The sequence below is a fragment of the Apteryx mantelli genome, chromosome Z, assembly GCF_036417845.1.
Source record: "Apteryx mantelli isolate bAptMan1 chromosome Z, bAptMan1.hap1, whole genome shotgun sequence".
NCBI lineage: Eukaryota > Metazoa > Chordata > Aves > Apterygiformes > Apterygidae > Apteryx > Apteryx mantelli.
In genome coordinates, this window is record NC_090020.1 from 50,544,470 (window position 1) to 50,656,205 (window position 111,736).

At 40.3% G+C, this 111,736-nt stretch overlaps 2 protein-coding genes across 3 annotated transcripts; both read left to right on the top strand.

Moving 5' to 3' along the window:
* The first annotated feature begins 27,678 nt into the window (after positions 1 to 27,678).
* Positions 27,679 to 42,433, top strand: RIOK2 (RIO kinase 2). Of its 2 annotated transcripts, none has more exons than XM_067315812.1 (10): positions 27,679 to 27,816; positions 28,086 to 28,224; positions 29,070 to 29,186; positions 30,205 to 30,380; positions 33,226 to 33,314; positions 34,938 to 35,129; positions 35,551 to 35,643; positions 36,579 to 37,112; positions 38,105 to 38,201; positions 42,135 to 42,433. In XM_067315812.1, exons 1-10 carry the CDS (start codon positions 27,751 to 27,753, stop codon positions 42,294 to 42,296), a joined length of 1,665 nt encoding a protein of 554 aa, XP_067171913.1. In that variant the 5' UTR covers positions 27,679 to 27,750; the 3' UTR covers positions 42,297 to 42,433. The 2 variants fall into 2 exon arrangements, with proteins under 2 accessions (XP_067171913.1, XP_067171914.1); XM_067315813.1 differs by having other exon boundaries at positions 36,579 to 36,718; positions 42,135 to 42,222.
* Positions 42,434 to 44,841: 2,408 nt separating this feature from the next.
* Positions 44,842 to 81,869, top strand: LIX1 (limb and CNS expressed 1). The gene is made up of 6 exons (XM_067315801.1): positions 44,842 to 45,519; positions 58,739 to 58,902; positions 71,980 to 72,120; positions 76,352 to 76,447; positions 80,789 to 80,866; positions 81,585 to 81,869. Exons 1-6 carry the CDS (start codon positions 45,438 to 45,440, stop codon positions 81,867 to 81,869), a joined length of 846 nt encoding a protein of 281 aa, XP_067171902.1. The 5' UTR covers positions 44,842 to 45,437.
* Positions 81,870 to 111,736: the final 29,867 nt, after the last annotated feature.

Genomic DNA, 111,736 nt, shown 5'->3' on the forward strand with positions numbered 1-111,736 from the left:
GGGGGGAGGAGGGAACCATGCTTGAGAACTCCACAGAGCCAGATGTTTCTTTCCAGGCTAGGAAGGCATTCAGGCAAAGGAGAAATACCCAATACAGCAATGCTTCATTGCAGTAATGCTCTCAAAGAATTAACACAGGTCTTGAACTAAGATTAACAATCATCTGTCTAAACAAAGGACTGTCAGAAATGGAAGAAAGCAACATATTATTTCCTAAAAAGCAATATTAAAAAAAAAAAAGACTAAGGGTAGCCCTTTTTTTGTTTTTTAAAGAGAAATCATCACTTACTCTAGATAGTTTCCACGATTACATTCGGTGACTGCAATTGCTGCTGTAACTGATCTATTGCTCCTGTCTGCTTAGGTGCCTACTTGTCTCCAGCAGTGCTCTTCTGCACAGAATATGGGACATACTTTTTCCCCTTTTATCTTTTTCAGCCTATGGGCCTCAAGTCCCTGTGCTACTAAGACACAAGATTATAAATGTTCTTGTAACACACTACAAGATCGTATAAGGAAAAGAAAGCATTCTTCAGGCTCTATATTACATACTCATTAGTAAAAACTGCCTTGACCTCCTATACAGGTACAGAAAGAACAAAAATACCTATGTGACTGTATGCACATGACCATGCCAGGGAGAAGATGGGTGAGAAAATGGCCACATCAACAAGGCTAGTTAAGCTACTCTAATATAAACATATTAAAAAACTCTCCCATGTAAAGGAAGGAAAACAAATCTGTTCCAAAACCAGTTGTGTTTCAACTTCAGAACTATATAAAAGAGTAAAAGTCAGAACAATCAAGTAACACTAAAGTCTACAACTTTTCTCAGTTTGGTGGCAGGTATCACTACAGACCAGTCCCAGCACTGCCTCCCACAAGCCTATTCCCCTTGCCAGTAAGCCCTCTGACAGACAGGTGCAACAGACATTATATCGGGGGGGGGGGGGGGGCGGGGAGGAAAAAAAAACAAACAAAACCCCCACCATGATCCTATGCTTAAAGATTAAAAAAAAAAAAAGAAAGAAAGAAAGAATGCACAGGTCAATTCACAGAGATGCAGCTACGATATCCAACAACCACTTTGGTTAATCAAGTTTATATGCATATTATCAGGATTAATAGCATACTTGTTTGCAGAATCAATGCTGCTGAGAATTAATTCTCATATCATTACCCTGGAAAAGTCTCCACCAAAGAGCGGATAGATATCTTGGGGATGCAGCTGTATTTTCTACTCAAGCTTATCTGTTCAATAGGTAAATAGCAATTCATTTGCAAGAACTAATTTGTTTGGATATAATTTTTGTTTATCTTTCAAGAAAGTGAGGAAAAAAATTTTTTGGCACAGACTGTAACATCCTCTGTTCATCCAAGGAAGAAAAAATACAACATGCCTGAATTCAGAGAGAGAGACAGCTACTAATTCATAGCACAAACCTGAGTCAGGAATCTGTTTTATAGAGATTCATATCACTTTCCATTATGGCCGAATGACTATAAATTATATAATGGAAAATTTGATCATTCTTAGGAGTGTTTCCATCAAAGAACTGCCGCAATTTAAAGCTTGTTAGGTAAGGCCCCCTCCCTTACGTTCAAAAAAAAAAGAATGACAAAAAATTGGCAAGTGTTTAAGATGAAGTTCAGGAATATCTTGAGCATCCCAGAGCACAGCTAACAGAGGCAGTGAACAGACACAGCAGTTTGCGCAGCAGTGTTTGGGCTCTGTCTAGAACTTGAGGATCTTGTTGGAAGTTGTGGGCTTTCTGAGGACCCCTGAGGAACTAGCAGGTGATTGCTGTGAACAGGAAAGGGGAAGCTAGGCAAGGACAACTGCAGGAGGCCTTGACTTCTCCTGGGAAAAGCTCCTGGGAAAAGCTCTAGCTAGGAGTGGCTGCTGCTAACGAGCTCTCTGGGTTGCCCCTGACCAGAGGGAGTTGGGGCCTTTGATCCTGGTGGCCCTTGATTAGGGTGGGTCAAGCACCCCCTTAGCCAGTGCTAGGGAGAGGCCTATATAAGAGCCAGGCCTAGAGCGCAGCAAACAGAGGCAGCAGTTTGCACAGAAGGGTGCGTGAAGGAACCTTCGTTTCTGATCCCTGTGGTGTACGCTTCCTCAAGTATGGTTGTGACACGCCGCACAGCGCGTTCCCCAGTGGCTGTTGGAGTTGCTGTGTCAGAGGCTTGGACCCAGACCGACCCTCTGACAGCAGATGCGGCTCTACAGGTCTCAGGCTGCAGGGAGTGCTTGGGGCCTCTCCGGGAGGCCTGGGCTGGCAGCCACCTCTCCTGCAGGAGGTGTGCTGCTGCTGATGAGCTGTGTCGTCAGGTAAGGGAGTTACAGGAGGAAGTTAGTAGGCTGCGCAGCATCTGAGAAGCGGAGCAAGAGATAGACAGGGTATTCTCGGAGACTGTGCAGCTCCAGGAGTCCCAGCCCCCCGCAGCAGTGGAGTTGCCAGAGGGCTCTGTGCCGTGTGACACGGTACATCATAACATCGTAGAAGAAGGCTGGAAACTGGTCACTGCTCGTGGGAGGAGAAAGGCTCCTACTCCTCCCGAAGACTTGCAGCTGAAGAACAGGTTTAGTGCCCTCCAGGATGAGGAGGAGATGGGCATGGCTGCCAGGGAAGTACCTGGGACAACAGACCCTGTGCCCTGCCGGAACGCCTGGAAGAAGCGGCGGGTGACTGCTGTGGGGGACTCCCTGCTGCAGGGGACGGAGGCATCTATCTGCTGACCTGACCTCATGTCTAGAGAGGTTTGTGGCCTGCCGGGGGCTCGTGTGGGAGATGTCATGCAAAGACTGCCAAGGCTCGTCCACGCTTCGGACTATTACCCACTGCTGCTCTTCCACGTGGGCGCCAATGACACCAAGGGCAAACTGGAGACCATCAAGCAGGATTTCAGAGCTCTGGGGATGGTGGTCAAAGGTCTGGGAGCCCAGGGCATCTTCTCCTCAATCCTGCCAGTGAGGGGGATGGATGAGAGGAGGAGGAGACGGACTTTCCAAGTTAACGACTGGCTGCGCCGCTGGTGTTGGCAACAGGGTTTTGGTTTCTACGACCATGGGACCCTGTCTGAAGATCGACAACTGATGGCGAGAGATGGGATCCACCTCACGAGGCAGGGCATGCAGGTCTTTGCCAACAGGTTGGCCAACCTGGTAAGGAGGGCTTTAAACTAGAAAAGATGGGGGAAGGGGAGAGTTATAGTGCCAGGGTAGCTGACAAAAGACTGCTCAAGTCAGGACGCCTCCAGCAGGTGAATGCAGCCAGGGAAGTGCACATGGGATGTGGCTATGGAGGACCCTCTTTTACCCCTCCTGGGAAACCTGCATGCTCGATCACCTCCCTGAAATGCCTGTACACCAATGCACACAGCATGGGGAACAAACAGGAAGAACTAGAGATGTGTGTGCGGTCTCAGGGCCATGATCTCATTGCCATTACAGAGACATGGTGGGATAGCTCGCATGACTGGAGTGCTGTCATGGATGGCTACGTGCTTTTTAGGAAAGACAGGCCAGGAAAGCGAGGTGGTGGAGTTGCTCTTTATGTGAGAGAGCAACTGGAATGTATTGAGCTGTGCCTAGGGGTGGATGAAGAGCGAGTCGAGAGCTTATGGGTAAGGATTAAAGGGCAGGCTAGCATGGGTGACACTATTGTGGGTGTTTACTACAGGCCACCTGATCAGGAAGAGGAAGTTGATGAGGCCTTCTACAGACAGCTGGAAGTAGCCTCACGATCCCAGGCCCTGGTTCTCATGGGAGACTTCAACCACCCCGATATCTGCTGGAAAGACAACACAGCTAGGCACAAACAGTCCTGGAGGTTCCTGCAGAGCATTGGTGACAACTTCTTGACACAGGTGGTGGAGGAGCCAACAAGGAGAGGTGTGCTGCTGGACCTCGTACTAACAAACAAAGAAGGACTGGTGGAAGATGTGAAGGTCGGAGGCAGCCTTGGCTGCAGTGACCATGAGATGGTGGAGTTCAGGATCCTGCAAGGGGGCAGCAGGGCACCAAGTAGGATTGCAACCCTCGACTTCAGGAGAGCAAACTTTGGCCTCTTCAGGGACCTACGTGGAGGAATCCCATGGGTTAGGGCCCTAAAAGGAAGGGGTGTTCAAGAGAGCTGGTTAATATTCAAACATCACCTCCTCCAGGCTCAAGAGCGGTGCATCCCTATGAGTAAGAAGTCAAGCAAAGGAGGTAGGAGACCTGCATGGATGAGCAAGGAGCTCCTGGCAAAACTCAACCAGAAGAAGGAAGTATACAGAAAGTGGAAAGGGGGACAGGCCACTTGGGATGAATATAGGAATATTGTCAGAGTATGCAGGGATGTGATGAGGAAGGCTAAGGCCTGTTTGGAATTAAATCTGGCTAGGGATGTCAAGGACAGCAAGAAGGGCTTCTTCAAATACATCAGCAGCAAGAGGAAGACTAGGGAAAATGTGGGCCCTTTGCTGAATGGGGTGGGTGCCCTGGTGACGAAGGATGCAGAGAAGGCAGAGTTACTGAATGCCTTCTTTGCTTCAGTCTTTACTGCTCAGGCCAGCCCTCAGGAACCCCAGACCCTGGAGGCAAGAGAGATAGTCTGGAGAGAGGAAGACTTTCCCTTGGTGGAGGAGGAGTGGGTTAGAGATCATTTAAGCAAACTTGACACCCACAAATCCATGGGCCCTGATGGGATGCACCCATGAGCGCCGAGGGAGCTGGCGGATGTCATTGCTAAGCCACTCTCCATCATCTTTGAAAGGTCATGGAGAACAGAAGAGGTGCCTGAAGACTGGAAGAAAGCCAATGTCACCCCAGTCTTCAAAAAGGGCAAGAAGGAGGACCCAGGGAACTACAGGCCGGTCAGCCTCACCTCCATCCCTGGAAAGGTGATGGAGCAGCTCATCCTGGAGGCCATCTCCAAGCATGTGGAGGACAAGAAAGTGATCAGGAGTAGTCAGCATGGCTTCACCAAGGGGAAATCATGCTTAACCAATCTGATAGCCTTCTATGATGGAATGACTGCCTGGGTAGGTGAGGGGAGAGCAGTGGATGTTGTCTACTTTGACTTCAGCAAGGCTTTTGACACTGTCTCCCATAACATCCTCATAGGGAAGCTGAAGAAGTGCAGGCTAGATGAGTGGACAGTGAGGTGGACTGAGAACTGGCTGAATGGCAGAGCTCAGAGTTGTGATCAGCAGTGCAGAGTCTAGTTGGAGGCCTGTAGCTAGCGGTGTCCCCCAGGGGTCAGTACTGGGTCCAGTCTTGTTCAACTTCTTCATCAATGACCTGGATGAAGGGACAGAGGGCACCCTCAGCAAGTTTGCCGATGATACCAAACTGGGAGGAGTGGCGGATACACCAGAGGGCTGTGCTGCCATTCAGAAAGACCTGGGCAGGCTGGAGAGGTGGGCAGAGAGGAACCTCATGAAGTTCAACAAAGGCAAGTGCAGGGTCCTGCACCTAGGGAGGAATAACCCCATGCACCAGTATAGGTTGGGGGTTGACCTGCTGGAAAGCAGCTCTGCGGAGAAGGACCTGGGAGTGCTGGTGGACACCAAGTTAAGCATGAGGCAGCAATGTGCCCTTGTGGCCAAGAAGGCCAATGGTCTCCTGGGGTGCATCAGGAAGAGTGTTGCCAGCAGGTCGAGGGAGGTGATTCTCCCCCTCTACTCAGCCCTGGGGAGGCCACATCTGGAGCACTGCGTCCAGTTCTGGGCTCCCCAGTACAAGAGGGATGTGGCACTACTGGAGCAAGTCCAGCGAAGGGCTACTAAGATGATTAGGGGATTGGAGCATCTCTCTTATGAGGAAAGACAGAGAGCTGGGCCTGTTTAGCCTAGAGAAGAGAAGGCTGAGAGGAGATCTTATCAATGTGTACAGGTATCTGAAGGGAGGGTGTCGAGAGGATGGGACCAGACTCTTTTCAGTGGTGCCCAGCAACAGGACGTGAGGCAACGGGCACAAACTGAAACACAGACGCTTCCATCTGAACATGAGGAAAAACTTTTTCACTGTGAGGGTGACAGAGCACTGGAACAGGTTGCCCAGAGAGGTTGTGGAGTCTCCTTCTCTGGAGATATTCAAAACCCGCCTGGACGCGATCCTGTGCAACGTGCTCTAGGTGACCCTGCTTGAGCAGGGGGGTTGGACTAGATGATCTCCAGAGGTCCCTTCCAACCTCAGCGATTCTGTGATTCAGGTTCCACTATTTTACACTGCACAGATTTTGAAAGCCTTTTTTCTTTCCCCTTAAATTACCTCAGCAGCAAGGTGACTATTTATTGGCTGAATTGTCAAGGTTGAAATGCTTTTATGGACATTTCTCCAAACAAAAGCTCATTACCTTTGCAGGTATACATATCTGCAGGTAGCTGTACACTTCTGATTTTACTTAGCACAGCTAACAGTTAACTCAATTGTGGCATTTATTTACCTGTAGCTCCCATTTGATTAATATGAGCCCTATGTGCATGCAACCAAATCCAAATATTTTATCAGAGAATGTGAAAATGCTGACATACTAGTCTGCTCCAATACAGAACAACAAATGAATAAATGCATTGAACTATTACAGATTAGTTTCATTTTTATGTATACCACTTAATAACAAAACTAAAAATCACTTTTGGTGTAAAAAGCAAATTTAACACTCCACATCCACCTAAACACAATTTTTCTCAAGTTCTTTACCAGTATAACTCAGCTTGAAAACAGAACAGTTCACTGAACATTAATATATTGAGATAACTAAATGCAAAAACCTATTTTTAAGATTCTTTAACTTATGATCAATACAAGAAGAAAAACCTTCCACATTTCCTCAAAGAGGAATGCTCCTGAACTTTCATAACCATGCTTTATTCCTTAAAATACTAAATTGAGGTTCAGAATTATGTCATTCATAAAAATTTGCATAAAAATACTTTCCATTTAAGCTCTTGCATGTATCTTTTCCCACAAAGGGTAGATACTACAGATCATTATTTATAATATTTTGTTAGGTTTTTTTATACATTGAAATATGTATTTTAATTGCAGACAAACATGAATATCACCCCTGCACCATATTTCGCTTTTGATACAAAATGAAGTTTCCTATTTTTGCCTAATGACACACCAAGGAAAAGAGTATGCAGAGCAGGTGTACAAATATAAGAGCATGCTGGTATAATACAGACATACATCACCTTGCCTTTCCTTCACAAAAATTAATACTGGTGCTGCACCAAGGTATCCAGCTGATATCCAGTGACTTACTGTAACTACAAGAGAAAACCAATGTTAACAGTATAAAAAAAAACCTCAAAAACTGGCTAGTTAGCCTTAAATACACATGTAACAAGCCTGTCCTGTAAAACGTAACCTTCAAATACTGAGCAATGAATAGCTTTACATAAAACAAGTTTGCTGTTCTAAAGAAGAGCCCTCAATGGTTGCAATATAAATGAATCTAAAAACCACTTATCTAACTGTCCAACTATAACCTTTAATGACAACAAAGTTACAATAGAACCTGTCATTCTGTAAAACATACTACTCTCTACTCATTAATATCAATTAATAAGAATAAATAAACCACTAGCAACCACAGAAAAATTGTACCCTTCCCTGTTGAAATAGTTATGTAACCCCTTTCTCTGTTTGAATATATTTTTTCTGGAGGCATTACAAAACTGCCATTGATCTTAAACTCTTCAGATTAGATGGAATAACTGAAAACAAATGAGAAGCTGCTTGAAGCAAACACTTACAGGCAAATCACTTCCTGAGTTTTTACCTCCACATTACTCCAGTTTCTTGGCCTCTACCTAATACTATACATAATATGGTCAGACAGTGTCAGCAGCTCATCAAAAGTCATCATGCATAGCACAGACTCTTAATTCTCTTTTTGTCTTAGGATACAGTAAACATGGCAGTTTTGACTAGTAACAGAAACCACGCTCCAGGGAGAAGAGTTCCTTGGACCAATGTGTAAAGAAAGCCAAAACGTATAAAGAATTTTGAATCTTTCATGAGCGTTGTGGTTAAACAAAATTCCTAGATTGCAATAATGACTGTTAAACTAAACTTGCACACCAATAGTAAAAGTCATTCCATCCTTCTATGTACAACTCCCACAGACAGTAGGTAAAAATCAAAAAACAACTTGAATGCATAGTGATTCTAACTATGTCAAGTGCGGTTAAAAATGTAACAGTGTTTCAAAATGGGACTGACATAGGGAACACACCCTTCCGTGGAGGAAAAAGGATGAGCAGGGAGGCACTGCGGGGCGGAACATGGGAAGGTCGTAACGGGCGGAGCACTGCTGCCGGAGAAGAAGGCGGGGCTTTACAGCATTATAATAGAGTAGGACACGCTTCATTAAACGCCATTTTGCCACTCCTCATATTGGTGTCTGTGTGGTGATGGTCCGGGGTCTGGGGGGAGGCCCCGTGCCTCCTCGGTAAGAACGAGAACGGTAACAAGTGGTGACCCCGACGTGATACCGAGGAGGCGGCTCAGCCGGCGCAGGCGCCGGGAGCGTGAGGAAGGGATCCGGATCCGGAACCATGGAGGCCATATGTAAGGTAGTGATGGCCTGCGCCAAGGAATGGCGGGCGCCGCTGAAGGCGGGCGCAATACGAGCATGTGTAGAGAGGCTCGTAAAGCAGGGAACGATTACTTCTCCTATGGAGATTCTGCGGGAGGAACTGTGGCTGCAATGCACAGCAGCGCTGGCGGAGTCCCCGATGAACGGGGGATCCGCGAGGGAGTTAAAGGTGTGGGGGCTGATAAGAATGCTCCTGCGGAGAGCGAGGGAGGAACGGGAGACGTGGAAGGCGGCTAGAGAGGCACTTAGAGGCAGTGGGGTACTCGCGGGGTCGACGGAGACGGAGGGAGCGGTGGAGGAGGCGGAGGAAACGGCACCAGAGGGGGGAGAGGAGCGGGTCGAAGAGCAAGGGGAGGAACAACGGGACGGAGGCCTAGTGATGCCAGCCGGGCTGGGAGAAGAGGATTCGTGTGCCCCTCCACCACACTACCCCTGGGACGAGTTGCGACAGGCAGACAGAGCAGGACAACCTTGCCCCGTAGCGCCCAGTGAGCCCGAGGGGGAAGGAGAAAGGGGGGAGAATGAGCGAGAGAATGAGCGAGAGAATGAGCGAGAGAATGAGCGAGAGAATGAGCGAGGGAGAATACGAACACCGAATGAGTGGCTCCCCGGGGCACTCATGGTACCTGATAAGAGCTGGAATCAGGGCGAGTCAGCGGCCAAAGATGGCGCCGGGGACAGAGAAAGAGGGCGGAGGAGAGTCACCTTCGATAGTACGAGACGAGCCAGTGGGAGGGAACGGGTGAGCGAGGATGAGATGGACAGCCTTACAAGGCGGTTTCAAGAAGTCTATCGGGGGGGGAGCGTGAGGGAGGCGTGAGAGCGGAGGAGGTGGAGGAGGATGTGGAGATAGGACTAGAGCAGGCGCTGCGGCTCATGCGGAGGCTGGAGAGAGAAGTACAAAAACAACAGCGGATGCTGCAGCGACTGGCCGACACACGATCCCAGGACGGTTCCAGTGGCGAAAAGCCCCGAGCCGAGTTATACCTGCCAGATTGGCAACTATCAGCGGGGGCGGTGACATTACGGGGTCTTAAACTCACGGCACCCCCTGAAACGCCGTCGGCGCTGCCGGTACGCCTGGCGCCCGGAGGGCTCATAGAATGGACGCCCATCGACCCAAAGGCCATGAACCATCTATCGAAGTGCGTTGCGGAGCAGGGCCTGAAACACCGGGACACACAAGCGGCACTAGACACGGTGTTCTCAGCATCCCTGACCCCCTCCGACTGCCGAATGCTAGCACACGCAGTACTGGCTCCCTCCCAGGTTCTCCTATACAAGGACATGTGGGTTGGCCGATTGCATCAGGAGTTGACTCTGGGAACTCGCGATCCGAATCATCCACTTTACGGGTCGACCCTGAACCACCTGAAGGGGAGTGATAATGCCATGACCACTTCGCAACAGCAGGCCGCCTTACTGACGGCCGGTGAAATACGAGCCATCACAACGGCAGCGCGCGCGGCGTATGAAGACTTAGCGCACGTGGTAACAAAGATGGACCCATGGGTGGCAGTAAAGCAGAGGCTGACAGAGCCGTTCTCTGCCTTCTGCGATCGACTCTATGCCGCCATTGAGAGCACTGAAGTCCCCGAAGCGGTGAAGGCGTCACTGATGCTCAAGTGCCTGAAGAATCAGGCCAACGACGACATAAAAGAGATCATGCGCCGAGCCCTGAGGGACCTGGGGCCTACCCAGTTAATGAAGTACGTGCTGGAAGAACAGAACCGGTTGCCTGTGAGAGAGATCCGAACCGTTGTCGCCACAGCCATGGCGGCACAGGCCGCGGTCATACGATCAAAGACATGCTTCGGATGCGGCCAGTTTGGCCACATCAGGGCGGCCTGTCCGAAGGCGCGTCAGGGTCCGAGCACCACCCATGCCCCACAGATGACATGCTGGGCCTGCGGCAGGCCGGGGCACCGGGCACGGGAGTGTCACCGCGCGGCGCCGGGAAACGGGAGGAGGGGAGGCCAGTCGGGGACCCCTCCCCACCCTCAAAGGAAAGCCCCGGCTGCAATGTATACCCAAGAGGAGAGGGGAAGCTCGACAGGCGAGAGCCCAGAGCAGTGGCCCTGGTACTAGACTGCAACCACAGGCCCGGGGCCATGGTCACCCTGGAGAACCCCTGGGCCTATCCCCAGAAAACACGGCTCAAAATGTTGATGGATACTGGGGCTGACGTCACTTGCATCCCGGGACGCATGTGGCCGAAAAACTGGCCGACGGACCAGGGAGGAAGTCTCACCGGGGTGGGAGGCAACGCGAAGGCGTACCACTCGCGGTTCGCATTGAAACTCACCCTGCACGATCCTGACGCGGAACGGCACGGCGCGCCAACACAGGCGACAATCACACCTTACGTCACCGAAATTGCTGACCCGGTACTGGGCCGGGACGCGCTCAGCCAACTCAACGTCAAGATCAGAAATTTTTGATGGGGGCCACTGGGACCGCCGCTAGTGAGATCAGGGCTATACCCTTAAAATGGAAAAGTGATGACCCAATATGGACTGACCAGTGGCCCCTGACTTCAGAAAAATTGGAAGCGGCGCAGAAGATAGTGGCTCGCGAACTGGAGCAAGGGCACCTAGAGCCCAGCAATAGCCCTTGGAACTCTCCAATTTTCGTGATCCTAAAAAAGACTAAGGACAGCTACCGGCTATTACATGACCTGAGAAGGATCAATCAACAGATGTTTGACTTTGGACAGTTACAACCGGGACTGCCGGTACTGACGGCAATTCCTGAAAATTGGCCAACTATGGCCGTAGACATCAAAGATTGCTTCTTTTCTATCCCGCTGCACTTACAAGATAGGGAGAGATTCGCATTCACAGTCCCATCGGTGAATAAGCAGGAGCCGGCGCGGCGATACCAATGGACGGTGCTCCCACAGGGCATGAAGAACTCACCTGTGATTTGCCAACGCGTTGTAGCCAACGCAATAGCCCCGGTACGAAAACAACATGCGAAGGGGGTCATGATCCACTACATGGATGATATCTTGATGGCAGCACCCAGCACAGAAGTGCTGCAGGAAATGGCTGCTGACCTGAGGCGGTGCTTGGCTGCGGCCTCGCTGGCGATAAACAAAGCAAAGGTCCAGAAGGGACCAGGCATTAAGTTCCTAGGGGCGGAGATCGGACACTCGCAGATAAAGCCGCTGCCTATAACTTTGAACCCAGACGTCCGCACCCTACATGACGTTCAGGCACTAGTGGGGAGCCTCCAGTGGCTCCAGAATATGGTGCCCATAACACCGAGCCAGATGCAACCGCTGTGCGAAATGCTGAAGGGCAGGAACCCATGGGAGGAGAAGCGACTGACCGCAGAGGCCAAGGAGACTCTGAAGAACATCTCTGAGATGCTGAGCCACCCATCGGTGCAGCGCTGGGACCCTGCTGATAAGATCACGCTCTACCCAGTGCTGAACCGGCAAGGTGGCATGGCTGTGCTCGGACAAGGACAACCAGAGCGGATGCGAGTGATCTGGTGGGTCACGTCCACGCAGCCGGCTGGAGCGTTTGTGCCGCATTCCAGCCTCTTAGCACGAATGATCACTAAGGGGCAGAAGACATGTATCTCTGCATTCGCACGTGAACCGGACGCGATTGCCCTGCCTTTCAAGAAGGGCACCGATGCACAGACAGAGACCTTCGCCGCGGCGATGGCAATGGCCATGGAAGGATTTCCAGGAGAAATCCAGCATCTCCCGCGCCTCCAGCCGTTGAGGCACCTGGACATTATAGAGGTTGGCGGGCCTGCTCGAGTGCTTCCTACTCCGAAACCGGGGAACACCGTTTTCACGGATGCCTCCTCAAAGACCCAGACAGCGGCCGTCGCCTGGCAGCAGAATGGAGAATGGAAGGAGGCCACCTTTCGAGCGGCAGACGTCAGCGTTCAGTACCTTGAAGCCAAGGCTGTAGAGATGGCCTTGAGGATGTTCCCTGATGACCACCTGAATATCGCCACAGATTCCATTTTCACGTACAACCTGGTGAGACAAATGGCCACGCGGGGTTGGGCAGGCACGCCGATCGCCACAATGCTAGAAGACGCCTTGCAGGCGCGGACTGGCACGGTTTGTATTACGCACGTCCGGAGCCACAGCAAAATACCGGGCTACTATCAAGAAGGCAACGCGGAAGCCGATAAGGCGGCTGGCAGAGTGATGACCCTGCGGGAGGCCAGGGACCTCCATGAGTGGCTGCACGTCGGAGCCAAGGCCCTGGCCAAGACTTGCCACATCCCCATCTCTGAAGCCAGAGGCGTGGTCGCCACGTGCCCGTACTGCTGCAGGCGGCCTTTGCAGGAGGGAGGGACGAACGTCCGAGGCCTGATGGCGAATCAAGTCTGGCAGACCGACTTTACTTTATGTCAGAGGCTCCGACCAGATCCCTGGCTGGCAGTCACGGTGGACACATACAGCGGCATGATCGTAGCCACGCAGCACAGGAAAACCACGAGCCGAGCGGCCCAAAAGCACTGGGCGTACGCTATAGCTGTGCTGGGGCTACCTCAGACCATCAAAACCGATAATGGATCCGCATTCACATCGGCGAGCACCGAAGGGTGGGCGCAGCGATGGGGAATCAAAATAGTCCACGGCATACCATACAATAGCACGGGGCAAGCCATAGTCGAGAGAGCCAACAGAACTCTTAAACAGAAAATTGATGTGTTGGGAGAGGGGGAGGGCATCCCCGAGCACTCAGCCATCCCCAGAGAGAAACAAACTGAAATTTTACAAAAAGCACTGTACTCCCTAAACCATCACCTCCGAGGGGAGAATAGTCATGAACCGGTAGCAAAGCATTGGGGAGGGAGGAGCCCAATGGAGGGTCCCGAGGTACGGGTCAAGAATCCCACGACGGGGGAATGGGAGACCGGGTGGAGACTACTAACGCAGGGCAGAGGTTATGCTGCAGTCGCGAGTGCGGAAGGGGGCCCGGAGACCGCGAGGTGGGTCCCCACACGATGGGTAAGGCCGCTTTTACGCAAGTTAGAAGCTCATCGAAACAACTCTGACACCTGAACTACAGGCCGTGCTACCGTGCCCTCCATCGAGTGCCGGAGGACTGCCCCCGTCTTCGGAATGTGCACTGGGCCCACCCCTGTTGCCTTTAACGGTCGAGGTTATATATGTGTCTCCGCAGATCGTGGTCCAGTGAAGGTACCCAGCAAGAACGCGAAACCTGTCTTGACTCACCATGACTCGTCCAACGGGCAAGAGGATGGGAAACCTGATGCTGGGGGTACTGCTCCCAGTGGTAATGACACTTCACAGGATTGACCCCAGGCCCAACATGTGGGTAACCTGGGTGAACGAGACGGGCCAGCAAGCATTCTGCTTGTCACTGGCCTCAGCTACCCGACCCTTTAGAACGTGTTTAGTAGGGGTCCCAAGCTTTAGCGCGGCGGCTTTCTCGGGCTTTGCTACCGGCGATTGTAAAAAGAGTATCTCAACCGCTACCTGCAGTGCTACGCTCATTAATAGCTTAAACGTAACTCTGCCCTGGAACCCGCAAGAATTAGATCTGCTCGGGGCAATGCGTATCGGAAACTCGTCCAAAAACTGGACACAAACGTGTCTGGTCTTTGGGGGGGGCCCGGGCTTTGGAGGAAGTAGAGAGAGGATTACACCACGCAATTGGACTAATATCAGCCCTGTGGACGAGCATTATCAAAACTTAAGCGCCTTTTGCGGCATCGATGGACCCACCAAAAAACCCCTAGGAGCTTATGGGTCCGAGAACAGACCCTTCCAGGGCCCATACAATATAGGGCCCCCCAGGGCATTACCGCCTGGAGTATTTCTTATATGTGGGGACCGAGCTTGGCAGGGCATTCCTGGGAATGCGTATGGGGGACCGTGCTATCTGGGAAAATTGACACTATTGGCCCCGGATACCAATTGGTGGAAGAGTGTCACAAGTGTGAAGATTGCTACCCGCCGCAAGAGAGCTGTTACTGGCTTATCCCCCGACTGTGATGACAGGGTGTCCCTGTTAAGCCCCACAGAGCGAGTGTTTCTATCCCTTTTTGTACCCGGGGCAGCCGCCGGCGACGCCCTGAAACAGATCGGGCGTTTAGCCTGCTGGGCGGAAAAACAAGCCAATGTCACCACGCAGGTGATAGAAAGCCTGCTAGAAGACCAAAAGGGCCTAAGGCATGCCATCCTGCAAGACCGGGCTGCAATTGACTTTCTATTGCTAGCCCAAGGCCATGGTTGTGAGGAGTTTGACGGTATGTGCTGTATGAATTTGTCTGATCATAGTGAATCCATTCACAAACAATTGCGGTGGTTGAAGGAGCACACGGGCAGAATCCGCCAGAACCATGGGTTTTTAGACGAATGGCTAACTAACCTGTTTGGCAATCTACCACAGTGGCTAACAGGACTGATCGCTGAAGGCTTGCGCATTTTGCTAATCCTCATAATTATAGGCTTATGCTTGTGTGTAGTACTGAGCTGCGTTAAGAAAGCCTTGCTGAAAGTAGCGGGCCAAGTCTGGATTGCTCGAAAACAAGAAGGAGAAATTCTGGAGGAATGGCTGGGCTTTGGGGGGGGGGGGCTATAGTCTGTTGGAAATGAGCAATCCCGCCTATGCCTTTAAGGTTTTCCCTGAACGACGAAGACAAGGACACCGCCTGCGTTAAGAATCGGGAAAAGGGGAGGCAGCACACAGCTCCGCTCACGAAGCTACTAATGCAAGGAACCACCCGATGGCGGTCCCGTCGAGACACACCGCACTTCCGCGTGTTTCGTTGCGTCCCGCTCGATATAACGAAACAACGTTGATGGGAGAGGGGGAGATGTGGAGGAAAAAGGATGAGCAGGGAGGCACTGCGGGGCGGAACATGGGAAGGTCGTAACGGGCGGAGCACTGCTGCCGGAGAAGAAGGCGGGGCTTTACAGCATTATAATAGAGTAGGACACGCTTCATTAAACGCCATTTTGCCACTCCTCATATTGGTGTCTGTGTGGTGATGGTCCGGGGTCTGGGGGGAGGCCCCGTGCCTCCTCGGTAAGAACGAGAACGGTAACACTTCCGATAAATGGACAGCATGCCAAATATGTTAAAAAGGGCAGACAAAGCAAATTGTTTCCAAATTGTTCTCACCATAAGAAAGAATACTGTTAGTTAAGAATATTGTATGAGAAGGTGATTAATCACTTGACCACATGCTGCCACTAAAAGATTAGTTGGCAGCAGTCACCATCTCAGGTTAAGCAAAGAATATGGCATGGAACATCTTTAATGCTACTGATAAAAAAAAAAAAAAATCAATTCCAAATGTTGTCACAAATTACATTCAGGGATCTCAAATAGTAAATATATTAGATGCATCTGAAATCAGCCTTGCCAAGGGCTCCAGCTGAACTAGCAGTCAGCATCAGTCTCAAGTCCTCACAGAAATAACTTGTCCTCAGCGTCACCCAAGAACCACAAGATATACTCTCCAAACTTACAGAAATAAGAACTGAAGCTCCAAGCAGCTACCATCTTTACAGTCAGGGCAGAACTGACCTGGAAAGGGAGAGAGCAGGGAAGGAGAAAGATCATCTGGAAGAGGCCAAGTAGATGGATATGAGAAAAACCAACTGGATATTGTGAATGGGAATCACATTCATAGCATCAATTCATTCAGTCAAGCAGCCTGCCTCTGCAAGTAGGAAAACATAATAAACTCTGTGATAACAGCTACTGAGTAACAAGAAAAATTTGGTTTTAAACTCATCCTTGAGCTTGAGTAAAGCAGAGTTCTCTGTAGCTCTGTTCAGTCAGTTGAAAAGTGCCATCTCGCTGGAAATACAGTCTATTATGGTCCATTCAGAAGAAGCAATAGGTTTGGGTTGCAGTCACAGTAGAATCAACACTCTTGAACACATCTCGAGCCACAGAAGTATAGCCAAAGCTAAAGACAGCTTTGCAACAATGCAAGAAGCTCCAGCTCTAGCACTAATTTTGTATCTAGTTGGGAAAAAGGCTTCTTTACTTTGCTGCCTTCCCCATTGCCCCACCACCCACGGAAGTGCAGCAGTCTGAAACAGCAGCGGGGAACAAGCCATATTATTTTCAGTCCCAAACTGATACCATCCTAAAAGGAAGGGAAGAAGGAATAGCAAGAACTCCGAAACAAGGGTGGTTTGTTTCAGTGACTCCCTGCTACAAGCCAAAAGCTCCTTCTCCTTCTGCAGCCTCCCTGCCTCCACAGAACAAGCTCGGGGACAGAGAACAAGCAGCAAAGAAACTCTGGAGTCGCTTCCACAATTCTGGAAATTTGTGAAAAGAAAAAGACATGCCATGGGTAAAGAGGCTCCAAAACTACCCAAAGAAAAGAAGTAATGCAAAGGCAAGACACAGTGGGGACCAAACTCATCACAGCATGGAGGGTACCACTTCAGCAAGACAAAGACATTTAAAGACAGATTTGATCTTTACTTTTTCCAATTTTGTGGAGAGAACTGTCCTCTGACTTTTGAATCTTTGGGGATAGCAAAATTGCAGTTGTCTCTCATGAGTACACTGTTCCTTACATTGTTTCAAACCACTGAGATTTTCCTTATTTAAGGGCAGAAAAAAGGAGGGGGGGAAAAAAAAGCATCCATCAGGCACCTGAGCCAAAACAGCATCCAGAAGTGGTATCAAGGTCACTTACAGGAGAATGGAAGAGCTAAGAGACAGGTCATATATATTAAATTAGGAAATGTGCATCTTTCACCATAGCACTTCTAGAAAGCATGTCCGATTTGATATCGTAAAGAAACACACGATACAAATGCACTATAGTTGAATAAATCCTGAAATACATTTTAGCTTTTTTCTACACTGAGTTATGAGTACATGATTTATGCTACTGTCTCAGACACCTGCTTGTTATAAATATACTTAACACTAAACTATTTTGAGTATTTTATTAAATCAGAAGGCTGTACTCAGTACACTTCCTTTCAGTGCTAGGATTAATACAAGAGTAGCTGGCCAGTCACAGAGCACAGCAGAGCCAGGAAAAACATTCCCATATTTACATACTGCAGCACCAGAAAGTGTCTCATTTACACTGTGCCCAGAACCACAAAATTTATCAAACACATTTCCAGACTCTCCCAATCAAGTAAAGGCTGTATTTCCAAAGATATTTCATTCAGTTCTGTGCTTCATTCAATCATCAGGAGCATACAGCTTTTACATTTTGAGAGCCAAACTCCTGGATTTTCCTGAGTTAGGAGGCACTAACTCCTGATCCACACAGATCTAAAAACTGGGCCACAAATGATCCACTCCTCATTTAAAGAGCAGTCAATTTAAAAGGGGCAGTAAAACATAAAGCAGCAAGCTTGCCAGAGCAAAAAGCTTGCATCTTGCCCAAAAATCAAACACCATCCTAGGAGAAATGCTTCCTACCCCACTAACAAGCAAGCCCTTACATCCTTATTTTGGATTTCCAATAGGATGAAAAACTGAAGTACAGTAATAAAACAAGATTTTTAGGCATGGACTCATACACATTTCATACACCTTCTGAAATTCATTTTTTTAAAAAAATACATGGTTTTATCCTTAGAATTTTGATTGAAAGTTATTATAAAATTTCTTTCTCTAATTTACCATTTCTGTAGTGAGACCAGTCTTTTTCATCTGATTTCATCATTTAAAAAAAAAACTGCATATTTGAGATAATGTTAAATTTTCTATAAATTTTATTTCTTCAGTCTCAGGAACTTAATCTGGACTTTCATTCTGAATGTGAAGCAAACTACTTTTGAGAGGTGTAAATTCCAGTATTATACTTTCCTTGCATATTCATACTCCTATAGCGTTGCAGAATTAAAACTCACTTGGTCATATTTCAGACCAACCCAGAAGCTCTCAGCTATATAATGTATGACCATCTTAATAGTTGTTTGGATTTTTTTAAATCAATTTAACTTAAAAAAATTAAAATAGGCGAGGTGCCCTACAGTATGGAAAATACCCAGGAACAGCAATATCCATGACAGGAGATAATTGTGTTCTTACAGTTGCAGTTGAAGAAGAGACTCCTGTACAGTACCCAGACAGTTCTGAAAAGTTTTAAGATAGAAGATGGATTTGCTTACATACAGAGTTATATTTGCTTAATTAAAATGTTATTATCAATTCACCTGAGAGTTCATGCTTCTTCAGAGAAGTTGCTTAAGGACTGACTTAAGAAGCTAACTGTAATAAAACTGTTCACAATAGATTTCATAGTAAAATAACAACTAAAAGCAAATGAGTATGACAATCATGTACAAAGGGTTTAACAAGTTGCTGGTTCTCAGATCTTAATTATAACTCCTTACCTGACTTGTGTACAATAAAATTTGTTTCAATGCAGAAGAGGATCAGTTAAACCAAATAAAAGAAAGCAGAGTTTAAACTCATAATTGCAAGAATTTTCAGAGATGCTAAAATTTACTTTGATCCCTAATAAAAAATAAAAATGCTTTAAAAGCCTAATAAAAACAAGTGGAATAGCAAACTGTTCAAGAACAAATTAGTCATGATTATTTCATAAGATCAGGTTAAATATCATTTGGACAATAAGAGCTTGTCTATGGACAATCTGAAAGAAAAGGGAAGCAATACTAATTTTGCTAATCAAAACTAGTTATATAGTCATCTTCATTTTCCAGTTTAATTGTCTATTTCGGTCTGTTTGAGGATCTGATATGATGGATACTTCTACCTGTTTGACTGAGAGGAAAAGAATAAGACACCTAGTTTTTAATACAGGGTTTCAGATGAACATACTTTATATGTACGCACACATTGTGTAATTATCCACTCACTAAAAAAGTAAGTAGTGTCCTATACAGCGCACATGTATTCATGCCATCAGCTGAAGACATTTAAGCCTGCTGATGCCCGAATTGGAAGCCTGAGCTCTCAACAGAGGCTCCAGAGTGCTGAAATCCTCCATGCCAGGGGTCTGCCCAAAGCTAGTTGTCATTTGTTTTGTTTTTTAGCTAAAGCAACCCAGCTGTTTTCATGAACGTGGTTAGCAGAAAATATTGTCTTGCTAGTGTTTAAAAAGGTAATACAAGAAGGTATACAAAGGTGTTCCAGAAGGTAATCCTAAAATGAAAAGTAACTCAAGGCCCATATGCTTCCCTTTGTACAAGTGAAAGGCAGATGAGCATTCAGCAAAAGTAAAAAGGAATCAGAACAAGTAGTTACAAGTAAAAAAAGTAGCCAAATTACCTGATACAAATCAGAAACTCCTAAAATCCACTTAAGAGAAAGGAAGAAGAACTGCTCAAGTGCCATCACTCACGTGACTTCAGGGCCACAAGTGAATAAGGCCCTAACTCTGTACTAACACTTTCCTCAGTGCACAGGTTTCTGAGCGTCATCAGAATGGGACTGAACTTCAACCATGAAGTCTAAATTCTTAATATTTTTTTCAAGTTGCTAGTCTCTGATTAACTGCATTTCTATGTTCTTTATATTACAGCACATTTTCCCAAACTTAAGTTTACTTTGGTACCACAATTAGGAATAACAGCTACTGCTTGGGTCTTCCAGCTCAATGCCAGGCAATGGTCAGCTCTATAAGCTTTGTTCACATATTACTTTAAAATAACTTGTGTAATGCTTGTGGTAGGTACGCACTCTTTGGGAACATCTTATTAAAGAATCATTAATGATTTTCAGGCAACAAAAGCTTCCACAGGTAATATTCTGAGGCAAAACAGTTAAAAATGACTTCAGCTGATGAAAACAATTACTAGGAAAATAAAATATATATGAGCTGTTAAATCAACCTTGTAATATTTACATTTCACTTCACATTTTAATTCATGGGCTTGTAGCATTTTAAATTCCGTACACCACAGAAAGAAGTAGTGAAAATGATGAGAGAACAGTAGGCATTTTTTTTTTAACTGTTAGCAAAAACTAATCTAAATCCTAAAATAAATAAATGAAAGGATATAGAATCCAAGGGAAGTTGAAGTTGGCATTACAGTTTAACAAAATACATTCAAAAGCATGCTGAAGGATTACGATTCTGTAAGCATGCTCAGGAATATTTTTCCTCAAGGCTGGAAGGAAGGTAACGATGATGACGAAGCTTCGTAATGTGAATATAACCCAGCGTTATTGCTGGGTTATAGGCTGTCAGCTGTTTTTTAAGGCTGTCTCTGTATGCAGCACCAAAGAGAAGAAAAAAGGTTCTCTGTTCATTTAATAGTTGAAGGTGTAAGAAATTAACAGTATGTAACATACCACTCTAAACAAAGTATCTTGAATTTCAAGGACAAAATGATTGTAAACAAAAGCGTCTGCATGGAAATAAAGGATATTCAAGAAGAAAAATGTTACAATTTTTAAGAAAGTCAGGCTGCATATTGCAGCTTTAAAATATCCCAGATATGCTACCGTGTTTATTTAAAGCCTAATCTGCACACAGGCCAGAATAAGAAGAATACCTATGAAATTAAGCAAAAGAGCACTGAAATGAATTTTCAGCATACTATTTATTTACCACAAAGCACAAATAATTCCTAATTTAATAGCTGTAAAATTAGCAGAGAAGATAGAGGCATAAAGAAAAGACAGTTTAATGTGTACATCAGTAGGCAGAACTGCAGTTTAAACTGCAAGTTTCCTGTGTAACCTAGACAGCTCCTTTATTCTCCCCATGCCTAACCTCCTATCTATAAACTCAGGACTCTGATATTTTGAGGATAACTAGATGAAAATTTATGATACATTTATATTGTTGGAAAGGAACAAGACAAAAGTGTAATTTTTAAAATAAAACTGTACTATACAGCTTTCTTCAGTGTTCTGATCAAATTACATAATTATACACAACAACCCCATTACCTGCCTGCAAGTTTGTTATTTTTTATTATTGCCTGTCTATCCAGTAGCCTTAGTAAATAATTAGTTTTTCAGAAAGAAATTTGATAGTCTTTTAAGAAATAAGCACTAAGATTTTGGCCACAGAAATTATTATCTTTTTTAATAAATGAGTCATTAAGCCTCCAAAGGATTCTTGCTGTAGCTGGAAGAAGTTTGTAAACTGATTTTTCTTCTGGTTGTTTTTCTACCTTCTGATGGTTTAGCATTATCATAGGCCTCTGAAGAAGCATCGTCTTCTTCAAAGTATGATAAGATTGAACTGAAGCAGAGGAAGCAAGGAGGGTACACCTGGCTCTCAAAGGATCTGTAATAAAAAAGTACTGGAAAGGGATAATAGTTTTTGCAGTCTAGCACTTTTGATAATATTAAAGTGTTTTGATGTATTTACAGTCTGCTTATTATTCTACATTAAGATAATAAAATGCATTTTTCCAGCACTCATTCCTTCTACAGCATTCAGGCTGGGGTTTGTAGGTGCAGTCCAAGTACTGAAGACAACATACTGGGGCATTATCTTCTACGTATGAATTATCTTCTACATATTAACAAAATGGCACCAAAAAAAAGATCAGGGAATAAACTAGAAAACTAAAACACAACCTGCAGTCAGCATGGAGGAAGATGAAGATCGACCTGAGATGATGCAGGACAAGTATGACAGCACAAATTGACTGCTACTCCCTGATGAAAATAAGTATTCAAGAGGGGAAGATCTGTCCAGGCTCAGAGTCCAGGTAAGTGATGGGAAGTCAGCAGAAAATAGCTCAAATAATAGATGAAACCAGTTTCTGTCAACTAAATCCTTACTGCTTCAGAGATATGCTGCTAGGTTCATTCAGCATTACGCGCTGCCTCTCTGGCAGCGTGCTTCGGGGCAGATGGGCACTCATTTTGAGCCGTACAGATCTCTAACAACCCAGTAGGTGGGCTGGCAGGGAACCTGCAAACCAGAGAACCACAACTCCTAATTTGAGGTTTCACAATCAGGTTTGCAGAGTTTTCACTCGGCTACAGCCTGCCAACTGCCTATGCCCAGGACAGAGCTCTGCTCTCTTTTCCTTGGCTTTATTCCAAACCATGGAAACTGAACAAAAACATACTAGCTTGAAATTCTCCATGCAGTTTATTAATTCCCCTCACCTTGATCAAGAAGTAAAGCAGTATTGAGGCTTATTCCAGTCTCTGCCCTTGAATTTATATATCAGAGGTCTCAGCAAGGGAGTCTGTCACACTAACTTCTGCTGCAGGACAGCAACTCAGTCCAGGACAGAGCTCACAGTCCTTCCCTCCTTTTTGGATAACTAAGCAGTGATTTCAGTGACAGAGCTATCAAGAAAACTGACTATCCTGCTAAAGAAGTACACAAACCACCAGCTGATTATACCATTTTCTATTTACAGAAACATTGGAAAAAGCAAACTACTTAGACTAGCAATGACATACACACGATTTTACTGGGTGGCATCAAATTATACCAAGTTCTGACTGCCACAAATCTGAATTTAGCACCATTCAACATGCAGTAAGCTCCACAAAAGCCTGTATCTGTAAAAGCTAGAGTGCATTTTAACACTTCAAAACATACTATTATTTTTAAGACTTCTGTTGGAAGTCTCTCAACAAACACCAGAAATTTAACTAGCTCAGAAAATGAGCCAACCTTTCAGCCTCTAAGCTTATTCAGAGCAATGTCACCCTGACGAGGCAGAGCAGGAAAGCTTGCACTCATGTGGAAAGAAATCCTTGCTAATACACTTCATGAGCACTAAGCTTCACACACTACTTGCCATGAGCATTAAAATAATGGTGTGCTTTGTGAGACCTACAGATTTTAACAATAAAGAGTATGAATAGTTGGCTAAATACGTATTTTGGGAAAGATTTAACAGTGTTAAAACTTTCATATCATTTAATTAGAATTGAAAAGTTCCCATATTATCTACCCTGAAAACATACACTACCCTGCTTTAAAAGCCTTTCAGGAGGGTATTTTCAGCCATAATAAGGGAATGCATCCCAGCTAGACCTCACACATACTGGATGAGCTACAACTCTGATGCAAAGCGAGCTGTGTGACCACCAACTAAGGTTCATGAAGTTACCAAACACTGCCTTGACAAATGCCAACTGCTGATCTGAAATTCCAGGTATAAACATGCAGGTGACATACAGGCATCACTGTGGGCTCATTATACATATAGTAATCACTTTTTTTTTTGTTAGTAATTCAGATGCGTTAGCAGTTAACTAACCTAGAAACTGTAACACTACCAAAGTCTATTCCCTGAAGAGTTATTACTAATTTTCATTTGAAAAGGGACACCTGCAGCAATAAAATCATAAGCATTCATATGTATCTTGAGAACAGCAGTTTCCTAACACTGCTATGAACGAGCCTAGTATATGAACTGCACTGTTCAAACCTTACTTTCAACAAGAGCTTTGGGGGATTTATAAATCTACCTTCAGAAAGGAATGTGCAGGATTTGTATACCCGGCGGAGATTCTGCTATTCATTAGAAAAGTTTTACAAACACCAGGCCCTTTCTGTCCCCACACTTATCACCTATATCTATTTATATACACACAGTGGGTCAAAGCTACAATATTCAGAAATATAAAAAATACAGTGTTGCAATGCATGCTTTTCATAATAAAGTCAGCATCCCCTTAGAAGTAAACTAACCAGTCAAAAGTAACCATACTTCTACAGTTCTCATTAATTCTGTTACATCAACACAGACTTCTGGAGAACATTCTTTTTTCGTGGTTAAACTTGTGACTTTAAGCTCATGTAGAATTTTTAAGAAAGATTCTCTCTTTTTAACTGTTTGTACTGTAAGTTTAACATCTCAGTTTATGAGTTCAACTTTCAAGGTGCCTCCTTGCAAGTCCAGAATGTTTTTGTGCTGTAAAGAAGTGTTGTCATATGAAGAATATTTAACAAGATCTGCTGCAGCTAGAATCCTAAGCACAGCAGCAGTAGCTAATACCAGAAAGTGTTTTAACATGTAGGCTCTTAAATATTCTCCAGACTGGAGAAAAATTTTAAAGTTAACATTCCTTGTCAAAAGCCAAGGACATGAAGTTTTGGGTAGTCTTATTATAGGAGTATTATTCAAACTGCAGGTCTTCTAATTGACTAATGATACAATGAATTAATATCCTCTTTTACACACTGAGATAGGTCATTTGGAAACCTACCTCACAGTCATGTGTTCCCAGTGTTTCTAGCAGAAGGACTTTAGAGATATATCGCATTTTCCAAGGCTACTAACAAATCTTGCTCAAGAGATGCCAGAGAGCAAACCAAGAGATGCAGTTTCTCTTCATGCCATGTGAGAGCATGAACAACAAAATATTAAAAAAGATAAACCTATGGATTTAAGCTTTAAATTTAACTCTGCACGCAGAATCAGTTAAGATATTAGACAAACACAGAATATTTCTGCCCTGCCATGTTGCAGAAACAAACAAAAAAACTTGAGTTTTGCCTGCTCCTTTCTACAGCAGCCCCCACCCCCCCCAAGCAGCAGTCTGTGGTCTGCAGCCACCAAGCCACACAGCATATGATGTTACCACCAAGTCCCAACTGCCTGAGCACTGTGAGGCACTAATCACCTTGTAGCTGACAGCTCTGCCCATCTGCATGCTGGCCAACACCTGCAAGCATGGGTGGAATGATGACAGGGAGTAAGAAACAATGCAGACGTAGCGTGGGGTGGGGGGAAGGCTTTGAGAAAAAGATGTAGAATTAATTAAATAGAACTATCCTGGACAAATTTGTCTGTTTCAATACACATACAGAACAAAAGCTAATAAACCATAATTATTTACAGTCACTCTCAATCAAGCACTGCAGAGTAACTGGTTAGACATTAGACATTGATCCTCTCCTTCAGAGGTACCTGAAACCTACAGCTGACCAGCATGACTGCTTGTTCCATAGTAAAATACCATGATTTGAAAAGGATAAATAGCACTGGTGAAGCAAAGGGATGGATACAGAACTGGGGCTTGCAAAGGTTAGACAGATGAAGATACTATAGCAGAAAGTTAGGGTCAGGAGGCTCTGGTTTCAACAAAGAGAATAAGGACAAGGAGTTTGGAAGAAGGTGCAAACCCATGGACTGAGGCAAACCCAGCTATCAATTTGACTTGTATAATGCCATTCCTTGGAGCTCATCAATATGCCATCCCTTGGAACTAAGAGGATTGTATCACAAGCTAGTGTGCAGCATGCATACATTACCTTGCATCTTGAAAAAGTGAAACATTTAAGAGCATTGAAAAGTGAAATTGTTTAAGAAAGTTCTTAAGGGGGGGGGGGGGAGTCAAGGTTTTATTGGTTTAAGTTAACAGAAAGAGTCCCCTTTCACCATTTAAGACCTAAAGAATCTGAAAAATACAGAAGAAAAAGGTAGAAGTTCACAATGTCATTTTACAAAGTAATTGAGGTAAGGATGTCCAGTATATCATTATTGTTACAGGATAACAGGATTTGTTAAGTTCTCACCACTGCAAGTTAACACACAATACAGAACTGTTACTAACAAAGCAGTAAAAAATGTCTCCATTTGTAAATATGAGTTTAAACCACCACCCTCCCAGGGTTTGGGGAAAAAAAAGAAAGAAAAAAAAGGAAAGAAAACTCACAACCTTATCCATTTTTTGATCAAAACAAAAAAAAAAAATTATGATTGTTACCTGAAGGCTGATGCACTTTAAGGAAACATTTCCTACACAGTTACAGATTTTATCAGCTGACACTCATTACTAGAGTTTGTAATAGATTACATTACATATATTGTATTTACAGTGATATCGAAGGTGGATTTAGACATTCTAAGTGATAGTAAATGTGGTATCCCTTGGGATACTTCCCCACGGCTCTTTAGCATTATTTGAAAACACATGCTATGTTTTCTACCGGAAGTTGCCCGGCACTATCAGGAGTCACAGGGATCCCCACAAAGCATGATAACCACGAGCAAGGCCTGCAGAGGATGTGGGTGGCACTCAGCCTTCCCCGAGACAGGCGAGCAAAGGCGTATGCGGCTCACCACCACCAGGCAGCCCTCAGAGCCCAGCAGAGGGAAAGCGGCACAGCACTGTGACCTCTTCACAGAGGGGGCAGACACAGGTACCGCCAGGCCTCGGGAGCTAGAAGCAGGTCCCAGTTCGTATTGCTCAGGTCAAAACCAAGGACTCCAGCCTAGAGTGTCAGGCTGGAAGCAATCCAGGTCCTGTTTTTCCAGGAAGCATAAGCATTTTTACAGATGGATTTACCAAGTGATTCAGACTTTTCTGAAGTATTTTATTACCTCAGGAATCTTTGTACAATACATAAGCTGGTACACACACACATAAAAATACACGTTATGTACCAAGTCAGGTACTTTAAAGATTTCTTTCTAGGTCATTCACTGAAACTGTAATACAAGATTACCATACGAAGCAGATCTTGAGCACACTTAAAAACACTAAAGCAATCAAGACACTTCACATAAAACACTGCTCGTCACCACTCGTGTATCCCGTACCACAAGCGCCGCAGCTCCCCGCGGACCTCCCCGGGGCCACCCCGCGTCCCGGCCTAGAACCCGGGACCCCACGCGCGGCTCCGCTCCTGCCCCGCCCGCGCGGGCGCGGCCGCTAGCGGGCATGGGCGCCCTAGGAGCCTCCTGCCCTCCCTGGCGCGCCGGGCGCAGGTATAGCGGCAGCGGGGAGGGGAGGGGAGGGATCTTTGCGGGGGCAGTGCGGAACGGCGGCACGGTGGAGCTGGTGCTCGCGCCGTGCCCGCCACCCACACCCAGCGGCTGCGGGACCAACCGTTACTCTGCCTCGTGCCTTACGAGGGCGTTTCTGGTAGGTAGCCGGTCCTGGCAGATGTACAGGCGACCCAGTTAACTCCTTCGCGGCAGGGAGCGGACTCCAGCCAAGCCTCGTAGCAGGGGCTTGTTCTGTGCCATCTCTGATCCAGTAATGACTCCGTGACCGCTCAAGCACACGCAGGTCCGGCCGAGGACCCGAGTTTATATGCAGCTGCCAGGACCTGTCCCGTGCACGGACCCCGCCCGGTTACCGGCTGGGAGTAGTGGCCGCGGCGCGTGCTGACAGCTCTGCGCATGCGCCGCAGCGGCGCTGCGGGCCTGTGGCGCGTGCGCAAGCGCGGAGCGGCCTAGCCGGCTTGCTGCGTGGGTCGCGGGGGTTGCTGGTGCCGCTGGCGCCCGCCGGCCGCGGCGGCCATGGGGAAGCTGAACGTGGTGATGCTCCGGTACCTCTCCCGGGAGCACTTCAGGGTCCTGACCGCGGTGAGCCCGGCGCGGGGAGGGGCTGCTTAGCTAAGCAGGGCCGGGCCCGTTCCGCGCGCGGATGGGAGACCGGGCACAGGGCGGCGGGGCGGTGGCCGCCGGGGCGGCGGGTCTGTGCTCGGGGAGCCGCGCGGCTCCTGCTGGGCGCCCTGCCCCCTTCCTCGGCCTGTGACCGCTGGCGCCGGAGTTTGAATGAGTTCTATAAATCAGCAGTGTTAAGTTCATAAAAATGCCATTTATAATGCTTTTGTTTTTATTTGCTATTTTAGGTGGAAATGGGCATGAAGAACCATGAAATAGTCCCTGCTAGCTTAATCGCTTCCATTGCCAGCCTTAAACATGGGGGCTGCAACAAAATTTTGAGAGAGTTGGCGAAGCACAAACTCTTGGCTTACGAACGAACTAAAAGTGAGTTTGAATTTTGTGTTGGGCTTCCCCTCCTCCGACAAATGCCTCGCAGTGGTTCACGCAGACGTAGCGGACCTTGACACGGATGGGCATCCAGAGCACCAGTGGCCTGACCCTCTCTTGGGCCAGCCTGGGAACCAGCTGTCTGCTGAGCTGCTCGTGCCAGTAAAGATGAGAGCCAGAATAGTGAGGAACATAGTTAACTTTCTCTTGCTTAGTCACAAAATTCAACAAAAATAAAATAATCACCAATTAGGGCCATATTCAAATGCATATGGGTATCAACCCAAATAGATTATTGTCTTATCATAATACACAAGCTGGGGCAGACTACAAGAGTCTGGTACCCTTCACCCCATCATGAAACAGTTACTAATGTATTTTTTGTTCCCTGCCATGTGACGAGTAGCGGTTGTGCAGGTCCTTTCCTTCAGCCTTGTCGCCGCGTGGGGCTTTGCAAACATACTGTGGGAGTCTGCATGAAGTTCCTTTCCTATCTGTCTCAGCTCTTCAGAGGTTTAAGGGTGAGGATCCCTCTAGATCTTCAAAAAAATCCCAAATCCTGTCTATGTCTCCTACCCTCCAAAGCACTCTGGGTTTTCCCATGCTATCTAAACTACTACCGTTGCCTCCATTATTGAAAGGCTAACAGCATGTCTGTCTTTTACCCAGCTGTTAGTTTTCATAAAACTTGTAGGTAATTGGGCTGATACTAGCCAACAGGGAGAAAATAGGTTTTTGCCTACCATAAACTGAAATAAGAAATGAAACTAAAATTAGACTTATTGTAAAGGTAATGTATACATAATAAGGAGTAAAATATTTCACAATTTATTCTTATTTAGCTGTCCAGGGCTACCGGTTAACTAACGCAGGATACGATTACCTTACTTTGAAAACTCTGTCTTCCCGGCAAGTCATCAATTCTGTTGGAAACCAGATGGGTGTTGGTAAAGAATCAGGTAATCTGAAAAATGTTTTTGATAATTTTTAAGCAAAGAAAGCTGTAATGCTGCAAGTGTTTTGCTAGAAATTGAGTAAAGTTTCCTCTGGATAAACACGTTAGTTGATCTGTCAAACATTTAAGATTTATGGGTCACTCTTTGAAATGCTGTGTAAGGCTGCTGGCTGCATTTGATTTTTTTTTTCAGAAGACTGGCCTTTCACTTTGACCATTCTGTCTAATTTTTGGATTGTCGCTTGAAAAGAAACTTTGCAGGCGTATGGCTTTTGTCTAATGCTTAGTGAAGAATTTTGAACCATTTTACAAAAAGATAACATTAGCTTGTCTTGCCCCACCTAAAATGAGATAGGAAGTTAAAATAGCATTAAAACTATTGGAGTACTATCTTAATTGTTCTTAAGTTCACGTAGCTTTTAGTCTGGCACAGCATGAAACTCTTTGAAGAATGAGGAAGACCATTATTGAGGACAAATGGTAGAAATGAAACACAGGCTATTATTAACATTCTCTAGATTAAGAGGCTGGATTCTTGGGTTCTCTGTCCAGTCAACAGAAAGAAAGAGAGTCCCCCAGGGTGTGATCAAGAACACCAGAGCTGGGCTCCTGCCTTAAATTTCCCTCTAGAGGAGCTTTTATTTCTTCTAGACTGGAGAGATTAGCCTGAATATAGGTACCTTAAGTCAGGCAGTCTGAATTGTCTCTGTTCCTCCTTTCAGTTATTTTTTTTCTCTCTCACTCTGAATTATGTTTTGGATCACATCAAAGTTTAGTTTAATGGGGTGCCATGATCTCTTTGACAATAATTTCTTTTCGTATTCAGATCTCTAATGTACAATATGTAAAATATAGTTGTCTTTAGTAACTCTCAGAATAAATGTAGGTGATCTCGCCCTGCTGGAAGTAGCAATTGTAAGAAGTGAAGCAAAAAATTTCTTGAAGCACTTTTTAATCAGATACTAGCCTGTTAGATACCGTTTATTTCTTAGATGTGTGACAGTATTTCTTTTGTCTTTTAGATATTTATATTGTTGCAAATGAAGAGGAGCAGGAGTTTGCATTGAAATTGCACAGGCTTGGAAGAACTTCCTTTCGCAGCCTTAAAAATAAACGCGACTACCACAAGCACAGGCATAAAATGTCATGGCTGTATTTATCCCGGCTAGCAGCAATGAAGGAGTTTGCCTACATGAAGGTGGGTGATTGTTCACGCTAAATCAACAATGGTGTAATAGACTGGAAGATACTCTTTAGATTTTGTTTCAGTCCATTCATACTTGTAAAACTAATAAGATTTACAAGTTTTCTCTACCTGAAATGTGTATTTCAAGTCCAGTAATTTCAGTGGTATATTTCTGGTACACTTTACAGTGGCAAAACAAAGCTATGCCATGAAAGTCATATGGCATGGAAACGGACTTTATATGAGAAGTTCAGATAAATAGTGTTATTTGTGGACAAATGACATACAAAGCTGTCCAATCACCTCTATCTTAACAAGACAGCGATTAAACATACTGTCATTGCACTTAACTTCTTTGGAAAAGCCAAGAAAAACATTCCGATATCATTTTGTTGGTCCATGAATACATGTGCTGGGGAAAACTTGGTGAAATGCAGACAGAGTTATGCCTTACCATCTTGACTGCATTTTAGTCTTGCCATTTAACTTGGATTCTTTCTGCAGATATAATTGTGGAGGATTCTTAGCATTTTAGTCAGGTGAGTTTCAAACAAATTCCAAACTAAGCATATATCTAATTTGGAACACAGATAGTGTGTACCAGTGATACCTGCTTGTCTTGTATAAAAGATACTCTGTAATTTAAGTTGGAAGGGACTTTTGGAGGTCATCTAGTCCAGTTTCCTGCCCAAAGCAAAGTTAGCTTAAAGGTTAGATCAGGTCCCTCAGGGCCTCATCCTGTAGAGTTTTGAAAATTTTTTAGGATGGAGTTTCCACAAACTTTCTTGGCAGCCCGTTTTTGGGATCCCACTCATGTAATTCTCTGCCTCTGTTTTCTATACTCAAGCATTTAAATTGTTTAGAATTTTAATGATAGTTGAAATTCAGTTAAATGGTTCTCTTGATGACTTACTTGCTTATTGAGATTCATGTTCATATCTATTAGAAGTAAGAGTACATAGTCACTTGAGAGTTAAAATTTTTAGAGCAGTAAATCAACAATTTTAGATTGATTTGAGTTGGGTTTTTCATTTTTGCACTGGTAAAACCATTCCAGTACAAAAGTAGGCAATATAGATCTTAATGTGGAGAAATTTATTAGTGGGGTGACCAAATTCTGTGTTTTAAAACATGCCCATATGTGCAGGCTGCCAGTAATTTGCTGTCAAAGTAAATTAGATTTCTCTTTTAATCGGGATAGGAATCATTCATATTTTAAATCAAATCTGTTTCTGTTGTCACATCAGGTGCTAAAAGAAGTAATAATTCTTTTACCTCTTAGTGACTCAGATATTAAATATATTTCATTTGTATTGATGGCTGAAACATCTGTACGAATTGAATACTGAGGCTGCAGGAGACAGTATTAACTTTAGGATGTTCAGCTTTGGGCATCAGTCTTTTTAAAAGATTGGGCATCCAGCCCCCCGCCCCAATACTACTTGCAGAATTCTTACTTAGCAACACCTAAGATTCCTAACATGTGGGAAATTCACAGATTCTGCTTTATGTATAACCAGTTCTACTGCTTCTCCTATAAATTTCCTTGCATGAGCTTGCAAATGAAAAAAGAAAAGACTATTTACTGTCACTCTGTCATTTGTCAGACACTTGGTTTTGTCCTGCTGTTTTACTGCAGTTTTCTTATTTACCATGGTTTTCAGTTGTTGCTGTGCCATTGAGTGTACTCTTTCAGTGCAAACTGGCATTCTGAGCTGAAAAGGTGCACTGTTCCGTACTGTGGGAAAGAAAATTTTACTTCCAAGCATATATTTCTACTCTCTCTCAGTTCCAGATCTTTATGACCTGCTTTAAAAATGCAGATGTCTTAAAAAGGTTACAAGCTGATAGTGGAAAACTATTTATCAAGAACTACCTTACCCCTCTCCTCTTGTGATATGCAACATCACTATATACATTAAACATGATTTTCTTGTTTCTGTTAAAAATCTTGATTGTCCTTAGGTTCTACCAGTGGCCATCGCAGAGAGAAAAAGGACTGCTAACATCATTTAGAAACTCTGTATTGGTATATTGGTCCACATGTAAATCATTATGTGGCCAGGACTTGTAGAAATATAGACCTTGGAATCAATCTCCCTGGAAAGGAGAACGAGGAGGATTAAATATATGCTAAAAAGTGAAAACAGTGTAAGATTTAAGTAACAAAAGCTAAATTTACGTTGCTATAACTTAGAATCTTCTCTTAGTGAAATTCACTGCTAATGAGAAAATGAGCAAGAAGAGAACAAAACCAATAAAGAAGCTGAGTGTTGGATCAAGTGAATGACAAAATTTGCATCCGAAAAGGCTAACAGGAGTGCTTCAAAATACTATGACCCTGTTAATCTTCAGTGTGGTGCAATTCTGGCTCTTAATATTTAAGAAATGAACTTCTGCCTTACAGAAACTCAGTATGTTTGCTGAGTTAATGAGCCAGACAGAACTGAATTGGCAACAATTTAAAATGTGGAATCTTTTTCTAGTGCCTGCCACACTATTCCTAATTATCTACTGTTACTTACTTGGACTAACAGTCTAGATATGATTCTGTCTTTTCTCCATTCTAGGTTTTCTTTTTCCTCTAGATGCAAGATAATTAAACTGTGGACAAGATAGAAGCATGTTTATTGTCTAAACTTATGAATGTGATTTGTCTTTACAGTGAAAATTCAGAGGGATGTCAGCAGCCTTCCTACTTGAGCATGTACTTTGATGCTTCTAGTTAGCATTGGATAAATCTGTATTGTGCTGCTCCCACAGTAGTGTTTATTGCTTAGCGTAGATGGGAGTTTGTTAATATATGTAATGTTTTCTTAACCATTTAATTTTTCAGCATAGTGTTGTCTCTTTCCAGGCTTTGCATGACAGAAAGTTTCCTGTTCCAAAACCTGTAGACTACAACAGGCATGCAGTAGTCATGGAACTTATTAATGGTTATCCCTTGTAAGTACTAAAGCTTGAATTCTCTGTGTAATAGAAACCGTGACAACATTGGGCTCAGTAAGGTAACAGGGTTGGCATTTTTTCTTGGCATATGGGTAAATTGTGACTTCCCCTTGCTCTCTAGCCCACACGGGTTTGGGTTCTGCCTAGTTATAGTCGTCTTTCTGTTATCTCTTTATTCAAAGAAGGTGGTATTTCTTTTGTCCAAAGAAATTGCTGAAATAGACTGGTATTTTAAGTATGGAATACATCAAAAGAGCAGGGAGGCATAGGTTAATACTACAATTGTGTTCTACATAAAAACTGCGTATCCTGTATGTCTTTCATGTTGTGTTCTTTCTTTGGCTTCAGTTCATGATCCTTGCCGTGGTAATTCAGCTAAGATTACAACTCACCATTTTACAACTTCTTTTTAAAAAATGGGTTTCTTCCCTTTGTGTACCTAGAATATCATGTATAATTACCTTTATTTTTGTTACTTCAGGGAATGTTATATTGATCCAGTTGTTTAACATCTAGAAACATCAAATATCTTTGAAGTTTGTACGTGAAGAGATAGCTTGGTTTGTTTGCACAGCTGAATGCAGAAAGTCTGTTAATACTCAGTCTAATCCAAAATAACCTAGGTGCTTACCCAGCGATTTAAAGTGCTCAGTTCTAGAACAAATCAGGTCATGTTCTGATATGGCAGTCTGTATCTGTAATGGGCATTTTAATCAAAAGAGAACTAATCCCAAAACTTAGGTGAATTAAAGAGTAATGTGGAAGAAGAAATGCCTTTAAAAATGCACGATATTGTCTCTCCCCAACTTCATTTGTTAAATAATTCCATATCTGTGCCGTAGATGAAGCACTTCAATTCCATGTGAACATGAGCAGTGAAAGTTTGCTATGCTATCGCTGTTTTGCAGTTCTGACCTGAAGGAAAGGCTGTAGTGGATGAGAATTATTTCAAATATGCCTAGGTCTTGCAAGAGGCCAATTAACATGACTTCCACATTCAAAGAATGAATGGGATATTTTATAATACGGACTTGTGGCTATGGGAAGTATTGCCAATTAATTTTAGTACCGACATGAAAATTTTTGACAGCAGCCTGTTACAAAGCTGCTAGGCTTCCACTGTACTTTGTTTATATTATATGAAAATGATTCATTCTCATAACACTGAAGTGCTGCATTCAGACCAAAATATCTCATGAAGTAACTGTAAATGCTAACCTCTTCTTGACAGTGCTTAGTGTAACAAAGCAACTGCCTTTTTTCTTAGTCTGCTTGTAAAGAAAAGATGATCTGTATTTTGCCTTGTTAAGATACTTTGCTTTCACTGGTAGAGGTTCAGGTTTTAGGGGGGGGGGTTGTTTGTTTTTTGTTTTGTTTTCCTCTAAGTTAGTCTAGAAAATACAATTTTATGAAAGAAAATGTAATGGGGCCTATTGATTTGACTACAGAAAGACCTAGTTATTGCTGCTACTGAGAGCAGGAGGTTGGACTAGAGATCTCAAGAGGTCCCTTCCAGCCTGAATTACCCTGTGATCCTGTAAGATATATTTCATCTACCTTGTATGTATTTCATATAATTTAAGTCCTTGAAAGTTCAGGATATTTTATTTAACTTTCCAGATGCCAGGTGCGCCAAATGGAAGATCCTGCCTCTGTCTACAGTGAATTAATGGATCTAATTGTAAAACTTGCCAATCACGGTTTGATTCATGGTGATTTCAATGAGTTTAATCTCATATTAGATAATGATGACCATGTCACCATGATTGATTTCCCTCAGATGATATCAACATCACATCCAAATGCTGAATGGTAGGTGGAAACTTAAAGGTGTTTTCAAAATAAATCTAGCAAATGATGATAACAGCAAATGGCCAACCATGACACCTCATTTTCATAAGTCTGTTTCTAATTTTTTCTACTATTGTTGTCACGTGACACAAATAACATGACAAATCTAGTTTGATTTTTTTGAATGGGGAGAAATGTCTCTTTAGGATAAATATGCAGTTAACTGGTTCTCAAACAGAATGATGTCTTTCAGTAAAGAAAAGCTTAGAAATAAACTGCATGTCAACAGTTTGTCTCCCTAGCTTTATCTTGTGAGATCACTACTAGACCATTAATTTTTAAATAAAATCAAAAAATACAAGGCTTTCAGGGTAAAAGTTGATCACTGCAATAAATTTCATTACCTTGATGTTATGTTTCTACAATTCTGTATTTTTTACAGGTATTTTGATAGAGATGTTAAATGTATTAAAGAGTTCTTTAAGAAACGTTTCAGCTATGAGAGTGAACTCTTTCCAACATTCCAGGATATCAGGTATAAAATGCCACATGAATCTGAGTTCTTCTATTTATGGTATTTTTGTTGGTTCTAAGAGAATAATGGATGTTTGAGAGAAATGAAAAAATAGGTGTAACTCTGCAATTTAAAATGATACTTTTGTCATTCCTGCTGTAAGAAGGATCTGTTTTCTTTAGCCGAAGCTACTGTAAGTGGTTTCCAGAAGCTGAAGTGCACTTTTAAATCTGCTGTTGCCTATTTTGCATTTCTTCTTGCTGCTGAGAAGGGGAAGTTATTAATCCAAAGCCTTGATACAAATGACAGATATCTAGGAAATGTTACAGTGATGCAGAATCAGGTTCTCGCATTCCTTAAAGCCTATTTGACACTTCTGGTATATGGAGGATTAATTTATGCTCCAATTTTAAATTTATTTTTTAAATGCCAGTAAATGTGGTGACTGTTTTCAGACTTTTTTTTTGATATTTTTGTCCCTTTTTGCACACTTTAAGAATGAAGTTGTTGCAATGAAAAGGATTTTATTTCATATTGAGCTTCTTTTCAAACGGGAGCCACATGTGCATCAGTCCGTGTGAATGTCAGTGTACCCTTTATTGTTCTGTGTGCATAAACATAATTTGATCTTTAAGTCAAATTGTAGTCCTACTAAAATCAAATCATTTATTTTAAATAAATAAATAAATAAATAAATAAATAAATGCTGGTTGCGGAGATGGAGTCATCTGCTGTAGGAAAAGTTTGCTACTATCAGTCTACAGTCTGTTAACTAATTTACCCAAAGCTCAGCACTATCATACTGTGCGCCATGTGTTTCAACAGAGTACACTCTTCGTTAATAGTATCTGAATAGTTACAGTGCAACTTGATAGTATTTTTAATCCAAAATAAGGCATATTACTAGCACGATGATTTCATGTATTAAAAGAAATCTACTTGTACCTCTTTCTCAGGAGAGAGTGTTCTCTTGACATAGAGATTGCTGCCAGTGGCTATACAAAGGAAATGCAGGAAGATGATGAACTGCTTTACCCAGCAGGTCCTGATGAGAATGATCATAAAATAGAGACATCAGAATTTTTAGATCTTGAAGGTAAACTCAACTTCCTCAGCACAGATAAAGAAAACAATGGAGACTTCACGCATGAAGTGGATGATTTCTCTGAAAGCAGATCCTCTAAAGGCTTGATGAATTGCAGTGAAGAGGCTGATATGACTGAAAGTAGTGAAAATACACAGAGGCTGAGTGTGTCAGAGTTGAGTTCTGTCTTAGAAAAAGTTGAAGGGCAAACTACCCTTTGGAACACAAGTAATGATGCAGAGAGTTCTGTAATTGCTTTTTCTGAGGACAAAAGAATAACTGAAAATGCTGCTGAAGTTGAAAATCAGACAGGTCAAGGAGAAGGCCCCAATGACAAGGACAGTGAAGATGAGTGCCCTGATCTGGTTGACTTGTCAACATTAAACAAGCAATTCAGGCCTTACAGGTAAAGATTCCCATTGGCTGTCTAGGAGTTGTTTCTCCCCCCCTCCTGCAATAAATGGGCATCTTCAAAGTAGTTCAGCACTGCTCTTCAGCCACCCTTGTTTTCAATTGAAGACTAAAAATTCAATTTATCTTTTTTAATGTTAGAGTGAATATCTTTCCTGTTGATCTCATGCTAGGTAACTTATTGATTGGTACTATATATGTAATGCTTCTTAGTGTGACCAATCAGTTGTCTCACAGTGTAGTATTCAATGAAAGAACCAGTCTTGGAATTAATTCCTAGATCCACCTATTTTCTGTGGTGGACTTTTTTTCCTCTGTCTTTCTTTTTTCTTTATTTTAATTAATAATGATAGTGAAAGAGTTCTGGATGTTAAAATATTCTTCTGAATAACTCTTATGGTTAGATTTATAATTAGAATGCTCTTTCTTAAAGCCAATTTATCCTTCCCCTTGCTCAGCTGAAGTTAGCAAGAACATGCTCCTTGGAATATATTATTCAAATATATCTTACTGTCTGTTGTTCTGGCTTTTAATTCCTTTCCTGACTTGTTTAGAAATTCCTGCTTACCTTCAGGCTAGCCACCTTGTACACGAAACGGTAATTCTGAGTTTGCCTGCTCCCTATGTATCTGAATATGCATAGAAGCTCTGACACTCCCTCTTCTTCTCACCCCTTTTGTGTTTTAGGGAAATGACTTGTCTAGGCAATATGCAGAATCTGAAATACAATTTATCATTTTCTGAAGTCTCTTTTAATGTGTTTAGTATGTATGTAGCTATCATGTAAAAAATCTTACATGTCATAAAATGCATGTTTTGAAGAACTAGAGTTAAGATTTCAAATGTAAATTTTCTGTAGTACTCAGATGTTGTGTTGGGAATTTTCAGATTATAGCTCAAAAACTTATGATTAGAACATGATAGCCATAAAAGGCAAAGGATGTTTATTTTGTTGCATGGAATAAAACATCAATTTATGTATTTTAGAAATGAAGAGAGTATGGCTCATATCAATGAGCACAGAACCAGGACTAAAAGTATCACATCAGTCAGCAGTGTTGGGAGCTGTTCAACCATTCCACCGGTAATTATTATTTTCTAGTCTACTCTCAGACCCTCTTAAATTGCACATAGCTGATAGTAAGTATTTATAAAAATGTTCTCTAGCATTATTTTTTGAACGGTTATTATGATTTACCTCTATGGTTTGCAGTTCCATTACCACAGAAGAATAAGACTAATATTTCTGTAATTGTTTAGAAGTAAACAATTTCCAGCACTTCCCAACATGTGTTGCTCTTTGCTCTGCTTTTCATCAAAGCTCTACACCAGCATTAGCAGCTCTCTCATTTAGGCAATAACAGGTGTATGGGTGGTAGTACACTAATTTAAATATAATCAGTTCATGTACTTCTGTTGTTAGCTACAATTAGTATTTTTGAATTTTAAAAATGAATGCTTGAGTCAAGATTTAGCTTGGCCGTTTCCACTTCCTGTCTTACAACTTTCTTTACCCTCTTCTCTGAAACGTTCATACAAACTCATTTCAATAGGTGGGGTTTTGGCAATATGAATTTGACTTGCCCATCATATAAATGAGAACACTTTGCAGCTGAATTTAATGTCTTTTTTTTCAACCCCAGTCTGTATAGTCAGGATGGCTACCTTTATCACATTTCAAAAGTGCAATTGATTTTAAAAGGAAGAAGATTCTTTCTAGTTATAATATATCCTCCATATAAAACAGGAAGAAACTGCTGTCTTATCAGCTGTGTCAGCTGATCCATGAGGTAATTTTTCTTGTGGGTCAGACTAGATACTTGCCACTGTAAATGTGGGCACGTGTATTCAGGCTTAGTATCATTAACAGTTAAGAATAGCAGGTCTGAAGAATCTGTTTTGAGGGACATGTTAGTGTAGTTTCAGCTCTTTCATGGCATGGACCAAAAGTCAAAATGTGCAGATTATCTTTTCAAAGCATTTCTATTGCCCAGTAAGAGTACACGTCCTGTGAATATTGTGTCCGAAAACCCCGCTACTGGCAAGAGTGATTATTTAGTTAGACTTGATGATTCTCATATACAAGCAGTCTCTTAAATCCAGGGCCTCCTACTTACTACTTCATTAGTCTTCTAAAAAAGGCTTTACTACATCCTATTAAGTGATGTGGTTTATTCTGTGAAGAAGCCTTGTTTTAGACAAGGTGTCTCTAAGTGGCTATATTATTCGTAGAATGCTTGGCTGCTTTACTTTATTTTTCTTTTAAGATGAGTACGTTAAAGATGTGGCAATAAACTTAGAAAGTTACATAAATAATCATGTTAAGAAACAGCATATTTGTGTGTTGGCTAACACATTTTTCTAGGACTTCATGTGAGAAGAAAACAGATGTCAATGTTAGTCATCACAGTTCTTATTCTAGGGGATGGCCCTGTGTCTCCCTAAGGAGACGGGCTCAGGTTAGAACTGTGCAATGAAGGAAACAAGAGCCAGGGTGACCTGCCCAGACTTCTCCAGCTTCTGGTGCTTGCGATTTTTTTTTTTTCTTCAGTTCATTAATTTAAGTCTGCAGGATTTCTAAAAAAAAAGGTTGGTGCTACTAAGTAACAGAGAAAATGACTTGAAATTATGCTCCTCTACCACTTGGTGGCAGCAATGGTCATTATGTAGCTATGAAAAGTTTGTGAGTACTTCGGGGATCTTTGTTTACTCTGTAGGCAGACACATAAAACACGTTAGAAATATTCGAATGGCATGTACATAGCTAATATTCTGTTCTAAAAGAAAGAAACACAACAGCAGGAGAGGCTTTCCAGAGACTGAGCCACATAAACAACTTTTAATCCTGTACTGTCTTGCATAACACTTCCTCAGTTATTGACCACGTACATGCCCTTTTGCCAAGTAAAAATAAGGTTTCTGCCCATTGTGGAATCTTATTTGAACTTCTGAGTGTTAGAACTAAAGAAAAGGTATGTATAATGAGCTAACTCTCACATAAGAAAATGATTATAAAAGTAAAAATGCAAAAGAATGGCACTGGACAGCCCACTGGGCTGCTTAGAGCCAATGCCTGTTATTGCTGCTAGCATTTCTGTTGTTTATACAGCTTTCTGTTCAGTGGACAAAACATATTAAAAAATAAACAGCATAAAAATATTTTTCAAATTAAACATGTAAAAGGAATTCTTGCAGGCATATATCAAACAAGAGCAGTAGGTACATTCATAACTTGGAGACTATCCCCAAAAGAGCACATGTCATGAATTATGGAAAATCAGCTATTCTAGATGAAAACAGGTATCTTGTTGTGCTTGTACAAATCTTTGTAAGGACAATTCTAATTTAATTAGAAGACATTATGTGAACTGTCCAAAAAGTTAAATAATAAAAATGTAAATCTGTTTACTCTGAAGCACTTAAATAGTTGCTTAGGCTTAGGATGACCGTGATGGAAAGACTAGTGAGACTTGCATGCTGTGGTTGAGCAGTAAAGTTTTGTGAACTTAAATTTTGCCTACATACCTTCTTCTGATATTTCTGATTTCTATGTTGCAAAGTTTCTCTCACAAATTTTTGTAAAAACTACCAAGAAAGTATTCTGTTGTCCTTGACCACAGGGAAGAGAAGTAAAGAAACCTTCCTTTAGCTTTCTGCCTATAAAAATTACAGAATGACAGTTGCCTAACTGACAAAAGAAGACATCAATGAAATGGTTTTAATTCTGATCAGTGTTTCTCCTGGAATATTTTTAAAGAGAAACTACAATTTTTATTTCCAAAGAGCTCATGGATAAATGTACCTAAGAAGGACACATCAGATGCAACTGTTGTTTTATCCATGTTTTGATAGTCAGTCTGCATGCAAGATAACTTAGCAAACTGCTGTTCTGGTGACACTCTTGATTACTACAGAATTCCTGCTGGAATCAGAATTTGGTTCTTGAATTCCTAGACTATCTTGTATTTTCTTACTGTAGTTGTACTAGTCACAGCTACTTTTAAAGAATATAACCTGTCAAAATTATGCTATCTAGTTCTTGATTTATTCCCTACCAGCTTGCTACTTAATATGCTACAATGAAGTTTAGTAGATAGTACAATAAATAAAGCATCACAAGGCAATTGAAATTAGGGTAAATGTAAAGAAATATTATTGGATGGAAACTCTTCCTCTTATCCAGTTATTTGGACATCAGCAGATCTTTTATTAATGGCAGGTTTATTCCTTGATGTGCTTTTTTAATGCTGTAATAATTATAATAAAAATAAGACACTTTTGGAATTACCAATAGATATGAGTCCTGCATGATGACATAGAAAGATGAAAAAAAATTTTTTTTCTTTCTTCCAAGACAAGAAACACAAGCACACACTCAATACGAGTGCAGCAACTTGAGTTGGGATCATTATCCACATGAAGAATTTGCAGCCAAAACCTGCTAAATCATGGCTTGATTTTTATTAGGCCTAGCTATTGTTATCTTAATGGGGAGCAGAACTGAGAATGAAAACATAAGTACAAATAACAAATGAAAGCTCTAGGGAAAGGGCAGTCGCTGCTGCTGTTTCAGTGCTGTTGCTGTAGAGGCAAAGGACAGTCCTGAGCTTGTGGAGCAGCCCTCTCAGCTGAAAAGGCATCTTGCCTCACAGCAGGGGAAAAGGGGAAGGAAGAATTCCAAGTGATTCCTGACTGCCCCTCTTTGTTACCCACACTGGTGCTGAAGAGCTGGTGTTTTCCATTAGAATTGTACTCAGATCATTGTAAGCCAGGCTTTAAAAAAAAAATCAAGATGCTAGAAAAACAGGCACAAGCCAAATAATTACTACAGGGGCATGATTTTTTTTTTTTTAACTTAAAAGAAAGACATTTGTCAAATCTTCAAGCATAGAACATCATTACCAGTTTTTACATTTTTGTGGAAGGCATGTTGGTATTGAAGTGCAAGATTGTTACGGGATGTCTTAGTACTAAATGATCTTCAAAAAGTACCAATACTGAATTTATTTATTTGTAGGAACTGGTGAAACAGAAGATAAAACGTCAGCTGACCAAGCAACAGAAGGCTGCTCTGAGGCGGCGGCTGCAGAAAGGAGAGGCAAATATTTATACCAAACAGCGTCGAGAAAATATGCAAAACATTAAGTCAAATTTGGATGCAGCTAGTTTCTGGGGATAATTTATTAAAGCTTCCTCTAGAACATCAGAAAACTCATAATATATACATTCAAAATAATTATATTCTGGAGCAATAGTCCTTTTATACAACAGAATGTTATTTTCCAAAGCTAATAAACATCATTCTGGTTCCTGTGATTTGGTTGGGGGATTTTGTTTTGTGTTTCTAGTTAAAACCATTGGCTGTGATTTAAATTGCATCAGTGGTATCAGGTACGATAACTAAACTAGAGTAATTCCCAATCTTGTTATAAATAGATTGTAGTGTGTTAGTGTACATTAAGAATCTTTTGATTCCTCTTAAAATTTTCCCTTCCACCTTAAAAACCAACTTTTGCAAGGACATGAAACTGAAATCTAAAATGCTGCCATCTTACATTATAGAGAGATACTTCTTCAGTTTAATTAAAAATCAGAGAAGTATGAACCTGATTGATAGCAGTTAGTACTGAAATAGTTAACACTCTAAGATCTCTTTTGTACCTGTACAGACACCACCAAACAATATGTTAATACCCATACTTTGAACCCAGCAATTCTCATTTATCTTCCCTTCACTCCAAGCTTTCACATATAAATCTTGGCCCAGAAAGACAAGTAATAAAAACAGTTTTGTACAGACCTGGCAAGCATTCAGATTTTTGAATGCGCCTATGCAGTTCCAGGTTAGCTTAATTCCTTTGTATCTAATAACTTACCAACAAGGATGATGGTTCTGGAATTTCTGTTTTCAGAAATATTACTCTGACTTCCAGCTTGTAATCTCCTTGTGCTCTTTGAAGACCTTAAAGAAATACAAACACCCTCATCTTTAAGCAAGGTATTTCAAGTAATAAAATAAGACGGTGTCTCTACTTAAAAAAAAACATCATTTATTTAAAAGACGAGAAACATTTGTGAGCACGGAAAAGGCTGTAGCAAGAGACAGCAGTTCAGACTTTTTCTTTGGTCTGTTTTAACCTTCCATCCAGTGCATCTGTGCTCAGACTGTCAGATGGAGCACTTCTTAGGAAGGCCAAATGGACAAGAGTTTAAATTCTCTTATTTTTTGAACGTCTTAAAAATATTTTATTTGCCTGGGAAAATAAGGAACTTGGAATTTGATCTTTGGTTTTATGCTCGCATGTCTGATTGATAATATCTGTTCTGCTCCACCCTGTGTTCCTGGTATGCCTGATACCTCATTGGGTTGTACCCTATTGAAGAGTTATAGCCTCTATTCTGTCTTGCAGCATGCTCTTGCTTTTGAAGTTTTAAATTTTTGTTTCATTGCTGCAACAGTATAAAATGTAGTCTCAGCCAGCAGCTACATATGGTCTTAAATATAACAGCAGGTCATTGAAGCGATGCAACAGATGATAGGTAAGTGTGCTTCATTGTACCATCAGAGTTGCATGGAAGTATGTTGACACAAGTAAGGAAGTTCAATGAAGTCTTACCTGTAGGTGATGATTGAAATCAAGGTATGTAGGCTTGTTTCATGATACAGTTAGAGGAGTCAATGATTTTAGCAGGGGTAGAAAAGCAACCTAAGTGAATTTAACTGTGTTTCCATTTTAAACATGAAGGGAAAAAATTATCATCTTTTACACGTCTAGGTTTTATCTGCTAAGAAGCTCTTTCAACGACACTTTAACAAGACTTCAAAAACATCATTCTTTGCCCAAGATGTGCATGCGTTTCTTGGCTTCTAATTTAGACCTTTTCTGAGTGAGGGGGGGTTTTGGTGTGCGATCTGAAGTCTGTCTTGGTAATTGGTTCCAAAAATATACAAAGGTTGTTCAGAGTGATTCAGCTCCATCACAAAAGAAGGGATGGTGGAAATCTATGCTGTTTGTTTATTTTCAAAATGTTCCTTTAAAGCACCCATTAATTCTTTTAAAGGTAGTCTAATGGATGGCTGTAAGTTATCATTTTCACTTACCCTGCCAGGCTAGACTCTTCTGAGACTGGAGTTAGCGAGGGAGGAACTAAACCTCAAAGTTATAGCTTAATATATCTTTATTAAGCCTTTTCTTTTTTTGCAAGCAGCAGAATTCCTGAAATATCTAAAGTCATCAAAGGTCACAATGAAGTTTACACATAGAATGAATTTCATAGTACTCACTCTGTTTGAATGTCCACATATGAAACAAAGTTTACTTTATTTAGAGTGAACTTAGGGAAATGTAGAGGTTAAGACAATAATGTTCTTGACAAGTCTTAACAAATTCACATATTTAACAGCAAGGAATGTGTGGGTTATAACAAAATTGGTTTAAAATGTGTCATTTTAATAGGCGTACAAGGTAGTAGTTGGAGTGCATGGGTTTGTAGCCAAACAAGATTTGAAAATGAATGCAGAGCAGATAAACATTGTTTGTACCACATACATATACTCAACATATGCAACAGCACATGTTAAAACTTCGGGGAATTTACTGGCATTTTAATACACGTAAAGTACGTGGAACTGGAAACTAGATTTCAGCAAAAGAGATTCAAGCTGAGTTAATACATCACAAGTAGTCGAATTCAGTTTACTTGCCATTAATATCAAAGTTCTGTCCCTGATACGTGATTAAGAGAGGAACAAAAGCACGCTATTTAAATTGCTTGTTTTATTTTTGAATGAGAGGCTACATGCTAGCAAGGAGTTTGAAACAACTTCTCATCTTAACGAAGTATTTCTTTAAATGTTCAGTCTTCTTCCAGAATTTCAGAGCACGGGGGAGCAAAGGGGACGTGTCATTATTAATTTGGCAGAAACCAGAGCTGTCTTTGCTTCAGCACACTGCCGCCCTGCGGAGGAAGCAAAGTGCCTTTGCCATGCTTAGCTCCTCTGCCTCGCCTGTGGGAGGGTGTGTTTGACCGGAGGAGGTGGGAGGCAGGAGCCTGCCAGGCTGCCTTTACAGCTACTGAGCGCGGCGTACACCGGAGATATAGATAGATAGATAGACAGATAGACAGACAGACAGACAGACAGGCGATCGGGGAGCCGGACCCCCTGCAGGCCATCGGGGCTGGGCAGCGCCGGGCTGGCAGCTGCGGGAGATCCTTTGGGAAGCCGGTGCATCAATGAACTGCAAACCCTGAGCGCAGGCCGGGGCTCCTTCAGGCATGAGGACAGCTGGTGAGCGCTCTCTGGCAGCGCACACCCGAGATGGACAGAACCCTGGAGTCTTTGCAACACATCATGGCCCAAGTTCTTCCTCACAGAGACCCTGCCCTGCTATTTAAAGACTGTAAGTACCAAAGACAAATATCTGACTTCTCTAACAATTCAATTATTGTATTTAATTCAAGTTTCTGTTACAGTCAAGGCATGATAAAATAGAAGTAATTAATCTGCTTGCATTTGCAAGTGTATGATAAACTATAATACTATTTTAATTAGACGTATCTAAGACAGTGTCGTTGGTTAGCTTTTAACTGTGTTTCAGAAGATCGATTCAGAACTTTTTTACAGCATACTTAATTGAATTTAGTAACATACTGATCTTGTGGTAATATCTTCACTGTTTAACATTCATGGAAAATTTTATGTCACTTCCCTTTCTTTCTCTGGTTTGTCCTATTGCACATTTTAACCAGTGTTTCTCTAAAACTCTAAGTATCAAATATTAAAATCTTTATGCTTCTGTTTAGACAGATGCAATGCAATATGCTGCTTAAGCACAAGAGGTTTTCTTGCAAGTACTTCGAATATGATTTTTTCTCCTATATCAGACTTGTGAATAAAATGCACTTTTTTTTTACATTTTACCAAAACTGTTCATATAGATGTTCTATATATTTTTTCTCATTTTATAAACCACATGTAACTATCAACTCTTGTGAAACATCATTAGTTCTGAAATGCTTTTGAGCAAGTGCTGCATAATAATAAACTAGTCTGATGCATCCTATGAAACACATGGCATCAAACCAGATCATGGAAACAAGAGTATTTGGATATGGCTTTATGATTTCAGCAGATCTATGCATCAAATGAAATGCTATTTAATTAGTAAAGTTTTACAAGACTCACCCACAGTCCCGTAGATTTCACACACCAGTAGCTGGAAGACAAATTCAAAACAGATAAAATCAATAAATTTAACAATTAAATTTACTTCCATTTACTTATTTTTACAGTTTCCTCCAATGGTGAATGGGATCACTTAATTTTGCATCCCCAAATCTAGTTCTACCTAAGCTTTTTGACTGTTAAATTTGGGAGTTTGCTAGGTGTCATTTCAGTCTAAATTGATCAGTTGTGTGATATACAGACAAAGCTGGGATAACATTTGATTTTAGGACCTTTTTTCTTTGCATTCAAATCTAATTGTAATCTATTGTGCCCCTAAGGCACAGTGCAGAGGCATTTATTTAATATCCACTTCATTCATTTGTCAACAGCTATGTTAGAGTTAATAAAATCAGTCTTGTACAATCAACTGTTTCCTTCTAAATTGCTATGAGAGAAATGGCTTTAAGTACATGGCTAGTCAAGGACCTGGGGGAAATGCCTGCATACTTCTGTGTTAAAAACTTCTCTATTCACCAGATTCCCATACTCTTACTCACACTGAAAACTGGGAGACTGAACAAGCAGTTCCTTGGAAATGAGTAGGAATATTCACGTAGAAAGATGCTTCTCTCACATGACTATGGTATTAGGATTCTTGCCAAAACTAAGCTGGATATCTGTTTCTCAGGTCACCCAGCAGGAGATTTTTATGCTGCTGGATAGAGCTGCATTAGCATCGCAGTCTTGGGACCTTGCAGTGAAGCCTGCGAATGCACACACATCACAGGAGTGCAGAATTTGAGCTGCAGGGGGAAGGGGGAGGAAGAAGGGCATTCCCTTTTATAAGTTACCCTTGGTAACTGGTTCCTGCAGATCTACTGACAAGGTTTTTATTGGAAGTGTATGCACAAGCTGCTCGGACAGCGCGGTTGTGACCACCCACAGATCTCAGGGTGGGAGAGATGATTAAAATGAAAGAAAAGTGTAAGTGAGTTGAAGTAACATTTTTCTTTAGGTTTTCAAAGGCATTCTAATGTAGAAGTAACCTACGTGGGCTTGATACTGCTGTGAGTGTATGCTACCAAGCCTGACTGGTGACAGAAGTTCACAGTGCCTTGGTCTATAAAGTCAGATGAAAGTTTATATCCATTCTCTTTATCTTCAGCACAAAGTTAAGTCCAAAAGATTAAGGTAGTGTTGTCCCATCTCATCTGATTTTTTATAGAGTTTAAACAATGTGAGCAGGGATTAAACTGTGGAAAGAAAATAATGTCATATGTTTCTCTGTAAGAGCATGTCCACAGCTTTAACAAACACATTAGTTTCAGTCTTTATCAGAAACAACCAGATAAGAGTGAAAACACATCCAGTGACCACACTGCTGCCCCGCTAGCTACCTTCTGTCACACTCTGACTCAACTCAGTGCATAGGCAGAACTGAATTTTGCCAGGAGGAGAAAAGACGACCATCTCCAGGCGAACATTTGCCATGCTCAACACTGCACGCAGTCCTTGTTCCTGCTTCAACCAAGCGACTCGGACCCAGGGGTGCGCTCTCCAGTAAGGGCCGCAGCAGGCAGGGCTGGCCGCTTCAGTGGTCCCTGCCTCCGCAGGTGCAGCCTGCAGGAGCAAACACAGCGGGTGCTGAACGCTGCTGCACTGCTCCTCCTGGGGCAACATCTCCCCACCAGAAGGGAGGAGAGATGACAGGACTGCAGAGAGATGCAGGGCTGGGCACACGGGTAACGGGACCACAGGTCTCTTTTGTTTCTCCCAGCCCCTCCCCATCATACAAAACTTGGCCTGGATCTATAGTTAGTCCTTGAAAAAACACATGGAGTGGGAAAGAGGGTTTGTCTTTACTAGGTTATCCTGTTAGTAGCTAAAATAGATAGCTGAGGCAGTAGCCCTGTCTATTAGGATTTCCTTAGTCTCTGTGCTGAGCCTGTATATTTGAACTGGTTTTGTTCCACACTGGAACTTTTGGCCAACACTAGGTAGAAAACAATTTTTGCCTGAATTAACAAAATATGTGTCTGTCTTCCTCTGAAAAGCTGTAATCCATTTTTGATAAGGACTTGAAGTCTACCAGCAGGACTGCCCTTCTGTGTAAAAGATGAGATTTTTGAAGTTACTAGAAAACCCTACCCGCATTTCCGCTTTTGAAAAATCTCTGTTTGTGCATGCTCTGTGGAAGCAACCTCTAGACGTAAAATTCCTTCCTCTGCCTAATTGTCGCACACATGCGGCGAGGAGCTGGGCCTTCAGCAGCATCTCAGGGCGGCAGCGAGGCCCGCTGGCAACTGCACTGGCCCTCGCATCTGGGCACGGCCAAAGCTGCTGGGCCCAGCGACGCGGAGGGGCAGAAGCGCGAGATTATTGCGGAGGAAATAGGAGCCCGCCCAGCAGTCTGTGGCAGGAGGCATGGCAGCCCAGGTGCAAACTAGGGAGACAGAAAACAGCAGACTGGGATGGCCAAGCTGCAGAAAGGCTGCAGCTGGCAACCCCAGGGACAGAAGGATGGGCAAAAACGCCGGCTCTGGGACTGCACTAGAGCCGAAGCTGGATGGAGAGTTTAGATGAGAAGGACTGGGCATGAGAACTAGGAATGAGGATACAAGGCTCGAATAATGACCCAGTTAAACAAAGGAGACATAGAAGTGAAGTGACAGGACAAGGAGCGGGATGCAGGAGGATACTAAGGCCAAAACAAGGAGCCCAGCGTTCAACTCTTAACTGCAAGAGTTAGGTTTACTTTTTTGCATTTCCCTGCTGTGTTCATGATGTAGCTTCCATCTCAGATAATGCAGGGGTCATATCGACAACATCCTCTGCCACACAACCTGAATTCAACGCAGAGCAGGTCTGACCTGTGCCCTGACAGGAGGAAACAAGGGCCCTGACAGGAGGGGAGGAACGAGAGAGTAAATTACTATGTAATTAAATTCTTTTTCCTGTGCAAATTAAATTCATTCCCCTTCTCCATATGTACTATTATAAACTGGTGTAGTCTAACTACTGTTTTGTTTTGTTTTTTAAATGTTCTTTGAGGAAAATGAGGATACTCAAGCAAGGAAGGAAACTGAGCTTATGAATTCCATAAGCAGTCCAAGTAAAGGCTGAAGTGGAGAAAGGTAGTTTTTATATTTCTGATAGCTGTCAGGGAATGTAATGCATCAGTTGACATGCTACCTTGTTTTTGTATCTCTTAATATTGTCCTTCTTTAGCTAAAATGTAGATTGAGGTTGCATTTCCTGCATGTGAATTATTTTTGTAAGCTGAAGAAATGGAAAAAGCCCTTTATCTAATGTAGAATTGCCTGAGTAGAGCCACTCTAAAATGTACTACAGAAGAGGTTTCAAGTATTATGACTGATTTGGTATTGAAGTAATTCTGTAGGAGACCCAAATATAAGTCAGAACACAATTCTGTTAAATAGTGTACAATCACAGAGCAGATTCTCTGCCTGAAAATGCTTACAGTATAAGTAATGTACTTCTACAATGCTATCATTACCCTGAGTTTTGCTGAAACATATCATAAAGTATCCAGAAACTCTCATCCCAGATCTAATATTAGATGACATTCTGTACAGAAAGATTTTTTCAAATATATGTTAATTTTACTAGTTAATTCTTTTCTCAGATATTTCTGGTTCTTAAGCCAAATACTAGCTAGTAATATAAAATGTAAGAAAATTAAATAGCACAAAATATTGTAAGTTGGAGATGCAGTAAAAGTAACTAGCTACAGTCCTGATCCAACATCAAAGAAGTCAAAGACTATTAACCCCAAAACTTCGAATCAGGCATTGTATGACCCTAGGAAATAAAACAAAACTGCCAAAGAAATGTGGTTTCTTTGAGGTTCTCTCTCTCTCTTTTTTTTTTTTTTTTTTTTTTTTTTTTTTAAGAAATTGCCTATTTCAAGATGCTAGAAGATGTGAAAGTTTTAGCAAAAGTATATTCATAATGAGAATGGAGAGTAAAATATTCTGGTCCTCAGCTGTGTCTCACGCAGAAGGCAGAAGAGAGCAAGACCCAGGCAAGTAGGCAGAATAGAGCATTATGCAGGAAGTGTCTAGAGCCAAGAGTCTTGGATCTAACAAGGCAAATATGCTGCAGCATCCCTAAGCATCCCTGCTGGCTGCACAGCATGGGGGAGGCAGGAGGATTTCCCTTCTGCCTCTGAGCTGAAGTGACTCTGAGCAGGCTACATACGTATCAACCCAGTACTGTAACTGACCACTGGTCCAGCACATCTCCCGTCCTGTTTTCTGCTGCAGCTAGTCTCCACTTCAGATACAAGAGTGGATAAACAATTGAAAGCATTAAGTAATCACTTATACTGCTGGAGAAATGTTCTTTCTGAGTCTTCTAGGAAAACAGCTGAAGCTCAGAAGCTTGTTATTTGGCTGTGGTTATCACCTCTGTGCAATCTCAAAAGTGTAGCAAGGCTCTGAGATTGATGCAGTCTACGGTCAGTAGGTAAAAGACAAGAGTAGAAGAATCAAAGGGAGGACTCCTTTTCCTTCTCCATACACAGCCTGATGATTGTACCACAAATCTAAATTTAAAATGTAAGGTAATGTCAGTGTAAAAACTCAAGCAACCATGAATCAATTCCTACTTCTGGTAAACTGTTCCCAAGTTTAATATCTCAGTTGGAGTACACCACCTTGTTTCAAGACTGAATTTGTTGAATCTCAGTTTTTAACCACTGTATCTTATTATGCCTTTGCTTCAAGGCTAAAACATGCCCTAGTATCTCATATATATTATTATATATCTCAAAGAAACCAAAGTACTTCCACAAAGGTTTTTTATCTCCTGACTTGAATTCATGGTTCCTAGCTGAATTGCTTTATAGTTAGTTGATTTGTGAACATTTAGCCAAGTGATTTCAGAACAGCATAACTGCAGTGCATCTTCATTTTTCACTGGCACTGACAAACTGTGTTTCATCTGCACATTTTACCAGCAAAAATTTTATGTCAGCAATAGGCTGCTGATTAAAAAAAAAAAGATAAGACTACGAGCAGATCCCTATAGGATCGCAGTAGAATCAGCCCGGCTCATTTATATCTCTCCATTAACCATTGAACTAGATTTGTCAGTGAGCCAGTTCTTACCCTTTTTAATGTACACCCTGCTAGCTCTGTATAATGCAAGCTTTTAAATTCAATGCAGTGTAGCAATAGGAAGTCAAATGTCGTGGAGAAATATTACATGATTAAGTTTTAAGAAACAAACCACTGTCTTTTCCTTACTATATTACTGTATTCTAGCAGAGAGTACTCCTCCTTATTTTGTTACAGGTGATATAAACTTCTTATTCAATTCATAACATTGTAGGGGAGGGCTTCTTGCCTCATTCCAAGCTCAAGAGATGAAGGTGTTAGAAAACCATACTTGATTATTACCCTTCCTTCCCTTTGGTTGCACCTGAGCCCCTGACTCTTCTAGCTAACCTCCGTGCCTATTAAGCAGCTAGTTTACAGAAGTATACCAATGTTTCAGAAGACTTCCTGCACCTACACCATTTTCACATCTGCTTACCTCCAACATCTTCTGTCTTCCTTCTTCCTTTATTTCATGACATACTTGGGACAAATGACTCTTGAGGAGGCTGTCCAGCTGATTTCTTTCTTTCGTCGTCGTCATTGTTGTTCTATTCCAAAATCTTTGAAGCCTTTTAGGAACTGCTAATCAGTGCTGGGTGTAATGTATCTAGTGTCAAATTGATGATGTTGCTTTTCACCAGCAGAGTCTCACCTGTCAATCAGATGATCTTTTCTTCCTGAAGCGATGTCTTGGTATTTGTCTGCTCCTTTAAAGAGTTTTAGACAGGATCATCTAGCATGGGATTTCTGATCAATAGTTTGCCTTGGGCTACTTGGGCTTACTGAGAGGTTTATTCAGAGACCTGTTTGGTCTACGCTCAGTTACCTACTGTTGACTTTTACAAATTGTTCCTTTCACATGTTTTACTGAGTACTGGACCATGCCTATGATGATATTCTTTTCTCTGAGACTGCAAGTGAAAAGGAGAAGCAAATAAGAATTCTAGAACTTTGTCAGAAACTGCACCATTTGTCAATAAATTGTCTATACTGCACACAGTTATTTAAGCCTTGGAGGCTTGTACCTTTTTGTGCAAATGCACTGGGTGCATTCCAAATATTCACTAAGTAGTTCACTAAGAAAAGTTTTATGGTTGCTTGGTGCAGACCCATAGCTCTGATTGACAAGTGCTCAATGAAAAAAGAGCCCATAGCACCTTCACTTCTACACACTACCTATAGGCATTTCTGTACCAGAGGATACATTAGCCTGTGTATTTCCACAGAAATTCCAAGTGTAAAGAAAGCCAGATCAGTCCAAGTGGGCAACTAGCTATTGTGGAGAAGGGAAAAGGCCCCTGAAATCCTCAGCATACAGTTGGTGCCCCAGTACATGCTGCATGATAAAACTGTGTTTACTGTATGCCTGGTTTTGTTCCATCTTAGTGGAGATTTTGGGTTTGTTCTTATTTGTACTATACTACATAGCTTAAAGTACACATGGAGAACAGAAATTACAGCATGGGGACTGATATATCCTAATGAAATCACTACTAATGTGCTAATATATAACAGCTTATAAACATATGATAAGGTCATGGAAAAATTAATTAGTATTACCTACTCACATTTGCAACAAATACATATTTGCATTTACTTATTCATTTCAAAATATGCAAAACTAATCTAAAGAGAAGATATGAACTTTCCATTAAAAACCTGCTGGTTCCCACCTAAATTGTTGACCATTTTTTGTACAGGTTTAAACAATATCTATTTGTTAGCCTGAACCCAGTTTTAACAACTTCCCTATGATAAGTGTGTTAAGTTTCAAGACATAATAGGATACAGCTGCAGGAGGGTGCACTTGTAACTTATGAACTTTTTTTAAATGATACGGTTTTACTGATTATGTGCCACAGCTTGATTTAAGAGATGTAAGACAACTTTACTAGCCTTTCACTAAAGAATTTTCTTTAATATATTTCATATTAGATATTTCTTTAACTCAAAAAGCTTGTATTTTTCTCTGCATTCAGGTATTAAATTAACTCCATCAAGGCAGTTAAAAGGATTTTTAGAAAAGGTTGTTTTAAGTTTAAAAATGACAAAGTAGGTGGTTATCTTGTGTGTGCTCTTTATATTCTAGTCTCTTGACAGCAAAATGCTGTCAAGGATATGACTCCATTCCACTTCACTGATAGACTCACTTGGCTCCCGCTCCCATTAGCCCTGTTAGTCTTAGCCAAAGCATCCCCCTTTGCTTGGGCATTCTCCTGTTTTATCTTGTTTGTTTGCCTTGGTTCAGGTAAATGTCTAGCCAGTATTTTTAACAGTAACTCTGTAAGTTTGGAAGATTTTTTTTTTCCTGGCGTCAATGGAACACAAACCTATGGACATAATTCATTTCTGGGAGTTTTGTTTCACATTTGCAATGACAAGGAATTTGACCCACTTCCATAAGCAGAGGTAAGGCACTTCCTGCTCAGAGGTGAGAAATCGACTGGAAAATAATGCCATGTTTTAAGATATGTTTCATCATTTCACCCACTTCCAAATCCAGTTGACATAAAACAATGTTTCTGAACACTGAAAAGAACTCAGGGTTTGTTTAGGGTAAGCGTAGCAGAACAACCTGTGCGCTTCTGCTCTGCAGAGCTCAAAGTTTCCAAGCAGTCTGCTCCAGAAATACAATCCTTGCAGACGAGGGGTGCTTCAAAGAGCCTACCGGAATTTGCAGCTTATGACAGCTTTGCCAGGTATGAAGCTCAACTCCTGGGCATCTGTGATGCTTTTCCAGCTGATTGATTAAAAAAAGAAAGTAGAGAAATCTACATTAAAAGATAATCTTTCCACCTCATAACTTGACATTACAACCAACATCAAACAGACTGTGGTGAAACCCTTAACACTCACAGATGGAAAAAAATTAAAGAAAAAGGATATATGAAATTCTTGCCCTTGAACTTGATCATACTTGCACTACTGTAAACCTCCAACTTAAAAAGTCTGGATAGGTAGGGAGGGAGCACATATGCAGTATTTGGATAAAGTATTGCCTGGTTGAAGTTCATGGGGAACTTCAATAAAACCAATATAGTTAACTGATTCTGCAATTCACAATATATAGAACAAGAACTTTTAAAGCGCAGAAAATTAAATTCTCAAGAAAAGTAGTTATCAATACATATAAATAGTACAGTCATTATTTTAAAAGCTTTGACCATTTTATAGGCATCTTCCAAAATACAAAAAGCAATTAGAAGAGAGTGGCCTTTCGAAATGAGATGTAAATTGCAATGCTCTATTTACTCACTGTTAAACCTCTCAAGTAAAAGCAAACCTTGCTGTTTCATTTACGTATGACTACTGACTTCTCAAAATCCTCATGACCAGTGCATTGCATTATTAGACTCCAAACCAGCTGGATGCAAAATACTAATACATAGCATCTGACCAAACAACATTCCACCTGGAGTGTTTAAAAATGAAACCAAAGAATGCAATTCTTATAGGATAAATGAATATTGGGAGATTTTAATAAAACATAAGTAATCATGGTAGTGTCTCAGTATAAGTAATTAACTAGTTACACACCTGAATACATCTTTCACGTCTTCTTAAATTAGTACAACTATACGTAATATATAATGAAAACAAATTAATGGTTGTCAGGCGTACATTTTTATAAAATTAAACTTTTTTTTAAGTAGACAATACTCACGACTCATAGCATGTTTAACATATGAATACTTGAGGATGAAGTATTTAAGGCATATTTATATGCAGAGCTTCTACTAGTTTAGTTTAAATTAATTTAGTTAATCTATTTAAAATTGCTATGCTATTTTAACCTCATGACAGTAAGCTTACTGATACAAGCTAAACTGCTGTAAGTGAAATTAAAATCAACATAAAAGCATTCTCACATAACACTGTTTGGCTTAACTAAAAACTAACACTATGGCCACAGTTTCAGTCCAGCCATTAGTTAACCCGATACAATTTTGCGTACATCAGCCTTTTGAGGTGCTAACTTTGGCTGGGGTTGAAAAATCACATCGAAAACTGCTGCAGTATCTTAAAACGTTACAATCATACACACACCACCAAATACTTCCCAGATGGATGTTACCATCCCCAATGAGCCAGGTTTTATGGAAGTTCCTCATCCACTTCTGTACAAAATCAGGCTCCTTTAAATAAGGTAGATTTCTGCAGCTTTTACAGAGATAGCCAGCTGGAGCATCATGCTTCCTGTGCATATGAACCCCACTTTGCAGCCAGCAATTCTAATCCAAACACAAGTATCAGCTCAGCTACTTTTTAACTGTTTGTCATATTAGTTTAACTTGTAATGGCTACTCACTGCCTAGTTGTCCCCTGGTAAAATATTTCTTTGGCTGTATAGGTTGTGACAGCCAAAAGCATATTTCAGGATTTCACCAAAAGGAGAGATGTTGTCTCTTTTTTTGGTGTATTGTCAAAAAGGGTACTTCTTTGGAGCACTTAAATATTCTTGCAAATATCAGTTTGTAGAACAACAGGAGCTCCAGCGGAAACTCTCAGCCAAGTAGAGAAAGGCAGGCTGTCCAAATGCTGAATTACCTTCAAGAGTACTCTTGAACAAGAATGGAAATAATAACAGACATTTTACATTCTGAACTCTTTCAATTGCTCTACAACTAAAGAAAAATGAGAAACAAGGATCTCACACACGCAAACTATTTTAGAAGGCTAGCTGTTACTATTGTTGGAATTAAACAGTTTTAATACTGGGTGTTTGTTGTATGGACTACTATCATTTTCTCTTAATAAGCAAAATCACTGCATTTGTGGGTAGTTCTCCTTCTCCCCTGTCCCCACAAAATCCAAGTCCCAGGATTTCTTTCTGCTGCTTTGCAAATTGCAGCCTGGATGTTGCTGAAACACTCAGTGGTTTCAATAGAGCAGGCAACTGCGGCACTGATTCATCAGCTGCAGAATATTCAACCTGATGATGTGGCTCAGATCAATTCACATGTTTTTTAAACAAAAGCTGTAACATACAGGTTAAATTATAAGGCCACCAAAAGCACTGTAGGTTACTTAAACCACTGTATTCGGTATTGTATTTGTATTATTGCTTTTAATGACTGCACTGTTTGACAACAATTATTTAAAAGGCCAAAGCGCTTTATGGCACCATCTTAAACCTGGGGTGCTCTTGATGCTGCTCATTTTTATTTTGATCTATTTCAAGCCAACTTCTTTTTGCCCTAGCTGTGACCTTTTCAATACAGGACTGAATTTCATCAATACCATTTCTTTATTGAAGTGGCAGCTTCTATTGAATTGTCAAGTTTAAAGCCTGGTCATTTGACATTCATAAAATTTATGCTTAATTTCAGCTTTTGCTTAATGGATTTTAGACTAGATTGTTACCCAATACATATGTGCATGCTCTGTGGAGCAGAAGGTCTAATAAAAGACACTGAGGCATTTACATCAGAGAGAAACTCTCAAACAGAGAGAACTGGTTTCTGAAATACTCCTTCATCAAGGTGGATTATCTTATGGGGTCTGTTTTGTTAGGAGTTACCCCAGCTAAAAGTCCAGTTTTTCTCCCTTCATGTTCATTATTACTCATAGTTTATAATAGGAAAGTAACTGCACTTCCTGAGTGTAAAAACTGGGTCACCAATTCCAGATAATTGCTTAATTTTTCTGGATTGCCAAGCACTGAATTTCAGAGATGAGCAGTGGGCAGAACAGATCCTTTGGCTAACAAGCTTTGACAGTCTCAAGAGGGGAAAAAACTGTAGCTTAGAAAAGCAGCAGTCAGTCTCTGTGGTAAGAGTTTCATTGTATGTCAGTTTTCTCAAAGCTCAGCTGCACCCCAACAGATGTTTATCCCAATGTTTCCTGTTAGAAATACTTTTATCCAGGTAGCTCTCCTCTTTAGGTCGGCACAACATTTGAATGCCATGACAGTTGTGCAGCTTCAAACACTCAAATGCCAGAATTGGTAGGTGCCAGCACCATCACAGCATCCGCACAGCAGAGAGCAGCATACTGCAAACTCTGCCGCCCTCCTCCTGGCTTCCCCAGAGCTCGGCCATGCTGCTTGCTCGTTCTTGTGGTTTGAGCGTGCACAGGAGGTGGTGGCTAGTGCTGGCCATGCTCCCTGTCCCTACCGTCTCCCTGGCTGAATGCCCAAGAAAAGGACGATCTGAAGACCACGTGGCCCATGCTGCAGGGAACAGGGTGATGCCCCATGCACATGAGCTACCACTGGCATGGAGCTGTCAGAAGACGGATCCCTTTTCCCATCTCTCCCCATTAACAAGCTCAGCGTGACTGTGGAAAGGGAAGGGCTAATGAGGGAAATGATCTCTGACTCTCATGTATCCTCTGAATCCCACTGATCCCTGCTCAAATAGTTAATACCTGATACCAGAGGATAACTGGTATCAATACCCTGAAAGATCCGTGCTGTTGTCTAGGACTAATTCATACTGCACTGCAAGGTCCAGAGTAAAGTCTTTATTTCCCATCTTCTAAAATTTAATTTTAAGTAAGAGAGTAATACTGCCAACAGCATGTATTTCTATGGTGAATGTCCAACACAGTTATTCTTTGGGGTAGACTGGTGTTTCTGGCAAGGTCTAAAGCAAATAATGGCAACAGCTTTGACAAAGGTAAAATGAGCATCCATATCGTGCTATTCCTTCGGTACTCATTGCCTAGAAAAATATTACATCTAAGATACAACACAAATGGCTTTGCAAAAGGTGTCTAGACAAACAAAGTAAACAATCCCTTCCGAGTCCAAACGAAACACCTATTTAGAAAACTCCACCCTGAAGTTCAGAAATTCAGAACACCAAGGCAATAGTCATGACGTCAGCTGAATTTGTGATTTCCATATTTCCATTTTCACATTAGCTTGCAACTATTGCTACCACACTATACAGCACCTTCTGCCCAAACACTGCATGAAGTTTCATATTGAAATTCAGCTGCTTGTTCTGGGTAGATATGATTCTTTTCAGAACGGGTAAAGAGAAATTAGAATATAACATTTTCTTTTATTTGAAAGTGAGTTGCTCCACTTCCAGCTATTGAATGAGGGCTCCAACACATCGACTTAAAAGGATGGCATTACTAACCTGCAACGGACGATCAACAGCAGCCTGTAATCCCAGAAGGCCTTCAATCTGTTACTGTGCAATTTGAACACATTTTAACACTAACAGGGACAATTATAGAAGTTTTAATGCTGGTGATGTCTTAATGTCTCAAGCTCCTAACTCATATGTCTGCATTTCTTGTTCAATACAAAAACCAGCAAGTCAAGATCAAAGGCCTGTACTGTTTCCTCGTTCATCTTTTTCCTATTTTTGACAGTGAATGTCGTAGCAATATTGCAGGAGTTCTGGGAGAGCAAGCAGAAGCAGAAAGCCATATTTCCGAGCGAAGGCACCGTGGTGTACGAGTTGCTGAGCTCCCTGGGCCCCCCATTTGTGAGTTACGTTACCCTGCCAGGGGGAAGCTGTTTTGGTAACTTTCAGGTAAGCGGCACCTTCCAATCTTTGCCAGGGGGATTTTTTTTCTGAAATGGGTTTTGCAATGAAAAATACATGGCAACTTCTGTTTTTGGAACATCACTGTTCCACACTTGAATTCTTCAGCCTCTGACACTCCACAACACTCAGCAGTTTTAGAGACAAACAACTTAAAAGAAAATAACAAGCAGTTCTAGCTATTAATTGAACATGGCATGATTTTACCAGTCTAGTCTCTGGTCTCCAATATCTGCAACAAAGGAGAATGTTTTGATCAACTTGAGCGCTTTTGTCAGTGGAATCTAAGACCAAAGTGTGTATATTTTTTCCTTCAGAAAACAAAAAAATCTGTTCTGAAGGAGAAAGTTTTGTAATTTCTTTTTTCATTCAATGTGAAGATATTTTTCATTGCAACAGTATGCCCCATAATATATACCATCCAAACCATACTAATGCTATGCTGACATATAAAGAACAGGGAGCAAAACTAACCAGAGGCAGATCAGATTTCACTTTCAGTGAAAGAACAACTGGAATTGAATTTGATGCCTCCAGCATCCGGGAGGAAGAAGGTTGTCTGGTCAAGTGCTCTACCCTCTGCCTTCCTTTAAATTGGTAACAGTAGCTCCGGCTTGAATCCAACAGGCATGGACAATGTGCAGCACCTACTGATGAGGAGTTAAGCCTGCACAGGGTCTTACAAGACCTTTTGAAGACAAATTTTGAGATCCTCAGCAACCACTTTTTTGAGAATAAAGCATTTGCAGTTATGTTCCAAGCTTGTCATAGCCAAGATATTACAGGCATACATCTACTCTTAAGCTTTTATTTATTTATTTATTTTTATCCATCTGTTTGTGCATAGTGCCATTTTTGGTATTTCCAGCATTTTAAGCAGGATAATACTGTCACATAGCTAATTTTTATCAGAGTCTAATCAGTGCTTGCCCACAATTTACACCACTAGGACACATCTATACCATTGCAATAGTGAGAGGAAAAAGTCTAAATAACCTCTAATGGTTTGCACGACAAAGAAGCAGTAAGCATTGCAGCAGGTTAGAAAATTGAGAGTATACATAGCAGATGTTAAATAATATAACAGAGCTAACTATTTGCCTTTGTTTTATGATGAAGAGGGGAATTTCCAGGTGAACTCATTCAAAATATATCTCTAAACCTAGCCATCTTTCCTCCTTCAAAAAAGAGGGGGAAGCTCCCCTTCACTAAAAGTTGTTTCATCTGCAACGACAATAGCATTACTCTATTGCCAGTCTGTGCACAGATGCCTAATCTTCTTCAGCTGAAAACAAGCATTAATCCATCTTCTCCATGGGGGCCAATGCAATAGTTTTACCTCATACATGCACCTAAATTTCAACAACTGTATCTTAGTTATAATCTAACATGCATACGTAATCCATTAAGATCTTAAAACCTAAGGTAACTCCTGTTATTCAAAGCATCTTAACCAATTTGAAGAGCATCTCCAGGTCTTTCAGATTACTATAGTTTTCGCCCTTCTGTCAAACAGGGGAGATCCAAATGACAGCTTGGAGACTGTAAGTGTTGCATTACGTGCTTCCTGGAATGTTTTCTCAGAGCATGAGGGGAAGGAGCCATGTGCCATTAATACTCTTTCAACTCACAATAGGGAAGTTAAAACCTCAACTAGGGTAGGGACCGAGCAAGCTATAATGATTTATATCAGCTTTGACTGGAGCTGGGGAATTGTATTCAACTATAGCTGCACACAGCGGCAAAAGTGTTCTACTGTATAGGTGCTTTCTTTTCTTAGCTTTACACTTTCAAGGCAAGATTCTTGTTCAGCATAAATCAGCACTGCTTTGTCCCCCTTCCCTCCCAAGAAAATATGACCCTGAAATCTCTGGATTTGCAGTAGGTTCATATTAGGCTTCTTTCCTTCATGAAGACAGCAGAGGTTCAGATTTTTCATTTTCCTATATTTCTGTAGGAACTTTCTCCTCATCAGGGGTTTGGGAGTATTAGCAAGCAGTAATTTGTCTAGGTAGCCTTCTGAAGCTTCTGACAGATTACTGAAACGGACTAAAAGTATTTAAGAAAACACGTATTGCTCTCCAGTGACTTCCTATTTCTCATGCTGTGCAACTAAAGACTGAAAATAACACTTTAGAAACACATAAGAACATCATATATAGCCTAATTTCAAACAGCAACGGCAGTAAACTACTTTGAAAGAAACTAAATTAATAATGTTTGTTACTTAAAGAAATGTAAAGAAAAGACTATTTTTCAGAGCTTTTCCTTGCAGTTCTTCACAGAGTCTTCTGAACATTATGGGTCTACTTTTCCTATCATTTTGGGGAGCACTGTTAACAGAGTTGCTTAAAACAACCTAGAATTTCCTGAATCTAAAATGTGCTGCAAACTTGTGATGACATCTGTCTGCCAAAGCAGGACAGTTTTGCCCATGTGGTCTGTGAAAATACGATGTGAGAAAGGAAAACAGCAAATTTTTTTACACTTTTTTCCCTTGTTAAATTCTTTTGCTGCCTTGTAGGCTATCAGTTTTATATGATATTTCATCTTATTTTGCCAACACTTGCCTCACACATGATCCCTTTCTTTTCTTTCTTTCTTTATTTTTTAACAACGCTTTCCAAATAATTGAATAACTTCCCTGTGCATTACAAAGTGCTGGATCAGGTATTTCTCTTGTATAGCTGGATTACTGCAGCCAGTCATGAATATAATTCAGAGCCACTCGCCATTCCAGAAGCAGGAAGGTAGTGGAAAGCGAGCCGGCTTGGCAGCCCCCTCTCCGCGCTGAGCCGAGCCACTGCAGATGGATGCTAACAGATTGGTTCCGTTCATGCTTTAGGGAAGAAGTATTAGGAATGCACAAATGGGTCTAATTGAAAATGGCTCCTCAAAGACGTGCACTGAATACCATTAGAACAATTTAGCAATGAACCACCAATATCTTAATTTACAGATATCAAGGCTCTCAGTATCCAGACTGCTTAAAACCTACTGTAGGTATTACAATATCCCTAAATAATGGTAAGCAACAGAGTACAGATAAACTACAAACACTCCTGCTCAAGTCTTGTTTTAAATAATATATTCTGAAACCTTTTTCTGCCTTAAGACATGCAGGTACATATTAGATGATATACTTCATGGTACTTCACAGTCAAAAAACCTATTCATTTGCTTACATGTTTTAAACATTTTCTCTTCCATTTTTTTTCTGGGTACTTAATACCAAGAATCACATACCATGACTTACCATGAAAACTGTGCAATAATTTTCATTTATGACAAAGGGACCAACATAAGGCCCATCTGATCAACTTCTGGCTCCCCTCTTGCTGAACTCAGGCATCAAGCTGCTCATGGTTTTAGCAGATGTTTTTGCTTTTAATACCAAAGGGAAATTTGATGAATACTTTAACTTTATAAATGCAGTGAAAAGTGTTACAAGTCAAGCCTAGCTTTCATCTTTGCAAGCGAGATCATCTACAGCAATGAATTCATTTGAACAATAGGTTTGTAGCTCACTAAGGATAGAAGTGCTAAAAATTCCCTGAGCTGATCATTCAAATATCAAATTATTATTTGCTTATGTACTCACTCGCATTTCTCTGCTACTATTAATCAAAGTATGCTTTATAAGGAAAGGCAATATCTTTTATTAGACTAAGTAATATAGCTGGGAGCAAAAAGCTGGACCAGATTTTGAGCACTTCAGCACTTCTTTGAGTCTGCAGGACTTCAGTACACACAGGCCTGTGCAACTAAAAGCTGATCTGTTTTTCCAAGTCTAATGAAAGTCTAATTGATCAAATAAAAGGTCACTATCTTATCCAGTGAATATTCCCTCAATTATGTCCATAGATAATTATGGACACAACAATATTAATACCATCACTACAAATATACAAGCATCCGAGTTGCATGTAACTGGAACGTGCATTAGTGAAGTATAAAGTGGTATACTTTCAGAACAAGAGCTGGATCAAATCTGTTCTAAAATATACTATTAAAATTTCTTGTTGCATTTTATAAAAATAAAACGCATTAAAAAATCCTTATTTTTTCCAGGGTACCTCTTACAAGTTTGTATCATAGCAGCTCCCTTAACTTTGCAAAAATCAAAATTTCAGTTATCTTTATCTTCTCTCACTTGCTGTGTAAGATTTTTATTATTGATTTAAATTATGTCTACAGTCACTACTCTTCTTCACGGAAAAAATGGAAAATCTGAAAATATATATACCCATCTTTTCCAGCTAGAAATACAGCTATATTTTAAATTATTGCTGAAACTTACAGCAATGAGGAGAAGGAGTGTTTAAGGTTAGACAAATCTCTTACTCGCACTCCCTGTTAAAAGAGCTATCCTTTAGCCTCCCTGAGAGTGAATATTCCACCCTTACCCCATTCCTTGTGGTGTGAAGAAACCCTTCATACCTAAACACAAAGTTTATAGCTGGAAGAAATAAACATCCCCATCAGACACCTGGGATGGCACACTCTTCTTTAACCTAAAGATTGTTTTGGGCTTCCCACAGAGTTAAATTAAATCTGTGTTAGGGTCACATTAGGGTCACATTTTTCAGCTTCACAACCAGGAGGATAGGAAATGCACCTTCTAATTTTATTTGTTTTAAATAAAATCTGAAGTTGTATCATCTTTCCAAATATCAGCTTTCAGACACAAATCTCCTATACCCATCTCTGCCTTATTTTAAACTTACCTGTCCACCTATCTCTGCCACAAATATAAAGAGTTTATATAGAAAGTAAAATAAGGTTTTGGAACTTGGTTTTCTATTGCTTCCAACAATACAAAAGCATTACCTTCTCTAAGATCCCCATACCTGTAAAAGAAGACCTATTCTTTCAGTAAGACCCCACAACACAGGCGGGGTGTCTTCGTCTTTCCTGGCTCCCCCACACCTTTTCAAAGGCAAAAGCAGAGATCTGACCACCCCAACACCAAAGTGGACTTATTGCACAAATGATCACACACAAGAAATGATCCTCTCTCTACGTCATCAACCCCTTTCAGGTAAAGGCTACAGGCCGAGTGCTCTGTTACCTTTGCTGTTGATGTAGGAACACCCTCAAGTAGCATCAGCAAGGTGAACTGGGGTGTTCAGAAGATTACTGTGATGGAAAGTAATTAGCACAATGGAAAGTACTAGTTTTATGGATCTGTTATTTTCTTTGCTTTGAAAATACCACACATATTTCAAAGTAGGGGAAAAATCATTCTGCAGACTCATTGAAATGTTGGCAGTACATCACTGAAATGCTTCACAGTGAGTGAAAATGGTTGGTAATTGGATTTTTGAATTGAGATGTGTTGAGATGAAGACAGACATGAGCTCAAAGATGGTTCAAGGTCTGAAAGAAATGGTGGAGTTCAAGTTCTATTCATGGACTTTTTATATTAACGGATTTAATTTAAATCTCAGTTAAACTACATAATTTGAGGATTAAAACAAAGAGAGGCAGAAATATTTCAGAGAAAGCAGAGGCTTCTGGGGAAACTGCGTGCCTTCCAACAGTTAAGGATGTGGTTTTGGGAAGTTACCTAGGGCTACAATGAAGATGTAGATGAAAACCATATGCCCATACACTTTAGGTGGTGATTCTCAATGGCCAATGAATTAAGGAACTCATTAAGTCACAGTAAACTGGATTTATAAAATTAAATTTTTCCCAAGGGAAATATAAGTAAAGGAAGACTTTACTGTACAAATAGTACATGGTTCATGAGCTGGCCTGAATATAATTATATGTTTGTTTTAAATAAATTATGAATTAATACTTATTTTAAAAATTCCTAACACCTTCCTTGCAAAGTTTGTGGAGGTTTTAGCTTTCATGAGGGGTCTACTTAAAGTATTGTCTACTTCTAGTAAAGTTATTTTAAAGTTGGTTATTTTTATCTGAAGACATAAACAAAGAAAGAACAGTGATTTTTTTTCTCTCTCTCTTTTTTTTTAAATCACATTGTACTATACAATGAAACATTAATTTCTCTGGAGACTTTAGGTGATGGAACTCCTCACATAGAAGCAAACTGCTTCCTTAATGTGATCTTAAGTCTGAAGGATGTCAATTATATACTATTAGCATTCCCAATCCATATATAACCTAATTAATAATTTTAAAAGACCATGGTAATAAGACAGAAGAATCATATCCTTCAGCAAAGGACAGGCTATTTACTTTGATATCCAGCCTTCACTCTCAGACACCGGTTTGCTCTTTTCTATGAAGCAGGGTGAAGAAAGTGAATATTACCTCAAAACAGAGTAGGAGGGTGGAATGGCAATAGAGCATTTTGAAAAAAGCTGGGCATTGAATAAGAGGCAAGGTAATTCCATCAGACTCCAACACTCTGTGCCTCCCCCCACATCTAGGTTACAGGCTTTTCTCAGATTTACATTCATATGGAACAGAAAAAGTAATTAAAAAAACATTCCTTTCCTTTTTGCAGCCTTTGTGATGTTGCTGACTTAAGGACTCTGTTCAATTCTTGTTGAGTGTTTTCATATCAAAGGGCTAGAAATCAGCTGTTTAAAATCAACAAGCACCTTCTCTCTCTTTTTCTTTCCCCTCAAGCTTCCCCTGGCCTTGCAGGTTTGAATAATTCCATAGATGTTTCCAGATGTTATCATGTGTGTGTGTAAAAGAGCAAACACAGGTATGGGGGAGGGGGCAACAAATAGATTGCATAAATAGTATAGTGCATGTTATCAGTAAGCAAGGACCAGTTAAGCTCCTCTGAAAATCCTGGAAATCAAATAAATGTTGCCCATAGTATTTAAAGATCTATTTGAATGCCTCAGAATTGCAGCTTAATGGATGGACTTCTCTCCATATAAGCAATTTCACTGCTAATAAAAGTGCCAGGTTTCTTCCTCAGAAGTTAAGGTAGCTAGATTCTGGGGGAAAAGTTCAACGGTGTCATCACTCCCTGCCTCTGAGGCTGGTTCTATGCCGATGTGTCCGGCATACTGCACAGCAGCCTGAATACACAATACATGCCCATGGTTCTGAAGACCTAGACTGTAAACTTGGCCAAAGTCTTTGCAGCTCCCTCCTAACCTCCACAGGCAGCCTCCTCTCCCAGAGAAGCCACAGCAGAGGAATGAGGGGCATTAATGCCTGCCTGTGTTCTCCTGACCATGGATTCAGGATGTAGCTCAGGCACGTGCTGTCTGAATCCCAGGGTTTAAGTAGTCAGAGTTACTCTAAGCAGTACTGATGGAGAATATAGTTCCAGTGACTGTACTGCCCACACACACTCCCACTAGGAATGAATGCTACAGATGGAGAGCAGAGCAGAAGCTCACTCAAGAGCTATAACAGAGGAAGTCTGCACAGATAATGCCAAACATTATTCCACCCATACCAAAACAGTAGGTCCCTTTCTGGTCATTCAAGGTTTGACCTCCTTCCTTTGACCAAGTTTGTCTCACCATACAAAAGAAATGTCTGATCTTCTTTGTCCCCTTTGCTTGTTTGTGATTACAGTAACCATGATACACAGTACAGAATAAAGATAGAGAGCAACTTCTGAAGACTTCTCTTTTAGGGGGACAGTAGTCCTAGATAAAGTTTTACCTTGTTCTCTGCATTCCTCTTCATACATATGCAGGGTGTTAAAATGCTGGATTTAGTGCTGGTCTGGTTCATTGCCAGAAACACTGTAATAAAGTGAACAGCTACCAGAATTATTAATTTGTCTACTATTCACTATTTAGTTTTGCAGGTAGAGGCAAGAAGAATCTCACTAGAGCTTCTGTTGCCTCAAAATATGTACACAGCAGAACCAGAACCATTTTCTTCTTTTTAGCTTAAAATTTCTGCAAAATGCACCTTGCCAAGCTTCCCTCTGTTATCTCAGGTTGATTTGATTACATTGTATTCTACTTGGTCAATACTGGAAAAAGTCTCAGAAATGTAACAGAAGCAGAAGGCAAATGGTTGCTTACTCAGCAATATGTTGTTGCAGGCAACTTTTTCTTGTGTTATCCAAGGAATGCGCTTAGTTAAACATTCATTATGGTTGTGATGAAAGGCACTGATTTTTGATCTACAGATGTCCCTAAACTTTAGTCCTTTTAGTCTTACAAATATTCTCTTTCATGTTTTACCCTGGTACTTCAAGTCAACCAAGGCTGCTAAAGCATCTGTTTGCAGGGATCCAGCAACCCCAAAATTCATTGACTGACTTTGTAGACCATGTCGCAAATTTAGTCTGTTTTCCAAGCTTTTTTATAAGGCTGAAGAATGAAAAAAGGGTAGACTTGAAATGACTATTATCACTTTGGGAAGGGAAAGGTCTTTAATGTGTCATGAAGGTCGGCTTAAGTCTCTATTTTTAAACAAAATGTATTTAACTGCAAAATGTACTTAACACCAATTTTGAGCAGAACCAGTACATTTGGGAAGAATGGAAATAGACTCATTAAATGTTAACGTCTGACTTTCGAAAATCCTTTCACTTCACACCACACTATCCAGAAATGACTTATGAAATGTATTAACTCTCCACAGAAAGCAGCCGCTTCTTTCCTCCCTAGCATGCTGGCATTCATCAAGGCTTTCAGTACATTCACTGTGCAACAATATACATTTGATTTTTGTTATAATTTGTTGTCCAAATAACTTAACCAAAGCACAAATCAAGCCAAGGGTAGAATCCAAACTAAAATCCCTGTGCTGCAAATGGACAGGGGGAAATGTTAGTTTTCTTAAAGTGGCTGACTCACAGCAGCGGTCAGGTAAAGAGACCTCTGAACCCTTCTCTCATTGCTGCTATAAACAGTGACAGGAAATACTTGTGTGGTCTTACAGTTGCCTCAACTACTGGTCCTAGCATGCAAAAGTAAAAGTGGGGAACTGCAGCAATTACTGCCTTGGATTTCAGATTTACTTATGAGAGCAGCAGGGTCAAGGGAGTCTTCCTTCATTTCACTGCCACTGTATGAAGAACAAGGAGACTCCTTCTGCTGATTTCTCATCTAAGAGGACACAGTTGGCCAGCTGTCTCCTAAAAACTTATGGAGTCATCAGAAAGACTACCAAAGCAGAGGTAGAAAGGACAACTTTGAGCAGTGGAAATCTTCTGAGGTTTCACCTAATGTTTTAGTTCAAGTTCTCTGCTCCATGCACTTTATTCTCCAATGCCAGTGTGCCCTAGCCCTAGAATAACTTAAACTGACTTTTAAATTCACTTTACAGGTCCCCTCTGACCTTCCTCTTCCCACTGATTATCTAAAAGGACCCTTCTTTAACTTTGATCCTTCTAAGTGATTTCAGTTCTTGCTATGACTTAATGCAACAAGTGGGTTTTATCATGTCTTTGTGATAACACAGGGGCAATCAGTCTTCACAGAGCTGCCACAGGATCAAATGAGTCCAAATCTGAACTGTAAGCCACCTGCTTACATTACATATTATACCTTGCTCAGCACAAGTGCATTTTACTGTGCTGAGGATCTGTCCCAACACCAGGAGTATGAGAAGTAGACTTGCAGTTTCAGATACCTAGCAACAACCCAAGCAGAAATATGCTATAATGAAACGTTCATGATTTTTGGAGTTTTTTACCTACTGAGAACAAAGAAAGATGGTATCTTTAAGCTAAGGCCTACCTTTGTTGTTTTCTACATGTCAGAAAGGCTGGGATGAACCTCCTTCTCCAAGTCTTGCTCACTGCCAGCTGTTCATCTTGGACCAGTCAATGCCACTTCTTCCCCTGGACACTGAGGCTAAGGCTTCTTTCTCCCTCTCTCATCTATAAACATCTGAATTCCTAAACAACAGCATATTAAAAGTGGATATGACTACTGGTATTTACCTTTTGATATGTGTTACAGCACATCATCACAACAGATCCCCCACTTCTCCTGGGGGCCTGTCAGCTAGCCTAGCTAATTGGCACGCCCAGTTATTACGAGAGCTCTTCTGTAGCCTCCAACATAGCTGCAGCTTTGGATAATTCAAGACTTCTTTGCAATACCTGAGCCAAAGAGCCTATGCTGAAACCTTTGCCCTCTGAGAAACTACATTAAGATTTTTACCCTTTTACTCCTCAGCTCAAATGAGCTCTAATCAGTTTCCTCCTTTCAGGACTGAGAAAAAATTTAAATTAAAGGGAAAAAAATGCAGAGGAAAGTCACATGTCATCATTTTAAATTATAATCTCTATTTTTGGTTAAGTATTTATATCTCCTGTTACATTTAGTAAATGTTAAGAATTTTTCTCTTCTTCCAGATTTGTAAATCTCTTGATCTCAAAAAGGTTGCCATTTGCTTATAAATATATGCAGACTCTTTGATCTGCTGCTTTGCTGGTCTTACTTAAAAATGAAAAGTTTTCTTTTATCTGTCATTTTTACTAGATTTTATCTTCACAAAGATGGTTTAAATCCAAATTATTTGGATTGGTTTTTATCATAACGTTTATTTTTGAAAGCACATAAGTCTCAGAATTTTAAAAACAGAATTATATGCTGCCTGCAAGAGAATGTTTAAACCTAATAAAAGAAAAATACACAATGACAAAACATTTGACCTGGGCAGCTTGAAATGGATATAAAAGGGTTAGATATTTTATACATTTATTGAGATGCCAGCTTGTGAGAGAAGCATTATATTTATTTAGCAAAAGTGAAACAAACAAAAAAAACTAAACTCACTTTCCTTTTAGGAAGCACATTTCTTCAATTAAACTTGGTAAAAATGGCATTTTAAAAGGGAGAGCAAAGTGGTCATCTTTAAAATGACGAAGAAAATCTAACCAATTAAGAGATAAGTATTTAAAACATTCCTGTCACTGGTTTCTCAGAACTACATATCCATTTTCACTGCATTTAAAACAAGTAACTCTTTTGCTTCACAGAAACCAGTTATACATCATAATCAGAAGTCTCCCAGTAGTAACACAATGGTGTGTACTCACACTTCTTATTAAAGTGGGTAGAAACAATCCAGTTGAGTTAAAGTGATTGTGTCAGATACTAGATTCCTTAAGGTCTGGAGGAGGAGAAAAAGGACAATTGATAAAAGAAACTATGCAAACTGCTGTACTTGAACAAAAAAGCATATCCAATGTATAATAACAATAATAATAAATGAAAATGGATAGTTAACAGATCTATCCATATAACATCTAAGTTGAAGTAAGACAAAGTCCTCCAGTAAGGCACAATTTCCTAGTTATGAAGAAAATTACACATAAGTGTAATTGTGTACAAGTCTGTAAAAGTGTATAAGCGTTATTCACTGTTGCTTGGCATTTAAACTGTGTTTGGAAATTTTTAAATGACTGCTTCCATCCACTTCTTACAAAAATTTATTCAGCATGTCTCTGCAAAAATAGCTTTGGTTTTGATAACCGTGGCAGTTTTTGGTGGTCCTGAGTGCCCCTACTCTTTCACTCTCTTCACACCATATGAGAGGAATACAGTGATGCATCGACTTAATACATTCATATGCTTCAAGCTCTGTATTAAAACAACTGAAATCAAATGTCAATTGGTTGTTTAGAAAGGCTAGGAATTCATTGCTATTATTATTACATTAAAATATATTTTGCTCACCCCATTCCCAATAAATTACTGTCTATACATGCAGTTGGTGGGGTAGAGAGGCAGCAGCTGGAAGAGCAGAAAAAGGAGCATATGAGAGTGACTTCTTTTCACTGTAGCATCAGAGAATGGTCATCACTGGGACTGATTCACCAGCTGGGATACAGCAGCAACCTAAAGTAGCACAGAGAACCTGCACTCTGTTGCCTGGGAGGTATGTCTTACTGGCATGCCCAGGTCCATACTGTTTGTCAGGTTTGAGAGTGGAAAAGTATTTCACCCTGTGGTCAGATTGGCATAAATCTTTCAAGGCATTTTAAAGTCTGCCTGAAAGCCTCGGGTGCGATTCATCTGCTAGGTTCATATGGATTTAATTCACATAATCTATTCCTTGTAGTTGCTTGCTGAGGCCTCAGGCATTGTCGGTGCTTTGGTCTCTACTTTTCACTGCCTGTGGTGTACAATTTATATCAAAGCATTTACAGGACTAATTAAGATCCTTGGGCTTAATGTGGGGTACATGGGTGAGTCCTGTGACATATGTAGTGCAGCAGGACAGGCGAGATGAGGTGGGGATGCTTTCTGGCCTTAAGACACCATAAGATTAGCAGCATGGCTTTTTGCCCAGGTCACCCCACAGAGATCAATTTTAAGAATACCCAGTGCCTCTTAAATTACCAAATCCCCATGTTATTAAAATTAGAAATGCACTGTTTGCTGGTTGAGAGAGGTAAGAAATTTTCATGCCCTATTACAAACCCAAAAAAACTAACACAAAGTGGAATTTTAAAAGATAAGATTAAACCAGCAAGTAGCACCCTGTAAACCATGGCAGATCTGCTGACAAGCAGCTTGATCAGCTATGCAGCAAAGGCGGGGTGGACAACAACGGATGCCAATTTTGTTTAAAGTTAAGTTGTCCTTTTCCACTAGTCAGAGCCCTTCACGTACTCCTCAAAATCCCTTATGTAGTATACTTGGTTTAAAAGAAACAAGGGACATCACCACCAAGAAATTCAAAGGTGTCATTCTGTTTTGCAGAGCTCAAAACAGATCTGTTTTCTGAAGAAAAATAAACAAAAACATCTAAGACACATTTTCACCAAAAAACTTTTGGAAACAGAATTCATTCCAAGCTTGGCTTCTGTCTGAACATGTGCTAAGCAGTGAATTAACACTTGCAGTAACTGTTTAAAAACTCAATTAAAATGTCACCAAAGTCACAGACTTTTGACAAAGTAGATGAATTTTTAATTAAACCAATAATTTTTGTGACACTTTGAGGTAAAACTATTTCTCACTAAAAATGTTTGGCTCTGAGAAGTCAGAATTTGTGAGGAAAGTAATTAATATAATCTTTTCTGAAAAAAAAAAAGTATTTTGTCTTTCGTGTACTGAGAAGCAAAAAACACATCTGAGAAATGCAGTGGGAAATACAGACCTTATCTGAGATATGTAGAATTTTTCTGTGCTTTTTCAGAGCTGCTTCAGCAGAGCAGAAGCAAGGCGAGATGCTGCAAAAGTGGCTTTGATCAATTCTCTCTTCAATGAATTGCCTTGTCGCAGGATCACAAAGGAGTTCATCATGGAAAGTGTTCGGGAGGCTGTTTCCTCAACCAGTGTAAGTGCAAAAAATCACTTAAAGAGTTTGGTATCAGTACAAGATTGTAGATTATGAATAAACTCCTTTGATGGGATTATTAGAACCTATGCAACTGTATCTTTGCTGATAATCCAATTAACTCAGAGTTTGCTTGCTTCTCTACTATATAGGCTGATCTCAGATTAAAAGAACAGGGGGGAGGGCAGGGAAGTTGTGTGAACATAAGTATGTACACCTTGCAGGCAAAAACAGAGCTCCAAATTCTCCAAAACACCTTCTCAAGCCCCACTAATCTGTGTCTAAATGACTCTGAGCCAGAGATAGTTATCTTCATTTACTTCAGCTGAGTTGTTTACTTGTATACTTGCAGAGTAATTCATAGACAGCGTTGAAATGCTCTGGATTTACACCCGTCCAAAGAGCTAAATCTCTGTAGAACTGACAGAGTTAATTTCAGAGTATTACTAAAAAACAGTGAAAGCCTCTGGGGTAACAGTACAGTGCACTGTTCCAGATCTTTAAGTTATCCCTATGTTTCTCTTTAAGGCTTTAATTTGTAACAAGATACTGACTTTGGAAACGAAATGAATAGGAAAGAACCTTTGTCATTAAATAACAACAGTGAGTGGGACACAGCTCACAGAACTGACTCCTGCAGTTTGCACTTTCTGTCCATTGGTGCAAATGTGCAATGAAGATCAGTTCAGCTCAATTACTCCAAAGATCTGAACCAACACTTTATATGAGAAAATCAAAAATCTGAAGCATCTCCCAAACTGGCGATAACTAGTTAACACGTACATTGTTGTACCATCAGAATCAGGGGAGTAAAGGAAATGGGAGGAACTTGACCCTGAAGAATATGGAGACAAATTTTCTGCTATGTCAGCTGAGGAGTTAGCAAAACTTCTCTATTTCCCTGGATTTGAGGTTTGGGGGAGAGGGGAAGATAATGGGGTGTACATGTTTTTATTTTTAATTTTCTTACATAAAATTTGGGGAAATTTTGAGAAACTTTTTAAGCTGATGTGCAATATTCTCAGATACAATTTGCCACTTCAGAAATGGCCACACTCAAAATGCCAGTGACTCTTACAGTGTGAACTACATATACCTTATGGGAATACAAATGTAAAATATTAAATTCTGATATAATTACAGCCTGCCTGTATTTCCCAAGTAGATTAGTCTTATATAAACTGAAAATCATTATTCCCTGTCTAGGTAACAAGTTAATCTTCAACAGTCTTCAAACTTAGTTGAGTGAATGGGATTGGAGTTCCTTCCCAGCCTTTAAAACTGGGTCTAAGTCTTCAGTTTTCCTAAATTCTAGTTTTAAAATATATTGAACTGCCTTTTCAGAGCAAGATGTATATCTGAATGCCTTATATCTCCTTGGCAGTCAAATTTTTTTCTCTTTATCTTATCATATATAAGCAAAAACTACTTGGGAAACATAATTACATACTTATTACGGAATAACTTTACGGTTATGATTGTATCTATACTAATACCCATTAATATAGCCTTGTAAAATTCTGCTTGTCCAGAGCTAGTAGATTTTCCTCCAGATGACAAACAAAACTCAAGGTTTTAGTGTTTTTTCACCATTGTTCCAGTAAAGATTGTCCAAACCAATTTTATGCTTAAAACTGTGATAATTCCAACAGTTCCACAAGGCTGGGTTAGTCCATAAAAGTTGCTTAGCTTTGTTTTCTCTGAAATTAATAACCAGATAAATTATTTGTAGTTCAGAACGGTACTATGTGACAAATATCATCTTATAGCATAACTAATCCTTATAAATGAAAGTGCTAATTCACTAAAAGGCATATGTCATGGACTGAGGAAGGCTTAAATGAGTTCCTCTTATATTTGCAGAACTACTTGCAGGAGTTCTGATAAGTGTGGATGCATTTTAAGTAGTTTAGAAATATTACTACTTCCTTGTGTGAGATGATCTGTAGTGTTCACCTTTCAAGTAAAAAGCTTTGTACTTCTTCATAAGATATCTTGAGAAGGAGGATGTAAAAAGAGGGGAGCGTAAGGAGGTCTGGTCTATATCTGTTCTGTGGATGAAATAAGGGTTTTCTTTTCCAGCACTGTAAATTTTATACATTTTAGAGGAGGGAAAAAAATCCATAAAAGTTAAGAAAAATAGAGCATGATTTATTTGTGCGTGAAAATTAAAGGGAGTTTTGATTCAAGTAATTTATCATTTTTTATGGAAATTTTTGAGGTAAAAGGGTATATACATTGCAGAGTTCTGGCTGGATTTCCTCAGGGATATTTAAAAGCTAACATAAATATTTCAGCAGCAGTGTGTTAATGCTACAGCATTCAAAAGCTATAAATTTACCAGCAGTTCAGCAGAACCATATTGGGTAGAAATTTGTTCAACTTTGTGAAGCTGCCATTGAACACCTAGGGTTATGCAGAGGAATGTGTTCAAAATTGTCTTGTGTTTCTTTTCTAGGTTCCCCCCAAAAAAGGGAAGGGAGGCAATGAATTTAATTGAAATTCAGCCCTTTGTTATACTGGTTACTTCATGCAGTTTGTGGATTCTACCAAAAAAGCAAATGCAAAATTCTGGAGCACGTCATCACACTTCATCAAGGCGGCCACAGATGCACTTTATGAAACATACTCATTACCATAGATGTACTTTAAGAGACTCAAAACCTGCACAGTCAGCATTTAGGCACTGTGGTGATAAGCCTGCAACTAGACAGAACTGATTTAACTGAAGGGGGGTTTTGGAGATACATCTCAAATAATTATACCTAAAAGTTTAGATGGAGAGGCAACAGTACTGCAGAGATCAGTAAAGCCTGAAGGTGGGAGACGGGCTCTTCTATCATTAGAGCACTGGGACACTGAAGATCAACTAAAGGGCAGCAGGGCATTAACATAAAAATATTTTATACTTCTGAGCCATCAATCACCCTCAGTTGAATTCAGAAGTGCTTGGGAGGGATGCTGTTTTGATTCATAAGAAAAGCTAATTACAGCTTCAAAATTCCAGCCAATCATTGTAGTCCCATTAGAGTCAATTTAAGTTAGAGCTGGAAAAATAAGGGGAGATTTTTTTCTTTTTTCCCTTTTTTTTTTTTTGGATCAAGGAAGGGATAAACCGGTCTGGACAGATTAAAACCAGTCTTCCCCCTTCTTTCCTCCTCTGCACTCCTTCCACAATCTTATACTTTCTTCCCATCTTTACAACTGGCAGAAACTTTTGTTAGAACTCCAGAATGATCAGTTACATTGCCTCCATAATTTTTCTTTTTGGAGAGAAATTGGAAATCCCAAATTGCCCTTTTTCTCCCATAAGTGTATATCTTCTCTACAATAAAGGCATTCTTTTGGCAGGAGGAGAAAATACCTCAAATCATTCTACAAGCTCTGCACTACCAAATACTTCCCAGGGGCTGACCAGAGACCTCCCCCTGCCCTCTCTGTCATCTTTGATAAATCACTGCTGGGATCACACTTTCTTTCTACTTCACTTCCTCTTTTGCTGGGACAGGTGAAAGAGGGTCTTTTATTTCCAGTGTGTGCCAGTGCTGAGATACTTCAGAGCATATCTGAGTCATAGCAAACACCACGTTAGAAATGCCTTTCTTAATTCACTGACTCATCTAGTGAAGTTGAGAAAGCTGAAAAATATGGCTAGATAGAAAAGAGGGCACTCAGAGCATAAGACGAAGGTTATCTCAGACAAACCAGCTACAAATATGTCAGTAGGATCTTCATGGGGGCCAGCTAAGAGACTCAAGCAAGGCTCTAGACTGCTTAGTGCTTACTGAAATGCAAAAATTAAGAGATTAAAGAATTTTTAGTTTATCCTGTAACTCCTTCCCTCCTTCCCAGTAATCAGCAACTCATTAACAACTTAGCATTCTCATTTTCCATCACTCTAGGAAGACTGGCAAACATCCTAAGGCACCACTGAGTTTAAGACTAGATGGATCAGTATTTAAAGATAAAGAAACCAAAGTTTACCAGTTGTCTCAGCCAATTCACAGTAATCAGAGGGTACACAGAAGGTTGGTAAAATGAGTAACTGCCAAGGTAACTGTGACTGCCAAAATGGACTCCCAAACTCTTTGCTGGGGAAAGAAAGAGAGAGGGGGGCATTAAAAATGACTCCAGCTTGCAGTACCAGAACATGTTCATAACTGTAAGAAATACTATACATCAGAAACCAACCACTCCCATTCTAATCACATTGTCTTGTTTCTTCCCTAAGGGTAACTTGAAGGATGCTGATGACCCAAGCACTAGTATTGGAGCCTATCACTACATGCTGGAGTCAAACATTGGAAAGACAATGCTGGAATTTCAGGTATAAGAAATAAAGCTTCTGCTTTATTCACTTTTGAATGAAGTAACTTATTTTCATGATTAATGTCTAACAGAAATTGTGGCATTTGAGGCAAGCAGTGAGGATGCTGTGATGATACAGAATGAGAGAAAATTGGATTAAGATCATAACTGAGTGATTAAAGGCTAACTTCTCAACTCCATTATAATAATAAGTAAAATGGTAACACTGTGTAATCACAATGTTAAAAAACTGATACAGCTGCTTTCCCTCCTGACTACTTATACCTGCTCAAACATGCTCTCCACAGTGCTGCACTTAAATGACCATTTGGTAAAATAGATTTGCCTCTTTGATTCCAATTCCTAATGAAAAGTATCAAGCTAAACCTACATTATTGGAGAAAATACTGTGGATAATAATCTTACACTGGACTGGTGCATCCTAAAAAGAGTATGACTTCCTGTGCTGGTATTTCAAAGAAATTCTAAAACACAGTACCAAACACGGGTGTATGAATTGCCACACAGTGTCAAATGGAACACATCTAAGGACAAATATTCTTATAATGCAGGTCATCTCGGCAGGATGGTGACCACCTCTGACACTCTGTCAGGGCCTTTTCAAAATTTCACTCCAGTTGAAAGAAGTTTGAGTCCTTCCTTCAGGCAACTGATATATTGAGGCACTAACGAAATCTCCAGACAGCTGTTTGTTTATAGCTTTCTGAATAACCAAGTCATATTTAAAACTTTCATCCATAAACAGTTTTTTCATATAGGTACCAAAACAGATCAACATATTTCTGAGTCAGTTTGCTTTTCTTCCATTTGATGAAGTGTGAATTGGAGTGATGTCATGTAAATCTCAAATTGCCTGCAGTATAAGCACAGGGTTTTGGTTTCTGTTAATGAATAACAGAAGTTAACTGGAAGTAGGTGTTATGTTATTGGGAGCATTCTGCTTCACCTCACTGGCACAAGCAGCACATAGCCATACATAAATATCAAATGAGTGGAAAGGGGAAGCAACTTCAGGAATGTAATCTGTGTATTCCTAGAGCGTGCCCATTTTGAACTGCATGTTTCCAGAGCTAGGCATTTTGGCTGTGTTGTGAGTGGTACCTGATACAGCGGCATATGTCTAAGAGACTAAAAGAAGAGATAGGGATGATGGCATCGGTGAAGAAGTTGCTGTATTTATTTCAGTACCATAAATAATTATACTGTACTGGCAATGACAAACTTTTAGGATTGCTGCCATGGCCTAAGTTTTGTCCTTTTGGTGTCTGATCTCACCTTGTTTTCCGAACCCAAGATGCACTTCATCCATGGAAGGAAACCTGAACTCTTAAAATCAGGCATTGAGAAAGAACACTCTCAAAATGCAGAAACATTTAACAGAGTAAGACTCTTTCACCTACGAGCAGAAAGATCTGTGAAAGAAAACATGTCTGCAAATCCATCCATTAACTAAAATATCCTAATTAAAACTTAAAGACCTTTCCTCCTCACTTTGACAAGTAAACAAAGAGGACTTAGCAGTTGGCCCAGAATCCCTGAAGTACTACCATTACAAATGAGTGAGAAGCCTTCCTAAGGGGAAGGAGTGATATCTACTGAAGACCTGTTAAAAGCCAATAGTAAATGAGAACTAACATAATAGGTTTTCACACATGGGAAAATTAGAACAGGGACTGAAGGAGTTTACACTACTTTCCCCAAATTACTGAGTTTCCAAGATGATTTTCATCTGTTTCAGGGTCCAGCCCATGTGCTGTTGCAGGAGCAAAAGGAAACATTAAAAATTACAAAGGGAGCAATTGCCAGGCTAAACGTTAACTAAAAAGCATAGCATTGTGATTTCCCACTCCATAATCCAAGAGGCATTGGAAGGGGAGTGTGGGAAGTATTTATACATAGCATTTTGCAAATTTCCCTGTGATAAGCTATATATTATTATCTGTCTTTTGAAATGCAAATATTAGAGCATTTAATTTAAAAATAAACGTAATGGTTACTGATTTCTTTTACAAATAGTGAATGATCAAGAATCAAATGCAAAGGAATGCAGCATGAGACAACATTGCTTTTGAAGGCCAAGCAAAACCTCCTACGCTCTTTAGCTTGAAGCCTCCAATCATGTAGCACATCCTTTGGGTTTCCCTCTCTTTTTAGAGATGAGTCACTCCATGGTTTGGGGAGCTTTTGCTTTGGGTTGGTGTGTTGTTTTGGACTTTTTTGAGGTGGAGGAAAGGGAAAAGCTAAAAGGTATATAACAAGGGGTGGATAGTTAGGTCAGATCTTGGGTTAGTATATACTTCAGTCATAACATTTCTGGTACAGAATCTTTACCTGTGGTAAAAGGAAGTTCTTATGGTGACAACTCATCCTCGTTTCATCCATCAATCTAATTACGATACTTACTGTGAATGGAGTACTGCTGTATACATACCGCATAAAAGGGCTGTACTATCTGTTAGGGCTAGTAAGCACATTGCAGAATCTCACATTTCAGGCAGCAGACAGAATTACTTAGTGAAAGTTCTTACTCCCTTTAGCAGGCCACTTGATCCATCTCCTAAATTTTGCCATCTAAAATGGAGATAGAATTCATTATATTGCACGTATAGTCTCCTTCACAAGTTGAAAAGAGTCAGGCAGCCAAGGTGATTACAAAGTTTACTAGCTAAATGTTCGTGAAAAGAATTGGAACTGAGGAATTTAACTGAACACCTAGACAAGCAAACTAGTTCTTACAAAATGAATAAAGGTCTATGTTTTGTATGCAATGTAATATAGATCATTTTCTCAGATTCCTCAGAGAATCCTTCTGACCTCTGCTTTGCCAGAAGATTCCCAATTCACTCAATATTAACATGCTAGATGCAAGAAAACAGCTGCAGGCCAACGTTTTTGGTCAAAGAACAGCAAATGGACCTGAGATAAAAGAGACTAAGATTCGGTCTTTATTCTGCCCAGTCCGTAGCAAGGGTTTGAACTGCATCACTGACAACAAAAATCCCTGTGGCCTATTGAGTTAGTCTTTATCCTTCTCTTTCTCGCTCCCTTCAATTCAAAGAGTAAAACTTCTGGGCACTCTAACACCGACTCTATACCTTACTAGTTGGGCAAGTATGGATTTAACAGGGCCTGACTAGATAGCAGTCTGGATTAGCACAGGTATATGCAGCTTCAGAGGGTATATGCCTCTCCCCTCTAGCTCTCTCCACTTGTCATTACCATCCATCCGAAACCTTCCACAGGACCTTGGCATCATGCAAACAGGATGATTTTAGAAACATTCCCATTTTAGAATAGGAAAATTCTAGAAGTCCAGAATGTTGCAAGATGAGAAAAACATTTCCATCTGAGCTGCACTTGGAAGTATTCCAAATGTAATAAACATCCAGACAAGGATCTAGTTCAGCGCAAATATGCACAGAGTCATCTAAAGGTACCTGTGGACCCATTAAAATGTATCAATCTCATTTCAATTGAAACAATTGATCATTTTGTGTTCCACAGAAGTCCTAAATACTTAGAGATGGTAACCTGAGAGCTTCAGTTGCATTTAAATAAAACCAAATACATTGATAATTGGTAATAATTTTGTTTATGGCCACTGAACGTCTGCCCCAAAACTAACATCCTATTAGAGGAACTGTCCGTTAGATAGCAGCCACCCATATGTGGATCCATTTTTGTGTATGTGCAAAGATAATTACATAACTTAGCTGATAACATTCTTTTTGTGACTATTGCCCTATGCAATTCAAAGTCTTGAGATTATTAAAACTGATATAATAATGATTTGGGGCAAGGATTTCAGATTAAATTTCAGATATCATTGTTAGTGGACCAAACTCAATTTCTTATGCCTTACATATTTCTCAGTGAAGGACAGAAAGCAAGTAATTTAAACTCTGTCATACTAGCAATGTGCAGAAAAACAGAAAAAATATTCAGCCTGATCACCAAAAGTCTGCAAGTGTTTTGGACATTAGTGTTGGATTGTCAAAAAGCTCTGAATGCCCCACCACTGTGGCTACAGACAAGGTTGTAATGGTCACCTAATGGCAAATAAAGGCTTCTTTACAAATCAGTCTTAAACCTGTATTATTGAGAATATGAATATTATTCAGTACTCATGCATTTTCTATTTGCTTTGAAAGGGGAAATACTAGCTTCCAGCTGGCTGTCCATATGCCTTTCATTATACCTCTTAATGCGATTAGGATCAAATTTGTTTCTCCTTGTCACCACCTTTAAACACCAAATCTGCTCTATTTTTTTTCTTTTAAGAGCGAAGGTGTGGTTTTTGAAGATTTCAATCAGTAACCAGCATGCTCTGACTTTTCAGGAGCTGATGATCATTTTTCAGCTTTTGCACTGGAATGGTAGCCTTAAAGCCCTACGTGAAACAAAGTGCTCCCGGCAGGTAGGACACCACATCAAAAACTTGGCTGTGCGAGTGAGTGGTTAACTGTCTGGGGTTAAAATACTCAAAGAATTTTTTTGAAGTTCTGAATGAATTTGGTCTTCCTTTATTTTAATTTATACTGGATATTGGATAAAGTTAAGTTTTGAAATAGATTTATGTTTTCTGCATTTATCTCCTGATATCATTGCAGGAGGCCCAGACTATTACTCAGCTCTATCTATCAAGAAACAAGCAGAAAATTCACTTGAGGAAAAACTGTAACTACAGCATTTCTGTCCTCCAGTTTTGTGAAAACATTTGGAAGTGTATTAGGTTGAACAAATTCAGGGTATTTTTAACTTCTTAAATTAGGCTATGTACTGTATTACATTCTACAGATAATTTATGCATTCTGAGTTGTTCAAATGGAAGAAAATCACTTTCAGCATTTAAATTACTGCTTCTCTTCAAAAGCAGTCTTCATAGGCAGAAGATATGTTTAATTATAGCTTAACTTTTTAAGCCTCTTATAAAGCAATTCAATATCTGATGGGTATTTTATTCCCTTTCAGTGGACAGTATTTGAAAGACATGCAGAATATTATAGAAGGGTTGTGCTGAAATTTTTGCCCAGAGCTGAATTGTTCTGCTGGCAGCTGTTTAGTAAAATACAAAACAAGGCAAAAAAGTATATATTACTAACTTCCTCATCTTTTGTCACTTTCCTGAATAATAGGAAGTAATTTCCTACTACTCCCAGTATTCCTTAGATGAAAGGATGAGAAGTCACATGGCCCTGGACTGGATTATGAAGGAACAAGAATCTCCAGGAATTATTTCTCAAGAGCTGCAAGTTGCGCTTAGAGAACTGGAGGAAGCCAGGAAAGCTGGGCGGGAGTTGAGGTTTTACAAAGAAAAGAAAGAAATACTGAGCTTAGCACTGAGTCAGATCTACAGCAATCAAGCTACCTCTTCCTCACAGGATGATCAAATGAGCTTAGCCCTGCGTGGCTACCACTAACCTTGAAGGTGGTGTTTGACGTTGAATGATAACATGCATACTCTTCTCTGTTGAAAAGACCACATGCATAAATTGGTAACATTCTTTTCATTGGCTGTTTTAATTTCTGTATCTAGAAGCATTGGCATCTTTTTTTTTAATTTTCATTTTGATGGACAGAAACTCTACGGGTCAATGAAGTATGATACTGTGCTATACATAAACCATAAAGTTTATCCATAAACCATAAACTGCAGAAAACTTTCATGGTACTTTGGAGATTGAGGTGTTGTTCTGCACAAAGACTGTCTACATTTTCCTTGACAAAGACGTAAAAGCTATGATCACAAACCTACAGACTGTTAGCAGTAAAAGACAAAAAGAATTCCGGTTTAGGCACTGGTGCCTGTTTGCTCCCAAAGTCCTTCACAGTACCTACGCTTCCCCTTGGCAGTGCCAGCGGGTGCTATGGCTGAAGTTCATTTCGTCTGTTTATTCAAGGGCAGGAATAGTCTTCCAAGCAAAAAAGCTGCACCATACAACTAGTGCTCCAAATTTCACCTGTTTCAATCTCTGTTGAAGTCAAACAAGACATTATGAAGTTTTAAGAGCATAAATTATTAAAATTATTAGATTGACCATGTTCTGCCTAGTACGAATAACAGATGCTGTGTGATAACAGTTTTGTTATGATTTCAGAAAATTGCCATGTTCTGATTCTGCTGTCAAGTAAGATCTTTCACCAAGAAAGGTTTCTCTTTTTCTTCCCTTTCAAAGAATAGTGGTTCATATGCACTGAAACAAACAGCTACTGAGCTTTAAGATCTTCCCTTCCCCCATGCTGTCAGTCCAATTCTTCTGCTAGAAGTTACCACGCCAGGAACAGAGTCAGCAGCATGTATCTGCATGAGGCACACACACATACTGTCAGCCTGCTATTTTAGCTGCTGATGAAGACAAAAATGTGCTAAGAAGCCAGACAATGAATGGGAACACATCTTCCTGATTCTTCTGCTCTGTAGAAGCTTCTGCAAGAAGAATGGATACCTGGCAGAGCTGTAGTTTAAATTATCTCAGTGACCTCAGTAGTAACTCCTAACATCATTAAAATATACTTTAAACATTATGTATTTCAACATAAAAGAGACAGATACTTCAGATGGAGGAGGAAGAGGTGGGGAGAGTTCATTTTTAGTCTCTAGCACAAGTATGGACCCAACTATGTCACTATTCCAAAATAAAAAAGACACAGGAACAGGTCAGCAAGAATGATCCTGCTGCAAAACCATTCACACCACTGGTAATTGCAGCCCACTGCTGTGGGACGCAACCTCACTGCAGAGAGAAACAGCTGGCATCTTGTAAAGGTACCTGAGCTCTCTGATGAGGGATGTGTGATGCTCAGCCAGGGCTCATGCCCAGCACAGAGGGAGCCAAGTCACCCTTAGAGCCCACCTATAGTAAGCACAGCTGGAAAAAAAAAAAAAGGCAGAGGGAGTGCACAGTTTTGGAAATTTTTGGAGGTTTATTTTTGAAGGAGCTACTTCACTTGGCAGAGAAACAGCCACTGCTGTTTTGGTTTGGTTTTTTTGTTTGTTTGTTTGGGTGGTTTTTTTTTTTTTTTTTTGGGGGGGGGGGGTTGTCTGTTGAACATGGAGCTTCCACAGAAAGAAAGAAAAGAAAGCAGCCTCTTCAGTAACCTGACAGCGGCATGGACTTCAAGAGTTTGGGATTCTTCATTTATTTTAGCCCACTGAGGAAGAAGCTCATTTTATGGGCAGGAAGCAAAAACAGAATGAGTCCCAAGAACAGAAATTCATCTTAAGAAAATATTGTTATTTTGGATGAAAACTAGGTGTAAAGAAGGTGGGATCTTGACCTGTATACCAGAAAATAGAAAACTCCTAATTTTTTTTTTTTCATTTTCAATGACTCATCAAAAGAGTATATGCGGCTGGCTGACTCTGTTCCGCAAAAAACACATTTTATTAACTGAAAGAGTAATTTTTTCCTAACTTTTAATACTTGGCCTGGATCACTGTAAAAATGCTCTTCATTCAGGACATTTCAAATACGTAACATGAAAGTGAAAATAATTTTTATACACCACCAATAAGTTGTACATACTTCCCTGTGCATTTATGCTGAGTAATTTAGGTAGGGGGTTGACTCCCATCAATGTGGTACCTAAAATATTTAAAACAGCAAATTATAGAGTACTACAATAACCTGGATTGCTTTGATTTTTTTGTTGATCAGATGCAGAAATAAACAGTCTTACCACAATGGACTGACTGATATCTATTTCAGTGTTCAAACTGTACTTTCCTATTAGCTACTTCAACTCAATGGATTTATACAGAAATCAAGACTTAAAAGCACAGGCAAATTAAAATAAGTAGAGGCCAAATCTTAAATCTCCATGCATTCCTCAGGCTAATGGGAAGCTACCTTTGGCTGGACTCAGCATTTCACTTGGTGTTAACAAGGACTGTCCTTTTTCGCATTTCCGTTCTCTTCTCTCCCTACTCCTGTCTGTCTCCGTCATATTTCTACCTTATGGCCTGGCCCTGATCAGCACTGACTATACGTGGACACCTAGCAGCGCATAAGTCTTTCTGGGCTGCACGCACTCCATGCTGTTCCTCCTATTGTACCTCCTATGGTAACCTTGCCAGTGCTGCCATTCCAGCAAAATGCCTAATTGCTTTCTGATGGGAATTTCGTATTGTAGCTCTAACAGCCTACATTGTGCCAGTACACAGAGAGTCTATTGCTACAAGTTGAAACCCATGATTGCCTATCCCAAGCAGAGGTAGTGTCTGGTTACATCGTTTATCTCCTCACTACATTTCGAGCTTTACTTTGATCTTACACTCAGGAGATACATAGTTGTCTGTAAGTTCTGGAAGTAACTGATGTATGGAGAGACGGTCTGTTGGACACCCTCCCAATATTTACATATCACAACACAGTGATTTGCCAGATGTTAGGTAGATATATAGTCATCTTACTGTGCAACCACATAGTTCTTTCAGTGGGACACTTAAGTAAATGATGCTTTAACATTTTATAGAATTCAATTTCTGCTCAAGGGAACTGGGAAGTAAAAGCTATTGTAGTATGTAATAAGAGGCCTATGAAATGTTGCCCTCTCTGCTCTTTTGCCTGAACTCTTTAGCTACCTGAGGAAAGAACAATAAACACATCTTTCAGCTTTTTCCATTACAGAAGGATAAAGTTGTAGCAGGAGATTTAACTCCCTGAACAGAGTGAATTGCATGCAGTTAATTCAGAAGTGATGACAACAGCTGTTTGCTAAATAAATTGGTAGACAGAGAAAACAAGAACCTCTTGACCCCAGATGCTCACTCCTATCAGAAGGCTTGTATCATTTACCTTGACAAAATTAGTAGGGAAGGTTCTGCCAGAATGTGTTCTCAGAGATGATATTTTACCAGATGTTTGTGAAAGCCCAGAGCTCTTTTGCCTTCATACTGTTAAAGACAGGCTCAAGGAAGCTCTGCTTGGCCACATGAATACCTTCATCCCAGGCGTTGCTGTTCTTGCACACATTAAAACTTGGATTTCCAGGATTCAACACAAATGACCTTAAAGGGGAAAAGAAAAAAAATTAGTGTAAATATTATTACTCAGGGTGAGATGAAGCAATTTACTGCATCTTAAAGCTAGCTCTGGTTTCAGTATATCCCAGTCAGACCAATACTGACAGTAAATGTTAACTTCTGCAGCAGAATGAAAAAAGGTTGAACTTCAGAATGTGTCAGACATGACCTTTGAAAACAAAGGTTCCAGAAAGCAAATATCAGGCTTTTTCTGCCTCTATTCGGATAGAATTTTGTTAGTGTCATCCACAAATTCTCCCTCTTTCTAAGGGAAACACCCCACAAGACTGATTGATGATCTCACTTCAGTGAAACCAAAACTCTGAGAGAATCTGATAACACACAGAATCACAAAACCTGGAGCACATGATATCTTCATTCTCCAGGTCCTTCTGGTTTTAAAATCATTTGTTTCTTTCTAATCATGGTATTTCCTAATTGAAAGGAATAGATAAATAGAAAAAGGTATGTAACTCGTAAGTATTTCTATCCTCTTTGTACGTACTTGCTGTATTAATCTTTAAAATATAATCGAGCTTTAAAATGACATATTAATCCAGATTTTTCCCCCTCCTGTCAAAGTACCAACCTGGTTGCTAAATATAAGACATTGGCTTTTTCTGTCTTGTGCTTATACATATGTATTAAGGACAGAGTTAAAACTGTATCATGTTCATTTGTGACTTCTCTATGGTTCTGATTGCCTGCATGACACTTCTTGCAAGTTACACATATGAAGATGCACATAGTAAATTATACCTTTTAAATAGACAATATAGATGCAAAACCCAGGATTTTTTGCCTGTAAGCTGGAGGGCATCTAGGTTCACAGCATACGTGGGTATGATAGCTACAAAAAGTCGTGGTGATGACTGAAAAAGAGCGCGTATGTTAGACGAATGTTGACAATATTACTGAAACGCCAAACTCAGAGAGATAAGAGCTCTTCATATTAAGAAGTCAAAAATATATGGAAACATTGTCACCATAATAGCAATAACAGATACTAAAAATTAAAACTCTAACAAGATGTTGCACAACAATGCACATGTCAGGATAAGGGAAAAGGGTTTAAAAAAGTAATAAATGAGTTAACTCACACATTGTTACAATTATTCATACAGCTGTAAAAAACTACCTATCTTCCTCAAGGACCAGGAATTCACTGTGGAAGACAGGATATGATATATATCTGTATTACACATCTCTGTCTATAAATATATGTATATACATATATCTACATATCTATCTACTTTTATCTCTCTAGGTAGAATGTAAAATATAGGGACATGCAAATAAAGAGTTTCACAAATTTTTGATTCTCAGCTGAATTGTTGGCAATACTGCATGTGAAGCATGTAACCTATCTAAAAATATTTAACTACACTTTATAGTGTACTCCTTAATAGGTCTCCTGAAGAATGAAAGTTTTCTACAAATGTAGTCACAGAAGAAGGACATTCCCCCCTGCAAACTTTAGAATATCCAGCCACCCTCCTCCACCTTCTGCCAGCCTCCTTTGTGATTAGATTTTTACAACAACTGGTAAGACAGGTGGAAAGATTTTTTTTTATTTTATTCACTTGCTGAACAACCAGCACAATTTCAGAATACTTGCTCTTTAATGCATGGCTTTATGTGCACCAAGATGAAATTCTTCTTAGAAATAAGCATCTGTGTACAGATGATGCAGCCCTCCAGAATGATCTTTATTACAGTCTTTGGAGGGAACTTCCTAGCCTTTCTTAAAAAGGATTTTCTTCATGTCTTAATGGGAATTTGCTTGCTTTCTTTACATTATACCATGTCTTTTACTTCAAGACCCAAAGGAGGGAGAAAGCATAACCCCACTGTGCATCTATGCTCTTATTATGAATCTATTTGCAGAACAGATTGTCATACTGTTACCTGGTTTGCTTCTGAATCACCTTTTTGAATATGGTACAGCTGAATCAGTAATGTCTGTGCCAAATGATGCGTATTTCAGTACATCTAGCCAGAAATTTCAGAACAGCTCTCATCCTCTGAAAAAAAAAAAAATATATATGGGCTTCCCAGCCAGCTGCCAGATGTTGACTGTGATGAGCTCCACAGCATAAGAAGGAAGCCTGTGAAACCTAAATATACAGAATACTGACTTAGCTCACTACAAAGTGAACACAGGAAATTCTTACAAACAGCATGCAAGAAAAATAAACAGCAAGTAGCAGGAAAAAGTTAGCTTCATTCTTTCATGCTGATATTACCCATTGCAAGCATTATTCCAGTCATCCCTTGATGTTAAACTGAAATAACACTGATGTTATTTTCTGCTGCACAACAGAGAAAAATCTGTCTGCAGCAGAGACCCAGAGAGGCGCTTGTTGGCAGAACTGTTACTGTAGGCATCACAACATATAATCCTGAAGTGGTCAAGTTCCATTTTCAAATGTGTTAAATTCTGCCCTCAACTCCTGTACTGCCTTAGAAGGTGATCTGAAACCTCTTCTAAAGAACATAAATGTGGTAAGTTAGACACATGATATAAAATATAACGTGGAAAATAAAATTCCTAACGTGCTCCAGTGCAACTTCTCTGGGTTCCAGAAACTACAAATGGGGTTGGTTGGGAATCTGACAATGACTTATTTTCTTCTTTGGAAAATACTACTTAATTCCAAAAAGAAAAGAAAGACCACAAAGTCCATATGCTTCACCCAATACAGGATTGCAAGTCACTGCTAACAACTGTGGTCAAACTTGCCTTGACACCCACTCCCCAAAACATCAATGAATACTGGGGCTATTAATTATTATACTAAGGGGGGAAAAAAGAGGCATCACTTTCTGCACCACTAAATATTTAACAATTTCTACAAAGTTGAACTGCTCATGGAGAAGAAACTGAGTTCTGCAAAAGATTCCAGTGGTTAGGATTCCTTTGGGTTGTGGAAAATGAAAATTTCAGCACACATTAATGCTTCAGCCTCTCCTTTCAGAGGTGGATACTCTAATCTTTGGGCTACTAGTTGTGACCAGACAAAAGAAGAGAACTTGCAACCAACAGTTTATATCTGAATCACCTCAGTTTCCCAAGAGAATTTGAATCCAGATTGAAATTTGCATTGCAAGTCCATGGGGGGCAGGGTGGAGAATCCCCAGTATTCACAGAATACGGGCTGGAAGAGATCCAGAGAGGACATCTAAATTCTGCCCCTAGACAAATTGAACTATGCGTAAAGTATCCTGACAGATTCCACATCTTTCTAGACAATACATACCTAGATATAACTTTCCTTACATCCTTTTCCCCAACATCTCAATCTAACCTAACTTTTTTACAATTTCAGCCTGTTATTTCTCATCCTATTCCTAGCAGATGTATAAGAGAATTCTTCTCTTCTTTTAGCATATTTCAAAACTGTCATATCCCCCCAACTTAGTCCTCACCAGATGTCACAAAATCAGTTCCCTCACTCTTTCCTTCTAAGCCTCTGATTGTTCTTGTTATTCCAGGGAAGACACAGACTGAGTGTGGCAGCACAAACTGAACAGAGTACTCTGGCTGAAGCCTTACCAGTACAGCATACAGCAGGACAGTTATTTTCTACGTCCAACCAACAACACTTTCCACATCCCAGCTTGAAGCTTGCGGGGATGGAGCTTGCACCAGAATGATGTTCTTCACTTTTATGCAATTTGAGATCCACTGGCTGCACTGAACTATTGCCTCTAAATAGCATACAGTGACCCCTATTTTTAGCACCTCTACAGACTGTTGGGAGAGGAAAAGGAGGAAAGAAATCATATTCTGTTATATAGATGCATTTCCTCCACACTGTGCATTGTAAATTATTTCCTAAGTCAATGCTATCAACCGCCCTTCCCAAACAAGGAACCACATTCTTTGGTGAATGAAGGATAATGGATAAACTTTCTTTCACTTGATATAACTGCAATGCACTATGCACTAAAGGTATCCTCACAGGATCTTTATTGTTATTATATACTCATTTTACAAGTAGTGTTGCCTGATTTGCACACGATCACATAGGAAAATTAGAATAGCTGTAAAAACAGAATGTTGACATCCCAACTGCAGCTGTCATATTTCAAAGTCCTCTAAATTTGCAGAATGTACACAGTCCTCTCTATCTTAACATTTCTGAGTAATAAGAAAAAAGTTACTTATTTGAAAAGCCTGGCTTATTCGGCTGTATTTGCTATACATCTTTATTCATATTCTATTTCACTGTAAGGCTTTGGAGAAGCTATCCAGAACCTCCACTGCCACATAATAGTCAAGTCTGGCCTTACAGAAAGGGATGCTCAGTCCAAAACACTAGATAACTAACCGTAATAACCAGCTTGTCAAGCTTAAATGTTAATGGCACCAACACAGCTGTGCAGTATTTTCTCCACTTCTCCCCCACCTCCTCTCAGTGGGTGACACTATACTTGTATCACATTCTAGCCTAGATGTAAAACAGCCATTAAGATGTAGCAGGGAAACATGATGTAAGCACATACTGCATTGTGTAAAATCTACAGCACAAAATTCACCATTGTAAATTGTAACAAAGGAAAGTCAAAAGCTAAAGAGAAACCCTTGAGAGTTAGTCGGCTATTAATGACCCATTTATTTTGTTCTGTTGGTTTACGGAAAAAAAGCTCCCTTCCCCCCCCCACCAGTGTTTAACCAAATGAATCAGGGCCCTTCACTCTCACCAGGGATGCCTTGACAAACTCACTCTGATACTGCAGCAGAAACAGGCTGTACAGCTGGATTTTAAGTGTCTTCATAGAGGTAGAGCTCACAGCAAAAACTCTGCTTTAAACCTGTTAACAAGAAAAGAGATAAGACAGCAGCCATTGCTTCTTCCTTCTTTTTTTACTCCAGTGTTATAAAAAGTGAAGCTTCAAAAGAACTGTAAAATATGATTAAGTGTTGAAAGTTAAAAGAGAACTTCCCCAAATCTGAACTGAAATTACTGCAGATGTGACAGAATAAATACAAAAGTCTACAAAGTCCAGTAATTTTATTAGACAAATACAATACCTAAATACTTTTATTTTTCTATACATGATTACTGTGCAAGGACCACTTTGTTCACACAAAATACTTGAAGACAGTCTCCTTCAGTTCATATTGATTCTGCACTTTGAATATACAGGATTTAACCCATGTTTCCAAGTTATAAATGTGAATGATATGATAATGCTATTTTACACCTCAGGCCACAATCGTTAGCGAGAAATTTTTTTACTATGTGCCCATAAACATTTATGTGACACACACAATTCTAACTGCATGAACACACACCACAGAAGCTGTGTTGTTTCCATTTGCCTGCTAGAGAATACAGAAGTATACAATTCATACTTTCAACTGCAAAAACTGCACATGTATTGGTTAGATGCACTTTTTAAAATTAAACAGCTTCAAAAGATCTCACAATTTGATGGTTCTTCCACATCAGAACTGGTTTAAGAAAAAAAAAAAACATATATGAGGAACAGCTAACAGCATGAGGTGAAAACAGCTAAACCAAGTGACTTGTAAGTCAAACCTGTACATAACATATTATGTGAAGGGGGTAACCTAGGTGTTTGGTCGCTGCTTTTACATTACACTAGTTTTGTATTGGATAAATCAGGTACTATAAATTTAGAAGTTTTATCACTTCATAACTTGAGGACTGTAAACATAGTATTTTTTCCCAAAGCAGAATACTATCACCATACAGACTGAAATCCTGCAATCTGCATTCAGCTGAAATGCTATATAATTCATGCAGTTATTGGAAGGGCATGAGCACTTACAGGCAATCATATACTGATAACATTTCTGACCGTACCTGATGATGGAGCAGGCCCCAGCACATCACAGGCAGACATGATATCAAATGAGTGACCATGATCCTTTTTGTAGCACTCAAAACAAAACTGTAAGGAGAATCATGTCCTTTTCTGCATCATTATCCTAAAACAAGCATTATTAAATACTAACATTGAACCACGACACCTTTTACTGGTCTCTCACACAAACAAGAAACCCGACCAACCGTACACCACTTGCAAGACACAGGAATACTCTCAAGGCCAAATTCACCACAGGTCAACCTAGCTGTTTTTTTAACATCAATAAAAAAATAGTTGTTTACTAAAGTGGACATACTGGCCCATACTTCATGTGTGTGCGCACGCACGTGTGTGTGTGGTGGTGGTGGGGGAGCTTTTGTTTTTAAGCTCACAATTTATGAAGAGCTCTTAACAACAGCAACAGATACTAGAATAAAAGCAGCACCGGTAATGGAAACTCTAAGTCAATTTCTTCCCTTTTGGGTGGAGCACTCTTGTCATCTGTCTGCCTTTTGATGCTTTTTTGTAAACACAGGAGAAATTGCCAAGAAAACAGAAGTGAATTGAATCACTGATTAAAGTTACTGGTTTAAACTGACAAAATCAGACTTGAGGTTTACTTCATTCAAGACAACAACAAACAGTCAAAAGTTAACATTTCCACAGTGTAATTGTACTTCTTCTTAGTTGACAATTCTTCCTGAACACAGCTTATTCTGTGCTCAGAAACTCCATGGGGACTTCAGTAAGGTCCTGCACATTGCATTTCCCACTCCACTAAGATCCGCAGAAGTGGAAATTGCTCTGTAGAAACAAACACAATAGGCAAAACTTATTTGAACCACCTACTAGACCTCTACTGCAAAGTTTTCCACTATAGCTACACCAGACAAGACTGTGAAATAAGTACAATTTCTGACCAAAGATGGTTGCTTTTGTAGAATCTACTGTTATGGACACAGGAGTAAGAAGTAAATTAAGTTCACAGAAGGGCTGAGTAAATTACACTTGCAAAAGCACAGTTCTGTCAGCACAAGTCAGATCCCCCCCCAAGTGGCTTGCAAAGGTAATCCACATTTGGAAGAAATTTTTGGTACAGCCACACTGTGCAACAACCCTGTTTTCAGCTACAAGTTGTGTGTAGAACAAACTGCCATGAATGCCATAATATATATATGATCAGTAATACAAACTGGAGATTTTAAGTTGTACAAAGTGTTACTTAATATCTTTTCTATTTCTTTGCAAAAGCAGCACATAAATATATATATATATACACACACATAATTTAATATAACTCTGATATGAGTGAATGAGAAAGACACTCACAAGCTATGAAAACATCCAGAGTGCAGTCACTAGAGAAGCCAATCACTGTTCTGTTCAGTGAAAAGGTATGACATAGGATAGCAGTTGTTTAAGCTTCTATCATTTATATCACTTGCTGGCTAATGCATTTCTGGAGAGAGGCGGAGGGAGACTTTGCTAGGTCTTGTGTGACCATTCAACTCTGGTCTGTCTTCCATGACTAACAGGAAGAAGGGCAAAAGCCTTCTGACATGATAGTGTGGTTACAGTTCTTGTGATATGGACATTATCCACTAAGGAACGAGAAGAGATCGATAAACATCGCTTGGGATGACAATCTAGATAACAACTCCTCGACCCCCTGACTGAATTGGGAAAACTTCAGAACACCAACTTCATGTTCTCTACATCTTTCTTACTGTTGATTCCCAGTGTTCTTCATTCCACATTAATTCATATGTGCCAAGTCTCCCTTTCCCTTCAGTGAATTCTTTTTCCCCCCTTAGATAATTAGAAGTTTACTGACTATGTGTTTTCCCCTTCAGAAAATGTCAATTCATCCATAGCATCTTGCTTTCCACACACCTTCCACTGCAATGCAAAGGCTCAAAGTCTGTCTGGTTTCCTGCTGTCATAGACTCATCATATAAATCGCTTTTCAATTGGTGTGAGGAGGGAGGCAATGGGAGCTCCAGACTCCCTAGCCCAGTCAGCTGCAGGTGGGCAGCCTGCTGACTCCCTGACCCTGATCAGCAAGGGAAGAGCCCAAGGAGCCCGCATACCTGCTGCTTCCCTGCAGGGAACCAGAGGTCCTGGGAGAGACCTCTGGAGGCTGCTGTTCTGGAACTGCCCTGCCACCCAGGGTCCACACAGCTGCGAAACCACTCCCAAGGGCTGCTCCAGAGCGAAGGACTTCCATGCATCTCTGCCTGCAGCTCCAGAAGGTAGATGGGTAGATAAAGTTTCCAAAATGACACGAGGTGAGATAAAGATTTAGTACCAACCAGCTTTCCCTTAAATACAAATATCATATGCAACTTCCTTTGAAAAGTAGAGCTTATAAGCATTTTGGATTCATCACCGGTGAGGGTGGGGGGATGACACACTATTTAAGGTACATTATCTTGCTCCATGTCTCTATTCATCATTTTCCACACAACTCCAAAATTTCAAAGCCACTGGCACTGACTTCATGATTCACGCTCCCAGGCCTTCTCTTCTCTGCTAAAGAAAGATGTGAAGATTTGTTTATGTACTTGTGTACACCATGGATAGATTAGGTTTAACAGTTACACGTGTTCACGCAAGTAAGGGAAAGTTCAGTACTTTGCACTACTGTCAAGAAATCTGAACTGAGTTTCATTCATTTCTATTCAGTCACGTTACAGAAGTCAGATAAAGATCACAAAGGTGATGTAAGCAGGGAATCACTAGAGCTCTGTCAAGGAAGACTAAGCCTTTGAAGATCTTCCAAATCTCTAATTAGAGATTTAATCCCATCTTTATTGCCATCTTTAATGTTTTTTTAAGTATGTCATATGTCATTTTATCTTCCAATACCGCTGTGCTTTAAAGAATTAAGAAGATGCAGACAACTCATCTGGAGAAAGTTGTACGATATATGTAAGGAGCAAATAGCAGCTACAAAAGAAAACACAACCATGTTTATTCAAACCTGTCAGCACATGAAGATTTCTTCAGTTTTTTTCTAGTTCTTCCCAAAAAACCTAGCAGCTTTTTTTTGCAGCCTTCTAGATTCTCAAAGGCTTCACTAAACAGCACTACATTAATGTCAGACCAGCTTTGTGTAACAGTTCCTTTTATATATGAGCCTATATATGATATATGTCAGAAAAAGGATTACATTTGATGTTTCACTCCTGTAACACATTTTCTTCCCCATATTTGGTTAAGCAGTTTTAGATATTCTCTTCATTTCTTAAGCTCTCTTTCTTTACAAAATTTCAGGAAAAATTTGTGGGCCTTTTCAACAAGCTAAGCAACATGGTTATAATATTACTATTACGGACATGGATGCGGCTTAGCACCGAAATCACATGTCCTGCTTTCTTCCCTGGGTGATAAAGATGGTTAAGTACAGTATGTTGGTGATCAAACACGGCAGGCAATAGTGCAGGGCAGTCAGAACCCAGATGGAAATGGGTGCCAAACAATTAATTTTCCAGCAGTACAAATAATGCAGCCACTCTTCAATCCTGATAGGAGAGTGTTCCACCTGTAACGGAGCCTTCCCTAAGTTAGGTGATTCCAGAACAGCGAACCTGTCCTAAGATATTTGATACAGACTGAAAAGACTCAGGTTAAAGTAATGGCCTGTCTGCAGCTAACCTACCTCTGTCATTTAGCACACTCAGTACAACTCAGGAGTATTCATGCATCTCCCCTGTTCATGGCAGACAGGCTTCACATAGAATAAGCATGGGCAATGAATGAGTCTCTTCCTACTAGAATTGATCCTTTCATAATAAAACACAGAGAACTCTGTTCTACTCTTAACCATAGTGTGTCAGATTTGTGAGAGATACTATGTGATTCAACTTTAACTGATATCATTTCAAAATCTCTGTAGAAACTAAGTCAGCAATTGGTCTTACAAACAGCTGGGCAAACGTGGATTTGCACAATAAAAATGCTATGAAAGATATGTTGGAATTATTAGACATCTACACTATATTAGCTTAAAATTAAGAGACAAGAACCTCTTCAATTTGGCTCTAACACTAATTTTTTATAGTCAGAGATACTGTGCTCAGTCCTTAATTTAAATGCAAAGAAATTCAGTGTGTATTCTTACTCCCACTGTGCTCTGCAGCTGCTAGGAAACTTTATGATGCATATAAGCCCCAGTTGCAATCTCTTGATACAACTGCATGAGTGAGGAAATGCAGCTTTGTTGAGTGGAAGAAATAGAATTTACCTTAACAAGATGAGCTATGTGTAATGGTAAGCATGCCTTACTCATTAATAATTGCCACAATGTCCACAGAACAGGAAACGCTTGCAGCCTCTGGGACAGGACAAAGCTCTTCAAAAAACCTCTGCACTTCTTTAGGTATTTTAAACTTCAGTATATGCCCTGGTGAAGACCTAGTGGACTTCTGAGCTTGACAGAAATTAGAAGCTTGGGCTTAATTTGCTTGAAAGTAGAGCAGTGAAGAGTCCCACATTTCCTACTTATTCGTGTATTATTTCAAACGACATTAAGTCACCTGTAGCAACATTTATAGCAACATGAAGACAACAGTCCTGTACTGTCATATTATCAAACATGGTTCCTCACACTAAAGCTTCATTACAGGCTCCTGCTACAATTTTCCTGCCTTTCTATCATACCTCTACTGCTAAAGCACTTAGTATCACACTTCTTTGCTTTCTCAGTGTAACTACTGCAAACTTTCCCTTCATATTCATTGCTCGTGTCCCAAATAGTCATGTTTAAATCTTAATCAACTCCACTCCACCAAGTTGTGCTCATGTTAGCTTGCGGATCTCCTGTCTAGCTTTCCAGTGCATTTGGGTGAGAAGCACCTAGGAAAGACAGCCAATATTGCGGGACCTATTAGACACACTTGCCTGAAGCAAAAATGGACAGTTTTTTGGCCAGAGACAGCCAGCAACATGGAAAAAGCTCTTACTGCAATAACGTAGTGAAATGAAGAAGAGAACAAAGCTTAGCCTGCCTTACGGTGAACCCAAAATGTAGTTCTCTAAAAGTAAGTACAACCACATCTGTATTAATTTGCTTTATAAATAGGTATGTGTACAGGTCAAAAAATGGGTAAAAAATTATGCTGAAGCAGTTCTCAAAAAGTTTTGGAGTCTTTCATAACTGACAATGAACTCTAGCTACTGAAGTCATCATTTATCCTTCTAGAAATTGCTGGGGAAAAGTGCTGCAAAAACAAGAACCAGCATAACAATAGCTGCCTTGCAGAACCAAACTTCTGACAGTTTGCAAGATTCATCACTAGAAATAGAACCAAGAAGTTCTCCTGAGCATTACTGACTGACTGACCTATGGGCAGCTTGTAGTGCCAATAAAGAGAGGTTTAGTTTATGAGATTCAAGGGTATGACCATCCTGGGCATTCTGGCCTTGGCAGACCCTTTGCAGCAGCCATTCTTTGGGTCAGAAAAACACGAGTGGATCAAAGAGTAGCTGCCTTTACCACAGAACCATCATATTTAGAGTGATTATTGTACAATTATTATTTATTTACCAAAGCTGAAGCCTTTATGTTGCCACAAATACTGGTAGGCTGTAGGCCAATCTTTCTCTTAACAGTAGCATGGACAAGGCTTGTCCATGTCAGTATTTTCTTAAAAACCTTATAAAAGCTTCCACATCTACAGTTTCCAAATGCACACAGATGTGCTCTCTTGTGCAAGCACTACACAAGGAATTATCCATACGTAAGCTAATTCTTAGCCATAGTCAGTCCTTAAAATAATAATCACAATGACTGTGGGAGGACTGGGCAAACATGAGAGTATCAGTGAACACAAACCAAAGATGATGCAAATTTTCCACTGCTTTTTCCTCTGGCTTCTGATAGAGATTAATTTACTAATGGAACAGTAGGCCACATCTGTTTGTTTATACCAAAAACATTAACACTCATCACTGCAGACATTCTGGAAACAAGCAATGTTATATTACAAAACTGCAGCAAGAAAAACTTTTAATTTAGATGAAGCTAAGACAGAAATATTGCAACCATAACCTCATGCCCTCTGCATCTGTTTCATGACAAAAGGTAGACTGGGTTTTAAAACATTTACCACAGTGAGTGCACCGCCCTACAAGGGACAGGGGCATTTAGTTTTAGGTTCATTTAGTTTTAGCTACATCAGTTCAGTTCTGTTCTCAGTGTCAAGTGCTTTCTGCATTAAAGTTTTTGCTAAAAAAAACAGTAGCAGCAACAACAGTCAAGAAAAACATTATGAGTATTTAGCCTTTCCTGCCCTACCACCCCCAAGTGGCTGAAAGTCCACAGCACAGCTGTCTGCTAATGCCAAACAGCTTTCCTACATCTCTGGCTGGCTGTGAAGTGACAATTCTGTTTCTCACAGTGTTCCTGGCTATGGATAGCCTTGGGCACAGGTTGTAGAAACTTCTGTAGCCACAATTTGGTTTCTCTGATTTGAGGCACATCCAAAAAACACTCTTATCTCTGCTGTCATCCTCTTACAGTTGATCTGTTGGGAAAATGTATTTCATAGAAATAATTTCGAAGTTGACAAACATGCTAGATGGTGAACTGAGGACTCTCAGGAGCCCAGATTTCTGAGGTTTTATGTACTCTACAAATGAGGAAAGTACCAAGCCACATCCATAAATCATGCATGGTAATAAAAAGTTCTGTGAGTGGCTGAACTTCAGGCATGATTTTCTTGTGGGCTTCATTCCCAATAGCTTCTTTCATGTGGAATAAGAGATATTTCACAGAAAATTTACTCAAGAAGTCCTCAGAAATAGCTGCTTGAGATGGTTAGGAAAATGATGCAGTGTAACAACTGCAGAGACTTTTTTCGTGAAGGGCACAGCAACTAGCTGGCACGGCCTCTGTCAGCTTCGTACAAAACTCATTTTCTGGGCATCACCTGTCATATACATGAGAATAACAGGACCATGGAGAATGTACTCTCTGGTGTGAATACAGATTTTTTTTTCTTGAACCCTCCATTTAGACAGAGCCAGTACCCACACCTGAAAAGACTTTCAAGTACCTGGCAAATTATAAGTGCTTGTGAGTAGCCCATTTCTCTCTTTTACTGAGAATATGACAGTGTTAAATCTATGGCATTTGCAGCTGAACAACAACTTCTCATTAGAAACTGCTATAAATACAGTGGAGGCCAAGAAAAGCCACTTTCATGAAGGAACATCAGTTGGTCCACAGCACAGTACCATATTATGCTCCCTAAGTGACCAACAAAAAGAAAGGCAAACAAACAAAGAATCATTCCATTTAAAACAAACACCCTCTCCTGCTGAAAAAGGAGGGGGGTTTTATATTCTAAAGGACCCTGCCAACAAAATCCATATCAGTATTAGTCTCAGGAAAAAAAACATTGCATGCCAGAGCAGAGGCATATTTACACCATGTCTGGCAATGATAAGGCATTAGTTCCTTTGATTATTTTATATTTTATTTATTTTTATATTGTACACAAAGACAATCAGCATTGTCCTAGACATGAATGCTACAACTTAGGACCCAAATGGATACAAGCAAACATTATTACACTTGGATTTAAACAGCTGTACTTGCAGTACTTAGGGGGCCTTGCACACACTAGGTTATGCTTGGTACACACTCAGAGAAACTACAGATAGTAAAAAAGGAAATCTCTTCAATCATATTGTCTTACTCACCTGCTAATACATGACTTTTCCCACTAAAAATGCCAAAGATGAAGTATAAATACTATTTGTGTATGTATAAGCTATTTTTCAGTGGCAAGACACACTTTCAGGTCCAAAGTAAATTTCTCTATAGAATTAAAAATAAATATAGGCCAAGTTTACAAAAGAGAGAACAGACCTCCCCCCCCCCCAAAAAAAAAAACCCAAAACAGTGAGACCTGCACTGAGAACAGAAAAGGCAACATTCTTACCTCTTCAGTTCCTGAAGCATTTTTCTTAAAACCTCTACACCACATTTTTCCCAGCAATACAAGATGTTTACATCTGAAACGATACCTGAGAGTTGCACCATTGACAAAAATCTTTCCCACATCACTTACAGTTTAAGATTTGAGAGACCACATCCTTTAAAAAATAATATAATTAAAACAAACAGATAAAAATATCAGAAAATAGACTCCACTCCAGTGGGCATAGAACAATAGTATAATTTTTAGTATAGATGAGGTTCAAGGATATTATTCAACATATATTGCACAAATCCACGCCATACTTGGCAAAACTGTTTTAAAAGTTGCTTGGTCATGAAAACTGTAACTAATGAGTATTAACTACTGATATATTTATAAGAATATTCATTTAAATATATAAAGTAATATTATTTGCTTTAGCTAACTTTTCTGCTAAAATTATCTACTTAACATGAAACATGAACTGCACTGAACCATCAGTTGCTTTCCTATTTCTTTAAGAATACATCAAAAAAAGTATTATATCGAAAGATTTTTTTTTTTTGAGAAAGCCTTTTATAACAGATTCTTTTTACCTTGGTCACAAAGAAAGCTCAAGTAGTCACATCACAGCACGTTTCTTAGTTTCCCAGTTACACTAATTTAGGGAAACAAATGACTTCTGGCACATCACCCCAGACACAGAGAACTGTGGGACTTGCAGTTTCCAGGCTGGCAGAATGGGAGATGATCACTGCATTGGGCTGGAGCTTTTGAAAAATCTGCAGAGAGGTGGCTAACGGACTATGAACCAGGGTGACACTTTCTCCACAGGCAGTTGGCCAAAATTTGGGGTCTTGCAGATTGTTCTCATTAGGAGACAATCTACAACGGAGTCAGTGTTTCTTCAGTGCCAGTTCGGTTCTTCATAATGAACCTCTGAAAACCCGAACACAGCAAGAATCCAAAACACCAGGAGACACCAGGGATTTTTGTTTATAGTTCCTAAACCTTTTTCTACTGATGTTTCTATTCAAAATACTCTCTCTCCTTAGCTCTTTCTGGAATAGGCCTATAAATGTACATCTCTGGATATTCTGAGAGTTCCCTTGCTGCCTTTTGTAACATTCCTGATGCTTCTGTCCCTCTTTGAGGCCCAGAGGGACAGCAGTGTACCCAATCCCTCAACTCCATCTGCAAAGCAAACTAAGGGCAGTTGTTATTCACAGCGGACAGTAGATTTCTCAAACTCCTTGCCAAAGGAGCCTGTGAGCACACAGCTTCTTGGAGGCTGTAAGCTTCAAGAGCTTACATACATTCAAGGGGAGACTGTAAATATCGCAAGGGAGATCCAGGCAAGATCACTAAATAGACAAGCTGCACCAAGATCATGCAATCCCCTGAGCTGAAAACACAGAGGCTGGAACAGCATTTCAAGGGGAAAGTATCATAACACGTTTGCCCTGTTTTTATTCTTCTCCTGACATGCAGTTATGGCCACTGCTGCAGACAGGATACTGGGCTAGTAACATCATCATGGACCAGTACAAACACTTTTTAAACTCCCTAGGCCCCAGACACTCCCCAGGCACATAAGAGGTAATAGTTTTTCATGTTATCAGCTATCATAAATAGGGAAGAATTTTTAACTGTCTCCATTTCAGCTTCAGTAGAAGGTGGTTACCATATGTGAGAGTTTCAAGGAGAGGCCTAAGTTAGACGTTAGGAAAAACTTCCCAACATTAAGATAGTTGAGTACTAGAACAGATTGCTGGAGGAAAGGAGGGAGGGAGTAGGGAGTGGTTAGTATCTGGTGGTTTTAAGATTAAATGTGCAAACTGAATTTCTGTCAGAAATAGTTTTAAGGGTAGTCAGACCCGTAGCCAAGACGGCACAAAAATGAACCCAAATAGAGCCTTCAAGGATGGCTTTCTTCTGGACACTGTAACGCTCCCCATGTACCACCCAGGAAAAGGGGCAGCTGGAAGCTGCACTGGTAGCTGCTAGGAGCCTACAAGTAGTGGTAGGTGGAAGAAGGATGTGTCACGAGGTATTTGAGCCCCAAAATGTCTCATGGATACCCCTGGATATAGTTGATATTACCCTGAGCAGGAAGATTGACTATCCAGAGCAGGAAGACTGACCTATCCAATCCCTTGCAGACTTATTTCCTAGGACTTAAATGTTATACTCTCTTTCAACATCTGAAAGGATGAATTACAGGCAAGCAGATGAGGTGAGGAAAAAAAAAAAAAAAAAAAAGAGGTCATAGACATGAAAGACATACACAAGCAGTATGTAAGATGGTAGAATTAAGAGTCAGTACAACAGGAGGGACTGAGAACAAAGGAATCACAGAATCAGAGTGGTTGAGGTTGGAAGGGGCCTCTGGAGATCATCTAGTCTGACCCCCCTGCTCAAGCAATGGAGCACAGAGAGTGACAGACCACACAGCAGCCAGACAGCAAGAATTATTAGGTGGTAAGAGGTATAAATCCACTGCAGTTGTGACAGTCTGGATCAGCAGGAGGGAGTAACATGGCAAGATGAAGCAGAAAGAAGTTAGGGGGGAAGCAGAAAGAAGTTAGGGGGGAAGCAGAAAGAAGTTAGGGGGGAAGCAGAAAGAAGTTAGGGGGGAAGCAGAAAGAAGTTAGGGGGGAAGCAGAAAGAAGTTAGGGGGGAAGCAGAAAGAAGTTAGGGGGGAAGCAGAAAGAAGTTGGGGGGAAGCAGTACCACCTAGTCTGTGGCAAGAAGAGCTGTACACCTTCTCTCTGGGGTCACATATGACATTGCAACAGTTCTGCAGTTGCATTCACAGCTAATGCAGTGATTTTTAAAATGAAAGGTTTTCCTAAGTTAAGAACATTTACAGACTCAGTCCACATAGGAGCTGCCATCCCAAACAAGCAAGAAGAAATGTACCTGTCAGACACAGGAGAGGGAGGGGGAATAACAGTCACATAGTAATCCTTTTTGTTCCTTTTATTAAAGGGTGAAAATGCACAGTAAAGCCCCAGAGTGGATCCAAGAGAAGAGATGCAACACTTATAGCCTGTCTCCCAACTTGCAGTGATGTTCTCTGTATTTTCAACTGAGAATTAGCGAGAGAGAAAATGAAAGAAAAAAAAAACAAAAAACCCAACCAACACTAGAACTACAGTTTTTGCTGTTGTTGCACCCTGCCATCACAGCACAGCTTTATAGGACAGTGGCATGTGATGCTTCACTAACAAAAGCCTAACAACAAGTAGGCAAAAATCCTTTTCCACAGCTCACTTTGTCACTGACTACAGATAAACACATCTCATAAAAAGGTCAGATTTACACAGGGGGAGGGGAGAAGAAAAAACAGAAATGAGACAGGCTGCCTCCTTCCCAGAGATGTGAAATACAATGTAATCAGAAGCAGCTGTTATTTGGCTGGGTGTACTGCTAGCACCAGTGCAGTTTTCCCCTGGCATCGCTGGGAGCTGGTTTGGCTGATGTGCCTGCCTCCAAACAGCTCTGGAAGCCACCATCTTCACTCCATGAAAAAAAAGACCCAAAATTCAGGCAAGGGCTTGCTTACTGCTTCTGTGCTCTGTGCCAGACAATAAATCAGCACAGCCCTGCCTGATGAGCAATTGCCAGTGCAAGAAAGTGCACACACACTCTCTCTCCTTCTGTAACTTGCTTGCAACTCATTTTAAATATATTCTCTCACATGCTTGCGAGCAGTGGCCATCACAGCAGATGGCCTCCTAGCTCAGCGATTTCAGCTGAAACACCTACATGCCCCAAGGTACTCAATATACTTGCCTCCCCTCCCATCTTTCAGGGGCTGCAGCACAGCAAGGACACCATTCCATGCCCTCTCCCCCTTCCTCTTTGGGCTGGTTTGCAGAGCTGACCTGTGAGAAAGGCCTGTCCCTAGCTGCAAAACAGGGATACTTTAAGAACTACCAGCTATTTTCAGATAATCTACCATCCTCAATCATAAGGTTAGAAACTAAAAGATAGAAGAAGAGTAGTAAAGAATATTTTATTTCTTTTAAACTGAGTTTTTGAGCACCATCACAGTCCTTGCTGAACAAGTAACAAAAGCACCCTCTACTCAATGCTGGCTTGCAAATATTTATCATGAGGCACCACGGACAGACAGCACATACTTAGAACAGCAGAGCAGAGATTACCAGCATTTTCTACTTGAATTTTTGACATAGACTTTCTAAACGTTAAATAAACTTTCACTGGTAAAAGAGCAATCTATTATCCACAATTTAACATGGGTCCCCTAAAAATAAAAATTCTTCCTCAGGAGGGTAGCACATCATGGTAAAGAAATCCTGCCCCTCTCTCATCCACCAACACACGCTTCACCATCCATTCAATCTTATATTCCTCTCCTCCACCTCTTCCTCCTGACTTCCTAAGCACTACATAGAAGGTTCTCTTACTTAGCAGCTGATCTCATACAGCAGACACAGGTAGGCTTGCTGCGGATTTTGGTGGTATCAGCAGACTGTTAGATGGGTGAAAAGTGGGTTCCAGTGGCAAGAGTTAAACATGGAGCTGTCTTGGGCAAAAGAATACACAGGAAAAAAAAAGCTGCAAGAGGGTCCATCTGCAGTATGTGCCATTTCACAGGAAAACATGCCTTTGTTCAATAGTGGCGGGTTTGCCTTCATGTGAACCAAGAATGAATTGTGCAACTTTTGAGAATTTTATGGATTTGATGTTTTTAATTGGGAGGTAGTTTTGATCTTCTCACCGGACTGTTTTCCTGCCCATGTTTAGTCTATGAACAAGCTGTTAACCTATTGCAAGATTTAATTACTTTTCCCTCTGGCACAGTAATGTCTGTGCAGACCCTCTTCAGATGCTGAATCTTACATTTTACATAAAATGTATCTTGAAAGTCAAGACCTCACACAATCACAAAGATTGGATCAACGTATGCAACTTATTACCAGTTTCTGATGAAGATGAAACACAGAAATAATCAACCCCACTAAAGTCCTAATGAGCTTGGAGGAGCTGATCCCTAGGCTGCTCTGTAGAGGATATTGCTCTATACATAGGTCTGTGACAGGGTTACAGGGAAGGCATTTTCATGGAGCAGATGGAGCTGCTGGCAGACGGTGCCATCACACAGGTGATACAGAACCGAGTAGCAGTGGAACCAATCTTCACCCCAGGGGACCAAAGAGAGCATCTGCTCTTCCTTCAATCCCTTCCTATTCCTGTTCCCCTTGCATTAATTAACTGGGTAAAAAAGTAGTGTTATGCTGGTCCCAAACACCAGAATATACAGCAAATTTTAAAATTTGAACATCCTGTAAAGATGAACAGGAGGGCTGTTGGGTAGCTAGAAGCTTAAAATATTTCAATGGAATAATTTTGTTTAAAAGCAAATACGTGACAAACTGGAATACCTCATGTACAACACAGTTATTGTTTCAGGTCTTCTATGAATTGAGGAGGATAATGCTGTCACCTCAAGTTTGGCTTATGCTTGTGCCATAAGGAAAAAACAAAATCCCTCCAGCTTGTATTTTTAAAAGAAAGTTTAAATTTTAGATTAAGGTTCAGCAACAGCTAGTATACAGCAAATTTTGCAGTTGTTTAAAGTAGTTTATGACTAGGTAGTGTTTGCCTGGCCCTGTGTCTTATCTGAACAAGCACATATCTGTATCAAGGGAGGAACAGTAACTTATTCTTATACCTTTCTTTTTCAGTATGCCATTCTCTCTCTGCCTTTCTCACTGACCAGACCTGAAAGATTAAGTCCATCTTAGAGATAATTTACCTGTTTTAAAAGAAGAAACAGTGCTTTTGAATCATGCTGAGTCAGATCCTACATTTACACGTTTCCCACAGCCATGCTCACCTACCTCCACAAACCTGCCAATACACTTTGAACCCTGCAGATCAATCTGCAAGGACAGTTTTGGAGGGAACATGGGAGTCCAGGTTTCATTGATAGTCTCTGATTGTTTCTGATGCTACAAACAATGGTGTCAGTTGTGGTGACAGCAGTGTTGTGAGTTAGAAGTCTAGTAACTAGCAAAATCGGGTGGAAGACAGTAGCTCATTTTACACTGAGCCATGAGTCATAGCTCAATCATAACCACTTTCATTTACAGCTTGGAATAATCTGAAAACTGACTTTGTACTGAAAAGCCTCTTTAAGCCTTTTGCAAAAGTGCTAGTTATTTGTAATACTGTAACCTTCAAGAAAACACCTGTGGGTGGGAGAAGCAGTATGCATATTAATAGTATTAGTACAGCTCTTACAATATAGCGCAGGTAAATAATTGACTCTGAATTTTGTCTCAAAATTTGGTTCACCATATCGTGATATATGACAATCTTCAGAGTGTACTACAATTCTCCTATTTCCAAAGAACAGTCAGTGGAATTTAAACATGTGCTTAAGTGTTTTATAGCACAGTGACAGCATACGCATTTCATGAAAGTTAAATGTGTGTACAGTTACTTTGCTGAATTAGGCTTTAGTACAGTTTGCTTAAAAAAAAAATATATATATATATATGGAGGAAAAGATATATATGTGTGTGTGTGTGTGTGTGTGTATATATATATATATATATATATATATATATATATATGTTTTCTTCCTTTTTTTTTATACAGAAAACATACGGATCAAAAGAAGGGAAGAAAGGTGCAGTCTAAATTCAGCAATGTTTAATCCAAATCCTGACCCCAATCCAATGGGAGGAAACAATACAACTAAGATATTACAGAGAAATTATTGTATTAATTCATTATTGTATAGCAATTTGACAAACACTACCACTATGAACTGAATTAATTACCACATCGTTCTCACAGAACTGTAAGAACATTGAGCTGTCATCCAACTATTTGGATTTGTACTGCAACAGCAGATTTAAGCAATACTAAAAAAGCAGACATTTAAATCCTTCCCACTGCTACAGCCATAGTGACAGACATTCTAGAGCTCACCAGGAGTACCGTGAATTGTGTCTTCCACTCCTTCCTTTTTTAAACTTCTGAGCGAGCAGCATCTCAATAAAAATCAGTAAGTACAAACAACAGTGTAATGTAAGAGTAACTACAAACATACATATCTTTTTATATAATATAGTCAGATGTGGAACAGTAACATTTACCATGTGGTGGACTGAAGTAGCTGCGTGAAACATGATACAGGAACTCTGAAAGCTAGCATTCAAGTCCGGATGCATGAAACGCATACAAAAATGTATGGTTAATGAGACAGCATTGTTTTAAATTTCAGAGTGCAATGAAAGATAACATCTTCCAGCATTGGAAAAATCCAATCTGTCAGATGAAGGAATGTTCCATCTAATGGAGAACAGGTGAAAGATATGGAGTCATAAAGAAGAACTCACTTCAAGAGTCAAACCTCCTGCAGCACATATGTGGTAAGTGAATATAATTAATGCCACCACCACATTTCATGCAGTCTTGCTTTTACAGCGCATGCTCAATTTTATCTGCCTCAGACATTGCAAGGTATTATAAGCTGCCAGAAATATCTAAAATTGCTATGACAAAAAATAGATCACCATTAGATTTACACTAAGCTCTACAGACAAAGGCTCTAGGATGGGTATGAGACACAGGTGTTTAGCGAAAATAGGTTTTTGTTTTACATTAAATGTGTCAACATAATTCAGTAGCATGGTGATTGCTTGTTAGGGCAAACATCTTTGCTTTATAGAAACGTGTCATTTTGTTATAGCAGTTATTTAGTGTCTGTAGACAACAGATTGCACGACGGTTCATATAAGGAACTTGACTTTGCCTGTAGGGTACAAGTACCCACACACATTTTTCTGACCATTTCCCAGAACAAACTTTTTCACATCTGATCAAAGTTATTTCCTTTATTCCAGCACCTGTTCCTGTCTAAACCATCATGGAATTTGCTCCTAAACCTAATGCTACTACTCTGATGCAAGATACCACCAGTTTCTATCTGCAGTAGGTTTGGTTAAGATACAAATGATGTATATTTAGAAATCTGCAATTAGGAATCATACAACCTGCACAACCGGTCCTAGACTGCAGAACAGGCTATGTCAAACATCATCTACATGAAACAAAAGAAAAGAAGTTAGAAATAAAAGGTTGAAAGGATAAACCTCTGACATTCAAACTACAACTTACTAAGGAGGTGGGGGATATACTGCTAAAGGAACAGCCTTTGATATGCAGCAATTTCCTCATTTCCTCCTGTAATTTCATTATAGCCCAGACTAAAGATACATTACTGGCAAGTAATGTATTAACATATCAGCTTGCCAAACTTACAGCTCAGAAGGGAATCCAAATTTAATTTTTCAACCTCTTTAGTGAACAGCAAGTCTTTTGTTTCCACATACATTGACAGAACACAAGCAGAAGTGTCTGCACCAGACCAGGGAAGTATTGATGACCAGGATCTTCAGGTCTTCTATAAATCACAACAAGAATAATTAGAAAGGATGAAGAAAGTACCTATTAAAAAGGAAGGAAAAAAAAAAAAAGTCCAATGTATACAACAGACATCATCGGTCTTACTAACTCAGGAATGATACCAACCATCCCTGAGCACTATTCACTAGCACCATCCCCATTAGCTATTTACAAATACACAGCAGGTTGTGAGTGGTGTGAGATGACAGAAGTCAGAGAAATAAACCCACTAAAACAAAATTGGGGCTTGAAATACATGACAAAAACCAAATTTCAGCTATAATTATGAAAATTATGGTGTTAGCTCTGAGGTAGAAAAAGCCAAGTCTAAGTGAAGGGGCGCAGCATGTTTTCTTGTTTAACAGTGACGCTTCTATCCAGTGAGCACACCAAAATCCAAGGTGGTACAGAATCAAATAAAACACAGTAATGAAACAACAGTATGAGTCGGGTATATCCAACATAAAATTGGTTGTTCACAAAATAAATAAATTATTCAGTTTTTAGCACCTTCCAAGAGAATGTCCCCCACCCCAATCCAGGTTTCTGCAATCCCGCAAGCTGCCACTCCGGTGAGCTCTGTCAGCAGGGAATCACTCAATTCCTGCTTCCTGTCTTGACACAGTCTGCAATACATACCCAAATCCCTGAACTTTCATCTGGAAAAACTGTTCAGTCCAGCATTGACTGACCTCCTTTGAAAACTACTGCTTTGAACAGTCTTTGCCTCTAGCCATTTTTATTACATGAAAGGGCTATACTGCTTTGGTATTTAACACTGTTTGGGAAGGGCCTGCAAGTTGTGGGTGTCTTTTGTTTGCTTTCAAATCCAAAGATGGATTATATAGGCAGCTGTACTTCTCACCTCCTCACATAAGGAAGTCAGTGGGACCCCCAAGTTAGGATGGATCTTCTTTTTAAACCTCCACCAACTAAATAAGCAGAAATTAAAACCGGTAAGAGCAAAACATACTAATTGGAGCAGGAGTAGGTAAGAGAGCACAAAGTGTCCTCTCTGGCTAAATACTCAGATACGCAAATACCAACTCCCCTGTTATGCTACAGACCTCTTAGACTCAAGAAACAGAATAAACTCTCAGGTCAGTAAAGAAAGATCTTTTCATTGACTTCACAGATCTCAGCTCCACAGGTGACAGAACTGCAAACAGAGGGAACTAAAGAGGTTCATGAAACTTCACTGAAGTTACATTAATATATAATAGAGACAAACCAATAATAAGAGACTACTTCTCTTCAGAAGATCTTAGTGCACTTTAAAAAGTGAAATTTCTTTCCTGTTTTATTGGAAAGGCACCAAAAAGGGGGATAATCAAATCAAGGCCACTAGCTAGACAGCAGACCAAGAGCAAAACTCTAGGGTTTATTTTTTAAGAGCATTAGGATTCAATATCTAACCACTACATTTTTAAAAAAGCATATAGAAGCAGAGTAAGATGTTTATTAATAAACTGAACTCCTTCCTCCTCTTCTCTACCCTGAGGTAAACCAAATTCCCTTCTCTCCCTTTTCCCTTTCCAAAAAGGGTTCTGCCTTTGCTTATCTTATTTTGCATTTTGATATGCAGGAGGTCTCCAGTGTCTTCATAGAGAACATAAATGCTGCAAGACTCTCTGAAAGCTAGGATAGGAGCTGAGGAGAGATTTTTCTGCAGTTCACACTACACTGTGTTAATTGCTATCCTCGCTGGTAATAAATGGGGGGGAAGCTAACAGTAGAAATATTTTGAGCATGCGTAAAATATGTTCTATTCCTATTGGCCTGGGGAATCAAAAAAGGTTTTGCAAACTCCCAAACAAGGTAACATCCACTTTTGAGAATTAAAGATACAGTATTTTACTGTAACTCAAATCATTTGCACTTAAACTTTGTCACAAAGCCTGGAAATGAAACCACCTGCCACTGATTTCTCTCCAAACTCTCAAGAACACACATGCTTTTATGATAATGTAGGCCAGACAGGCATTCCAGGGAGTTTTTCTTCTGGCGTAGTAACAGATTTCTGGCCTTGTAAGCCCTATTTTATTTGCACTATGCTTGTATATATCTGGGCCTGTAGCAGAACTTCAGATGTTCTCACCTCCCTTTCACCATCACTTTTAGATTTTCATAATAATGTTATCTACTGGCTCCCATGTAGCTACTTGTGACAATTTATGCCAGCATAATCTTAAGGAGGTGGCAGGTCCTGTTGTATTTTAAATATATGGAATTTTACACAGACTGTTTTGTTCTCAATTTACTTTTCACAAGCAGTGATTAGGAAGCCACAGAAGATAAATCAGAAGAGTTCTGAAAGTAAAGAAAATGGAATCTATGTCTGCAAAGAAAATTCTTATGTTCTCAGTTTATGTATTACAAGATCTCTGGCATTTTCAAACCAACTCAGTTTTCTAAACTTTAGTTCCAGCCAGAGCTTTAAGCCATTCATTCCTCTCGCCTGCTTTAATATTCTTCTTCTGTTGGTCAGAAATTTAAGTAGCCAGATCATAGAGAAAGCAAAATCTTCACACAAGGATTTCCACTGAAATGAAGCAGGAGCCGATTTTAATCAGACAATTTAACTTGATGGCATCAGTTCAGCGGGGCAGACAAATTCATGCTAGGCACTGGAGAAGGTGTATTTATAGAATACACAGATACAATGTAGCAAGAGCTATAGGAGACTGACATGGTGAAGCAGAAAATCCATACCAACAGCTACAGAAAGATGAAAAAGTTTACTTCCTTGTCACTGCTTCACAGCTTTTTCTTGAACTGTGTACTCCAAAACTCAAATGCTAGCAGCATTGCAGTGGCATTCAGGAGTACTTCAGAGAAGAAACAATTACACGATATATATTATTTATTATATATTACATATATATATATATATATAACAATTATATTTATTTCTGGCATATAATTTCTGTCTTTGTTTATGCCACTTTTCACCTCATAAACAAATTCTGATCTAAAGTTATTTCTGTGAAGCTAACTTATCCAAAGAAAGCTAAGGGACGACTTGATCTGTCTATAACCACACAGAGGAATAACAGTCATTATTACTAATCCATCTGCCTGCAATTCACAGGAAATTGAAGCTAAATAATTTTAGACTAAGGGATAGATTTGGGGGGGGGGGTGTTTGTTTTTTTTAAGAAAAACAGAAAGGGGGTATGAGAGCAACTTATTCAGAAATATAGCGATTTCCCTCACTAACAATTTTAGAATCTAGTTTGGATTTTTAAGCATTTTAATTCAAACCATGCTGTCTTCAGGAAAGCACGTGTTCCATGCAGGTCTGACAACAGGAATATAGTGGTTCCCTTCTAGAGGAGAAAAAAAATTATCAAGCAAAACAAAACAAACAAAAAAGCTTGCTTGCTGCATATGCTGATTAGACAAAACACAAGAAGCAGCAATTCATACTAGTAAACCTGTAGGAAAAAAAAACCACCTTCATTTCAGTGGAAATCTTTGTGTGAAGATTTTGCATTCTGTATGGTCTGGCTACTGAAATTTCTGACCAACAGAAAAAGAATATTAAAGAAAGTATGAAGAATGAATGGCTTAAAGCTCTGGCTGGAACTAAAGTTCAGAAAACTGATTTGGTATGAAACTGCTAAAACTGAGAAAGAAGTAGTCAGAATGGCTTTTCCCTTTTCACTGGACATTGATGAGATTTCTACAGAATTCTACATAGAGTTTTGGTGTAGGAGAGCTGGAGAGGTGCAGTTTAGCTTGCAGCGGTAATTACAAAATATAAAATTACTTCACAGACCTAAAATAAATAAATAAAAAGGACTCTCAGATCTTTAGGAAAGAATGAAGGAAATTCAGACTAAGCCTGGAAGTTGCTGCCAGAAAAACCTGAAGCAGAAGTCATGTTATTCAATGTGTTATTTAACTGCTCATCTAAGGGTGGACTCACCACTGGAACAAACTGTTGAGGAAGAAGCAAACTCTATCTAGATGGCTGCAAAGAGGCTGGCTGACTTTCTAGAATAGAGAAGAAAAAACAAAAAACTTTCAGTCAAAATAA

What these genes read in the sequence shown, in the direction of transcription:
- RIOK2 (XM_067315812.1), top strand. Translation starts at nt 27,751, where the DNA reads ATGGGGAAGCTGAACGTGGTGATGCTCCGGTACCTCTCCCGGGAGCAC. An exon ending in GGGTGTTGGTAAAGAATCAG is followed by an intron (nt 29,187 to 30,204) that starts GTAATCTGAAAA and finishes TTTGTCTTTTAG; the next exon opens with ATATTTATATTGTTGCAAAT. An exon ending in AAGCAATTCAGGCCTTACAG is followed by an intron (nt 37,113 to 38,104) that starts GTAAAGATTCCC and finishes TATGTATTTTAG; the next exon opens with AAATGAAGAGAGTATGGCTC.
- LIX1 (XM_067315801.1), top strand. Translation starts at nt 45,438, where the DNA reads ATGGACAGAACCCTGGAGTCTTTGCAACACATCATGGCCCAAGTTCTT. An exon ending in TGCCCTGCTATTTAAAGACT is followed by an intron (nt 45,520 to 58,738) that starts GTAAGTACCAAA and finishes TATTTTTGACAG; the next exon opens with TGAATGTCGTAGCAATATTG. An exon ending in GCTGTTTTGGTAACTTTCAG is followed by an intron (nt 58,903 to 71,979) that starts GTAAGCGGCACC and finishes GTGCTTTTTCAG; the next exon opens with AGCTGCTTCAGCAGAGCAGA.